The following is a 112,500-nucleotide window of genomic DNA, read 5'->3' as shown; positions in this document are numbered from 1 at the left end:
CATATCTATATATATCTATATAATATAGATATATATATATATATCTCTCTATATATAATCTTATCTATATCTATATAATATATCTATATAATAGCTATATATCTATCTCTATATATATTATAATATATCTCATATATCTATATCTATATATATATATTCGATATATATATCTATATAATCTAGATATATATCTATATATCTAATAATATTATCTATATAATCTATTATATATAGTCGTATATCTAATATATCTATATATATAAGCTTATATATCTATATATATCTATATCTATATATGTATCTATATATCTATATATATATCTATATATATATATATCTAATATTATATATCTATATATATCTATATATCTATAATATATATTATATATCTATATAGATCTATATATATATATATATCTATAGATACGATTATATATATATATCCTATAGCTATATCTATATATATATCTATGTATATATATATATCTATTATATTTATAATATAATATATATATATATCTATATATATATCTATATATATATGTAATTAATTATAATATATATATATATCTATCTTATATATATAGATTAAATATATATAAGAGATATATATACCTCGGTTATATTTATTATATATATATATATATATCTATATATATATATAGTATATATATATATCTATATATATATAAATAATATATATATATATATATATCTATATTAATATATCTATATATATATCTTATATATATATCTATATATATATATATATATATATATATATATCTATAATATAGTATCTATATATATGCTTATTATATATCTATAATATATACATATCTTATATATAGATATCTATATATATTTATATCTTATATTATATTATTTTATATATATATATATATCTATATATATATATCTATATATATATATATATATATATATCTATATATTAATAGATATATAATTATATATATAGATATATATATGTCCTTATATATATATATAGCTTATATAATATATATCTATAATATCTATATATTATATATATATATTCTGATATATATATATAATCTTATATATAATATATCTAATATATATAATATAATATAATAATAATAATATCTATATATATATATATATATATATATATATATCTATATATATATATATATCTATATATATAATATATATATATCTATATATACAAATATATATATCTATATAGCTATATATATCTATATCTATATATATATATATCTATATCTATATATATATATATCATATAATATATATATATATCTATATATCTATATCTATTATATATATATATATCTATAAATATATATATATATCTATAGATATATATCTATATATCTATATATATATTATATATATATATCTATATATATATATAGTCTATCTATATATATATATATATCTATCTATATATATATATCTTCTATATATATATATATATCTATATATATATATATCTATCTATATATATATAGATCTATCTATATATAATATATATATATCTATATATATATATCTTATATATATTATATATAGTATCTTATATATATAGATATATCTATAGATATTATATATATATATATAATATATATATATATATCTATATATATATATATCTATATATATATATCATAATATTATATATATATATATAGCTATATATCATATAATATATAATATATATATAATCTATTAATATATTAATATAATAATATATATCATATATAAGATATATATATATATATAATCTTATATATATATTATATATATATATATATCGTTCTATATATATATATATATATATATCTATATATATATATACATATATATATATCTAATATAATATATATATCTATATATATTATATATATATATTCTGTATATATATATCATATTATTATCGTATATATATTATTATATATATATATAAATATCTTATATATATATAATATTAGATTATATAATATATAATATATATATAATCTATTATATATAATAGTATATCTATCTATATCTATATATATTATATCTATATCTATTATATATATATCTAATATATATATATAGTAACATATATATCTATATATATATATCTTATAATATATATATATATATATCTAATATATAATATATGATATATCTAGTATATATCTATATATATATCTATATTATATATATATAATAGATATATATAGTCTAGATTTCTATATATATATATATATCTTATATATATTCTTATTATAATCTTATATATATATTTTCCTTATATATCTATAATATATATATATCTATTCTATATCTATATTATATATATCTAATATATATCATTCTATATATATATAGTATATATCTATAATAATATAGATTATATCTATAAATATAATATATATATATCGTATCTATATATTATACTATATCTATCTATATCTAGATATATATCTATAATATCTATATATTTCTATATCTATATATATCTAATATCTATCTATATAGATATATATATATAGCTATATATATATATATCGTATATATATATATAGATTATCTAATATATATATATATATCTATATATCTATATATATATATTCTATATCTTATATATTATATATACTATATATATTCTATAGATATATCTATATATATATATCTATATATATAATATATATATCTATATATATCTTTATATATCTATATATATATCTATATATATATAATATCTATATATAGCCTATATATATATCTATAATATTATCTATATTATATATCTATATATATCTATCTATCTATATCTATATATATGTATATATCTCTAATATAGTATCTATATTATATATATAGCTGTATCTATTATATATATTCTATATATCTATATATCTATATATCTATATATCTTATATATATCTATATATCTTAATATATATCTATTCTATATATCTCTATATAGCTATATATATCTATATATATGGATATATATAGCTATATATCTATATATATTCTATATATCTATATATCTATATAATATATCTATATATCTATATAGAATATCTTATATATATCTATATATCTATATATTTATATCTATATCTATATATCTATATATATCTATATATCTATATATATATCTATATAGCTATATATATTTCTATATATTATATAGATATCTATATGCTATATATATATTCTATATTATATCTAATAATATATCTATATAATCTTATATATTCTATATATATATATATTCTATATATATATCTAATAAATATATATATATATCTATATATATATAGTATATATATATCTATATATATATATATATATATATATCTATATATATATATATAGTATCGATAATAATATATATATATCTATATATATATCTATATATATCTAATATATTGCTATATATATATATAGATCTAATATATATATATATATATATATATAGATATATATCTAGATCTATATATATCTATTAATATATTAATATATCTATATCTATATATATCCTATATATATATATATCTATATCTATATATACTCTATATATATAATATATTCTATATATATATATATATATCTATATATATATCTAAATTTATATCTATATATATCTATGTCTATATATTATACTATTATATCTATATATATACCTCGTCTATATTATATATATCTTATAATATATTATATATATATATTATTATATATATATTATATATATAATTATTATATATATATCTATATATATCTATTATATTATATATTATATCTATATATATCTATCTATTATATATAATATATCTATATATATCTATAATATAATATATATATATATATCTAATAATCTATATATAATATTATATTATATTATATATCTATATATATATCTATATATATATCCTCTATATATTATATCTATATATATATCTATATATATATTATATATATTATATATCTATAAATATCTATATATCTATATATCTATATATATATATATATATATATCTCTCTATCTATCTATCTTATCTATCTACTATCTATCTATCTTCTATATATATATATCTATATATATATATATATATATATATATAGGAGATAACATATATAGATATATATATATATAATATATAAATATATATCTAATATATATCTTTTATCTCGATCTATCTATATATATACAGTGGTACCTCGACATACGAAAGGCTCAACTTACAAAAAACTCGAGATACGAAAGCAAATACGAAAAATTTTACGGCTCTACATACGAAAATTGCTCAAGTTACGAAAGGTTGTTGCTGTAAAGTTCCAAGATTCGCCCGGACCACCGAGAACAATTTTAAAACTTGCATGCCGCCAACTGAGTAAACTCGCCACCATCCTCCCACTCTCCCATTGGTTCCTGATGCTAGTCACCCCACAAGATCCTGCTCTCCTATTGGCCAGCATCTACCCCTTGTGCTTTATGTATTCTATAGGTAAAAGGATGCTGTAAATTGAAAACTTATTCATGCAATACATTTAATAAAATAAAAACATTAGGTAAAGATAGAATAAAGAATAGAAATGAATGGTTATTATACTATTTGGTGTAGTTTCAGTAGTTGAAGAGAGAGGAATGAAGTTTCATGCCTTTTGTCACTTTGTGAGCTGACTATTCCTTTTAGAAGGGAAACAGCAAAGCACAGCATCATAACAATTTTCTCAGCATATAAAGCCAAATTCTTCTTGCTGAATGGTTGTCCCATCTACAAGGTTTAACAAACTATCAAACTACTGCACAGCCCTTCCAGGTCCAGAGCCATGGGAATTGATCCCTTTAGGTTTCATGTGACTTAATTAATTTAGTTCCTAAGGAATAATGCTTCCAATTTTAGACAAACTATGTCAGCCCTTCGGTGGAGTGATGATGTTAGTGTAACCACTTTGACCCAAAGAAGAGTGTTTCCCAGAGTTGTTAACTTGGTGATAAAGACCACAGAAGTAGCCTCAATCAAGGCATGTCAACCCTTCAAAATTCTACAAAGTGGCAGGGTGAGGATCTGCTTGGACTGTAATTGGAGTCAGGCTATCTTGGAGAGAGGAGTGATGGTGAATGGCTTCCCAGGAATGGAATTTCTTGAAGCACAGTGTGCAGAGGGTGAGGGAGCAATGGAAGAGCTGGAGCAAAACGTTTTCAGTGGTTGTTTCATCAAATCCTGCAATTAAATAAAAACGTTTTTACCTTAAGACAGGAAAAGTAAGAATACAGCATGCTTCAACAGCATGACCATCAGCTGGGTTTGAAGTAGGAAGAGCAGGTGTCAGCTGGGTAGGTCATTCAGCAGGAAAATTAGATGTTGAATGGGCTGCTCATGGAACAGGCGAGACAGGTGATGAGTAGGCAGGTTGGGTAGCTAGCATTTCAGCAAGAGACATGTGCTATGCAATTGGCTGGGGAGTGGGTAGATTGGGAATAGACAACAGAAATTTGTTGGGTTGAGCTGGGTTGTTCCAGCTGAGGCTGAACTTGAATGGTTGGCTGCAGCATTGCCTCAAGATGGGCATTTATTGCTACTAAGGAGGAAGATTCTGCTGCTGATCTTAAGATTGAGGAATGTGATGCAGACACTGGACATATTTTTTATAACATCCCTTGCATTTTTTTTTATCTTGTACATCCTTTTCTTGAAGAAGCATTATTACTGATCAGTCAGCCAGTGGAGACCCAACCCAGAGTTTATGTTGAGAGAGCACATAGGCTCAGCATTTACTTCAAGTCCTTATCAAGGGTGGATATGAAAGGAATGTTCGGTCATTTATCTTCATTTTGAAAAAAAGTCTCTAGCACAATATTTAGATTTATGGAGAATGCGATGTACACATTTCGGAGATTTGCGGCGGAGAATCCGCGCGCGGAGTAAAAGGAAAGTATTTTTTTTTTAATTCTCCATAAATCTAAATATTGTGCTAGAGATTTTTTTTCAAAATGAAGATAAATGACCGAATATTACTAGACTGTAAGAGTTTTAGCTTACAATTGCGTTTTTCGACCATTTCGGTAGAGTCAAAGTTGACCGAACGTGGTTTTTTTTCTATTTATCGTGATTTATATGCAAATATTTCGAAAATGAGAAAAGCTACAACCTTCAATTATTTTATTTTGTACTCTACATGAAATTGCGCACATTTTCATATATAAAACTTTATGTAACTGCTAATTTAAAATGGTGCAAACATTACGACAATCGGACGAAAAAATTTCTAATTGTTTTTGGAAGAGTTACCGCGTGGACGTAAGGAAAATGTTTTTTTTTCATACATTCACCATAAATTGAAATATTGTGCTAGAGACTTCCAATTTGTTGCAAAATAAAAGTAAATGATCGAATATTACTAGAATGTAAGCGTTTTAGCTTAAAATTCGGTTTTTCGACCATTTCGGTCGAGTCAAATTTGACCGAAGGTTGAAATTTTGGCACTTATCGTTATTTATATGAAAATATTTCAAAACTGATAAAAGCTACAACCATGGATTTTTGTTGTTGTATTCTACATGAAATTGCACACATATCCATATATAAAACTTTATGTAACGGCTAATTTAAAATGGTGCAAACATTACGACAATCGGACAAAAAAATTTATGATTTATTCAGAAGAGTTCTGCGCGGACGTAAGGAAAGTTTTTTTCATAAATTCACCATAAATCGAAATATTGTGCTAGAGACTTCCAATTTGTTGCAAAATGAAGGTAAATGATTGAATATTACTAGAATATAAGAGTTTTAGCTTACATTTGCTTTTTCGACCATTTCGGTAGAGTCAAAGTTGACCGAAGATTGAAATTTTGGCACTTATCATTATTTATATAAAAATATTTCAAAACCGATGAAAGCTACAACCATGAGTTGTTTTTAGTTGTATTTTTCATGAAATTGCGCACATTTTCATATATAATACTCAATGTAACGGCTAATATAAAATGGTGCAAAAATTATGTCAAAGTGACTAAATAATTTCTGAGATGTGTCGCTGATGTTTTTTAGTGTGTGAAGAAAGAAATTCGCGCTTGCGCACTTGGGTAACGATTGTAAACAAAACAACGCCTTGATCCGTGAGCTCCCAGCATCCCCCAAGCCGTGTGATTCAAAAGTTTTTGCCTGGTAGGCCTATAAGTATTTTTCCGCGAATTTTAAAAAAAAACTTCTTATATCGACGTACCATACGTCCAATCGGTACCCAACAGACAATTTATGTTGACATATAATACGTCCAATCGGCGTTTAAGGGTTAACATACACTCACACTCAACACTAAACACTCTGAATACCCAACACTCATTAGGCACTCACTATACACTAAATGCTCACTAAACACTTAAAACACTAAATGCGCTAAATACTCATTATGCCCCAAACACTTGGTAAACATTCACTAAACACTCACTTAATCCTAAACATTGATTAAACACTAAACACTCACTAAACCCTAAGCACTCATTAAATACTAAATGCTTACCAAACCCTAAGTACTTATCAAATAATAAAGTGAATGAACATTCACTCATTAAAAACTCAATAAACACACACACTATACATTTGCTAAACACTAACATTCACAAGAAATTCACTGAATACTTACTAAACATTCACCACACACATACAATCACAAAACTTTAACTGAACCTAATCCACTCACTAAATATTCACTGTTTACTTACACACTAAACATTCACTAAATCCTAAACACTCACTGAATACTTACACACTAAATATTCACTAAGCACAAACATTTACAAGACATTCACTAAACCCTCACTTAACATTCACAAAACATTCACTAAAACCCTAAAGACAAAACACATTTACTGAATACTTACACAATAAACATTCACTAAACCCTAAAGACTCGGTAAACATTCATTGAATACTGACACGTTAAACAGTCATTAAACCCAAAACTAAACATTCACTAAACAATTACTCATAAACATTCATTAAACGCTTACTCACTAAACCCTAACAATTCGCTAAAAACTTACATTAAACTCATTAAACATTAACAATACAAAAATTTCACAATCGCACTAATTTTTCATTTCTCTTGTTTTCTATACATTAATGCTAGGTAATAATTTTTTAATCTAGTTTGCTTTTATATTTATTCATAATCTTCTTGAAAGAATGAAAATATTCGAATAACTTAGTGTGTGTAGAGATTGTTTGAAAAATAGAGATCCTCTGTGTCCTTCCTCAGCCAGGTGTACTATATCTGACGAGTTTTACACCAGCCGAAAAAAAAAATTGACTATAGTAACAACAATATTCATTCCTAAAACTGATAATACAAAAATGTATCCATGAATTTTCATTAGTATGAAAGTCAGTTGAAACCAAAAGAAGGTAGTCCTGCTTCAATAAAACAAACCGAGTAGGCTATGGCACAATTATTATGATCTGTACTCTGACTATAGCATATATATTACATATGTATTACTATCTATTTAATGGGTGCGTATTACTATATTTAACAAATGTTATGTACATAGACTACAGGAAGAACTAATAATGATAAGAACTTACATGCTGCTTTACAGTACCAGTCTTCCAGCCACCGCTACATTAATATTCATCTCATTAAATCGAGTACTATAATTGAAGTCTGTTGTTTGCTTGACAAAATAATTTGTGAGCCTACATATGACTGTTATTTATATGAAACAAATAAATATTTGTATTAAATAGATACAAAGGATATAGAAAGGATAAAAATATTTATTAAATATATCACGATAATGTATAATACGGGTCAGTTAGCAGCCTACTATGCAGTCTAGACATTAATTATCAGGGCTTGCCCTTCCCCCTGGCCACCAGTTAGGATGTGTCTTGTCGGGGGAAACCACCCACTAAAATGTCTGGCATTACCATCACAGCATTCTAGGATATGCAGTGCTCTTGTAGTACAAATTTTACTTGGTATCTTAAATGTTGGATGCAGATCCTGTCTCCCCCTCCCCACTCGTTGTGGGGTGTCTATCAGGGGTTAACCACCCACTAAAATGTCTTCTGTCATTATCACCACAGTACTCTAGGATACGCAGTGCTATTATAGTACAAATTTTACTTGGCGTCTCCAATGTTGGATGCAGATCCTGTCTCCCCCTCCCCACTCATTGTGGGGTGTCTATCAGGGGGTAACCACCCACTAAAAATCTGTCATTATCACCACAGTACTCTAGGATACGCATTGCTATTATAGTACAAATTTTACTTGGTATCTCCAATGTTGGAAGCAGATCCTGTCTCGCCCCCTTCCCCCTCCCCACTCATTGTGGGGTGTCTATCAAGGGGTAACTACCCATTGAAATATCTGTCATTACCACCGCAATACTTTAGTATGCACAGTGCTATTCTAGTACAAATTTTACTTGTTATCTCCAATGTTGGATGTAGATCCTGTCTCCCCCCCCCCCCATTCGTTGTGGGGTGTGTGTCATTAACACCACAGTACTCTAGGATGCTCAGTGCAATTATGGTGGATACAGATCCTGTCTCCCCTCCCCACTCGTTGTGGGCCATCTGTCGGGGGGAAACCACCCACTAAAATGTCTGTCCTTACCCCCACAGTACTCTAGGATGTGCATGTCCTTACCACCACAGTACTCTAGGATGCGCAGTGCTATTGTAGTGTAAATTTTACTTGGTATCTCCAAAGTTGGATCTAGATCCAATTAACCACCCCCTTTTCAATGTGTCTGTCAGGGGGAACCCACCCCCCAAAATGTCTGTCACTGGTCATTTTATACTCAGTAGAGTCTGCAGATATATTATATATTAGTTTCATCTGGTATCTCATATACTGGCTCTAGACCCAAAATCTAACAAGCAATTAGTGGTGCTTGTTAAGTAAGCCACCCATATATTTTTGGCAGACGGTCAGTTTCACAGTTTACAAGTCTACTCCTAAAAACCAGTAGGGGTTACAGTAGGTATCTCGTTTGTTGTATCTCAATGGTCTGGGCTGCAGCTCTAGAAATGTCCACTTGGCTAAAGCATGAGTACTGCTGATCTCCCCGTTTACAATGCAAAAGACTGTAGAGGCTGGTGACATTCAAAGACCACAAATGTTAGTGTATGTATATGAGTAATATAAAATATTTGGTAAATGTGACCTTGGAAATTTTATGTGATTGGTATATAATACATAAAGCATAGCTTACATCTGATGGTCAGGAACCTCACCCAGTTATGTCTGGATGTGTCTTTTTATACAGTTTACTTTCTGTTATGCTTCTGCATTCATTTATATTTTATTGCAGATATGATATCTCTCTGCCACATAAAGATTTCTACAGGATTGTGGAAGACATGAGAGATAGACTTGGAAACAGTGTTACACGTTGTTGTGGCTATGGTCATATTGGTGATGGAAACCTTCACCTGAACATTGTTAGTAAGGAATTTAAAAAGGTAAGCACACATTTAGCCCATTAGATTTATTTTAATAATTGCCAATTGCTACAGTATTCTGTGATGCATGTTAACCCTTAAATGCCGAGCCGGTATTTCTGAGTGTCTCCCATATGCCGGCGGCGTTCGGGAGTGAGCGCCGAAGCGGAAAAAAAGTTTTTTCCAAAAAATCACAGCACGCTTAGTTTACAAGATTAAGAGTTAATTTTTGGCTCCTTTTTTTTGTCATTGCCTGAAGTTTGGTATGCAACCATCAGAAATGAAAAAAATATCATTATCTTATATAAATATTGGAATATATGACAGTGCAAAAAAATTTTTCATATATAATTGTATACAAATCGCGCTGTGAACAAAACGGTTGATTTTTTTTTCTTTATATTGTACACTAAATTGCGATGATTTTGGTATATAACAAATGGTAAAACGATCAAAGCAACACAGAGAAAATATTATCACAATATAATGCATGAATTCGTAACACGCGGATGTAAAAAAAAAGTTGTTTTCAAAGATTCACCATAAATCAAAATATTGTGCTAGAAACTTTCCGTTTGTTGCAAAATGAAGGTAATTGATTGAATATTACTAGACTGTATGTAATTTTTGTAGCTTACAATTGCAGTTTTTCACCATTTCGGTCGAGTTAAATTTGGCAGAAGGTCGAATTTTTTCTATTTATCGTTATTTATATGAAAATATTTCAAAACTGATAAAAGCTACAGCCGAGTTATTTTTAGTTGTATTCTACATGAAACTGCGCACATTTCCATATGTAAAACTTTATGTAACGGCTAATATAAAACGGTGCAAACATTATGACCATCCGACGAGACGAAAGAATTTGATTTTTTCAGCCGAGTTACCCCGCGGACTTAAGGAAAAAGTTTTTTTTTCAAAAATTCACCATAAATGGAAATATTGTGCTAGAGACTTCCAATTTGTTGCAAAATGAAGGTAAATGATCGAATATTACTAGAATGTAAGAGTTTTAGCTTACAATTGCTTTTTTCTACCATTTTGGTCGAGTCAAAGTTGACCAAAGGTTGAAATTTTGGCACTTATCGTGATTTATATGAAAATATTTCAAAACTGATGAAAGCTACAACCATGGGTTATTTTTAGTTGTATTCTAAATGAAATTGCGCACATTTTCATATATAAAGTTTGCGCACATTTTCATATATAAAACTTTATGTAACGGCTAATATAAAATGGTGCAAACATTACGACAATCTGGACATAAGGAAGTTTTTTCAAAAATTCACCATAAATCAGTATATTGTGCTAGAGACTTCCTATTTGTTTCAAAATGAAGGTAAATGATTGAATATTGCTAGAATGTAAGAGTTTTAGCTTACAATTGCGTTTTTCGACCATTTCAGTCGAGTCAAAGTTGACCGAAGGTTGAAATTTTGGCACTTATTGTGATTTATATGAAAATATTTCAAAACTGATAAAAGCTACACCCATGGGTTGTTATTTGTTGAATTCTACATGAAATTGCGCACAATTTCATATATAAAACTTTATGTAACAGATAATATAAAACGGTGCAAACATTACGACAATCCGATAAAGGAATTTCTGATTTTTCGGCAGTTACCGTACAGACGTAAGGAAAAAGTTTTTTCAAAAATTCACCATAAATCGAAATATTGTGCTAGAGACTTCCAATTTGTCGCAAAATGAAGGTAAATGATTGAATATTACTAGAATGTAAGGAGTTTTAGCTTGCAATTGCGTATTTCGACCATTTCGGTCGAGTCAAAATTGCCCGAAGGTTGAAATTTTGGCACATCGTTATTTACTATATGAAAATATTTCAAAACTGGTAAAAGCTACAACCGTGGGTTGATTTTTGTTGTATTCTACATGAAATTGTGCACATGTTTATATATAAAACTTTATGTAACGGCTAATAAAAAATGGTGCAAACATTACGACAATCCAACGAAAAAATTTCTGATTTCTTCGACAGAGTTACCGCGCAGACGTAAGGAAAAAGTTTTCAGAAATTCACCATAAATTGAAATATTGTGCTAGAGACTTCCAATTTGTCGCAAAATGAGGGTAAATGATTGAATATTACTATAATGTAAGAGTTTTAGCTTACATTTGCATTTTTCGACCATTTCGGTTGAGTCAAAGTTGACTGAAGGTTGAAATTTTGGCACATCGTTATTTATATGAAAATATTTCAAAACTGACAAAAGTTACAACCATGGGTTGTTTTTTGTTGTATTCTACATGAAATTGCACACATTTTCATGTATAAAACTGTAACGACTAATATAAAACGGTGTAAAAATGACGACAAAGTGACGAAATAATTTCTGCGATGTGTCGCTGATGCTTCTTAGTGTGAGAAGAGAGAAATTCGGGCATGCGCACCTGGGAAACGCTTGTAAACAAAACAACACCTTGATCCATGAACTCCCAGTATCCCTTAAGGTGCGTGATTCAAAATTTTTTGCCAAGTAGGCCTGTAACTATTTTTCCACGAATATTTAAAAAAACTTTTTAGCTTCGATGTATTTTATGTCAATTAACCCTCTTACGCCGGAGCGGTAAATAAAAAATTGTCTCCCGTATGCCGGAGGGGTTTCGGAGTGAGCGCGGAAGTGGAAAAAATATTTTTTTCAAAAAATCACAGCACGCTTAGTTTTCAAGATTAAGAGTTCATTTTTGGCTCCTTTTTTTGTCATTGCCTGAAGTTTAGTATGCAACCATCAGAAATGAAAAAAATTATCATTATCATATATAAATAATGCGATATATGATAGCGCAAAAATGAAATTTCATATATAATTGTATTAAAATCGCGCTGTGCGCAAAACGGTTAAAGGTAACAAGTTACTTTTTTTCGTTGTAATGTACACTAAATTGCGATCATTTTGGTATATAACACATTTTTAAACAATAAAAGCAACACAGAGAAAATATTATCACAAAATAATGCATGAATTCGTAACGCGCAGACGTAAACAAATATTTTTTTCAAAAATTCACCATAAATCTAAATATTGTCCTAGAGACTTCCAATTTCTTTCAAAATGAAGACAAATGATTGAATATTACTATACTGTAAGAGTATTAGCTTACAATTGCAGTTTTCGACCATATCTGACGAGTTAAAGTTGACCGAAGGTCGAATTTTTTATATATATATTTTTTATATGCAATTATTTCGGAAATAAGAAAAGCTACAACCTTCAAATATTTTTCGTTTTATTCTACATGAAATTGCGCACATTTTCATATATAAAACTCTATGAAATGCCTAATATGAAATGGAGCAAATATTCCGAGAATGGGACGTACGCATTTCGGAGATTTGTGGCGGAGAATCCGCGCGCGGAGGGAAGGAAAGATTTTTTTTTTAATTCACCATAAATCTAAATATTTTGCTAGAGACTTCGAATTTGTTTCAAGATGAAGATAAATGACTGAATATTACTAGACTGTAAGAGTTTTAGCTTACAATTGCGTTTTTCGACCATTTTGGTAGTGTCAAAGTTGACCGAACGTGGTTTTTTTTTCTATTTATCGTGATTTATATGCAAATATTTCAAAAATGAGAAAAGCTACAACCTTCAATTATTTTTGGTTGTATTCTACATGAAATTGCGCACATTTTCATATAAAAAACTTTATGTAACGGGATTAATTTAAATTTGGTGCAAACATTACCAATCCGCACACATATGATTTTCTCGGAAGAGTTACCACGCGAACGTAAAGAAAATGTTATTTTTTTCAAAAATTCACCATAAATCGAAATATTGTGCTAGAGACTTCCAATTTGTTGCAAAATGAAGGTAAATGCTTGAATATTACTAGAATATAAGCGTTTTAGCTTACAATTGCGTTTTTCGACCATTTCGGTCGAGTCAAAGTTGACCGAAGGTTGAAATTTTGGCAATTATCGTTATTTTCATATATCTCAAAACTGATAAAAGCTACAACCATGGGTTGTTTTTAGTTGTATTGTGCATGAAATTGCGCACATTTCCATATATAAAACTTTATATAACGGCTAATTTTAAAATGGTGCAAACATTACCACAATCGCATGTATGATTTGTTTCGGAAGAGTTACCGCGCGGACGTAAGGAAAAAGTTTTTTCATAAATTCACCATAAATCGAAATATTGTGCTAGAGACTTCCAATTAGTTGCAAAATTAAGGTAAATGATTGAATATTACTAAAATATAAGAGTTTTAGCTTACAATTGCGTTTTTCTACCATTTCGGTAGAGTCAAAGTTGACCGAAGGTTGAAATTTTGGCAATTATCGTTATTTATATGAAAATATCTCAAAACTGATAAAAGCTACAATCATGAGTATTTTATTGTTGTATTCTACATAAAAATGCGCACATTTTCATATATAATACTTCATGTAACGGCTAATTTACAATGGTACAAAAATTATGTCAAAGTGACTAAATAATTTCCGAGATGTGTCACAGATACTTTTTAGTGCGGCAAGAAAGAAATTCGCGCTTGCGCGCCTGCGTAACGATTGTAAACAACACAGCCTTGATCCGTGAACTCCCAGCATCCCCCAAGGCGCGTGATTCAAAAGTTTTAGGCTGGTAGGCCTATAAGTATTTTTCCGCAAATTTTAAAAAAAAACTTTTGTAAGTCGACGTAAAATACGTCCAATCGGCACACGAGAGACAAAAAATGTCGACGTAAAATACGTCCAGTCGGCGTAAGAGGGTTAAGCACCCAACAGACATTTTCGTCAACATAAAATACGTCCAATAGGCGTTTAAGGGTTAACATACTTGTTTATGCAAGTAGAATTGGATAGCAAAATCAGTCTACATACATTTTTATTGTTATACTTGAATACTTATTTTTGACACAAAAGTAATGAGTTTACGGTATGAAAATGAAAACCATATGTAATTAACCCTTTAACGCCGATTGGACATATTAAACATCAATATAAATTGTCTGTTGGGTGCCGATTGGACGTATATACGTTGATATAAAATTTTTTTTAAAAATTAGCGGAAAAAGTTATAGGCCTACTAGGCGAAAACTTTTGAATCACGCGCCTTGGGGGATGCTGGGAGCTCACAGATCAAGGCGTTGTTTTGTTTACAATCGTTACCCGGGCGCGCAAGCGCAAATTTCTTTCTCCTCGCATTAAAAAGCATCAGCGACACATTTCAGAAATTATTTTGTCACTTTGACATAATTTTTGCACCATTTCATATTAGCCGTTGCATGGAGTATTATATATGAAAATGTGCGCAATTTCATGTAGAATACAAGAAAAAACAACTCATGGTTGTAGCTTTTATCAGTTTTGAAATATTTTCATGTAAATAACGATAAGGTGCCAAAATTTAACACCTTCGGGTCAACTTTGACTCTAACGATAAGTGCCAAAATTTCAACCTTCGGTCAACTTTGACTCTACCGAAATGGTTGAAAAACGCAATTGTAAGCTAAAACTCTTATATTCTAGTAATAGTCAATCATTTACCTTCAATTTGCAACAAATTGTTAGTCTCTAGCACAATATTTCGATTTATGGTGAATTTATGAAAAAAAAACTTTTTCCTTGCATCCGCACGGTAACTCTTCTGAAAAATCATAAATTTTTTTGTCCGATTGTCGTAATGTTTGCACCATTTTAAATTAGCCGTTACATAAAGTTTTAGAATACAACTAAAAACAACCCATGGTTGTAGCTTTTATCAGTCTTGAAATATTTTCATATAAATAACGATGTGCCACAATTTCAACCTTTGGTCAACTTTGACTCGACAGAAATGGTCAAAAAACGTAATTGTAAGCTAAAACTCTTACATTCTAGTAATATCCAATCATTTACCTTTATTTTGCAACAAATTGGAAGTCTCTAGCACAATACTATTTCGATTTCTGGTGAATTTATATATATAAAAAAAAAAAATTTCCTTACGTCCGCGCGGTAACTCTTCCGAAAAAAATCAGAATTTTTTTCGTCCAAATGTCGTAATGTTTGCACCATTTTAAATTAGCCGTTACATAAAGTTTTACATATGAAAATGTGAGCAATTTCATGTAGAATAGAACTAAAAACAATCCATGGTTGTAGCTTTTATCAGTTTTGACATTTTTTCATATAAATAACGATAAGTGGCAAAATTTCAACCTTCAGTCAACTTTGACTCGATTGAAATGGTAAAAAAAAAAACGCAATTGTAAGTTAAAACTATTACATTCTAGTAATATTCAAATATTTACCTTTATTTTGCAACAAATTGGAAGTCTCTAACACAATATTTCGATTTATGGTGAATTTATGAAATAAACTTTTTCCTTACGTCCGCGCGGTAACTCTTCCGAAAAATTCATAAATTTTTTCGTCCGATTGTCGTAATGTTTGCACCATTTTAAATTAGCCGTTACATAAAATTTTATATATGAAAATGTGCGCAATTTCATGTCGAATACAACAAAAAACAACCCATGGTTGTAGCTTTTATGTTTTGAAATATTTTCATATAAATAACGATAAATAGAAAAAATTCGTCCTTCGGTCAACTTTAATTCAACCGAATTGGTCGAAAACTGCAATTGTAAGCTACAACACTTACAGTAATAATATTCAATTAATTACCTTCATTTTGCAACAAACGGGAAGTCTCTAGCACAATATTTCGATTAATGGTGAATTTTTGAAGACCTCTTTTTTTTTTTTTTTTTATGTCCGCGTGTTACGAATTCATGCATCATTTTGTGATAATATTTTCTCTGTGTTCCCTTGATCGTTTTACAATGTGTTATATACCAAAATGATCGCAATTTAGTGTAAAATACAACGAAAAAATATTAACTCGTTAGCTTTAACTGTTTTGCTTACAGCGCGATTTGTATACAATTATATATGAAATTTTTTCGCGCTGTCATATATCCCAATATTTATATATGATATTTTTTTTTCATTTCTGATGGTTGCATACTATACTTAGGCAATGACAAAAAAAAGGAGCCAAAAATGAACTCTTAATCTTGAAAACTAAGCGTGCTGTGATTTTTTGAAAAAAAAAAAATTTCCGCTTCGGCGCTCACTCGCGAACGTCGCCGGCATATGGGAGACGATTTTTAAAATACCGCTTCGGCGTTTAAGGGTTAATGTAGGAATTTCAACTAATTAATGTAGTAGGTGGAACTAGGAATACAGTAAGATCCAAAACATATTGCCATGGTCTTGTCCCAGGGAAGGCAGTTCCTAGAAATTATATACATTAAAATTCAGGACTAATGACAAGTTTGTTCCTTGATGTTATAAAATCTCTAATTTCAACTAAAGTTTCTTGGAAAAAATTGCTAGAGAGAGAGAGAGAGAGAGAGAGAGAGTCCTTGATGTATAAAATCTCTATTTCAAACTAGTTTCTTGGATTGCTAGAGAGAGAAGAGAGAGAGAGAGAGAGAGAGAGAGAGAGAGAGAGAGAGAGAGAGAGATATTTAACCCATACATTTTGACCCTTTGGTAGGGGTGTAAGTATACTACCTCAGAAGGTCCTGCTTTTCATAAAAGGCGACTAAAAGGACAGCTGCTGCCTTCCAGTCTTACTGCTTAGTAAAAGGCTAGGCCCACTGCCGATAACTGTGGAAACTGCTGCCTTGCAAGTCTTACTTCTTAGTAAAAGGCTAGATCCACTACCAATAACTGTGGAAATTGGTGCCTTGCAGTCTTAATTTTTAGTAAAAGGCTAGGCCCACCACCAACAACTGTGGAAACTGCTGCCTTGCAGTCTTACTTTTTAGTAAAAGGCTAGGCCCACTGCCAATAACTGTGGAAACCGCTGCCTTGCATGTGGACTTTTCATTCCATGGTTTATTCTTATTGAGTAGGTGAATGTTCTCTTAAATGAGTTCAGTTTCGTGCACTTTTCAATTTTCAGTCCTTAAACAATATTTTGTTTGTCAGTTTTTAAAAGTATCTTTAAGCATCATTGCAATCATCCATATAACATATATACCTGTATATTCTAATATGTGGATGGCTATTTTGTTAATTCTAAAGAGCCAGGCTATAAAAAAGCATGCAGCACCCAAGGTTGGGAAAACTCTGAGGTCGGCCAATTTAAGAAAAAAACACATCAAAGGAAAGAAGAAGATATGCACCTGCACATGGTGTGGTAAAAAAAAAAAAAAAAAAAAAAAAAAACAAAAAAAAAAAAAAAAAAAAAAAAAAAAAAAAAAAAAAAAAAAAAAAAAAAAAAACCTACAACATTTTCCATACCTTCTCAGAGAAGCTGAAGAAGACTATATTGTGGGGCCTTTTTTACAAGACAATTTTAAATTTTACCAAATTAGTATACATTTTATCTAATGAATAATATTTTATTTTATTTTCTAAAATTATACTTACAGCTCACACAATATCAAAACAAATATGAACTAAAATCAGTAACAAATTCTGAGTATATTTGTAGTAATATACCTACATAAATTTGGCGAGATCAAAGATGCAGTAACTATTTTGGGTTAGGCATGTCTTTTCTATATTTATTTGCAAAATTACAATTATAACTGACATACCATCACAAAAGATAAGAACTAAAACCGACAGCAACCCCTGGCCATTCACAAAAGATAAGAACTAAAACCAACAGCAACCCCTGGCCATATTCTAGAGCAAATTTATAAAAAGACATCATGTGAGAAAGAGAGGAAGTACATGCTCCCTTGAAGTCAAGATCACAACTAACTCCTGAGCTGCGTAATTGTAATTTTGTTCTGAGCCAGTGTAAAAGCTGCAATTAGTGAATATATGGGCAATAGAAGTACTTGAATCTCTTTATGCCTAACTGCTCCAAATCTATGGTGCGTTATACTGATGTTCACCATGGGTGAATCCGTTCACCACCCAAATCAGTTACGTATTGCTATTCTTATGAGGGTATCTGTCCATTAAGGGTTAATGCTTAAATTTTTAGAATCCTTACACATTTTTAGCTGAATTTATCCCTTTATATTGTTTTGTTTGACATGGTAATATAATTTATATTGTAGAATTTGAATTTTATGTTAGAAATTTGACTTGAGCGGCCATGTTGATTCTGTGATACCTTATGTAAAACATTATTTTATTACAGTGTCTTACCAAAAAATTATTACAGCTGTAGGTTCCCTACACGACAGACTAAAATTCAAACTTTGCGGTGGTGCCGCCATCGCCGATGTAGGTGACGTCATCTCCCACCACTCGAGGGAGGAACAGTTGCCCTCGAGTGAACAGTTACAACAGACCAAGTGTAATTAATTTGTTCTCTGACGGCTCCTGGTTAACATCAGTGGTCAGTGCGGACTTTTCTTCGTCACTGGATGATTTTGGACTGTCATTTTTTGGTGAAGTACTTACTTCGTGTTTTTTCAGTCATTTGTCATTTTTTGGTGAAGTACTTACTTCGTGTTTTTTCAGTCATTTGCTATCTATTTCCTAGTTAGCTTTGACTGCATTATTTGTGGCATTTTGTAGCCATCATGTCAGATTCTGGCACTTCAGGAGTTAGGTTCTGTACCAGAGGGTGCAGAGCTAGGATGAAGGTTATTCCTATTTATGACCCACATTCAGTGTATAAAATTTAGGTGACAGATGTCCTCGTGGTCAATGACTATTAGTGGCAGGCGTCGGTTGGCCTAGCCTACATCAACCATCTCCTATCTTGGCTTATACTGTAACTCTTACCTGGAAGTTATATAATCCCGTTACATGATGTTAAATATTCAATCCTATGTTGTTGTATGTATGTCCCAATTATAGCCATCATAATTGATCTCATTTTCGTTGAATTTGGTTAACTGAAACTCATCGCTGACGAGCTTGGTTAGCGTGTATTTCTTCTCTGTTTTGAAACCGGAATACAATATGGTGGGCTCATTTACACATTGACAACAATAACAAAAATCTGGAAAATACATCCTTTGATGCTACTAACAACCAAAACACTTACTTATGTACCAATCATCAGAATATCACATGGTGAATTACAACTTACACAACACTCACCAAAACTGCATAAAGACAATCCCTGCACACTCACCAAAACTGCATAAAGACAATCCCTGCACACTCACCAAAACTCATAAAGACAATCCCTGTTTTGCTTACATATCTAACAGTTGGGTAATGGGTCTGGTGTACTCGGAAATCGATTTGTGATGAGTGTAAAGATTGGAGTGACAATCAATGGAAGGTTTTTCTTTCTCAGTCAGTTCTTAGTGAGAGGAAGTCTAGTGTAGCCTCTTCTGCATCTCCTGTAGATCCAGCTGTCCTTGTTTCTTCTCCTCCTCTAGCAACATCTCTGATCTTAAGTCCTACTTCTCCTGCTCTTTTAACTCCTTTACCAAGTTCCCATTAGTTTCTTCTAACACCATTGCCAGTCTTGAATCAAGGTTCGAGAAAAAGTTTGATGTGCAGGCTAGTATGGTCATGGAGTTAGGTTTATCAGTTAAAGTCTTTTCTAGAAAAGGCTAAAGTGAAGTGCCAAGTGTAAGTGGAGCTTTCTGAGGGGGTAGCTGTTTGTCTTGCTAGTTCTCTTAGACAAAGGTCCCTGTCCCACTCTCCCACCTTGGGGAAAAGACATACCAGAGGTCTAAGGGAGACTGGTGGGGTTTGCCAACAACCAGTCACTTCCTCTGTTGATCCTGAATGAAAAGGCATGCGACTGCAAGAGATTTATCCCCTCCACCTTTTAAGAAGTCCAAAGAAGTGGATCATGGCCATGGCCTTTTTGTAGTGTCACAACTTCCACTTCTCTTCAAGGTCATGTTTCAACTTCAGACATCTCGGACCCTCAAGTAGGTTGTCATATTTTGGTGTCTTCGAAGCGTTCGGTGCTTGTACATTCGTTGAACGCACCTTTGACTTCTTGTACAACATTTTCATCAACGACTATGAAACCTTCGGTGTTGAATGTTCCGACACTTGCAAATTCTGTCGTTTCAACTCCGACTAGTGCCGAGTCGACTTCGACTCAGGATGACTCCCATCTGTTCCATCTTCATTGACAGTCAGAAGAGTTAATGACTTTTTTTGAAGGGAATCAACCTACCCTCTAAGCCAGTAGAACCTTCTCTTTCCCGTTTCATTGGAAGAGGAAGAACAGGAAGCAGGCTCTATTCCTGCGGCATCATATTAAGTCGTCTTTGGAAGCAGGCTCTATTCCTGCGGCATCATATTAAGTCCTCTTTGGTATCTCTTGGATACGTATCCAGACTACTTTGTCGTGGCAGCTCAGAGGTCTCCTGCTTTGATTTTTATGATGAGGAGGAAGCATGAGGATCCTCTGCTTCCTACATTGGTGTTGTCCAAGGCTTCAATAAAGTTGCTTCACATTGTGGAAGAATGGTTAGCGACCAAGAGGGAGTTAGGGAAGGCTTCTTTCGCTTTTCCTCCGTCGAAGCTCATTAACAAAAGGTACTGGTTTTACGTCACTGGAGAGGCTCCTTTTATGGGAGTATCTGCCTCCTCCCAGGGGGACCTCTCTGGTCTTGTGGACGCCAATTGTAGAGCAGCGTTTTTGGTGGTAAAGGTCTTCCCTTTCCCCGAATTAGATCATTTGGTTAAGAACCTCTTTTAAAGTCCTAGAAATTGCAAGTTTTCTGGACTGGACGATTGGAGCACTTGCTTGGTTTGGGGTTCTGTAGTGCGCTGACAAGTCTGTTAGGGATGCTCCTGATGAGATCGCCTCTGTCTTCGCCTTGGGTACGCTTAAGAAGAGAGAACTTTTGTGCTTCATCACGAAAGGAGTTACTTCTACTCCTAAGATATCTGCGTTTCTTTTTCCGCAGTTGGATAAGCTCCGTCTATTTCCGGAAGAAAAGGTTAAGGATATTCTTTCAGCATTGGAGAAAAAGCCGCCAAATGATCTATTGGCCCAGTTGACTAAACAAGCAAAAACCACCTCTGTAACTCCTGTCAAGTCTACCTGTCCTTTGCAACAGCTGTTTCGTGGAGGTAGAACCAGACCCTTCGTCATGCCTCGCTTGAACTTGCGCCCTCCTTCCAAGTCTATGACAAAACATGCTTCTAAGCCTTTCTCCTGTTTCGTGGAGGTAGAACCAAACCCTTCGTCATGCCTCGCTTGAACTTGCACCCACCTTCCAAATCTATGACAAAACATGCTTCCAAGCCTTTCTCCAAGTGATTTGACTGTCCTTCATGCTTTGGTAGGTGCCAGATTGTACCTGTTTTGGGAGGAATGGAGTTGCAGAGGGGCAGACCCTTGGGTGGTCCAAGTTCTTGTCGGAATGGACTCTCAATGCTAAGGTTTGCCTAGACCTTTGGAAAATATGGGGGAAAACCAGCGATAAATCCATTTGCCACTTCCAAGAACAATCGCCTCCTCTTTTGGTCTTCAGTTCCAGACCCTCTAGCAGTCCAGACGCAGTTTCGATGGATTGGCCGGGACTGGACAGTGGACACATGCTTTTCCTCTATTCGATCTAATAAGGCAAGTTCTGAACAAGTCCTGTTTCATCAAAATGTCTCTCTCTCTCTCTCGCACCACCTTTTTGGCCAAGAAAGGAATGGTTTCCAGATCTTCTCCGTCTTCTTGGTGACTTCCCGAGACTCGTACCGTTCAAGAAGTCTCTACTCAGACAACCACATTTTGCAAGGTTCCATCAAGGATTGTTCGCTCTGGCCCTGACAGGCTTCAGTCTGTCAGGAGCCTTGGAGCAAAAGGCTTTTCAAGGAGAACTGCACAAGGTATCCCAAAGTGAAGAAGAGCGTCTTCTAACAGACTTACCAGTCTAAATGGGGAGTTTTTAGAGGATGGTATAAGCAAAATAGTGTTCTTTTGAGACCTCTATAAGTGATGTAACAGACATATTTTCTTTTATTAAGAGAATCTAGCACTTGGCACCTTGGATGATTAAGAGGTTAAAGAGCAATGTTAGCATCTGTATTTAAACACAGAGAAGTGGACATTTCTAATAATCGTAGTGACCTTTTTGGACTTTATTAAGTCTTCCAAAACTTCCAAGTGCTTGAAGGACTCAGTGGCATGGGACCTTAATGTACTCAAATGGCTTTCAAGTTCGTCTTTTGAGATTATAAGGTGTTCCTTGATGAGGAATCTTACCAAGAAGACATTTTTTTTTGGTAGCCTTAGCATCAGCTAGATGTGTTAGTGAGCTCCATGCTATGGAGAAAAGAGTTGGCTTCTCATAAGGAGATGCAGTTTGCTAATTGATGTTGAATTTACTTGCCAAGAATGAAAATCCTTCAAGACCTTGGCCCCACCACTCCTTTACTGTTAAGAATTTAGCTCATATTCTTTACTGTTAAGAATTTAGCTCATATTCTTGGTCCAGATGAAGAGGAAAGGCTCTTATGCCCAGTAAGAGCACTTAGGTATTATCTCCACAGAACAGAGAAAGTAAGACGGCTGTCTTCTCGATTGTGGTGTTCGGTGAAGAATTCCTCTTGGTCTCTTTTGAAGAAAGTGATCTTCTTCTTGAGAGAACTTATTATCTAGGTGCATTCTCATGTCAAGGAAGATTATCCCTAGCTGAAGTCAAGGCACATGAAATCCAAGCAGCAGCGACCTGTCTGGCGTTCTGACATAATTTGTCCCTGTCTGCCATTCTGCAGAGTACTTTTTGGAGGTCATTACCTTAAGGAGGTTGAGACGGTGTTCAAAGATTATATTTCTCTCGGCCCTTTCATCTGTAGATGGCATGGTGTTAGGAGAAATGACATAGGGGTTGGTCCCCCCCTCTCTGTAATTTTACCTGATGTCTAAGTTATTGTCCTAAGGTAAGCTAAGGGTACTATTATCTGGAGTGCTCACCAGTCAACTGTTTTTTAGCAGTGGGTATAGGTTTTTAACCCTTTAACGCCAATTGGACGTATTAAACGTCGACGAAAATTGTCTGTCGGGTGCCGAACGGATGTATGGTACGTCAACGAAAAAAAGTTTTTTTTTTAAATTTTGCGGAAAAATAGTTATAGGCCTACTAGGAGAAAACTTTTGAATCACGCGCCTTGGGGGATGCTGGGAGTTCACGGATCAAGCTGTTGTTTTGTTTACAAGCATGACCCAGGTGTGCATGTGCGAAATGCCTCCTTCTCGCATCAGCCAGCATCAGCAACGCGTCGTCCGAGAGCGATCTTTTGCCGCAATCGTGTTTTGCCGAATTTTTGCGAGAGTTTGAGTATTTGTGGTGGTACAAGACGTATGTAGAGATGTCTGAACGTCGTATGGAGCGCGAAGGGCGCGTTTTACCCCTCAGGAGGGATCGTGTGAGACGTATTTTGGACTTGGATGCTGGCGAGGGACCAATTACCCAAGATGACCTCGCTCCTCAATGCCATTCCGTCAGGCCTCGTGTGGACGAAAGTGTTCAAGGACCACAACGTGTCTCGTGTGCCTTTAGTAACCCCTAGGAAGCATCGGGGTGTCCTTAGGGGCATTCGTAGGCATTTGGGAGGTCTTGAACCAAAGGACATTGACAATTACTTATTAGAGCTCGATCAGCGGCAGCATGTCGCAAGTCCTCATTCTGATGGCGGTTGGTCATCTAGTGATGAGGACATCACTCCCGATGTTAGTGATGATGAATATTTGCCCCCAATGTCCGTTCGAGGGTCACATGCCGAAAGTGAGCTCGAATTTAGTGGTTTTAGTGCCTATGAGGGGGAATCTGAGGAGGAGGAGGAGGGGTTATCGTCGTCTAGTTTTGTCGCCGATGACGACACAGAAAGCGAGGGCCTAAGTGAGGGAGGTGAGCCATTGGGGGGGGGGGGGGGGGTGGGGGGGGGGGGGGGGGTTTCAAGTGCGAAACCGTGCCCGAGCACATAGAAGGTCAGAGCGTCGCGCCAGCCAAGGTGAAGGTCAGTCGTCCGAGAGTGACGAGGTGTGGTCGGAGGACCCCACCCCACCTAACATGCACCCATTCACGGCAGCACCTGGGCTCACCATACCTGCTCCTCTCACTGCTCTGGGGTTCATTCAGCTGTTCCTTACGCGGGAATTGCTGGAATCTGGTAGCAGAGACGGTGGACTACGCTCGGTACTGCCATGACGAACTACAGACAACATTGTTGTATCGGTGAATTTGGAAAAAAAAAACTTTTTCTTTCCCTCCGAAATGCTTTGGTCACACTCTTGTAATATTTGCTCCGTTTCATATTAGCCGTTTCTTAGTTGTATATATGAAAATAATTCATGGTCGTAGCTTTTTTCATTTTTGGAATATTTGCATATAAATCACAATAAATAGAAAATAATCGACGTTCGGTCAAATTTGACTTTACCGAAATGGTCGAAAAACGTAATTGTAAGCTAAAACTTTTCCAGTCTAGTAATATTCAATCATTTATCTTCATTTTGAAATAAATTGAGTCTCTAGCACAAAATTTCAATTTATGGTGAATTTTTGAAAAAAACTTTTTCCTTCCCTCCGCGCTCGGATTCTCCGCCGCAAATCTCTGAAATGCTTAAGTCGCATTCTCGTAATATTTGCTGTTTCATATAAGCCAAAATGGTCGAAAAACGCAATTGTAAGCTAAAACTCTTTACAGTCTAGTAATATTCAATCATTTATCTTCATTTTGAAAAAAATTGGAAGTCTCTAGCACAATATTTTGATTTATGGTGAATCTTTGAAAAAAAAAATTTTTCCTTCCCTCCGCCGCAAATCTCCGAAATGCTTACGCCGCATTCTCGTAATATTTGCTCAGTTTCATATTAGCCATTTCATAGAGTTGTATATATGAAAATGTGCGCAATTCCATGTAGAATACAACAAAAAATAATTCATGGTCGTAGCTTTTTTTTATTTTTGGAATATTTGCATATAAATCACGATAAATAGAAATAAATAGACGTTCGGTCAAATTTGACTCCACCGAAATGGTCGAAAAACGCAATTGTAAGCCCAAACTCTTACAGTCTAGTAATCTTCAATCATTTATCTTCATTTTGAAACAAATTGGAAGTCTCCAGCACAATATTTTGATTTATGGTGAATTTTGGAAAAAAAAAACTTTTTTTCCTTCCCTCCGCGCGGGGATTCTCCGCCGCAAATCTCCGAAATGCTTACGTCGCATTCTCGTAATATTTGCTCCGTTTCATAGTTTTATATATGAAAATGTGTACAATTTTATGTATATTACAAAAAAAATAATTGAAGGTCATAGCTTTTCTCATTTTTGAAATATTTGCATATAAATCACGATAAATAGAAAAAAATAAGACGTTCGGTCAACATTGACTCGACTGAAATGGTTGAAAAACGCAATTGTAAGCTAAAACTCTTACAGTCTAGTAATACTCAATCATTTATCTTCATGAATAAACGGAAGCTTCTGCAGATATATATTTATGGTGAATTTTTGAAAAAACTTTTCCTTCCTTCCGCGCACGGATTCTCCGCCGCAAATCTCCGAAATGCTTACGTCGCATTCTCGTAATATTTGCTCCGTTTCATATAAGCCGTTTCATAGAGTTTATATATGAAAATGTGCGCAATTTTATGTAGAATAAAACAAAAAATAATTGAAGGTCGTGGCTTTTCTCATTTTTGAAATATTTACATATAAATAACGATAAATAGAAAAAATGAGACATTCGGTCAAATTTGACTCTACCGAAATGGTCGAAAAACGCAATTGTAAGCTAAAACTCGATTTATGGAGAATTTAAAAAAAAAAAACAATTTCCTTCCCTCCGCCCGCGGATTCTACGCCGCAAATCTCCGAAATGCTTACGTCGCATTCTCGTAATATTTGCTCAGTTTCATATTAGCCGTTTCATAGAGTGCTATATATGAAAATGTGCGCAATTCCACATAGAATACAACAAAAAAATAATTTATGGTCGTAGCTTATTTCATTTTTGGAATATTTGCTCATAAATCACAATAAATAGAAATAAATCAATGTTCGGTCAACTTTGACTCTACCGAAATGGTTGAAAAACGCAATTGTAAATCAAAACTCTTAGTCTAGTAATCTTCAATCATTTATCTTCATTTTGAAATAAATTGGAAGTCTCCAGCACAATATTTTGATTTATGGTGAATTTTTGAAAAAAAACTTTTTCCTTCCTTCCGCGCGCGGATTCTCCGTCGCAAATCTCCGAAATGCTTACGTCGCATTCTCATAATATTTGCTCAGTTTCTTATTAGCCGTTTCATAGTTTTATATATGAAAATGTTCACAATTTTATTTAAATACAAAAAAAATAATTGAAAGTTGTAACATTTCTCATTTTTGAAATATTTGCACATAAATAACGATAAATAGAAAAAAATCGACGTTCGGTCAACTTTGACCCGACCAAAATGGTTGAAAAATGTAATTGTAAGCTAAAACTCTTACAGTCAAGTAATACTCAATCATTTATCTTCATTTTGAAATAAAATGGAAGTCCCTAGCACAATATTTTGATTTATGGTGAATTTTTGAAAAAAACTTTTTCCTTCCCTCCGCGCACGGATTCTCCGCCGCAAATCTCCGAAATGCTTACGCCACATTCTCGTAATATTTGCTCCATTTCATATTAGCCATTTCATAGAGTTTTATATATGAAAATGTGCGCAATTACATGTAGAATACAACAAAAAATAATTCAAGGTTGTAGCTTTTCTCATTTTTGTAATATTTGCATATAAATATCGATAAATATAAAAGATCGACATTTGGTCAACTTTAACTCGACCGAAATGGTCGAAAAACGCAATTATAAGCTAAAACTCTTACAGTCTAGTAATATTCAATCATTTATCTTCATTTTGAAACAAATTGGAAGTCTCTAGCACAATATTTTGATTTATGGTGAATTTTTGAAAAAACATTTTTTTACGTCCGCGAGTTACGAATTCATGCATAATTTTGTGATAATATTTTCTCTGTGTTGCTTTGATCGTTTTACACTGTGCTAAATACCAAAATGATTGCAATTAGTGTACAATACAACGAAAAAAATCAACTTGTTAGCTTTAACCGTTTTGGTCACAGCACGATTTGTATACAATTATATATGAAAAATTTTTTTTGCGCTGTCATATATCCCAATATTTGTATATGATAATCATATTTTTTCATTTCTGATGGTTGCATACTAAACTTCAGGCAAAAAAAAAAAAATGAACTCTTTTTGAAAAAAAAAAAATTTCCGCTTCGGCGCTCACTCCCGAACCCCGCCGGCATACAGGAGACAATTTTTAAAATACTGCTTCGGCGTTTAAGGGTTAATATGGTGTAGGTGACATTTGTTGTTGTTTGCTTGTATTTGGCATCTTTTCTTTGCCCAGGGCAAGGGCAATGTTGTTTCTTCACCTTTGTCAAGTCAGTGGTGAACTGCCATGACTGCAGGGGTATTCCAATCTTTGGAATACCCCTGCAGCTTTGGACAGACAATCCAAGGTCTCTATGTTAGATGAGCATTGACCAGAGCCAGTTTTTTTCCTGCAGTAGCTCTCTTACAAGGTAAGGTAAAACAAGCACTGACAGTGATGACTATTGTCTTTTTTCAGAAATCCTGTTATGTTTTTGAATTAAGCATAGATCCACAAACCTGTCCTTGCAATGGCAAATCAGCTGCAATTATTGTTTGGTAAGACACTAATTTTTATATTATAATGTAATTCTATTGCATACTTACCAAACAATTATTTAATTAAAGCAGTCCCTCCCCCCCACACGTGGATGTTTGGGCAGAATGAATTGATCACACTTGGTCTGTTGTACCTGTTCCTCCCGTGAGTGGCGGGGAGATGACGTCACCTACATTGGCGATGGTGGCCCCATTGCGAAGTTTGAATTTTAGTCTGCCATGTATGGAACCTACAGCTGCAATAATTGTTCAGGAAGCACGTAATAAAATTAGATTATATAAATTACATTTTGTTTTACACAAGGTATGAAAATATTGTATTGTTTACCTCTGCATTTTTCATGCATAAAGCCTTTGTAATAGGTGGGGCTCTTCAACAGCTTGACCTCCCATGTAAATTGTGATTGGGGCTAGATATAATTTATGGATTTTCTAAGAACATATTAAATATTGATGTAGAATGTCTTACATATAAACCCATTAATTATATATTGTAGGGCCTGCTTCCCTTCCCCTTGTTTAGGCTATAATGCATCCAATTTACATAATAGAATGAGCTACAGTGTCATTCAACTGATGATTCACAGGTGCACATATATATATGCAGTCACTTGGCTCTCTTACTTTTATCTGAAAGACTGGGAACATGAAAACGATAATTTGGGCTTAATATGGTCGATGGTTTTTTATGAAAAAAATGTTTTGTTACAAAAACTTTCTTTTTATATCTGTAGACGAGAGATTTGAGCTTTCAAGTTTTATTTTACAGGATATTCTGAACCTCATTGAACCTAAAGTGTATGAGTGGACAGCTGAAGTCAATGGAAGCATCAGTGCTGAGCATGGACTAGGTTTCAAGAAAAGAAATTTCATGCATTTCTCAAAGTCTTCAAATGCAATAAAGCTAATGAAACACATGAAAATGCTTTTGGATCCCCAAGGAATCCTCAACCCTTATAAGGTGTTGCCAGAAACCTAATAAAAAATATTGGTCAATGTAATTTCATTTGGAATTTTTTTGATTAACTGTTAGATACCTGTTAAAACTAACATATCAACATATTGCAAAATAATAATGTGAAGTTTTTGTACTGAAAGTATAACATTACAGCCATATAAGTTTAATTCTTTTTTTTTAGCCAATTTTGTTACACACACACACACATATATGTGTGACTTATACAAAAGGATAGTTTATAATACACGTCCTCAAATATGTACTAGTCTAATTTAACATATTTATAAAAGTTATGAATGTCTTGTTCAATGTTTATGCCTCAGGCTGTTCTCAGTTTGACTTCTGTTGTGTAATTGACTACATTGCATTCATGTTACTTTTTATTTTAATTTTGTAAATGAAAATGTAATAAAGTCTATTTTTCAGGTACTATTGTTTAGAAAGTAATGTCCTTCAGCTTATCTTTCTGTTTTATTAGTCAGTTTTTTTCATATGCAGACAGACATTCACAATCTGCCCACCTGTAATCTGGTTTCTTCTCTAATTCAACTTGGATTCCAATTTCCCAATCTACCAAAAATAAACTTTTAATAACAATGGGTATTCTTCCTAGGTTTACAAACTACAGCTTATTATATTAGTGTGTCTGGAAAACAGTTGAAACTTGGTATAACAAAGTGGTTAACCAGGTGGTTAACAGTTGGAGATGGGGTTTAGTGGGGGAGCATCCCTCTCTCACTGACCATTGCACTCACTCACCTTTCCTTGGGCCAAGGGAACTGTATGGGTTAGTTGAGATGGGTCTTAATATAAAAGGTCCTGGTTTGTGCATCTGGGAAAAATGCAAGTTGTTATTTAAAATTATTATTTGTTCCTATAGGAATACAAACCATTGCCTTCTTTTTTTTTTTGTTATAGGAGACTTAGTTCCAAGGTGGGAGGTCAGTCCCCTTCAAACTGACTGGAGTTAAGAAGCACCAGGGAATTGCCATGATCACAGTTGCCTTGCAAGCATGGAAGTTCATGGCTCATGAACCTATAATGGTCTGGCAAAATAACTGGCCAGAGTGCCTCTTCTAAGGCAGGAAGGGGTCACTCAAGTAATAACCATTTGGAGATACATGATGTCTCTTGCAGGATACTTCCTGTCATAAGGAAGTGACTGGGAGAAGATGCCTAAGTGTGATTATCTATACCCTGACAGAATCCAGCATGTATTTCAACCCAGATGTTGCTCTTGAAGGGAATAAGGATGGAATAGAATTCAATCACTCCACTTTTACCTACAGACTTACACCAGGCTTAGGTGCTTGTCCAAAATGAGGCTTGGGTGACCATATGTTGGACATCCATCACAGGTCCCGATGAAAAACTATTCAGGACATCCATCACAGGTCCCGATGAAAAACTATTCAGGACATGCGACCAACTTCCCTTGGGTAGAATGAGAAACAGGGAACTGCATATCAGTCACGCACCCTCATTACCCCAAAACCCAAAAATTTCAACTGAACAAGATCCCTCCCATGGGAAGGGAACCAACGTTCTCCTCACAAGAGGTGATAGCCTGAAAAACTCATATGAAGCCAAAGAAAGTTACTCTTTCCAGTGCTAGCTCCACAGTGGAGTGATCGGCATGGTCTTGGCTTGCCACCTCGATTCTTGGGCATTCCATTGAGGGGGCCGAGATGTGATAGAAGTTCACTCTCGACATGGTTCAGAAGTCAAGTAAAGCCGTTGGTCTTGTTGCTAAATAACCACTGGTTCCATGCAACATAAAAACACCATACAAACAAACATCCACTCAAGCACCTGCACTGCTAAAGGAGGTAAAGTATGAGACACTGATGATCTTTACGTGGAACAAAAGTCCTGATGGTTGTGTAACCACTCATCCACCACCAAGAGACATTCAACCATGCAGAATCCTGCAACATTCAATACATTACAAATTCAGTGAGAACAGTAGTGTATAAGAGGTGTGCCTTTTACAGAAATGGAAATCATCCCTGGTGTGTGGCCCTCCACCTTCACCAGATGCTTTTACATCCAAAGTGATACAAAGGTGGAGTAAGGTAACCATTACAAAGGTTTCTATCACCAAAGAAAGCAAAAGCGACCTTAAGTTACTGTCAGAAACACATCACAATGTAAAAACTGCTTAAGTTACTGTCAGAAACACATCACAATGTAAAAACTGCTGCCCTGAAACAGGAGGAGAGGAGCAAGCACTGCACAGCTTCTCCGGTTCCCCTACCCCCTGCATGGCTTATCAACACCCACAAAAGGTGTAGGAGTTTAAAGAATTCTCCCTGGAAGAGGATTGCTCACACTGTACATAATCCAGAGAGAGCATGTCTCCAGCACGGAAATAATGCAGGTTCACACCAAAACCTCCCAAAGAAGGTTGAATAAAAGAAACTTTTTCGATTGCTAGCACAAAACTGATACATAGACTGGGCACATGACTAACAAATGAGTAGTGCAAACCCTAAAACAAGTGCATAAACACTTTTCTGTGAAAACCTGAGGAAAGAGGGCACAGTGGTGTCCCTGTATTCGCTTTCTCCAGATTCGCAGATTTCTCTCTGGACCATATCTACCCATTATTCGCAGGAAATTCACCTATTCACAGTATTATTCTAAGAGAAATATCCAGAAGTTCCAGTTTTTTTTTTTTTATCAATTTCATCATAAAATTCACAATTATTCTATGAGAAATATCCAGAAGTTCCTTGTTTTTTTTTTTTTTATCAATTTCATCATAAAATGCACTTTTTGTGATAAAACTATTTAAAAACCAGATAAAAACATTGTTAGTGGGTTTTACTTGAGTTTTACCTACCATAATAGGCGGTTTTCAGCATTTTTATAGGGGTTCCAACTATTTGTTGGGGGTCTGGTACACATCCTGCAAATACAGGGGGGAAGGGGATAACCACTGTACATGAACCCCACACTGAACAAATCGCACAAACCCTTCTCTGTGTGAGACTGAGGAGCAGCAGAGAAGAGTTCCTCTGGTCCCCTGTCCACCATGATTGTTCAACCATGAATGGACTGGGAAAGTAATATACCCCATTGTCAGCAGTCAATCTAATCTACTGACGGTATATGACTAGCAAAGGGCCATGCAAACCCAACACTGAGCAGATCACACAAACCTCTCTGAGTCACTATAAGAAAGCAAATAAGCCTAACAGCTTCAACTGGAGGTGAACCTCAGAGCTCACTGTGAGATGAGAGTGGAACATCTCTCAAATCTAAATGGGCTAGCACAAATAATGCCTCACACTGTGGGTCCTTGCATGAGAAAGATGGGTGACATCCTTCCTCCCTTAAGTCATAAAATCTTTTGGTTTCTCAAAGTCTGAAAGAAAGTATATTCCTGGAAACTTCCTCCTTATGCTTGCCTGTACTAATAAAAAAGGTGGGATAAAGAGGATGGCAAACAAAGACCAAGTCAGCTATAATGATAGCAAACCTCAGGACAGAAACCCAAGGTTTACTCACAGGAGGACAAAGTCACAGGGACAATCCCTTGTTATTTTCCCAAGACCACTGTACAGTACTCATAGATGAGCCCATTGGCCTCTTGGAAGTCCCTTTAACTTGACCACAATGTAAAAGAGCAGAATCGGGCAATGAAACACAAAACCAATAAACAAGCCAGAGTCAGTAACAAAAGATCAAAAGGTAAAGAAACAGCTTAAACATCAGCAGCTGTAATCAAGTCCAGTAGAGTACAGACATCTGCACAGCAATGCAGCTGAAGAATGTGTGATCCTGACGGTCGAATTAGCTTGTGGGTTCTCCACCCTCTCTAAAGGTATATCCCCATATAACAGATTCAAGTAAATATCCTTATAGGATAAACAGAGAAAAGGTGACAGTGAGGTAAATACAGTACAGAGAAATAAAAAAAAATAAATAAAAGAACAAGCAAAGTGATTTAGAAACTCTTAAGTGCCAGCTAGTTATTAATTTGTAAGCTAATTATCATTACTGAATGATTAAAAAATGACAAATTTTACAAGACAATTTGTATTTTTCATAGCTACAACCCTTCGATCTTAACAATAGGATAATTTCTAGCGCCTAGCTGGATCCGGTTAAAACGCAGATGAAAGCAAGGAATCTTGTGAGATCTGGCAACGCGTGCGTATGTCGGGTAGAGTGGTCAAAGACCACGCACCTACACCACTGAGTCAGTCTTTTTCTTAACCGCCTAGGCGAGAGATGTGGTTGACCTCTCTCGGCCTTTACCTGGTTCATTGCCCGTTTCAATTGTGTTTAGTGTGAGTGTGTGCGTGTGTGTGTGTGTGTGTCTCTTATTATGGCTTCTTCTGCTGCTCCTCGGCCTCGTCAATGTGTGTGCCCCGGAACTCCAGGTTTTCCAGGTTCTCGTTTTTTGGCTTCGGCTGCAACTGACCCCCCCAACACGTGTAGTAGGTGCCGCTCTAATGTTTGTACAATAACGAATCCTTGCACGGAATGCCATGCATGGCCTAAAGAGCAGTGGTAGTCGTTTTATAGCAAGAAAGAGCATCCAGAGGGTTTCTACTCTTCCTTCATGGGAAGGTTTTTTCTTCTCCACTTCCAGATGCTTCGTCTCCTGCTGTGCACACACCACATAGTAGCGTTGTGCCTTTGTCCCCTTCCTTTTCTTCCGATTCGATGTTGGAAGTATTGGGAGGCCCTCAGGCTAATTTTTGCAATGTCGCCCCTTCTTATTCGGGAGTTAATTTGAAATCTGTACAAAATGCTGGAATAATATGCTAGAATGATGAAGGCAATCTACAAAGAACTACATTCTCAAAAGAAAGAAAAAAAAAAAATCCCCATCAAGTGTTACAGTACTAACAAAGATGATGTTAGTGGCTTTAGTATCTAAGGTGGGTAAGGAGTGAAATATGACAAATTTAATTCAATTAGTATTTTCCATAGCTAACAAACCTTCATTCTTAACAGAGGGATAATTTCTCTAGTGCCAGCTGGAGTCTGTTTAAAAATAACACAAGGAATTGGTGGCAATAGGAATTGGGGAAGTAGGAGGAAGCTGTGCAACCTGCTTTACCCTTGCTATGAATCATAATACCAGTTTCCTTCCAGCCCAGGCAAGAATGATGGGTGGCTTGAGGTGGGCTGTATACATAAACCAAAGATTTAGTTATGAAAAATGATATTGTTATGATACAATAAAGTTTCATACATACTTACCTGGCAGATATATACTTAGCTATAGACTCCGTCGTCCCCGACAGAAATTCAAATTTTGCGGCACTCGCTACAGATAGGTCAGGTGATCTACCGCCCTGCCCTGGGTGGCAGGACTAGGAACCATTCCCGTTTTCTATCAGATTTTCTCTCTTCCACCTGTCTCCTGCGGGGAGGCTGGGTGGGCCATAAATCGTATATATCTGCCAGGTAAGTATGTGTGAAACTTTATTGTATCATAACAATATCATTTTCATACATTCAACTTCCCTGTCAGATATATACTTAGCTGATTGGCACCCTTTGGTGGAGGGTAAGAGACAGCTAACTACTGAATAGACAGGTAAACAACATATGTTGTAGGTATTTATAGACCTTGGTTCCTACCTGATTAGGTGGAAGACTTCGTGGCTACTGCCTAAGAGTCTGCTTCACCTCAAAAGCCTTAGCGAGATAGTGATCTTTGGCCAAGAGTTCTTGTGGGTCTGTCAATGGGGTCTTATCCACTTACTCGGCAGAGCCTGACTGGCATTTGTCAATGGGTGCTAATCCTCTAACATGACAACACGCCTTATTTAAGGAGCACACAACCGATCCCTAACACCCGATCCTAACACCTGTGTTAGTTCTAAGATTGTCAAGAGTTATCCCCCAAACTCCTCACAAACAACCAATAACTCGAATTACACAGTCAATACGCACACATTAAAGTACAACAACAACAAAAATTTTGTACCCCTCTAATAGTCAGATACAACCCGAGTCCCTTTGAGCCAAAGTGACGGCCGCCTGTGCGACATCTGACACTTCTTCCAGCAGGAAGTCAAGAATGTATCTAACAAGAGGGTTACGCACATAAAATTAAGGATCGGTGCTTGCTCCAATACCCAGGACTGTATCCGCTGACGAAAACAGACCTAGAGAAAAACATTTCTCGTAAATTACCCGAACGTCTTTCAAGTAATGAGATGCAAACACCGAATTGCATCTCCAATATGTCGCTTCCAAGATATTCTTTAGCGACATATTTCTTTGGAAAGCAAGAGACGTCATGACTGCTCTAACTTCATTAGCTTTCACTCTCAAAAGTTTAAAGGAGTTGTCTGGGCAGTTATTATGTGCCTCCGTAACCACGCTTCTAACAAAGAAGGCCAAGGCATTCTTCGACATAGGTCTTTTGGGGTCCTTTACAGAGCACCATAGACCGTGTTGCGAACCCCCCATCTGTTTCTTTCTGTCTAGATAGAATTTTAGTGCTCTGACCGGGCAAAGAGACCTTTCTGCCTCCCTACCTACTAGGTTAGTCAGGCCCTTTACTTGAAGCTCCTGGGCCAGGGCTTTGAAGGATTCTCGTTCTTTGCAAGAAAAAGTCTGGAACGAACAGATGGCAGAGTCTCCTTTAAACCCTACTCGAGATTCAAGGGCGTGCAGCTCACTAATTCTTTTCGCCGTAGTGAGCGACAAAAGAAACAAGCACTTTCTCGTAATGTCCCGAAAGGAAGCCCGATGAGGAGGTTCGAATCTTTCGGAAGACAGGAATCTTAGGACTACGTCCAGATTCCAGCTTGGAGCTCTAGGTTCTTTTGATTTTGATGTCTCAAATGAACGAATCAGATCGTGCAGATCTTTATTGTCAGCCAAATCTAGGCCTCTGTTCCTGAAAACGGCTGAGAGCACACTTCTGTATCCTTTGATGGTTGACACAGAAAGATAAGATTTCTCTTTCAGGAAAAGAAGGAAATCGGCAATTTCGGTCACAGAGGTAATGGAGGAGGACAGCTTCTTCAACCTACACCAACTTCTGAACACCTCCCACTTCGATTGATATACTCGCATTGTAGATGATCTGCGGGCTCTAGCGATTGCGCTTGCAGCCTTGCGAGAAAAGCCCCTCACTCTGACGAGTCTTTCAATAGTCGAAAGGCAGTCAGAGCAAGAGTGGGGAGGTTTTGATGGTACCTCTCGAAGTGGGGTTGTTTAAGCAGATCTGTCCTGTTTGGAAGAGATCTGGGGAAGTCCACCGTCCACTCCATTACCTCTGTGAACCAATTTTGAGCTGGCCAAAATGGGGCTATCAAGAGTCATTCTTGTCTCCTTCGAGGCCACGAACTTTCTGAGCACTTCCCCCCCAGGATCTTGAATGGGGGAAAGGCGTACACATCCAGTCCGGACCAATCTAGGAGAAGGGCGTCTACTCCAAAAGCTCTGGGGTCGTCTACCAAAGAGCAAAAGGTGCTTATCCTCTTGGAGAGGAACGTGGCGAACAGGTCTATTTGAGGCCTCCCCCAAAGTGACCAAAGGTTCTGACACACTTCTGAGTGGAGGGTCCATTCTGTGGGAAGGACCTGGAACCTCCTGCTCAGCCTGTCCGCTCTCACGTTCCTCTCTCCTGGGACAAACCTTGTCAGTAGAGAGATGTTTCTTTGATGGGCCCATACTAGAAGATCTCTTGTCAACTCATAGAGAAAGAACAAGTGAGTCCCGCCTTGTTTCCTTATGTAGGCCAGAGCGGTGGTGTTGTCGGAGTTTATCTGAACTACCCCGTCTCTGACTATCTGTTCGAAGCCCTTTAGAGCAAGATGTATGGCTAAGAGCTCCTTGTAGTTTATGTGCCATGACACCTGCTCTTCTGACCAGGTGCCTGACACTTCTCTTGATCCCAAGGTTGCACCCCACCCCGTCTCCGACGCGTCGGAATACAATATTAGGTTTGGGTTCCGAACTTCCAAGGACACACCTCTTGTTTTCCTCTAGAGGGGGTAACCACCACTTTAAGTGATCTTTCACCTCTAGAGGAATCGGAAATGTATCGGTGAGCTGTCCTGTCTTCCAGTTCCAAACCCTTTTCAGGAAGAATTGCAGTGGACGGAGATGAAGTCTTCCTAGAGGAAGGAACTGTTCCAGCGAGGAAAGGGTCCCCAGAAGGCTCAACCATTCCCTCGCTGAACTGCGCTCCTTCCCTAAGAAGCTGGAGATTATTGCGCAACCTTTTGTTATTCTCTCTAGAGAAGGAAAAACTCGAAAACCCCGAGAATCCATCCGAATCCCCAGATAAACCATGTTCTGGCTGGGGATCATCTGAGATTTCTCGAGGTTTACGATTAATCCTAGAGACTTCACAAGGTCTAGTCGTTGAAAGGTCCTCCAAACACTGTTTCTGCGATCTGGCTCTGATGAGCCAGTCGTCTAGGTAGAGGGAGATGTTTATTCCCTTCAGGTGCAGATATCTTGCCACATTCTTCATCAGACTTGTGAAAACCTGAGGAGCTGTGGACAGGCCGAAACACAAGGCCCTGAACTGATAGATCCTTCCCTCCATCATGAAACGAAGGTACTTCTTTGACGAATGATGAATCGGGACGTGGAAATAGGCATCCTGAAGATCAAGAGACACCATCCAGTCTCCTTGACGTAGGGCTGCAAGGACTGAAGCAGATGTTTCCATACTGAACTTCTCTTTCTCTACATATCTGTTCAGTGCACTTACATCTAGGACTGGTCTCCATCCCCCCGAAGCCTTCACGACTAGAAAAAGGCGATTGTAAAACCCCAGGGAGTTGTGATCCAGTACTAGCTCGACTGCCCTCTTGTCCCACATTTGTTCCACCATTTGTCGAAGAGTATCCATCAGTACAGGGTCCTTGTATCTGGCGGACAGTTCCCTCGGTGTTGATGTCAGGGGAGGGCTGTCCTTGAAGGGGATGTAATATGCCTTCTTGATGACTGACATGGACCATGCGTCTGCTCCTATACGTGCCCAGGCTTCCGCAAATTCCTGTAGCCTGGCACCTACTGGTGTTTGGAGGATCTCTTTCTCATTTACCCTTTTTAAAGGGTCGGAAGGAAGCTCTTCCTAGTTTTTCTGTAGCCTTCCTTTTGGAGATTGCTCTAGAAGGAGGGCCTCCTCGAAAGGGCTGCTGCGATGGACGAGCCCCCTTTCTTGTCTTCATTGGCCACAGGTCTACTCTTCTTCGATGATTGCCTGAGGAGATCCTGAGTCGCCTTCTCAGTTAGAGAATGTGAAATATCCTTCACTAACTGAGAAGGGAACAAATGCTCTGATAAAGGAGCGAAAAGTAAAGCGGCTCTCTGCGAGGGAGAGACGGGTTTAGTCAGGAAAGAACTAAAAACCGCTCTCTTCTTTAAAATCCCCGCACCAAAGAGAGAGGTGACCTCTCCCGAACCATCCTGAACCGCTTTGTCTATGCATGCTAGGATGCTTAGTAAAGCTTCTGGGTTTAGGCCTGCTTCATGGGTCTTTTTGGCCAAAACCCCAAGGGAACAATCCAGGAAATTGAACACTTCCAAGACGTGGAAAAGCCCCTTGAGGAGGTGGTCCAATTCAGAAAGGCCCCATGTCGCTCGGGCCGAGTTTAAGGCCTGCCTTCTCGAAGAGTCTACTAGATTCGAGAAGTCCGATTCTGCCGAAGCAGGGAGAGACAGTCCCATGTTCTCTCCAGTCTCATACCATATGCCTCTTCTGCCCGTCAGTTTGGCCGGAGGCATTCAAAACACCGTCCTCCCCAGTTCCTTCTTTGATTGAATCCAGGAACCGAGAGACTGAAGGGCCCTCTTCATTGATATGGCCGGTCTTATTTTAAGGAAGGACGACGACTTCAGTGCTTTAGCACTCGAGAATAGAGAGCGCGGAGAAGGAGAAGCAGCTGGAGTCAAGGAATCTCCATATTCTTCCAGAAGGAGAGCCGTAAGAACTTTATAGTTCGAAAGTCCTTCTTTACTTGGAACCTCATCTTCTGACACTTCCTCTAGTTCGAGAGGGTCAGAAGGAGAACGATCCCTTCTTTCGCATGTCTCTTCCTTCGACTTCATTCTCTCCGAAGGCGAAGGACTTCTCATAGGTGAGGGACTAAGAGATATTGCCTCCCTATGTCTACCCATTGGCGATTCTTGTCTAATTGGCGCCTATCAGGTTCTTCGTGCATGGCAGGCGCCTCGCACCTGGCTGGCGCTTCGTTCCTAGTTGGCCCCTGGCGCCTGGAATGATCTTGGTTATAATCGGGCGCCTTGCGCCTGGCTGGCTCATCACGTCCTGTGAGAACTTCTCTGTTGTACCTTGAATCACTTTCAGGTGTTGCCTGGCGCCTGCTTGGTGCCTGGCGCCACACGCCTGGCTGGCGCTTCTTCCTCTTCTACCTCTCGCCTGTCCAGTGCTTCGTTCCCCCCAGAGATGGCCGCCTGTGCGACAACTTCCCTGGAAGCTTTGTTGCACCTGGCAGGAGATCGGTGTCTTGATCTTTTGACAGGCAGCTTATTGTCCTTTCTACGAGGAGGCTCCTTCAATAGGACTCCCACCAAAGAAGCTAGCTGCTCCTGTAGGTTTAACAGCATTTTCTTGGTTGAAGACTCCCTTTCCTCTTCAAAAGCAGGAGAGGGAGATCTGGAAGGCGCTTGAGGTTCCCTTGCAGCAAAGGGAGTTGACTCCTTTCTAGCTCTCTTGATAACCGATGGAGCTTCTTCTTCAGAAAAGCGCTCGGGGCTAGAGTCCAAAGCAGGCTCTTTCCAGTTCCTCTTCAAAGGGCGGGAAAGATTCGTGTCCTTCCACCCGCGTTTCGGTGAGGGAGATCCCAAGGAAGAGAAGCACAACCTCTGTACGGCTTTCAACTTTCCTTCTCTTCTGGGCCAGGGAGCTTGGAAGAGGTCTAGGCCTGGGAGCGTCGCAGAGCCGACCAGACGCCCCCTCCACTACACTGGGGACACTTACATCACTAGAAATATCACCTTCACTTTGCTTACCTTCCAAAGCCGCCATTTTTTCTTGCATCCTTTGAAGGGAAGCTTTGAGGTCTGCAATTTCCGAAGCCGAATATGTAGGATTTGCAAACTGTGATCGGCCTGATACAGAGGGAGAATAATTATGAGGAGAAGAAGCTACAGAACTAGATAAGGGTTCGTTAGATCTAGATCTACTTAGGCTTTTAGAAGCTGCTTTCCTCACTCTGTCTCTCTCTAACTTCTTCAAGTAAGAAGTTAGAGTCTTCCATTCTTCAGCACTCAACCTTTCACACTCATTACAGGTGTTAGCCAAAGAACTCTCAACAACTCTACAACGTCGGCATACAGTATGAGGATCTACCGAAGCCTTCGGCATCCTCACCTTGCAGCCTTCATTCACACACTCTCACACCAACACTTGAGTCAGACATTTTAAAGAAAAAGCCAAGTCCAAAAACAATTCCACGATAGCGAATGCCAAAACAACGATCCAAGTACGTCACCAAAAGTCAGTCGAAAGAAGATCAAAAGCGTTGAAAAAAGAATTCCAGTCAGGAGGTAGTAACAACAATGTTGACACCACCGGCAACAGAGAAAATCTGATAGAAAAGGGGAATGGTTCCTGGTCCTGCCACCCAGGCCAGGGCGGTAGATCACCTGACCTACCTGTAGCGAGTGCCGCGAAATTTGAATTTCTGTCGGGGACGACGGAGTCTATAGCTAAGTATATATCTGACAGGGAAGTTGAATGTATGAAAATAAAAACTTATTTAAAAATGTTATTGTTATAATACAATTAAGTTTGTTCATACTTACCTGGCAGATATATATATAGCTGTATTTTCTGAAGTCCGACAGAATTTAAAAATTCGCGGCACACGCAGTGGGCGGCCAGGTGGTAGTACCCATTCCCGCCGCTGGGAGGCGGATATCAGGAACTATTCCCATTTTCTATTCATATTTTATCAGTGCCACTGTCTCCTGAGGGGAGGTGGGTGGGCACTTTAATTATATATATCTGCCAGGTAAGTATGAACAAACTTAATTGTATTATAACAATAACATTTTGTTCATGAAACTTACCTGACAGATATATATATAGCTGAATCCCACCTTCGGATGGTGGGAAGAGACAGAATAGGATTTTAGGGAAACTAAATTAAGTAGATGATATACATCTTGGTTCCTGACCTGTTAGCATAGCCGACTTCATGATTACTGTCACCAAAGTCTGCTTCTGCGTTACTAGAGTTGCCAGCGAGGTAGAGATCTGTAATGCTGGTGCGCTCTAGATGATCTGTCAACGGGGGCGTGACCACAATGTGACTAGACCATATGACCATACTTCTGAGGGCACCGAAGCTAAAACCACCACCTGACCTAACCTATCAAAGTTAGTTCCATAACTTCTAGGCTAAAGAAAAGGAACGCGCCTCAAGCGACCAACCCTTCAAAGTTAAAAGCACACCTATCCCTTTTCTATAGGATAGGATTCGTGTTGCTTCCTGCACCCAATAATATATCTACGGATATGTATGGTCCTAGCGACTTACGGATCTGAAATGTCGTCTTCACATCCCGTCGGGAGTGTGAAGCGAACACAGAGTTTGCTTCGCTAAAGCGTGGCACTCAGGATGTTACTGAGTGTCATGCTCTGTTGAAATGCTTCCGAGGCCGCGCCCTCACCTCTTGAGCATTCATATTAAGAAAAAAATCTCAAATCTTTATGCAAACATAATGAATGAGACCTCTTAAAAGAACTCCTTGGCTATAATGCCAGGGTGTTCTTGGACATGAACCAGTCTGGTCTTTTTACGGAACACCGCAGATTGTCGGGAGTGTGAAGCGAACCCAGAGTTGCTTCGCTAAAGCGTGACACTCAGGATGTTACTGAGTGTCATGCTCTGTTGAAATGCTTCCGAGGCCGCGCCCTCACCTCTTGAGCATTGATATTAAGAAAAAATCTCAAATCTTTATGCAAACATAATGAATGAGACCTCTTAAAAGAACTCCTTGGCTATAATGCCAGGGTGTTCTTGGACATGAACCAGTTTGGTCTTTTTATGGAACACCGCAGATTGTCCGTTGACCTTGCACTTTCTATAGTTTTATCAAGATAAAACTTGAGAGACCCTACAGGGCACAGGACTCTCTAATGCCCTTGCCCAATAATTTGTGCCATACCCTTGGTCTCCAAGCCTTCGGGTCAAGGGTTAGACAGTTTTCGTTCTTATCAAGAACGGAAGGCTTAGAGGACAGACCGCATTATGTCCTTTAAAGCCAAAACCTCTGATGATGGCTAAAACCTCACTAACCCTCCTTGCCGTGGCTAGAGCGGTTAGAATATTAGCCTTTCTGGTCACGTGTATTAAGTTCGCAGAAAGGATAGGTTCGAAATGCTTTTGGCATCAGAAACTCAGACTACGTCTAAGTTCCATGCCGGAACCTTTGATCCAGAGAATTTCAAGATCTCCACAGACCTCAAGATCGTGAAGCTTTGTTGTTTGACAGAACCGGATCTCTGAGCCTAGAGGCCGTCAACAACATATTTGCATATTCTACAATAGTTAGGACTTCTATCTTATCTCATACTTCATACGGAAAGATAGAACCATAACGAAATTCACAGAGGTCGAGGTGGAGGAACAGTCATTTCCCTTCACTATCTCCAGAAACGGCCCCCTCCGATTGAAAACTGAAAATAGGCAGCACTGCTTTGCCTTGGCCAAGAGACTGCCATTAATCTTGAAGATCTTATCGCTTCTCGATAGTCTGAACGCCTTCAGACTCAGAGAGGAGAGATATTAGATACTTCACTAAGTGACGATGTTAGATTACACCGATTCTCTCGGGAAGGGTCTTTGGACAATTCTCTGAATTACCTGACCTCTGTGAATCCAACCTCTTAGAGGCCAACATGTGGCGACTAAAGCTAATCCTCTAGGATCATGAATAAGGGAACAACTTAAGAGGAAGCTCCTTCGTCTTCAATATTACGAAAAACTTAACGAAAGGACGCCCTCAGTCTCTCCTCACTTTCGACATACTTCTAAGTGAGGATTACTCAGACGTCAGTAGTTGTTGCCTTCGATCGAGAAGACCCCCACGGACGTGCACTAGTTTAACGAACCTCTTGAGGATCGTTACGTTCCGTGCCCAAGTCCATAACCAATTCTCTCTTCTCGAGCTATGAGAGAGCTGAGAAATTATCCGAGATGATTTGGGCCACTCGATCCAACCTCACCCTTCGAGGAACTGGAGAGTCCGACCAATTTGGCTTCCAATTCTTTCAGACAATGTGCCAGAACATCTGTTCTCTGTTCGGATGTCTGGCACCCTCTCGCTATCACCTGAGGTGATCCTCAAGCCGTTGAGAGAAAATTAGAATTACAAGATCTTTGATGTTATTCCAATTTCTTCGTGAGGAAAATTTGTAGAGGTCTGAATTGCTGTTTATTCAGGGAAAACAAGCTTCTCCAGCGAGGAAATGGTCCCCAGCAAACTCATCCATTCCCTCAGTCAGCCTGCTTCCTTCCCTAAATAAGGCTGCGCTTTGCATAAGCAGGAGAGCATTATTATAGTGCTATGCCGCGGTAGATTCGTACACAATGTTACCGTGCGGTAAACCCGCACCTAACAAGTATAAGAGATATCTTGTTGAAATTTTCTAAGTAAACGGCAGGTATGATCATTCAAGATTACTAGAAATTTCCTCAACCCGAGGCTAAAAATCCATGATTGTAGGGCAGAGAGACGGTTTATTAAGCCATTCCCGCAAGGGAGAGAGACGTAACCAACCGCGCATGACACCGAGCTAGCCGGTACTGCGTAGATCACAGACCACAGTAACAGCAGCCTTGATCATCGTCTCGCACTATGTGCCTGAGTTGCCAGCTACTCCTTTTACGAAGGGATAGGTATGAAATTATCGAGCAAAAGGGAACTCTCAAGCAGGCATATTTAAACGAAACAAAATTCGCTAAATACAGAAGCTGAGTTGGTGTTGCAGTTCAATTAGAATACTTCTCGTCTAAGTCGCAATCCGTAGAATAACTAGGATATGCGCCTACCCCTCGGACAATTCAACTGTTTAGTAGAATCATGTCGCGAGGTTAATATACGTAGTATATTTATAGTATTCTGAACAACGATCTCCATCCTAAATTCTTTCCTTCAAGAAAACAAAATAAGGATTGGAGATCGACCACCTTCGATCTCTATCAAAAAGAGTGAAGAAGTCTTCCTCGAAGAAAAGCTTCAATGGTGAACAGAATACTATCTGCCTGAGTTGCCAGCTACTCCCTTTACGAAGGAATAGGTATGATATTATCGAGCAAAAGGAAACTCTCAAGCAGGCCTATTTAAACGAAACAGAATTCGCTAAATACAGAAGCTGAGTTGGTGTTGTCGTAACAATACCTGAAGAGTTGTTCTTACTCCGAAAACTCTTGGAAGGTTGAAGGGAGTGTCAAATAAATACATTAGAACAACAGTTCTTTCGGCTTCTATCCGCAGAGGTAAATACGATATGCGTACACGTATATGACTTGACCCATGCGTTAGCAAAATGACGCAAAGATAAACTACGTAAGTATTGTAGTAATTTGAACATCGAATTCTCTACTACATCTTTCCTCGACGAGGAAGAGAGAAAGAAAGGAAAACGACTGTCCACGTTCTAATGAACGAGACTTTAAAAGAACTCCTTGACTCTTTGCCAAGACTCTTTTCCAAGAAAAGGGAGTAATATTCGAATAGAGATCATCAAGAGAGAACCGAGGATCGAAAAAGACCGTTCAATGTTCTTATGATATTGGACAAAAGACTTCCTGGATAGTCTACAAGTCTTTCTCTTAACCCCGGATGAGCCTCTGAAAATGAATGAGAGCTCTTCCGAAATTTGTTAATGAGTTTATCCGCTTAAACGATAAAAACGTTAAAAACTATGTCAATGAGAACTACCCCATTTATGAGGGGTCCCCCACTTAAATGATACATAGAGTCCCCCACTTAAATGACAATGGGGAAAACGTCTGACTGACACTTAGCACTTTGCTAATAGGGGAAAACCCTTTAACATGACCGAAAGTCACCCAGGAATCCAAGTATATAATCTTCCCGATTCTCAAAGAAATCGATGAAGAGGAAAGAGAGATCGAAGAAAAAATTCGGGTATGTCTCTCCGCTAACTCCGAATCCTTTTTAAAAATTTCTGTAAAGAAATGTCCTCAACAGCAAATAAGACGCCTTCAACAAGTCTTTTCTCTCGCAAAGCGTCCTGCCGAGCTTCCACCGAAGCGTCCTGGCGAATGTCCACAAAAGCGTCCTGCTGAGCGTCCTCAAAAGCGTGCTGGAAAGCGTCTGCTGAGCGTCCTCAAAAAAAGCGTCCTGCCGAGCGTCCTCAAAAAGCGTCCGGCGAGCGTCCTCAAAAAGTCTGCTTAGCGTCCTGCTGAGCGTCCTCAAAAAAACGTCCTGCTTAGCTACGAGCGTGTCTGAGCAGAGAACACCAAGTCTTCTGAACGACGTTTCAGAGAGAAACTCGTTGAGCGCCTTGATGCATGCAAGGCCCGCCAAGAGGCGTCCTGGCGAGCGACCTTGCCAACATCTCAATGTTATGACGAACCGCGTTTTGCGTATGACATTGAATATTTTTAAGGGACGTCCTCATGCGAGTCTATATGGAGAGCCGCACGATGTCCTGAAGAGTGTGAACACTAAAGGAAGACGTATGGCTTTCGTCTTCCGCAAGGTGCTTGCCGAGCGTCCTGGAGAATGTCTCTACTTATAGGACGTCGAGCACCTCCAAACGCTTCCTCACGTCTAAATTGCCCTTCTTATGCCGACCAGAGACATAAGTTGTTTGACTGTGCAAAGCAGCTTGCCGGCCGTCAAACTTATCAGCTTGCTTTTTCGAAGTAAAGCGAACGTTACATAACGTATACGGAGCGCCATGAGGAGAGGAGACGAAAATGTCCTTGATTACCAAATTCTTTTGGAATGCTAGCGAGGTTGAAACAGCTCTAACTTCATGAGCGTTCACTCGCAGGAGGCTCAAATCACTCTTCTGGCAAGATGAATGAACCTCCTTAATAATGTATAAGTGATATATACATGAGCGTTCATATACATGAGCGTTCACTCGCAGGAGGCTCAAATCACTCTTCTGCATGAATGAGCCTCTTTAATAATGTATAAATGATGTATACATGAGCGTTCACTCGCAGGAGGCTCAAATCACTCTTCTGGCAAGATGAATGAGCCTCCTTAATAATGTATAAATGATGTATACATGAGCGGTCACTCGCAGGAGGCTCAAATCACTCTTCTGGCAAGATGAATGAGCCTCCTTAATAATGTATAAATGATATATACATGAGCGTTCACCCGCATGAGGCTCAAATCACTCTTCTGGCAAGATGAATGAGCCTCCTTAAATGTCCCTTAGAAAAAGAGCCAGTGCATTCTTCTAAAAGGGAAAATGTGGTCTCTTTACTTTTTCATCCTCTCGTGACGAGAGAGAGGACGAAGCGTCCTCTTCTCTCAAGCTTCTTTAGGGGGCGCGAGTCCTTCCGAGAACTCCAACCCCTGTGTGGGGAGGACGCCTCGGAGGACGAGAAGCAATCCTTCAAGATTCGTGCACGTGCACGATCTTTAGCAGCCTGGGAAGCGTCAACAGGTTCTGCCGAAGGGACGCCAGATCGGTGGGGAGCCCCCGTAACCCTCTTGCGGCTTTCGACATGCCCTCTCCCTGAGTCATGGGAGTCCGACAGAGGTCCAGGCCTAGAGGCATTATGGGGCCGATCTGACGCCCCCTCCACAACACAAGGGGCACTACACTTCACAACACTGATTGGAGAGCGAGCACTTTAGTCTAAGATTACTTGATGTAATCCTCTAGCAGACACTTCTTCTAGGCCCGTAAGCCATACCACAGGGTTAGGCAAAATAAAATCTACAGGAGGTTAGAAGGTTCATTATTTCTAACTTCTGTTTACTATGGAGGAAAACTCCTGATTCTAACACGCTCTAAAAGCGTAAATGAATCCTCCTTCTTCCGTAATCAGTCACACATTACACTAATTACCTTATGCAAAGAAAACATGTAAACGTCATATATACTAAGCGAGTGTCTACCGAAAGTTCCGGTAGCCTCACCTTACCGTGCAGACAACAAAGTCTGAAACTAGGCTAACTAGCTTCAGACATCAAATGCAATGAAAAAATTTACGATAGCGTATGCCTAGCCACAAATCCAAGTTAATAATCGAAAGAATAATTAGGATACTTAAGTGGCTAATGAAGTTTTTCAAAATCCTAGGCAGAGGTCTGTAAACAGTTGTTTACCGACCAGGCGACAGAAAAAAATATGAATAGAAAATGGGAATAGTTCCTGGATATCGCCTCCCCAGCGGCGGGAATGGGTACTACCACCTGGCCGCCCACTGCGTGTGCCGCGAATTTTTAAATTCTGTCGGACTTCAGAAAATACAGCTATATATATATCTGTCAGGTAAGTTTCATGAACAAATTTGTCATTTGTTCACTGATAGAACAAACCTTGGTCTTAATGTAGGGAAGACTTACTGATGGGGGCCAGATAAGAAAGTCTATCGCCAACTGAAGGTTCGGACCACCTGGGCTCACTTCCTGGCCAAAGGTAGGACATAGGAAGTTGTAAGCCTTTGATCCGTTGAGCACAAGTCTACTGAACAGCCAGAAATCTGGACTAATAGACTAAGTAAATACATATCTACATGGCATCTTGAGGATGATAAAGAACTGTCATATGCAACAAAACTTACGTTATCCACCAATCTTGTTTGCTGCCAATTCCTCCTCTCTCCCCTTGTGAGAGAGGAATGGGACCTGCTTCTATAAAGAATTTGAACTGGTTAGGCACAAACATCTAAACCTTTGTAGAATGGAAATGGAAGCTCCCTCACCTGTATCTAACCTGTTCCAGCATATGTAAGAATTATTTTTCTAATATCTGCCAGTAGAGAAGAAAAAGAAAGAGAAAGCAAAACCATTTTCTTACCAAAATACCCTAAATTCTGCAATGACTTTTTCATGGTAACACAGTAACCTGTACCTCCTATATGGTACATCAGAATATAAAACACAAAGTAAAAGAGAAAAGTTTTATTCATAATAGAAAGAAAGTGAAACTATATAATCTAACAAAATATAAATAGATTTCATGCATTCATATAAACCAGTGACAAATGTACTCGAAATTACCCCATTAATATTAAATATGAAATCCACCATGTTTCTACATGATGACACTGTATTTACATAAAAATCATTAAACATTCCACTTACTGTGAAGGTAATTGTACCTTTAACTTTATTGATCACATTTAAAAATTTTCAGTACTGCTGTAAAGCACCTTCATAACAGTCGACATACTGTATTTACACAATTATCTCACATAACACTATTTACACTATGTGCAACACCATATGAACCATATGAAATTCTGTCATTACTTATGTCTGCCATCTTCTTATTTCCCTGGGAGAAGCACAGTAACAAACTGATCAAAAACACTTATGTATTATGATACTACTAGTAGTGTCAATCACTTCACTTACACAGCCTTCATGCACATCAATTAATTGAGAAATCTAATCCTTAGTTGGTTTTCCTTCTATTTTCTCTGACAATTCAGTTCTAACTTCATGCCACTGCCTCATCAGAGGTTCACTTTTGGGCCAAATGTATCGTGGACCAAAGTATGCATATAACACCCCGAACAGTGCCCCACCAAGATGAGCAGCATGATCGAACATACGCCAACCAAGAGCCATACCTACAGCATCTAAGCACATGACGCTTTTTATTGCAGTATCTGCTGAAAATGTAAAGCCTGGCAGAAATACTATACCAAGCTGTGCATTTGGATGAGTTGTACAGAAGTAACCAAGAAGTGCCATAATAGCACCTGAAGCACCTAGTGATGGCCCTGGACATCGGGAAGCAACTTTAAAGGCATGACTTGCTAGTGAAGATATAACTCCACCACAAAGATACATACCTAAAAATTGTTCTTTACCTAATGACGAAGTAACACCAGTACTAAAGCTATGGAGTACATACATGTTTATAGCAAAATGGAAAAATGCATAATGACTGAATGTTGATAAAAACATGGGCCAGCATACAGCACGAGCTGCTGGGTTAGAGCAAAAGTACCTAAACATTGTTGATCGTAAAGAGAGATTGTTCCAGCAACCATACACAACAGCATTGAGAAAGCATATAGGCCAAAACACTTTTTGCCCTTCATTAAGACTGTTCCATAATCTGTTGATTTCTTGTCGAAACCCTCCCTCTTTGTGTTGCCAGCCTTCCAGTGAATTCCACTGCTGATTGGCCCATCTTGACCAAGAGTTTCTCTCTGCTTCTTCCCTTAAAGATTCATACTGCCATATACTAACCCCAACAAATGTTGTACCACAAAATCCTGCTGCAAATAAAATACTCTTTAATAATCCTGGTCCCATATTGTGCTCATTTGGCATTTCTAGGCCTGACTCTGGAGCCAAATTCATACCACCTTTTCTGTTAGCTCTCCGAGGCTGACGTAACCCTCTAAATATGTGGCCAGGAGGTGGGCCTCCTCTTCCAAGTCCCCTAAATAAAACACCATTCGAGTGCCTGAATGTTGTAACAGCCAATCTTGATAACACAGTCATGACGAAGTCTGCAAAACAAAATTTTTTTTAATACAAAATTAATTTTTTCATACACATCAAACACATACTGTATCTCACAATCTGGGTCCTCCAATGTCCCCAGATACTGCAAACTTTTGTCCAAACATTACAGGCAGTATCAATACTACTTTGTAAGTAGTCTAGAACCTCCAGTCACCACCATTCACTAGCACAATAGAACCTCCAGTCATCACCACTCACTAGCATAATAGAACCTCCAGTCATCACCACTCACTAACATAATAGAACCTCCAGTCATCACCACTCACTAGCATAAATGACTTTTTTTGTGGGATCTGGATGAGAAACACAAAACTGAGATATTTCAAAATAAGTGGGAGAATTGAGCTGTTACTTGCCTTGTAGTGATAACTGAGAAAGGATAAGGATCTAGGAGTCCTCAAAGACAAAAAGGTCAGGAACCAAAAATCTGTATGAAGACTAATTCATTTTACAGATGGATTTCTCTAGTAAACAGAGTAATGATTCTTTAGTAATGTAAACAAAGTATACTAAGTGATAACTTGATGAGCAGAGCAAGATACCTATCATGTACTGAAGATGTAACTGTTAACTAGGAAGTCTACATCTTGAATATGCCCTGCATAAACAAATGAAAGGGTAAGTATAGGAAGATGGGAATGATTAATTTCTTATATCCTGCCCAGCAGGTAAAACTTGGCCCAATGCTATTACCAGTTCCAGTGGTAATAGGAGTGTATTTATCCAGTTACTTGTCATATCTCTAAGATAGCATCTTGAAAAAGGATACCGATGTCTAAGAACCTGCATTTAAAACAAAGGTGATAATAAAATCGATCTAAAAGAAACAGAAATGGAAAGTACTAATTTTAAAACCAGGTAGTTTTACTTGTGCCACCTCACCATATGATGTTGTCCTCAAAGACCCTGCAGATAACCTGCCTGAGCCAGTGGGCTACCATGGTCTTAGTTGATGGTTCTTGTCAACAGCTCTGATAGGGCACAAGAGACGATCCTCTCAACTTTTGATGGTAGAAGATAAGGAAAGAACAGCAAAAGCATGGTTGAGTAATCTTGACTACCCAATTTTTGTGTCTGCCATAAGATAGCTGTGAAAGACAAACCCAATATAGTCAAGCCTTTGATTCTGTGACAAGGTTGATCCATCCTGAAACAGCAAACACAACTAAGAAACCAGTTTCAGTACCTAAAAAACAACCTTCAGTATAACATCCAGCAACAAAGCGTCAAACACGGGCTTCTATAAAGGTTTGGGAAAATTCATTAAAACAAGAGATCACAGTTATGAGGTTCAAAAAGCTGGATAACTGTTATGGCCTCTGAGAGAGAGTTCCGCTTCAGGTTCAATATGAAATAAATACAAAAAAAAAAATTTTTCAACAACAGTTGAAACTGGGGATATGAATATAGAAAGAAACATTAACACAACAGAGGTTTATTTACAAGCTTACTAACAAAGGTAAATGCAGAATGGTATCTCCTATTTAAATAAAAAAAATAGAATCTTACACTGCATGGACTGGGGAACAGTGAGGGAATGGAAGTACTTGCCGGCCAGTTTGGTAACACCAAACGATGGCTTCACAAAAGGAGAACTGCGATTGCCGACGTCTTCTTGACTCCGTATTGCAGAATATAATGTCTACTCTTGATACATGAGGGGCAGGAACTTCCCAAAACCTCTAGCAGAACTTCTCTTCTCTGAAGTCTCCCCCAACGTCGAAATAACTTGGTCGTCCACTCCTGAAGATGGCTTGACCAAAATTCAACCAACTCTCAGGCAACTTTTCTTCTGATCCTTTGTCGGTCCCTTTTCCTCTTATCTCTCTCGGATGATCTCTGCTGCTGCTGATCTCTCACTGATAATCTGATCTGTGTCTCTTACTGATGATCTCTGCTTTCTCCTACTTCGTCCGTCGTATTTATACTGCATTCCGGGGGCGGGGCCTACGGCGAGCGTCACAGACTCCCGAGATTACCCGGAACTTCTCTGAAGAATCTAGACGAGGTATTGCATCAGAAATCGCAGCGTTTCTCATGTTACGTCAGCGCCTGCCGATTCTGGAACCATCATGAGAACAGGGACCTCCAACACAATGGGCTAATGCCTCCTTGCTGCAGAACTTCTCGAAAATGCGTTTTCCTTTCCTTTATCTTCCTTTGCTATGAAGCAATTACCATCACAAGAACACTTCTCAGAAACAGAAGTAAGTTAAGAGACTAGAGGAAAATTGGTACTGAGTGGACTGACACTTTACTGATTACACCAGTCACAGAACTGTCCCCACCTTGGTTAGCAGACTGGACACAGGTTTTGCAAGACCTGGAGACTGCTACACCTGCTATTTTGAAATTCTCTGCCATAGGTTTTCAGTCTACCAACTTACAGAGGGTACTACCTAAATTAAGGCAACAAATCCTGGAAAAGTTCTTGAAGACTTACAGTTTGCCCATCACCTGCTTGATGAGACTGAAGGATGGAAAAGCATACAGACTGCCCCAAAAAAGCATCTGAGCATTTATTCTCCAGGATAACTTTTGGGATGGGCTGAGCAGTAAACTAACAAATGCAGTTGTAACTTGTAAACTTGTCCACAAGAGGCAGACATTGCAGACTTGAGAGTCCTCAGATGTAGGGAACAGATATAACTTGCTATGCTAGACTGAAGGTGTCTACCACACCACTCACTCCAGGTACCAGGTAGAGGTCAGGTGAGGAGATGGAAGAGGTAGCCCATAACGGTGAAGAGGAGGAGGAAGAAGGGCATCTGAACTTCCCAATGTGACTCCTACTGTCGCTTGCCTGGCTCTTCCACTATGAGGGCCAGAAGAAGAGGCATCAGTTGTAATCCGATGCACCATGACAGCAGTGAAAGAGGCAACACTAAGACTAAGGAAGGCTAGAGAGCCTACAGCAATTCCCCAGACTCTGAAAAGAGGTTCTAGAGACCTGCCCACAATTGCAGGGGCAGTGGAGACAGGTGGCTAATTGAAAAGTGAGTGGGGATGTCCACCAAGAGCAAGCCTGGTCCATTACCAAGCGTGAGCAGTAGCCTATGCTCTGTAACAAACACCCTACAGACTGTAGAGCAACATGGGGACATTGGTGAGCATTCTCAACAAGGGAAGTTTAGTCTCTCATTACTACAGCACTAACAAGAGCTGTGGAGGTGAAGTGAGGCATGTTACCCCCTATCGACATCAATGAAGCAACCATTCTTCTGTGAAAAAGGAACTGTGGAGCCAAAATTGACCAATTTTTCTCCAAACAGCACAAAGGATTTTTCTTTCATTTGCTAGAGAAACATGCTGACCACATCCATGACTCATATAAAGCTGCTTTTATTGCAAGTCCAAATTGTGCTCTGCGTCTCTTACACATAATGATACTTTGTTCAACGTGGCCTGTATGGCATCAAGTTAATGCAGTCCTAATGGTTCAGTGCAATGCCCCTAAAAACCACTAACCACCCATGAACTGGTCATCAATGGAGCATACCGGTAGTTTTTGGAATGGAGTGAATTTCAACTGTATGAAAGCTCTGTTAACTCACTCAATGACATCATCAACAATGGAACTCTTCTGCATTATCTTCTACTACACTAAGTCCCTTGAATTTTGCCCTTTCTGCCTTTCCTGGCTCCAGTGAAGTCTGCCAATCATCCAATGTTGTGTGAAAATCGGTCATTTTTTACTTGCTACTACAAGGTCAATTCTTGACACGGCACACACAGTATGGGTTTTAGGCCAAAGGCCAGGCACTGGAACCCACAGGGTCATTCAATATCTATATGATAAGGTAGACTTTTAGGATGAAGAATAAGAGGAGGAAGGGCATCTGAACTTCCCAATATCTACCTCATCTACATGAAAAGGCAGACCTTAAGGATGAAGAGTGGGAGGAAGAAGGACATCTAAACTTCCCAGAATGACTCCCAGTCTCTTGCTTGGCTCTTCCACTATGGCAGCCAGCAGAGGATGCATCAGTTGAAGCCAGATGCATCACGAAGGCAGCAAAAGAAAGTTCCTTAGGGTCATTCAGCATCTACATGGTAAGATACCTGTTTCTAGTTTCTGTTTGGAAATGAACAGATCCACCTGTAGGAAACACTCCAAAAGTCTTCAATTTCATTTAGTGATGATGTATGTTTACAGTTCATATCTTTAAGAAAAAGAAATCAACTTGACACATTAAAGGAAGTACATATTATCACTTTGGGGTAAGTTAATGAAACAAATACTTTAAATTTTTCGTAAGGTCAACGGCACTTGGCCCTGCTACTCAAGTAATCACATTAACAGATTTGGGCAATGTCACAGCAATGTACAATAAACTTCTACCATGACTCCTTCTGTAGCCAAGTCATTCTCTTGGACACGGGATACTATCTACCATGATTTCCAGTACAAAGGAGTGTAATCTGTGACACTGCTACTAAAAACCTGATGGGTAAATAAGAGCAAAATTTGCACATGCAATCAAGGGGAGGCACAACTCCTAAAACCTCCTACTGGTATGGAGAAAGGGATGACCAGAGCAGTAGGGCCCTGAGCCAGAGGGTACTTAACTAAAGGAAAAACTCTGGAGAACCATGCAATCACATGTCTGGGAACTCAAAAGCAGAGGGGAGCTAGTTGCTAGTTGTGAACAGACCCATTTAGCTCTACCTATACTGCCATTCCCTTGTTAAAGGGATAAACAATGGGATACGTGCACCACAATTCTAAGACTGGGTGCTCCAAGTGAAGGTGCCTGTACCTGGCCCAACCGAGTTTATACTTCAACCTAGATATTGATCCAGAATGGGAAAAGGGAAGAAAGAGTCTTGCCATTGTATTTATCCCCAAGGTTTACACTATGCTAACAGGGCAAGATACTTTTCTTGTGCAGAGGGAGCTAGGTACCAATACCACCTGTCAGCAACCATCTCAAGTCACAAAAAATATCTTAGGACCTGTGGGTGACATCCCTCTAGTAGAATAAAGGAACCTAAACCTGAACACTTGCCTTCATTGCAAGAAATGCCATGAAGATCAACCTTAAGGGCTAAGGGTGGTCCTACACCATGACTTCTTGTATCCTCCTAGAGCAATCATATATTCAGTCACAAAGTTAGAGAAGGATGTTTCTGGACCCTTCCACCAATGTTAGCTTAAGATGAATTAAAGGAGGAAGAACTCTAACCTTATGGTTGGTTGGTTGGTTGGTTTTACAAAGTTTAGGTGTAACACCAAGCACTGGGGCAGCAAAGGCCATTCAGCGCACTCTAACCTTATGCATGCTGTAGCTAATATGGGGCTATAAATCTCTGGCTACCAGTCTGAGATTTTCTAATACTACTGGACTTATTAAGGAGAACGGAAGAAAGAAGTATATATCCAAATCATTCCTAGTGACCAAAAAAGGGAGATTTGTTGAAGACGACTAAAAGAAGATGACTAAAAGAAGTGCAAACATAATGACTTCCTAATGCAAAGTTTGCTTATCTGACTATATATTATAATAAGAGAGAATTTCTTGGGATTTCTCCAGAGAAGGAAGGTTGTCAGTTCAAAGACTGACAAAACATCTGGAAGATGAGTAGCTTTGCACCTCATGGCATGTAAAACTCTCGCATGTCAATGGTGGAAAAGTAGCTTTCTCAATCAGCAATACAGCAGGGAACCTCCTAATCTGCAGGTCAGACTATTAACCTGATTGAAGACACTGTAAACAGTCAAAATGATTACCTTGCCTTCTTAGTGCATCATGGAATACACTCTACTAACAACACGTGCTCCACAAAGGGGTAGTGGTTGCTTCCCCAAAATCATAAAGTTTACCATGAACCAAACAACCTTTCAGTCAAAAATCTGTCTGAAAAGAGGAAAACTTGCAGGTCCTAAAAGATTTCCCAAAAACACAAGTTGGATCCTCTTAAAAAGAAAAAAAAGCTGTTGTGGTGAGCATCTTTGGACCATATACACTGTGAAGACCTTCTTTACCCATTAATCATGATAATGTATCTCATCTAGCAAGCAGCAAGAACCACATGTATATTTTTGTATGTAGAATTTCCTGGCCTTTTTGCTGATATATATAATTCATCAATGTATGTCCATTATGTCTTTTGCTATTATTATTTGATTAATTTCCAAGAAACACAAATTTTCCTCTGTCTGTGAGCAGGTAGTGAGAGACGGGGTCGGGCACTCCGTTTCCGTCCGCACACTGCTATGTATATATAGTGTGCCCAGGTAATAAATCAGTTAGTACTCCATTCTGTCTCATTCCGACCTCACAACTGGTGACCCGAGGAGTGACGGTAAACAGCAGTTTTGGCTCCGCCATTAATGAACTCACTACAGCCCCGCTTACCTTCAGAAGCCTGTTAAGTCTCGGCTTCTGAAAGCTCCTTCCTCGGAAAACCACCCACGTCATTAACGGACTAATCACAGAGTACTACCTCCTCAGGTACATTCTGGCATGCTCGGATGGTTTGGCCCAGCCATTTATGATTCACTTCGACCGTATTCAGAAAGTCATTAAAGGAACCACACAGCGTATAAGTTTTGACTTCTGACGAACCCTGAACACCACTAATGGAATAAATATAGAGCTTAATTCATGTTTTGGTGTGAGAGTTGATATGCCAGACACTGCAGTAGAAAGTCAATCTGAGGACTCACAGATCCTCTGCAAACCTCTCTTGCCTTCAAAAACCACAATTACTTGGGCGATCAAACTGCTGCCATTTTCGTGGCAAAATACTGTGTCATGGTTCCAGCGGGCCAACATACACTTCTGCATAGCCATGGCCATGGATGAAGAAACCAAAAACATCACCATGATGACGCTGCCAGAGGAAGTATCCAATAAAATCACCCTGTGGCTTGATGCAGAGATGGAAAAAACAAAATATGAAGACCTCTGCAAAAAGCTCATCGAGACATACTCCATGCCTGTCCAAGAGAGAGCCCAAAACACCCTAGACCTGATGAACCAGCCCCTGGGAGACACGTCACCAAAGGATGCCTGGGACAAACTACGAGGTCTCCCTGATGCTGCTGGACTGTGATGAAAACGGAAAAAGTAGGGAGATCAGCCTATCACGAGAAATAGACCTTCTTTACCCATTAATCACGATCATGTATCTCATCTAGCAAAGCAGCAAGAACCACATGTATATATTTGTATGTAGAATTTCCTGGCCTTTTTGCCAATATATAATTCATCAATGTATGTCCATTATGTCTTTTGCTATCATTATTTGATTAACTGCCAAGAAACACAAATTCTCTGTCTCTGTGCAGGTAGCGAGGGACAGGGTCAGGCACTCCGTTTCCGTCTGCACACTGCTACGTATACTATGTGCCCAGGTAATAAATCAGTTAGTACTCAGTTCTGTCTCATTCCAACCTCACAACACCAACAATCAGATTAGTGACTCTGATCTGGCAAATTTTTTGAGGCTGACTGGTAACCACTTGAAGTCATGGTCCACATTTCAATATACAATATATATACTGGGTCAAGAATGACTTGTAATTGCTCAAAATCATGGTCCCCTCTCTTGTGGGAATTTGTATGACTAATCAAAAGTGCTAGTCAAGGCTATGAATGAGCACTCATGTGTGCCACTGTGCATGCAAACACTGACTGACTTGAACAAACCAGGGAGACGTCAAGCGTCTGTATGATCACATGCACATGGCATATACCATGCGACCTTCCATGCATGAACCCTCTGTTGCCTGAGCAAAATCTGGGGATCATGTAAGCATACACTGGTAGTTCTGGACAAATTGGGTACCACCCAAAGGTTCATACATAATATGTATGCAGATCAATATGATACTCAGCAGAATAGTACACTGGTGACCTGTTGCACATGAACCTTCTATCCACACATGTACTGTTCAATGATCATACAAGCACTGAGTGAAAAGATAGCACAAACATCTCTCCCCACACTTCAGGAAAAGTAAGAACAAGGAAACAATTCCAGATAGTCATGACGTTTGGGAAGGAAGTACGTGGGGAGAAAAAATTTTACAAGTATTCTCAGAGAACCTGGTGTCAACCCTTATCATAGATGTCACATCTGCAAGTGAGCAAATGGCATCACGAATCCCCAATAATGGAAAGCCCTCACTCAAAGTCCAATAGAATTTCTTATGAGGGCTTCAGAGATCTCTCCCTATTTTCTTCCCTCAGAAGGAAGAAGGGGCAGAAGAGGAAGAGGAGGAAGATCTCAACACAGAGAAGGAAAGTATGTACTTTCTTCCTCCACGAGTCTTACTCTTGTCTGCTATAACATAAAACATCATCAAGGCAGGAAGAATCATCGCAGAAGCAGTACAGCACGTACTAATACTACTGTAGGAGTATACCCCAAAGGGCAAGATAATCACAGCAGGAGGTTAAACAGTTCCTTACTGGAAACAGCTGCAGGAACAGCAGTGGAACAGAGACTGCTCAGAATACTGAGACACTGAAACGTATGGGAGTACTCCAGCAAAACTGTTGACAAACATTGGTAGGAGGTGGAAAGCCGTGAACACATGCCAGTCTCACCTAAGCAGAACTCAGTAAGTGGCCCTGAGCAGTATAGTTAGAGTGTGGGCTGGTCTCCTACCCCTACAAGCACAAGCCCCTTGTGAGCTGGAGGAGAACAAGAAAAGAGAGAAATAAAGAGAGGAAGGGGTCACACAGATTTAGCAGCATCAAAGTTAGCGTAATCCCTTTTGATGAAACTGACAAACATCTTTTGCCTTCCTCCACTGCTGGCAAAACTCTTCTATGTGAAGGGCACCAACCCACACACTGGAAGTATCAATGCAGAATAGCATAGCAGGTTATACTAACACCATGGACATAAAGCCATCAAACACCAGCTTACAATCTTTACACCTCTTGCTGTTTTCTTTTCTTAGTCAAATCTGCAAACACCACACATACAATAAGCAGATGAAAGAAGTTCAACTTGACAATCAGTCAGGGCATAAGAAGTCATCTTAACTCGACAATAGATGAAGAAAAAGTGCTTGATGATGGCAGGTGACTGGGGGGTCCTCCCATTCACCAGCTGACTACATACTTTGTTAACAAATTTCAATTAATGATTCCAGCTTGTACTGAGGAATACTACTACATAGCAAGTGAGATTTTGTACTCCTGTAGGAACAAACTAAGGAACAAAACTACTACATCTGTCCATTGGACAAAAGTCTGCATTGTCTGGGAACTTCCAGACCCTGAATGTAGGTTATGTTAGTGATAGGTCCACATTTAACATCACTGAATACTCTTAACAAACATGTATTGCATTATATATGTACAACAGTAACATCAGAGTTTACATACTGACAAATAAAGTAATATCAACAATTTAGGAAAATACATCATCAGTATTTATGTCTGAAAAGAAATCTCCGTATACTAAATAACAAATATGAAATATGATACCTGCCAGACCAATACGATGAATGCTTTGAACTGGCAACTCCAAAGTGCTTCTAAATTGGTATAAACACAATATTTCTGAAGAGAAAGTTTTCTAATTTACCTTCCAATATTATAACCCTCATGATATGTGTTATAGCTGTTATAGCTATTACATTATACATACTATAGTAATATACAAATCTTTAAATAATTAACAAAATTTCAAATTAATTAGTATTTTTCCTAGATATGCAAACCATAGCCTTTTATGTGGGAGATTCTCCAGTGTGCACTGTTATCAGTCACTGAAATATAGCAACTAGTGGCTGGGTGGAGGTATGCAAGTGAGTGGAGGAACTACCTATTCATCAAGTGGCTAGGTGGAGGTACACAGGTAAGTGGGGGAATTACCAACCCACAAAGCATTTTTTCTTTGGCATCAGGAACTACATAGGGTAGTTGGGGTAGGATTATGATAAAAGGCTCTGGTTTGTAATGTAGTACAGGTAAGATAATTTGAAAAATTTTGTGAGGTAATGAGAGATAAACTGTCCTTTAAGTTTTTGCATTCATCCCTGATTAATGCTCCACATGGAGATATTGTTTATTGGAATATTTTTATTGAACAAAAGGGATACGATACAGTAACTGACAAACTCTTCTACATAAAAATGAACAAAAGATGGTAAATATATCTCACATTGTTCTGGCCAATTTTTCAACTGATCCCACCTGCCCTGCATTATATACACAATTTTCTGTATTGTTCAGTGAAAAAAAAAATCATTAATAAACAATGCCTCCGTGAAGAACTCTCCTTTAGAATTACCTACAGTCTTCATAAAACCTTCAGCTTTATATTCTGACTCCTTCCAGCTTTCAGCACCTGATATATTCAGCACCTGATATATTCAGTTTAAACCTGACTATCTTATGTGTAAGAATTGCCAATGGCAAGAGCAGTAACCTTTTTAACTCAATAGTATACATACAAAATCAGCAGACAAATAAGCTTTTGCATCTTGTAGTGACATAATCCCTTCCACTGATAAATAATTGTCCTCCACTGATAAATACCCAACCTAAAGCAAGCCATACATGTAAAGGACTGACACACTGATTTTAACAAGACTGGCATGAACTTGCCAAACTTTATTGTGTATGGGGGGTAAAAATGACAAACCAGGAGAGACTACCTGGTCCTCTCATCTTTTCAACATGTTTAACCCAACAGGTCAGTCTAACCAAGACTGGCATTATCCCCGCCAGTCTTTGGTGTGCATGGGGATGGACTAGCAGGATGACTGTATCTTTCTTTGTTTTTTTGGGAGACATGAGTGCTAAAAGGACTCTGAAGGCATCGTCAGTCATTCACAAGGAATTTCTGAAATCATCTGGGTTATTTTCCAGCAGTTCCTTTAACAAAGACATGTGCAAAAATCACAATTTTTTAAAGTAAATTGTATTTTTCCTAACTATACAAACCTGAGGTCCTTTCCTTAAGGAATTACTATCAGCGCCTGGACCGGTCGTAAGATTTAATGACAAAGTAGTTCGGCAGTAACTGCTTGTCCGATGGTCAGGAATCCCACCCGACTGAATATGTAAACATTCCACTTTGCTTTAGGCCTAGGAACAGAGTGAGGGGTGACATGAGGTGGGCCTATATGTAAAGGACCTCAGGTTTGTATAGTTAGGGTGACATGAGGTGGGCCTATATGTAGAGGACCTCAGGTTTGTATAGTTAGGAAAAATACAATTTACTTTCAAAAAGTGTGATTTGTTCCGAAATGTTATACAAACCATCGGTCCTTTACATGAGGAAGACTCACTTATTGGTGGGAGGAATCTGAGTCTTGTGAACAGACTGGTGTTCGCCAAACTTGGGTTCCCTCCCTGGTTGTAAGAGCAAAGGGTGGGAGCCTAGCCTCTGTCCAACTGATCGGAGTGAGAACTGCAGGATCAGTGGCCAGACCTCTGGACCAATTCATTACAGGGAGGCATGCGTACCTCTTATGAATAGCAAACAAGAACTTATGTCATAAGTAAGAAGCCAAATATAAGGCATTGGGTTTGTCTCTTACTGTTGTCCGCCTCCCCCCTTGCTAGGGAAGGGACGGATAAGTGCTTCTATCCCTGATTAAAGAGATAAAATGGAGCTCAGTTACATAGTTTACCTGCACCGTCATCCTGTCCAGCATGTGACGACCGCTACCCTCTGCCCGCAGGAAGAAGGAAGAAAAGAAAAGAAAAGGAAGAGGAGCCATTCACACTCTCATTCATTCTCCATTCATGCAATATCACAAGGATGAGATGCAACCTTGTCCTGTTAAAAGAGCTGGGTAAGCTACACAACTTGTTGAGCAGGTGGTCTGGTTGGACCACACACCCCCGCCTTCAGCACCTGTGCAACTGACAAGTTCTTGGGAAATGCAAGGGTTGGACCAACACCTCTAACTTTGTGGGCTCTTGGACAAAAGGTACTGGTGTAGGCACTCCACTTGGAGTCGTACGCTTTCCTAATCTCATCACGAAGCCAGAAATAAAGAGTGTTCGTGGACACTTCTTTTTTGGTCACCCCTGTGCTAACAAAGAGGTGTCGACACTCAGGCTTGAGGTGTCAAGTTTTCTTCAGATAATGCCGTAGCACTTTAACAGGACAAAGTAGCATCTAATCCGTATCATTACCAGTAAAGTCCTCTAGGGAGGGGGCTGTGAAAGACTCGAACCTGGTGTCAGGGACCAAAGGGTTCTGAGTCTTCACTACGAAATCAGGGATGAAATCGAGGGTAACTAACTGATCCCCCATCCCCTCGAGTGTTTGACATCGAAGGAAAGACCATGAAGTTCTCATACTCTCTTTGCCGATGCCAAGGCCAGCAGAAAGATGGTCTTGAGGGTCAGATCCCTATCTGACAACTCCTGGAGAGGCTCGTAGGGTCTACGAGTAAAACTCCTAAGACAAGAGTCATGTCCCACCCCGGGGGGCCTGAGTTTGCTGGGTGGGCAAGACCTCTCGAAGCTCCTCATTAGGAGAGATATTTCCATGGAGGAGGAAATATCAACTCCTCGCAGCTTAAGGACTATGGCCAGGGCAGCTCTGTATCCTTTGACTGCTGAGGCAGAGTGTAGCTTCTCTCGGGTGCCACCAGAATTATGGGTGCCACCAGAATTATCCGAAGATTGCTGGTGACCAGCACCCTGCTGATCACCTTGTGAATCAGGCAGAACGGGGAAAGGCATAAGTACGAAGTTGTCCCGTGGGTGTTGGAACGCGTCCTCTGCAGCTGACCATGGGCCCGGCACAACTGAGAAGAAAACCTGTAGTTTTCTATTAGGCCAGGTGGCGAAAAGATCCACTACTGGATACCCCCCCCCCCCCCCCCCCCCACCCCCCCCCCCCCCACAACCCCCCCCCCCCCCCCCACCCCCCCCCCCCCCCCCCCACCCCCCCCCCCCCCCCCCCCCCCCCCCCCCCACAGGTCAAACAGCCTTTCCACCACGTCTGGGTGAAGAGACCACTCTGTCCTAATTACCCAATTCTGGCAGCTGAGTTTGTCTGCCACTACATTCCTCTTGCCTGGAATGTATCTGGCTGACAGCTCCACTGAGTGAGCCATGGCCCACTCGTGCACCTGCATCGTCAACTGGTTCAACAGGAGGGACACTGGGCCCCTCTGCTTGTTGACGTATGCCACTACTGTGGTGTTGTCACTCATCAACACAGTGTCCCCCGGAATTCTTGAAGGGCGAGAAATGCTGCCTTGAGTTCCAGGAAGTTGATGTGAAGGTGCTTGTTGTAATGGTTCCACACTCCTGCAACCAGCAACTCTTCCAGGTGTGCGTCCCAACCCTCGGTCGATGCTTCTGAGAACAGAAGCATCTCCGGAGGGGGAGTGCACAGGGGCACTCCTATTAAGAGGTTCCTGTCGTCTAGCCACCAGGCCAAATCCTCCCTTACTTCCTCCATGAGAGGAACTAGGAAGGATTGTGGATCCCACGCCTGTGACCAGCACTCCTTTAGTCTCCATTGAAGAGACCGCAGGTGAAGAAACCCACTTGCCACTGTTGAGCCGACTGTTCCTGTCATGACAGGAACTGTCAAGCTGCTTCCCTGAACCTGCTGATCAGAAGTCAAGGAGGCGATCTCTGTCCTGTAACAACTGCGAGCGAGAGCTCACCAGGACCAGCCAATCATCGATATACCTCATCAGATGTATCATTCAGCATGCCCAGGTACTTTATCCTCTGCTTGGGTTCGAGATCTGACTTCTCAAAATTTACCACAATCCCCAGATCACGGCAGAAGTCAAGGAGGCGATCTCTGTCCTGTAGCAACTGCGAGCGAGAGCTCACCAGGACCAGCCAATCATCGAGATACCTCATCAGATGTATCCCGACTGAATGGGCCCCAAGCCGACACCAGAGTGAACACTCGCGTGAACACCTGTGGGGTGGTTGAGAGACTGAAACTAAGTGCCCTGAATTTGTACACTGTCCCATCGAGGATAATGCGAAGGTACTGTAGTGAGTTGAAAGTTAGACTCAAAGGTTATCTGAATTTTTATTTTGTTAATTTTCTGTTTAAAAAATTTGGTTTTGTTGTATGTGAGGTGTGTTGGTATTTCATTCCACTGCTAACTGTCATGGTTCTTCCCTACAGGTGTAGAAGCTTGCCATTCAGGTGAGCCTCCTATTCAAGAGCTGGAACTTTGAAACTTGGAAACCAAGTATTTTGTCTAACTTGATATGTCATAAACCTGAGACATTTAATTTTAAATGTTCTAAAGGAAAGTTCTTGAGCAAGTAATGGTTGTTTAAATATTATGCACCAGTGTTCCGTTTCATTAATTATTGAACTTTATTGACTTTTGTTTCATTTGTTTAATAAAGTACAGGCAGTCCCTGGGTTACGACGGTCTCGGCTTACGACGTTCTGAGGTTATGACGCTCATATTCATCAGAAATTATTTCCAGGGTTACGACGCCTACAAACGCTGATCTGGCAGATGATATATGACACCAAAAATGCATAATAATCAATATTTAAAGGTTATTTTGATGAAAAATGCAATAAGAATGCAGTTTACATAGTTTTCAATGCACCCAAAGTATTAAAAGTAAGGTTTTCATAGGATTTTTTACGATGTTCCGGCTTACGACGATTTTCGGCTTACAACGCATCTCAAGAACGGAAACCCGTCGTAACCCAGGGACTGCCTGTATTTTATACAGAAGGATTTCACTTGTACAATAATACTCTCCTTGATTTAGAACAAGTCCTTTTTTTATTTTTTTTTGAGAGAAAATAAATTACTTTTCCACTCCATTTTTCATGGCTTAACACACAGTAACAGACCATATTTTACCAAACCAACCATTAAGGATCATACCGAAAATCTTAGGGGACGCTTGGGCCAGTTTAATCCTTAAATTTAACCCAATATATTGGGGCTCTTCAAGCTGGTGCCCAGAAAACTGAAGACTGTGACAAGTATGCTGTGACCAGAAGAACCTGCAGGAACTAGGCAACAGTACTATACGGCATCTTGTTACTTCAGTACTTCCTGGAGGACTGATGGATGGGTATTTGAAATACGCATCCTTCAGGTACACTGAAAGCAGGAAATCGTTCTCCCTGATGGAATCAAGCACTGCGCGTGCCGTTTCCATCGTGAACCGAGTCTGGCGAATGTAACGGTTCAAGGGAGAGAGATCCATCACCAGTCTCCAGGCCCCCGTAGACTTCTCCACCAGGAAAAGTCGGCTGTAGAACCATGGTAACTGCTCTCGCATGATCTCCACAGCTCCTTTGCTCAGCATGGTCTGCACTTCTTGTGTCAGTGTTACGTAAGTGGACCTGGTTTGAGGTGAGGGGTGGCCTCAACTCGAAGGGCAGTAGATATCCCTCCCACAGGACATCCACTACCCAAGTCTCAGCTCCGTAGCGCTGCCAAGTTGCCCAATGGCTCACCAGGCAAACCCCCAACTTCCAGCAGCAGGTGAGGGGGAATGCCGTCCCTAGCGTTTCCCTCTCTTCCCCTTTCGCTTAGCCCCTTTCCCACGAGAGAAGGAGGCTTAAGAGGAGGGCTGACGCTCACCTCTTGAAGCAAAAGAGGAAGGCTGGGTCTTTCCTCGCGTTACCCTCGACGGTGCTGATGTCTTGGGAGCGGAGGAAGTGCTAGCTAAGGTCCGAGGCTTAACCGCAGTTGAACGAGACTGCCCAGAAGTCTTCACAACCGCCTGGTTGTGATCGCTGTCCTCAGCTCTACACTTTTCCACAGCAGCATCCACCATCTCTCTGGAGAAGAGATGAGGAACCCAACAACGGTCCATTCCGCAGACCCAACGTAACCTCGTGACCGGCCGCCCTGGTTACACGTGTCAGGACTGCGTTTTCTCCTCAAAACCAGGTTGGCCCACAGGTTGGCCATCTAGTGGGCAAGGTAGGAGATGGCCCTACCTCCAGACAGGCAGTCTTCCCAAGGAACTATTGCTCCCGAGGAGGCTGCAACTCTGGATACTGTGAGGGACCACAGATCCAGCCAGGAGACAGCCTACAAAGCTGCCATGGCAGTGGATTCCAGGGCCAATGCCTCTTGCTGTGAGAACCTGAGTTTCTCTGACAGCAGATGTTGAAGAGGTACTCCTGGAGTTAGGTGAGCTAACTCTGGATCAACCTGCTTGGTCGGCAACAGGTCTGTCAAAAAAACGTAGAAATGCCGCTGACGAGGCAGAGGAAGGGGAAGCAGCTTGTCCGACCTACTGGCCGAGTGAGGCCTCTTGTCCGGAAACAAGGGCGTTCACTTGGTCCAGCACTCCATCGGCCAAGGAAGACCGTGGTAGCCACACCATCGCTCTGGGTTCCTTCTTAAGAAACCAGCAAGCAAGGTCGGGGTGAGATGAATTACGGATTTGTTTTTATGTTTACATCAATCTAGCTAAAATCAGTCTAGGATGGGGGGGGGGAGGGGGCAAAGAGGGGTTGTCCCCTCTTCCTACAGGGGACTAGGGGCCACAACCAGTGATTAAGTTCGGCCAGGAAGGTACCTGTATTTTACGGATAAGGACCCAGGGCTCTGGGCAGGTTAAATATAGGCTGCACAACTGTGCTTGGCCTTATGATACTCTTGTCCTTAATAATGGATTTTGTGTTTGATGGTGATTAATGACATAAATAATGAGGTAGGCATGCAGATCGGGGTACAGGGATATTCAATGTTAACGGGAGAAGGGGAGATTTCACAACCCCCTTCCCCACCAAGTCAGTTAGGTTAGGAAATTAAGACTGGTTAAGTCAGGATAAAGCATTCTAGGAGAGGTTAGTTTCTATCATGCTTACCTCTGTCACCCTACTCTATACCAGCTCTAAATGTACTGTATTTTTCCTGTTACATGGGGTATTACCTTGGAATTTGAGTTATTCCATAGTATTTTGGTTGCTTATCAAGGATTTACCATTATTTTTTGTCAGTAGAATGTAATTAAATTGCAATTAACCTCTGAACTAATATGTTATTGTATGCTGGCCATCCTGGAATGCTATTATGCATGCACATTACCTTTCCTATAAAGGTAATATCTGGTTAGGTCCGGACCTAACCAGATATTACCTACCTAACCTAACTTGGGTCGATGTGCCCTGACCTAGTAGGGGGGTTTTACCCCTCTGGACCACCCAAAAAGGTAGTAATCTTTCTCGGTCGGTGACTGACTGGAATCAGGCTATGCAACCACTGTAATTCATAAAGTTTTACTGCATAAACCACGAAATAGGTAGATCTAGGGTAAAGCACCACTGTGCTGATAGGCGGACACACTTGTACTGCTGCATGGTCACTTTTCCCAAAAATAAAGTTAGCACTTTCAGTATCCTAAATTAGACAGCAGTCATAACTAGCACTTTCAGAATCCTAAATTAGACAGCAGTCATAACCCAACCAGCGTGGAAGCAACACCTCGAGACCTCTACTTTCCTCTTGAAGTAAGTAAATCTCCAAGGTCACAAAATAGTGCCATAATTTCTGGTTAAACAGAAGTTAATGAAAGTCTAGCCATGCGCAGTGCAAACTCACCTCCATGATGCTTTCAAAATTTTTACTTAAAACACCTATGTTTAGAGGATTGACACCACAGGAAATTCCCATTTCCTGTACTAAATCCGAAAACCACTTGTACCCATAGACGCTGGGACACTTTCTTCATAGTTATCTTAAACGACGAGGGTGTCTCAGCCTCCAAATGGGTAAACTTAGTGATTGATCAGGATAAAGAAGTGTGCTAGATAACATTTAAATAATTAGTTAAAGACCAGAATAAGGTTATGAATTCCATATATTTATTATGTAGTCATGATAATTCATTTGAAAACATTCGATGTTGTAAAAGTAACCAGATTCCTGACACAAATTTCATCGGTTTTGCTGTGAACATTAGCTACGATGTTCTTTGAACTTTCCTATTTTCTTATCAATGTTGCCAATTGTTTTGTGTTTACCCTCCAAAATTGAGATAAGATTTACACAAAAACGTGGAAATAAGGGAATTTAGCGAATCTATTTGTTATATATATATGTACATAAATATTAGAGCAATTTTATCATTATTGCATTACTTTGACATCTAGAATCCAAGGGAACAGTTTTGAAAGGCATCGGCATATGTGTCAAGTTTCATTAAATTGACGACAAAAATGACTTGCCATTCCTAGAACGCATTAAAGATTACATTTGTTTCAACCGTACAATTATTAAGAATTAAAAACAAATTATTTCAGCCAAGTAATTCTTAAAAATTAAAAAGAGAAAAGTCAAAATAGTAATATAGACTTAAATAAATTACAAGTGCTAGCAAAAAAAGTACATTTTTTTTTTGTCATAAACAACTAACTAACCGGTCGGCTGCTCAACTCATGGATTCTGGCTGCCAGACATACAAAATTATTCCCGCCATGGCTTTGCCATAAACAAAGTCACATATTTAACTTGAATTTGGAGGGAATTAAGAACAAAATGTGTAAAATTACAATCAAATAAGCACTGTGGAGTTTCATTTGTGATGGCAGTAAGGATAAAACCACTGATTACAAGGTAAAAATTTCAGTTCAAAACATGATCTCGGGAATAAGATGTCTCATACTTTCACTAATATAGGTAACAAAATGTTATTTTATTTTGCTGATCACAGCTACAATCTTGAGTAATATCAATAAACGTTACATATATAGGTATGCAAATATTGTTCAAATGAGTGCTGGGAAGGATGGAAAGGACGTGTCTGAGTGTATGCTCAGATTGTGCATGCGACGATACCACCAAATATTGGATTTAAAAACTGCCTTGAACACATATTTTACGAAGACTTCACATGCTTATTTTACTTCATATGGCACTTTCACAAAGGCGCACTTTCACAAAGGCTATCACATTTTGTTGACGAAACTTCAACTTTTGAATGGTATGCTTAAATATTGAATTGTATTGTTATTTCACCAATTAAATATAGTGAAAAAAGTGACCATTTGACAGATCAATGTCTGCACAGCAGTGCTGTACCCTAAGTAATAAATCTGTGTCAGGTATTGCTTTGGAAATTACAGTTTCCTATAGTACATAGGTTGCTTATTAAGAATTTACCGTAGGATAGAGTTCAAAGGTAAACTACAGGTTAGGCTAATTACAATCAACAGCCAAAAACTAATGGAAAACTGTTAGGTAGCCCTATAATAACCAACCAACCTACTAGGGGGAAACAACCGAGTGGACTAGCTGATCCAGTTTTGGCTGCTTGTTGATCCACCCTCCCAAAAAAGGACTTTAACTTGTCCTGACACCGGAGATGGGCACCAGCAACACCTCGAGACCTCTAATCTCCTTTCGAAGTAAGTATTTTCTCCAAAGTTAGAAATTAAGGTCACATTATAAGATTAAACAGAGGTTAATGAAAGTCTAGCCATGTGCAGTGCAAACATACCTCCACGACACTTTCAAAATTATTACTTAAACACACCAAAAATGTAGAAGACTGATGCCATCTCCATGTTTGCGGAGACAATTGTGTCAATAAACTCTCCATTCCATGTGGTAAATCCGCACACCACTTGTACCTATACACACTGAGGCACTTACTTCACAACAGTCATAAACAATGAAGGCATCCGCCTCGGATCCAAGGAAACTCGCGATTTTTCGGTAAAAAAGAAGCATGCACAAGATAATTATTCAAATGAATAGTTAATCATCAGTATCAGGTCGTGAATTGCATAAGTTTTTTTACATATTCATGATAATTAATTAATTGAAAATATTCGTTGTTGGAAAAGTAACTAGATTCCTGACTCAAAATATCAACAGTTTTGCTGTGAAAAATACCTCCTATTGTTTATCATAGTTGCCAACTGGTATGTGTTTACCCTCCAAACTGGGTTTAAGACTTACACAAAACTGGGGAAATAAGTGAAATTAGCGTATCTGTTTGTAGTATACGGTATATACATATTAGAGCAATTATATCATTACTATGACAACTAAATTCATGGAAAAAGTTTGTAAATGCATCAGTGTATGTGTGAGCTCCACTAAATTGGAAACGTTGAAATTTTGCCATTCCTAGCATGCAAGCATTAAAGGTTACATTTATTTCAGGCATAAGTACAATTATTAAAAATAAAACAAGTCAAAATAGTAATGTAGACTTAAATTAATGAAAAATGCTATAAAAAAATATTAAATTTTTTCATAAACAATTCACTAATCTGTCGTCTGCTCGCCGGTGCTTTTGGCAGCCATATGTGAATGTGCATACAGGGTGTCCATAAAGACCCAATACCATTAAAAGTATTTATTGCTCAGAAACCATATAACAGAGAAATGCAGTTTTTTGTAGAATGTTCTACATTCAAATTACATTCAGAGCAATTCATACCACAAAAAAAATTGCATTACTCTGTTATTTGGTTTCTGAGCAATAAATACATGTAATGGTATACAGTGGACCCCCCGTATTCGCGTTCTCCAGATTCGCGGACTCACACATTCGCGGATTTCTCTTGGGAACGTTTCCCTGCATTATTCGCGGAAAATTCGCGCTTTCGCGGTATTTTTCTATGTTAAATATCCAAAAATTCCTGGTTTTTTTTGATGAATTTCATCATAAAATGCACTTTTTCTGGGCTCAGCTCGTGTCGCTGCGCGAAATATCCTTTAATCTATTATTTCTAGGGTAAATGTACTAACACATACCAGAGAATAAATAAATAAAGAAAAAGGTCAGTACAACTGACTCGCTCACCCTCCCAGAGAGTGTCGGTATGAACACTATGGCGAGTGAGACCACTACCACGAGCCAAATGCCAATAGAATTCTCCCACTACAAAATCCCCCAAGAGGGGAGCCGACCCACAGAGTGGGCAGCACCTACTACTACTACTCCATCCCATGCTGCCGACTGCTGCGCCTCTGGTGGCCATCCTTTTCAGTTAGCGCACACGATACACACGTGCCATTTTCTTCTCTGTGTTTTTGTGCCCTTTCTTTTGGATTTTATTACAATGGAGCGTGCAGCCATCGCAGCAGCTAAGTTAAGTACTCAGTGTTTATTGCTCTTTGGTTTTTTCCGGCCCTGAGCACGTATTTGCCGTTTTTTAGGTATAAATACGATCTCTAGGTCGGAAGCATGGCAGCATGGTTCTGCCTCGTGATGGGTCCGTTCTGGGTCGCCCATACCCAGAGCATCCCCTGTCTTTGTACGCTCTATTTTATTATCCGCTTTGTTTAGGGTAAGGTCTACACGGTTTTGTCATGCATGCATGTCTTTTACCTTATGTAGGCTCTTCTATCCAGACCCTAGCCACGGCTCTTAGTATCGGCCTCGACTAGCTTTGAGTGGTAGACTTGCCTTCGGGTTAGTCGTACACTCCTGGATTTTTTCTCCTACTATTTTGTTTTCCTTCTTTCATTTTATTATTCATTTTATTATCTATGTGATATTGTTAGGTTAGTCAGGCGTCTGGCTCGCTTAGCCTAGGTTACGGCCTATTGGGCCTTTTTGTTACCGCTTGTCAGCTCGGTTGCTTCCCGATAGCATCTCGCTGATCAGTTGGTTTTGTTTTAGGCTTAGTTGTTGTTCTTATCGCCCCGTGGTCACTATGATCACGGAGGCAGCCAGACGCCTGTCCAGTCACCTTTCCCCCCTCCCGCTCTTCCATAGAGTCGGGGGGGGTGGCTAGGCCTGACCATGCTCGCTCCGCATACCCGAGCCTGCCTTCCCTCTCTCCCCCCAGGGGCGGGGGTAGGGGGTTAGAGGACGGGACAGACCCAGACTGGACTCGACCTCTCCGGCTCTCGGTCCGGTCGGATGGTAAGGTGGGGGGGGACTGGCCTTTCCCCCTCTCCATTACTACTCGTCGCTCCGTTACTAGCCCGAGTCTGTATGCCCCGCTCTTTCCCACCTTACTAGGGCTCCTTTACCACCGGAGGCCTGGCATCTAGCGAAGGAAAGGTACTAAGTCTACCCCACGGGGTGGACCGGAGCATACAGTCGGTCCCTTCTAACCTCTCCGTTTCACTGAGTTATCACTCCGCCACGCACTGGACTTAGTCCGGTACGTTCGAGCTTTTAGGTTTAAGATGTTCAGTTTATTTTAAGTACCTTAAACCATTCCCCCTCCCTTCTTTTTTACCGGATACCTCCGGGGTTTATAGCCTATTCAGGCTAGTAAGGGAGGGGCTATGCCCGAATTTTTTCCGAGCTCCGGCATGCAACGGAGTTCTTCTGTCCTTTAGCCTGTAAGTGATATTCTTTAAGATACTCATGTGTCTTTCCACTTACAGACCACCAACTGTGAGCATCCGGGATGCGCCGCCACACTTCAGGACCCGTGTGGACACGAAGTTTGCCGGTCCCATGCTCCATGCGCGACTCCGCACGGGGACATCCAGGTCTGGTACCATGAGACGTGTACCATATGTTACGATCTGGTGAGCCAGCTGTTAGACGGGGTAAGTATTCCATCTCCGGTAGCTGGTCCGCATCTGTTTTAGTGCTTAAGTTTGCATTAATCACTCTAACTTAAGGAAAATTCAAGGGGCCTTATAGCCCCTATAAGTTAAGTTATGCTTTAAGTTACCTTTAGTTTTAAGTTATTCTTAAATCTAATCGATACCCTCTCTTCCAGCGGCCCGGCAGTGAGGGATACCGCACTGGCAACCCTGCGGGCCTGGGTCGGCGGTTTCGGGAAGAACGCCGCCAAGGGTATGCCCTACATCCTGGAGAAAAGGTTGGCGGTACTAATCTTCCCCGGAGGCAAGGCGACAGGATACGTCGACCCAGTAGAGGCGGCCCCGACTATCGCCTTCATCCAGCAACAGCTGGCTGCCTCATTGACTGACCAAGGCCAGGACATCTCCTCGGAAGTCGCGACGTTGGATATTAATGTAGAACCTATGGTAGGTGTAGACGACCTGTTGGTCGAGGTAGGTAAGGTGGACACCCAAGGGATACCCTTGGGCGTAAACTGTTTCTTCTACTCCTGCAACCTCTCCATCCTTCCAAGGCTTTACAGGTGATGAATTGTATACTCCTCCTGACGCTTCGGTTAGACCCAAGGTCAAGGGTCAAGCAGTGAAATCCTTGACAAAGACGTCGTCGTCGTCTAAGAAGACGGCTTCGGCGTCATCCTCCTCTCGTAAGTCTCCGGCTAGGAATCCCGGAGCAGACAGATCTAAAGCTTCTGGGTCCGGCTCTAAGTCCTCGAGGAGTAAATCCTCCAGAGAGAGATCTCACACTCCGGCAGAGTCGTCAGTTCCGCTACCCTTGGTTCCAATTCAGAGCCACCCCTCCACCTCCGCAGCAGCTCCGGCTTTGGACTCCAATGCTGGCCTGTTGCAACAGGTGGGCGACCTGGTTGGGTCTTTAAAGAGTAGCATGGAACAAATGATCTCTCGGTTGTCGGATAGGATTACTTCTCAAGACTCCATTATAGCCGGACTGAGCCAAGCTCCTCTAGCCTCTCCTCCACCGTTTCAATGCAGGTGGAGCCCAGCTTCCCCCGTATGACTCTCTACCTCCGTTCTCGATGAACAACCCGTGGAGAGTAGCGTCATACGCCCCCTTCCAAGACAGACTCATTTCTATACCGGAATTTGGAACTCGAAGGATAGAGGACTTCGAGTTCTACCCGGAAGACCTTCAGCCTCCGTTCATCGGCTACGCAAGGCTCACCGCCTCAGCCATGATTCGAGATGATAGGGTACCAAAGGAGACAGTCCTCTATTCACGTGACCCAGGCTCAGAGAGAATGGCTCAGGTGTGTTTAGAGGACATGGATTGTTCTATACGAAAATCCAACCTTTCAAGAGTCCCTTTACGATCTTCACGATGGATGAGAGTACCCCGCTCCCTTTCCTGACAAAGATCGCGACGTCTACCATTCCAGCGGCCCCCCCCAGAAGGGGGACCCCATGCCTCAACTGAAGGAAGCAGATCCTACATCTCCGTTACTTCCTTCAGCCGGAGAATTATGGGAAGACTTACCGAACACCTTCTCAGCTGGCAACTCAAACCGGACTGTGCTATGGAGCAGTTTGGTGAAAAGCTACCCAGGCTTCCAGATAGCCTTATTCAGGCTGAATTTGACGCTAAATCGCGATTAGCCAGATCGATTAATTCTATGGCTATGACCGAGGTGGCCACCATAGCCTATGGTTCAGAGCCGCTTTTCAAACTTATGACCAAATCCCTGACTCAAACGGTACAGTCAGATATGTTTGAGTTTGCCACTGCTAGGACGAATTGTAGGAAGCATGTCCTACAAGAAGCAACCATTCGGCACGAGCCGAATAGGTTACTCTCGTCGAGCATCTGGGGAGCAGATCTCTTCCCAGAAGCAATGGTGAAGGAAGTCCAGTCAGAGGCGACGAGGTTGAACCAGAGCCTTAAGGACCGTTGGGGCCTTACGGCTAAGAGGAGGCAAGATCTTGCAGCTAGAGGTAAAGGGCAAAGGAAACCCAGGCGTTTCCAGCCCTACCATAAAAGCAGCCACTCTTTTCTCAACAAGTTCCGGCGGTTCCCTTAGTGCAAACAGCCCAGCCTTCCACTTCAAAGGCTCAATCACAGCCAATTTACGTGATCTCCCCTCAGCCTCAGCCCTCCACCTCTTACGCCATCTCTCCAGCTTACAATCAAGCCTTCGAGAGTCAATCTTCACAGAAGTATGACCGCTCGGGTAAGGGAGGCAGAGGTAAGCGTTCCTTTCGTGGGAGAGGATCGGGAGGGCCCTTTAATAGGGGAAAACACTTCAGAGGAGGCCGAGGAGGTTACCAGAACCAATGAAGAACTTCAGGTAGGAGGGAAGCTGTTTCACTTTCGCCACTGGTGGAACTTCAGCAAGTGGGCTCAGAGCATTGTGTCAAAAGGCCTGGGTTGGAGCTGGTTAACAAAACCCACCTCCATCCAGGCCTTTCCGTCAACTTCCTTCCAAAGAACTGACGGAGTATGCGGAGGATCTCCTTCAGAAAGGAGCTATAGCGAGAGTCAAAAGATTAAAATTTCAAGGTCGCTTGTTCAGCGTGCCAAAGAAAGGCTCACAAAAAAGAAGAGTAATCTTAGACTTGTCCCGCTTAAACTTAGCCATTCGCTGCGACAAGTTCAAGATGCTCACGATCTCGCAGGTGCGGACCTTACTTCCCCGTGGGGCCGTCACCACCTCTATCGATCTTACAGACGCTTACTATCATATCCCTATTGCAAGACACTTCCGTCCATATCTGGGCTTCAAGATAGGAGACCAGACATTCTCCTTCAAGGTAGTTCCTTTCGGGCTCAACGTAGCACCCAGAGTGTTTACGAAGCTGGCGGAAGTAGTTGTTCAACAACTCAGATCGCAAGGGGTTATGGTAGTAGCGTATCTCGACGATTGGTTGATCTGGGCTTCAAACAGTCGAGGAATGCAACAAAGCAACACTGAAAGTGATTCAGTTCCTGGAATATCTAGGCTTCAAGATAAACAGGACCAAATCAAGACTCACTCCAGAGTCAAACTTTCAGTGGCTAGGCATTCAATGAAATCTATCCTCCCATACTCTGTCGATTCCATCGTCCAAGAGGAAGGAAATAGCGAAGTCAGTCAAGCAATTTCTGAGTCACAAACTGGCTTCAAGAAGATCTCAGGAAAGGATCCTGGGTTCTCTCCAGTTTGCATCAGTGACGAACATCCTAATGAAAGCCAAACTGAAAGACCTAACAAGAATCTGGCGCTCACGAGCAAATATCAGGTCCAGGGACAAATTGTCCTCAGTCCCTCTGATTCTAAAGAATCGACTTTGGCCGTGGGCGAAAGTCAAGAACCTATCGGTGTCAGTGCCCCTTCAGTTTCCTCCTCCAGGGATCACTATCCACACAGACGCTTCATTAAGCGGTTGGGGAGGATATTCCCAGTTCAAAAAGGTTCAGGGAACGTGGTCACCTCAGTTCCGTCAGTTCCATATAAACGTACTGGAGGCAATGGCACTGTTCTTGACTCTAAAAAGGTTACGACCGCCAAAGTACTCCCACATAAAACTAGTCCTGGACAGCGCAGTGGTAGTACATTGTATAAACAGAGGAGGCTCCAAGTCACGTCATCTAAATCATGTCATGGTAGCCATATTCTCCCTGGCGGACAAGTTCAGTTGGCATCTCTCCTCCACCCATATAGCTGGAGTGAGAAACGTCATAGCAGATGCTCTATCCCGATCAGTACCTCTAGAGTCGGAATGGTCACTGGACAACAGTTCGTTCCAATGGATTCTTCAGAGAGTTCCAGGTCTACAGGTAGATCTCTTTCGCATCTCAAGCGAACCACAAACTCCCGTGTTATGTGGCCCCCAACCTGGACCCTCTGGCCTATGCCACGGACGCCCTGGCTCTAGATTGGAACAACTGGGAGAAGATTTATGTCTTTCCTCCGGTGAATCTTCTCATGAAAGTGTTAAACAACTCAGGACATTCAAGGGTCAAGTGGCTCTAGTAGCCCCAGACTGGCCGAAGAGCAATTGGTAACCCTCTCATCCTGGAACTGGGTCTCCGCCCTCTTCGGATCCCCAATCCCAAGCTCTCCCAGTCAGTACAAACGAAGACTGTGTTCGCTTCCTCAGGGATTCTCAAAACCCTAACTTTATGGATTTCATGAAGTTTGCAGCGAAAAGGGATGCGAATATTGACCCTCAGAATATTCTCTTCTTGGAATCAGATAAGAGAGATTCAACTTTGAGACAGTACGATGCTGCTGTCAAAAAGTTAGCAACCTTCCTGAAAGAATCAGATATTAAGATCATGACAATCAATTCAGCTATATCCTTTTTCAGATCCTTATTTGAAAAAGGCTTAGCAGCTAGCACAATTACGACAAACGAGTCAGCCTTGAAAAAGATTTTTCAATTTGGGTTCAACATAGACTTAACAGATTCCTACTTCTCGTCTATTCCCAAGGCCTGTGCTAGACTTAGACCTTCTGTAAGGCCTACGTCAGTATCTGGTTCTTAAACGATGTTTCTAAACTGGCTTCAGAAACCAATAATGACACATGCTCATTTATAATGCTTTTAAGAAAAACCTTATTTTTATTAAGCTTGGCCTCAGGAGCTAGAATTTCAGAACTGTCGGCTTTATCCAGAGATCCGGATCATATTCAGTTCCTTCCCACAGGGGAAGTACTACTTTCACCGGAACGTAGCTTTTTAGCTAAGAATGAAGATCCTTTGATGAGGTGGGAACCATGGAAGGTACTACCCCTTCCACAAGATATATCTCTTTGCCCAGTTTCAACTTTACGAGCCTTTCTATCTAGGACCTCCTCATCTCATCGGGTCCTCTCTTTATGGAGAGAAAAAGGTGGTACTGTGTTTAATCTATTAAAGGCATCCAGACAACAAATCCCTTGTACTTCATTAAACAAGCCAATCCTGACTCTTTTCCAAAAGCACATGATGTCAGGGCAGTAGCCACCTCAATTAACTATTTCCAACATATGAACTTCGATGAGTTGAAAAAGTATACTGGATGGAAATCACCGACAGTGTTCAAACGTCATTACTTAAAGTCTTTGGAAGCCCTGAAATTTTCAGCAGTTGCAGCGGGTAACATAGTTTCCCCTGACTCTGACTAATCCTTAGTAGAAGATTCAGTCCTCCTTTCTACCTGCCTCACCCAACAGTTCGTCTATACCTGCCTTGTTCATTTACGATCACCTTGTGTCTTAGCTGCTTTGATGATGTTATAGTGGGTGTCCCTTATTTTTTTGCTAGGGACACTCACATTTGTGATGATTACTGATCTCGTGGATGTCATCTCCTTATTTTTATGCTAGGAGATACATCTTATTATAATGGTTACGGGTTTTGTATATTAAGTCATATACATTCTTTTATATTTTATTATTGTTGAGTTTGTTTTATTCAACTTTTATATGAATTGCTTTAGATTGTTTTGATACATAAGCTTACACAGATACCATTGTTGTACATATATGATATGTTTCTCCTGTATTATATGTATATTACCTTAAGTTAAGAAATATTATTAGCATTAAGTATAATTAAGTAATATTTCTATTTGTATCACTGTGTATATGTATCTTTATTAGCAATTATATTGATTTATTTTTATTTTATCTTTTATTTGAGACCCTTTATATTTTGTTAAATTTCTTTACAATCTTGTGCTATTTCTCTGGTACGATTTCGCGCAGCGACACGAGCTGAGCCCAGAAAAGGGATTTTGACGTAAGGAAAAATCTATTTCTGGGCGATTGGCTCGTGTCGCCAGCGAAATCCCGCCCTACCCATCCCATCGCCAAGATTGTCTGCTAACTTCAGGATGGCCACCAGAGGCGCAGCAGTCGGCAGCATGGGATGGAGTAGTAGTAGTAGGTGCTGCCCACTCTGTGGGTCGGCTCCCTCCCTTTGGGGGATTTTGTAGTGGGAGAATTCTATTGGCATTTGGCTCGTGGTAGTGGTCTCACTCGCCATAGTGTTCATACCGACACTCTCTGGGAGGGTGAGCGAGTCAGTTGTACTGACCTTTTTCTTTATTTATTTATTCTCTGGTATGTGTTAGTACATTTACCCTAGAAATAATAGATTAAAGGATATTTCGCTGGCGACACGAGTCAATCGCCAGAAATAGATTTTTCCTTACGTCAAATCCCTTTTTGTGATAAAACTATTAAAAAACCATGTATGAAAATTTTTAGTGGGTTTTTCTTGAGTTTTAACTAACAAAATAGGCTGTTTTTAGCATTTTTATAGGGGTTCCAAACATTCGCGGGTTCTAACTATTCACGGGGGGGTCTGGTACACATCCCCCACGAATACGGGGGGACCACTGTACTGAGCCTTTTTGGACAGCCTGTACATTAAGACAAAACTTATTCGCGTCATAGCTTCGCTGTCAACACTCTCTCAACATAGTTCAAGTGCAATTTGGAGTGAATGAAGACCAAAATGTGTATAATTACAATTGAATAAGCACTGTAGTTTCAGTTGTGATGGCAGTAAGGATAAAACCACCGATTACAAGGTAAAAATTAATTTCAGTTCAAACCATAACCCCGGGAATAATAAGTTTCCTACTTTCACTATTATAGGCAACAAAAAGGGATTTTGACAAAGGAAAAATCTATTTCTGGGGGAAGACCTGTGTCATCCAGTGAAATGTCCCTATAGCACTCATTTCTAGGTATGAATAAATGCTAAATATATCAGAGAAAAAGGCCATATGGAATGCTGGAGTTACTACCTCCAGCTCGCTCACCCTCATAGGGTGTCGGTATAGCACAGGGGCGAGTGGAAGCCACTAACACGGATGCTTTGCCAATTAGAAGTCTCCTCTCTCAAAATCCCCCTCTACAGAGGTGCCGTTACAATGTCTACCTTCCACTCACTACTACTACCTCTGCCAGAAACCCTCATTCCTGAAATACGCACCCAAGCTTGGGCCAGCTAAAAGGTGGGGAGAAGGAAAAAGAGAGGGATGGGTTCATCGGGCGACACAGGTCTTCCCCAAGAAATTCTTCCTTTGTCAAAATCCCTTTTCTGGGCTCGACCTGTGTCGGCTGGTGAAATAGTAGCAGAGAATCGGCCATACAAGCTTGGTAAACAAAAAATTTATATGAAAGGAAAATAAAAATTTTCTTAAAATTATTGTTTTAATAACCAAGGTAGAATAAAAAAAATACAAATGGTAAAAGCACCTACCTAATATGACCAAATCCATACTATCCTGGGAAAAAGCAACAGGTAATGAACATAAAAAAAAATATAATAATGAACTATGTACATGTACAGGAGTGGGTTGATGAGCAATCCAGTCCGAAACATAAGGCAGAAAGGCAGGGATTACAAGTGAGGCAGGTAGGTGAGAGTGAGTACCAAAGGATAATTAATAGCAAAATAATAAAATACAGATACTATGGAGTTACATAACTTGGCCGTATCAGGGGAGACAATGTTCCCTGCAGCCACTGCCGAATATTTAAGGGGCTCTACATTTTTCAGATAGTGGCGTTTAAATACTGTCGGGGATTTCCAACCCGTATATTTTTTTGATTTGTTATCAGTACCTGAAGCTAACCTGAGTACGTCATTTATAATCCAGGAGACCGTGTGAGGGCAGTCTACCGGTCTCAGACGAGCACATGCTCTAGGGATAGACGAGAAGTACAAACCTGTTAAATCAATATTAAAGCCAAACCGGAATATCTTCCTCGAGGCAGATTTCGTCCTAGTAATGTTACTAGCAGCTAGTCCTTTTTCGAACAGAGGTCTAAAAAATGAAATAGTCAGATTCGTAGTCATCGTCTGGACATCTGATTCTTTTAGAAAGATGGCTAGCTTCCTTACTGCCGAATCATACTGCCTGAGTGTTGATTTGTCTGACTCCACGAACAGGGTGTTTAGTGGGTCAATACTAGCATCCTTCTGTGCCACAAACTTCATGAAGTTCATGAAGTTCATAAAGTTAGGGCATTCAGAATTCTTGAGGAAGCTGACACAGTCCGAGTTTGTACTATTTGAGTCAGTTTTGGGTTGGGAATCCGTCTGGGACAGAGTTTCAACTCCAGTAGAAGAGGAAACCAATTGCTCTTCGGCCAGTTGGGTGCTACCAATGCTAACTGTCCTCTGAAAGATCTGAGTTTGTATAGAACTTTCAGCAAGAGGGTTATTGACGGAAATAGGTAAATCTTCTACCAATTGTTCCAGTCTATGGACATCGCATCTGTGGCGTGAGCCAGAGGATCCAGATTGGGAGCCACATAACACGGAAGTTTGTAACTGGACTCCGTGGCGAACACATCTACCTGAAGGCCCGGGATTTGTTGGCAAATCCAATGGAATGATTTTGTGTCCAAGGACCACTCCGACTCCAGCGGAGTAGTTCTGGATAGTGAGTCTGCAATGACCTTCTGTACTCCTGCCAGGTGAGTAGCTGACAGGTGCCAATGATGTTTCATTGCTAAGGAAAATATTGCAATCATCACATGATTTATTTGGCTCAACTTGGAGCCTCCTCTGTTTATGCAATGAACTATCACTGCAATGTCCGAGACTAGTCTGATTTGAATGTTCCTGGCCGGAGCTGGTCGTTTCAAGGTCAGAAAAATGGCCATTGCCTCTACCACATTGATGTGGAACTGGCGGAATGTTGTTAACCATGTTCCTTGAACCTTCTAGAGAGTAGGGGCCCCTTCCGCTCAGAGAGGCATCCGTGTGGACTATCAGAGACGGCAGGGGAAATTGTAGTGGCACTTATTTGGAAAGACTCTGGACTTCCGTCCATGGGCGGAGTCTTTTCCTTAACATTGGCGGAATCAAGGAGATTTTGTCCCTGAACTTGTTGTTGGCTCTTTTCCCCCAAACCCGATTGATATCCTTCAGTCTGGCTTTCAACAGAACATCTGTTATTGAAGCAAACTGAAGTGAATCTAAGATTCTCTCTTGGGTACGACGAGAAGCCCGTTTGTTCTTGAGGAATTGTCTCGTAGCTTTCGCTATCTCTCTGCACTTCTTTGGCGGAAGAGATAGTTTGTGTGTGGTTAGGTCCCATTGAATTCCCAACCATTGAAAGAGAGACGTCGGAATGAGATGGGACTTTTCCTTGTTTATCTGGAAACCCAGATAGTCTAGGAATTTTATTACTTTGGCTGTTGCCTTGCACCATTCCTCGTCGTTGGTTGCCCAAATGAGCCAGTCGTCTAGGTAAGCTACTAACATCACCCCCTGAGCTCTTAGTTCCTGTACCACTCTCTCTCCTAGTTTGGTGAATATTCTGGGCGCTATGTTGAGCCCAAATGGCATGACTCTGAACGAGTAAGCCTGTTTTCCTAGTTTGAAGCCTAGGTATTGAGAGAAGTTTCTTGCTATCGGTACATGATAGTAAGCATCTGTAAGATCGATAGAGGTGGTGACGACCCCATGGGAAAGTAAGGTCCGCACCTGCAAGACGGTTAGCATGCGCAACTTGTCGCATTGAATGTAGGAGTTGAGACGGGACAAGTCCAGAATCACTCTTCGTTTGTCCGAGTCCTTCTTCGGTACACTGAAAAAATGTCCTTCAAAATTTCAGGTGACTGACTTTCTTTATTGCCTTCTTTTGAAGAAGGTCTTTGGCATAGTCTAGAAGGTCTGTCGTTGGAGTCTGATGGAAACTGACTGGTGGAGGAGGCCCTTTCTTCCATCTCCACCCAGACCTTTCGATACAATACTGTGGGCACACGTACTGGAGGTCCAATGGTCCCGGGAGAGGTACAGTCTCCCGCCTACCTGCAGAGACTCATTGACTGGTTGAGGTCTTACTTCCTCTGAAGCCTCTGGCTCTAGAGCCAGCTCTCTGCCGGAAAGCACCTCTGGCTCTACTACCCCTTGCGTGCCTATTATAGCCTCAAAATGCCCCGTGTTCCAAAGGAGGCGTTGAAGGCTGAGGAAGTCACAAGGGCAGCTGAACTCGAAGGCTGTCAAGTCGGTTGACTCTGCAGCAGAACAAACTGCTGTTGTGGTTGTGCCTTAGATGTCGAAGGCTTGCTCATCTGGGAGACAGGAACTGCCTGTACCACTGTTTGAGACTGAGAGGTCTGGAAAGGCTGATACTTCCTAGGCCTCTTCCTACTTTCGGATTGTGTTCCGAGGGTCTCGCATTTCCTTTTGAAGGGAAGTCCCCAGCGGACACGAAGGTTCTGGTTAGCCCTAGCTGCCTCGCTGAGGAAGCTGTTAACCACGTCCTCAGGAAAGAGGTTGGCCCCCAAGACCGATGCCTTTATGAGCGTTGTTAGGCTCATGCCTGATGGAGGCATTAGCAAAGACATGCCAAAGACATGCTTCCTGCAGGCTCGTCTAGCCGCTATAAATCATACAGGTCCAACTGAAAAGCCTGCAGCAGCAACTTCGTCAGGACCCGGAATAGAGGCTCCTCTGCAAAGACAGAAGCTGTCAACTCTGCAGTGGTGACTGAGTTAATTGACCTGCTCAGCCTACATCTTGCTTCGAATTCCGCCTTAATCATGGTATCTGGAATTCTAGGCAAACGTTCACTGAACTGTTTGGTGGAGGCACACTCTGGGTCGAGTTTGCCCACCGTGAATGTTGCCAGAGCGCCAGCTCAACACTCCAGATCTCCGGGAAAGAGCAAGGAGGTAACCTCCGTCTAAAGCTTTTAGCTGAGGCAAGGGTTTGTCCTCCATTCCAGCTTGCAGTGTCAATTCTGCGGTCTTTGATGTGCAAGGAGTCAGGACGCTATCCGGCACTACGAACATGGTGTAGCAACCTTTGTGGGGCGTCAACTTGGTGTTGACGCACTCCCATTCTGTAAGGGTGCGGACCCATGCCGACTGAGCTTGATCTCTAGGGTAGATAACCGTCTCTTTCGGGACCTTGTCTATCCTGACCAACGCTTCCTCGGCTAGTTTAGCGTAGTCCCGGAAGGGGAATTGTAGGCCCAGCGGGAAGAACTCATAGTCTCGGGAAGAACTCATAGTCTTCCATGGGCCGGGTTCCGCAACCCTCAATTGTAAGCTTGCCCTCTGAAAACGGAGCATGTAGAGCCAACCGCCGTGAGTTGCTTTTCTCGAATGGTGGGAGATTGGATGCGTCTGGCACCACAAAGGACTGCGGTGTGCTTCCTGATTGGAGAAATTCGGACACCAATTCCTCCTGGGCTTGTAATCTTTGAGTCAGAGACATGATGAACTATCCGAATGTCTCTAGACCCAAGGCGAGTTGAGTGGACATCAATTGAAGTCTCGAGTCCACTACTTCGCTCATCTTCTGCATGAGAAGAGTGGCGAAAGCTTCTTGGTTGAAGCTGGAGTCTGTCGGTCTAGCTTTCGAAGACTTAGCTCTCGACCCCTTGGGTGGGGGAGTAGCTTTGGCCAAGGAAGACCTTACAGACCTTACACCTTACAGACCTTACATCTTGTTCGGGTTGCCCCAGGTCCCTCAGTGTGAGGCACCTCTAATGTCTACCAGAGAGTTGCTAGTACATCTTTCGGTATATTTTGCATCTTCCAATCTTGGATGGTCAGGGATGCAGTTTAGATATTTGTCGAGCTTATTCTTAAACACATCTACGCTCACTCCTGTTATATTCCTCAGATGAGCTGGCAACGCATTGAATAGACGCTGCATTATCGATGCTGGTGCGTAGTGGATTAATGTCCTGTGTGCTTTCCTTATTTTCCTGGTATAGTTTTGGGCACTATTAACCCTCTTACGCCGATTGGACGTATTAAACGTCTCGAGTCAAAATGTCTCCCGTATGCCGATTGGACGTATCATACGTCGGCTCAAAAAAGTTTTTTTAAAAATTGCGCGGAAAAAAAATACTTATAGGCCTACCAGCCGAAAACTTTTGTATCACGCGCCTTGGGGGATGCTGGGAGTTCACGGATCAAGGCGTTGTTTTGTTTACAATCGCTACGCAGGCGCGCAAGCGCGAATTTCTTTCTTATCGCACTAAAAAAGTATCAGTGACACATCTCGGAAATTATTTCGTCACTTTGACATAATTATTGCACCATTTTAAATTATCCTTTACATGAAGTATTATATATGAAAATGTGCGCAATTTCATGCACAATACAACTAAAAAATACTCATGATTGTAGCTTTTATCAATTTTGAAATATTTTCATATAAATAACGATAAGTGCAAAAATTTCAACCTTCGGTCAACTTTGACTCTACAGAAATGGTCGAGAAACGCAATTGTAAGCTAAAATTCTTATATTATAGTAATATTCAATCATTTGCCTTCATTTTGCAACAAATTGGACGTCTCTAGCACAATATTTCGATTTATGGTGAATTTATGAAAAAACTTTTTCCTTACATCGTGCGATAAACTCTTCCGATAAATTTTTTCGTGCGATTGTCCTAATGTTTGCACCCTTTTTAAATTTGCCGTTACATAAAGTTTATATATGGAAATGTGCGCAATTTCATGCACAATACAACAAAAGACAACCCATGGTTGTAGCTTTTATCAGTTTTGAAAATATTTTCATATAAAGAACGTTTAAGTGCAAAAATTTCAACTTTCGGTCAGCTTCTGACTCTACCGAAATGGTCGAAAAAAACGCAATTGTAAAGCTAAAACTCTTATATTCTAGTAATATTCAATCATGTTTACCATTCATTTTGCAACGGACTTGGAAGTCTCTAGCACAATATTTTGATTTATGGTGAATTTATGAAAAAAAAAAAATTACGTTCGCGCTGGTAACTCTTCCGAAAAAATCAGAATTTTTTTGTGCGATTGTCGAAATGTTTGCACCATTTAAAATTAGCTGTTTCATAAAGTTTTATATATGAAAATGTGCGCAATGTCATGTAGAATACAACTAAAAATGATTGAAGGTTGTAGCTTTTCTCTTTTTTCGAAATATTTGCATATAAATCACGATAAATAGAAAAAAAACCACGTTCGGTCAAATTTGACTCTACCGAAATAGTTGAAAAACGCAATTGTAAGCTAAAAACTCTTACGGCCTAGTAATATTCCGTCATGTTTCTTCATTTTGAAACAAATTTGAAGTCTCTAAAACAATATTGTGATTTATGGTGAATTTTTGAAAAATATATTTACCTTCACTCCGCGCGCCGATTCGCGGCCGCAAGTCTCCGAAATACGTACATGGCATTATCCTAATATTTGCTCCTTTTCATATTAGCCTTTTTATAGAGTTTCATATATCAAAATGTGCGCAAATTCATGACGAATACAATAAAAAATAATTGAAGGTTGTAGCTTTTTCCATCTTCGAAATATGTGCATATGAAAAAATATATATATTAAAATTTCGATTCGGTCAAATTTAACTCGTCCGAAATGGTCGAAATCTGCAATTAATAATCTAAAACTCTTACAGTATCGTAATATTCAATCATTTGTCTAATTTTGAAACAAATTGGAAGTCTCTAGAACATTATTTAGAATTACGGTGAATTTTTGAAAAAAATATTTTTTTGCGTCCGCGCGTTACGAATTCGTACATCATTTTGTTGATAATATTTTTCCGGTGTTACTTTTATTGTTTTACAATGTAGATATATCAAAATGATCGCAATTTAGTGTAAAATACAACGTAAAAAAAGTAACTGGTTAGCTTTGACCGTTTTCTGCACAGCGTGATTTGAATACAATTATGTATGAATTTTTTTTTTTCGCTACCATATATCGCATTATTTACATATGATAATGATATTATTTTCATTCTGATGGTTGCATTCTAAACTTCAGGCAATGACAAAAAAAGGAGCCAAAAATGAACTCTTAATCTTCAAAAGTACGCGCGCTGTAATTTTTTTGAAAAAATTATTTTTTCACTTCCGCGCTCACTCCAAACCAGGCCCGGCATACGGGAGACGTTTGATTTTTAGGGCTCCCGGCTTAAGAGGGGTTAATCTACCTCTGCTTGCTCTTTCTGATATTTTTAGCTCCATGATGTTTTCAGCTATTCCTTCTATCTGTTTCCATGCCTGAATTATCATGTAGCGTTCTCTTCTCCTTTCTAGACTATATAATTTTAAGGATTGTAGTCTTTCCCAGTAGTCAAGATCCTTACCTTCTTCTATTCTAGCTGTAAAGGACCTTTGTACACTCTCTATTTGTGCAATATCCTTTTGATAGTGTGAGTACCATATCATATTGCAATATTCAAGTGGACTACGAACATATGTTTTATAAAGCATAATCCATGTGTTCAACTTTTCTTGTTTTGAAGTGCCGTAACAACATTCCCATTTTTGCTTACATTTTTCCAATAGAATTGCTATTTGACCATTGCATAACATGTTCCTATTCATCATCACACCAAGGTCTTTAACTGCTTCCTTATTTGTGAGTGTCTCATTATTAGGTCCCCTATATGCATATAGCTTTCCTTCTCAGTCTCCATAGTTTATTGATTCAAATTTATCAGGGTTAAATACCATCCTATTTACCTCTGCCCAATCATATACTTTGTTAAGGTCTCTTTGTAGCACGTTCCTATCTTCATCACAAGTAATTTCTCTACTTATTCTTGTGTCATCGGCAAAACTACTCACTACCAAGTCCTTAACATTACTGTCTACGTCTGCAATCATTATAACAAATACTAATGCAGCTAACACCGTACTTGTGGCACACCGCATATTACCTTAGCTTCATTCGATTTCTCATCATTTGCAATAACTATCTGTTTTCTGTTGTGTAAAAGTTCTTTTAACCATCTTCCTACTTTATCCACTATATTGTTTACTAATTTCCTTTGCTAATATATCATGGTCTACCTTGTCAAAAGCTTTTGCAAAGTCTAGATAAACCACATCTGTTTCATTTCCGCTTTTCATATTTTTGTATATGTTCTCACGGTGGACTAACAGTTGGGTTTGTGTACTTTTTCCGGGTACAAAACCATGTTGTCCTATATTAAACAAATTATTTTTTATTAAATGTTTTATAATATTTTTCTTCATTACACTTTCATACACTTTCATAATATGTGATGTTAGACTCACAGGCCTATGATTACTTGCCTCTAGTCTTGATCCACTTTTGAATGTAGGGGTATCCACTTTTGAATGTAGGGGTAATATATGCTAATCTGTGTTCATCATAAATCATGCCTGTATCTACACTTTGTCTTAATAATATTGCAAGTGGCTTTGCGATAGAATTAACTACTTTCTTTAACAAAATAGCAGGAACACCATCAGGACCTACAGCAGGTCCATTTTTAATTTCATTAATAGCCTGCACAATATCAGCTTCATTAATATCTATGTCAGCTAAATACTCCCTATTTTCGTCCCTTACTTCATTATCTATTCTAGGGGTGAATTCTCTCTTATATCGTTCTGCCAATATGTTCCATATTTCCTTTTTTTCATTTGTTAATCTCCCTTCAATTCTTAGAGGGGCTATTTCTATTCTTCTTTTATTCATCTTTTTTGTGTATGAGTATAATTATAGTTTGTGGTTTTCCTTGATATTTACTGGGGTTTTTTCTTCCAAGTCCTGTTTTTCATTTTCTTTTGATTGTATAATCTTTAGTTCTGCATTTTCTATCTTACTTTTTAGTTCTATAACTTTCCAAGCATTTTTTTCTTTTGCAAGACCTTTTTACCATTTTCTGATTTTCTGGAACAAGATCCTTCTGTCTCTTGGCATGCGCATGCCTGATGTTTACTTTCCTTCTTCGGTATATATTTATCCACTATTTTCTCTAATATTTTATATAATATCTCCGTATTTACCCTTATGTCATCACTTACGAAAATGTTATCCCAATCTTTGTTTAATTCTTCATTTATTTCCGACCATTTTATATTTTTACTGTAGAAGTTGTATTTTCCATATCCTTCCAACCTTTTCATTTCTTGTTTATCTCTGTTTTCACTTGCTTTGGAATGGACTGTTAATTAATTCTATGACATTATGGTCTGAAATACTCGCATTATAAACTATTATTTCTTTAACATAATTCATCTTGTTCACAAATACTAGGTCTAAAGAATTTTCCTTTCTTGTTGGCAGGTGATTTATTTGTTGAATGTTGTATTCTAGTATCATATCTAATAGCTTTTCGAATTGCCTCTTATCTTCTGCACTACTATTACTCTCTTTTTTATATGTATAAGTACAACCACAACCTCCTCTTCGTACTTTCCAGTCTACGAAAGGAAAGATGAAGTCTATAGTCCAGTCTTTGTGATTTCTATATATTTCATCCAATTTTCTATTATTAAGTCAAACTCTTCAGTATTAGGGGGTCTATATATTACTAATGTTCATTAATTTTTTCAGATTCAAATTCTACTGCTATTATTTCACATTCTGAGTTACTATATTTCTCATATATTTTTCCTTGTTTTTTGTCTTTCCCATATATTGTGGTTCCCCCTTTGATTCCTATTTTTTCTATCTGATCTATAAGTTTGGAACCCTTTTATTTGATCATCATTCCCAGTCTCTTGGGAATACCAGGTTTCACTTATATTCATTATATCTATTTTCTTTTCAATTTGGGTTAGTTCTTCTAAGTACTATTTTTCTTTATGAGTTACTCGTAACTAAACCCTGCGCATTCATCACTATGATGGTTTGTGTGTTTTCTCCTTCATTTAATATGGGTAATAATAAGGATTTTCCCATGTCTCTTTCCTGTTCTGGTATGTTGTTCTTTTTTTTATTTCCAGAAATCCTGACATTAAAAAATCCAACTTTTCCATAATATTTGATCTTCCTTCATCATAATTATTCATTTTGTGTCTGAATCTGCAATTTTCTCCGTATCTGCAATATCCTCTTGCATCATAAATACAGTTCTTATCTCTTGAGTTGTATCTTGTAGCTGAGGCTTGGAAATTTTTTGCATCACTGCATATCGCGTTGATGGCTTGGTTTTTTCTTTTACCTTGATGGCTTGGTTTTTTCTTTTACCTGATATTCTTTATTCCTCTCTTTATTTGTTTCTTTCTTATTTTGGATTTTATTACTTGATTTACATTTTTTGTCGAATTTACATCCTTTTCCTTCTTTTAGGTTTTTGCATATTTTTGGATGTAGATCTCTGCAATCATCCTCACAGCCGTCTAGGTATGCACATTTACCATATATCTCATAGTTGTGACATACCTTAGGATGTTTGTAGTAACTAACATCTTTCTCCAAATCTGCAATTCCCTCTTTTCAAAAGGTTGCAGACTTTTGTCTTTTTTGTCTATTTTTTCCTCTTTCCTGTCATTGTGTAGACCTGGGTAGAGCCTCTTCAGGATTTTCTTTTGTGTTGTCATATTGTAATTTATTTCTTCTTAAGTATGCTGCTTTATTGCCTCATATGTAGTATCAATGAGTATCTCAGCATCCATACTTTTATCTTGTTCTTGTTTTCCTTATTTTTTTCTGTCATTTCAGTCTTGTTTACTTCTCTTCCGTTTTCCTCTTCTTCTTCTTCCTCTTCTTCTTCATCCTCAACTATTTGTACATTCAATCTTGATTTAATAACATTGTCTATCCATGATAGACATGTTGAGCAAAATATTCTGGTATCTTTTCTCATATCTTGCATTACCTCAGCACATTGTGGATGTGTCGGAATGTTGCATGCAGAACATTTTCTGATCAGGTTTTGTGGATTAACTATGCTATACCACACCTTACACAGTTTGCATGCTTTTGACATTCATTTTCCTAATGCATTAATTAGGATATTCACAATGTTCACCTTATTCATTTTCTTTGTCGGAATATGTTGGTTTATGTATATTTTCCTTTATGAATCTCTTGACCACTTGGATTTTATTTGGAATTTCTTCAATTATTTTCAAGATGTTTTCTGTTGATTTGTTCCAGTTTGAAGGATTATATCCTTCTAATATATCTATGAATGCTTTTGAATCTTTTTGGTTAGGACTGTTGCTGATCTCATAGATGAGAAATGCCAGTTCCCTTCCTGCTACCTCATCGTATTGCGAATCTGCCAAAAAAGCTAAATTTCGCCATTTTTTGCCACAGTTGGAACTTACTGCCATCTTGTTCTGATTTAAAGTATTTCACTTGATAAACTAACTTAGTAGACGCTTTTTCTTACTATTTTCACACTAATCTTATCACCGATAGTTCACGAACACTTCTAGATATTTCTTGAATTCTAGACGTAAGTTAATCTTGTGATATCTGTTGATTAATCAGACTGTGCGTGGGAACGTCTCACCAAGCAAGATGGCTACTACTTGGGGGCCAAAGACGACCTTGGCAGAGCCTGCCGGGGAAGGCTTGGCTGGTTTAACCGCCTTCGGCTTTAACTTGGCTTTGCTGGTTTAACCGCTTTCGGCAGAAACTTTGTCTTCACGGTTTTCACCTTGGGGATTGCTGAGCTAGACCTATCCCAAAAGGTCGTGGACTTCCCAGGGAAGCCCTGAAAGGAAGGAGGAGGAGTTGGGCTAAAGGAGAGAACGTTAGCCCCACGACTACCTGCCTCACTTACCTCCCTACCTTCCTCCTGGTCTTCGATGCCATGGGCTCCCGGCTCCCGGTGCAAGCTGATGGCCGCCACCTCCTCCGTCATGTCATCGCACAAGCCCTCTTGGTCCTCTGGGGGGGGGGGCGCCTTGGGTTTCTTGGTGGATTCGCTCTATGATGGGAGCCGCACTTCTGCCGGTACTGCTGCCGAAACCTTGGCGTTCTGGTAGAGGAGGGAGCACATCTCCAACAGCATGTAAGGTTGGCCAGCTCCCATGTTTCTTCCAAACCCCCCTACCCAGGCCTTAAGGGTCGACATCGAGGAGGCCTTGAGCGTCAGATCAACCAGTAAGAGATAATCAAATCAGGCCACGTTATCTAGTTTGACTATTCGCAACCGATATGTGTAACAGAATTTAGAGTAACAATGAGGCGGGAATGCTACCTACCGACTCATCTGTTACGTTCCTAACAAGGCCGTAACACACAATGCAGGCTTCCGGGGTACCAGACCATGCGTCCCTCCAGGTGGATGGCGCAGCAGGCATGAGACCGCAGACCTCATGCCCATACGGTTTATACAGGACGGCTGGGCACCCCACCTCTTGGCAGCGACCCATCTGTAAGTTGGAAAGATACACGAGTATCGTCAAATTATCTTCAACTTACTTGTTATTAATAAAGCTCTGAATGTCTCTGCCTGCTCCGGCATCCATACTTTGGGTATCGCCTAAGCTATAACTGGCGGAGTGGGCCTGATACAAGCAGAACAGGGAAACAAGGCAAAACCTAAGCCTGAGTCTGATCGCACCGGAGTACAGTAGCAATTCCCAACAATTGGAGGCGCATCGTCTGAGCCCAGTTCCGCCCCCACCGAAGTGGGCAGCAGCGATAATATAGAAGACAGAAAACAGAAGGGCGGGAACAACGGTACGTAGAACTCCGGTGTATGCATCCTGGCGCATGTGATGGTAGACCACACTCTGCCGGAATAAACACAGGCCGGAGACATACCAACAGAAGCTAAATAATAAATATTTCTTAATATTAATCTCTGAATATCTCCGCCTACTCCGGAATCCATAATTTCGTTACCACAATAGCTATAACTGGCGGGGTTGGCCTGATACGAGCAGAACAGGGAAAATAGGTAAAACCTAAGCCTGAATCTGATCGCACCGGAGAAGAGTAGCAGTTCCAAGTCAATTAGAAATGCATCTCTAAGCCTATTTCCGGCCCCCTGGAGTGGGGAAGCAACGGTAACACTAGAGAAGTACGGAAAACACCTCGCCAGAAAAAACAGGGCCGGAGACATACCAACAGAGATTACATAATCTACTAATCCGAATCTCCTCCGACTAATCCCAGGACCATGCTCTACGCTCTAGCTGTTGTTCATCGGTAGGATTACTTGGGCAGCGAGCTAACAAAGCAGCGATGGAACAAGTCCGGGACGGGGGGGGGGGGGTCTGGAAGAGAAGTGAACGAGTCATGATCACCTGGCCACAGCAAACCCCCCCCCCAGATCAGTGGAATACCACTTCTCGAGAAGCCGTTAACTAGCCTACTACTAACCCTACAAAGGAGGCAATGGCCCAAGCTACACTCAACAAAATAATTCATAAAATAATTGATGAGGAATTATTGGAAGTACTGACGAAAAAATAGGGGGGGGGGGGGGGGGGGGGGAGAAAACCGCATCCAGCTAAGATCCCAGCCCAACGCTCCGAAATCGGTACAGATCTGGTCAGGTAGGCTAGGATGGCTCCTATAAGGACGTCACGAAGAAGACGCCTAGGACCTAACTAAACCCTCCAAAATCGAATCTAGCGATCTGGTCTGGTAAGACAGGCCTAGCTCCTTCATACGTAACAAGATAGGAACTCTATAGTTCTGGGCCAACCCCCAAGCAAACGTATCTGCCTGGTCAGGTTGGCGGTACAAGGAGCCACTAAGGGTGGTGGGATGGCCTCAGCCTGCCTAGCCTACCCTCCAAAACCTAGCCTAGGCCTGGTTGAATAGGCTAGGGTAAACCTCGTGAAGAACTTCCAACCTCATCAAATAGCAATTCAAGACTATAATAGAAAATTAAACTAGAAATACACATGCATGAGTACCACGAATGAATGAGGAATCTTCACCTCTAAAAATAAACTGGCGTACCACTAGGCTAGCCTAGGATGCCAAAAACACAATACTCGTGCATAACATTATGAAGCATATCCCCGTACGCACGAAAGGGAACCAGCGCGCTCCTGAGGGACTGATGATAACGAAACAGGCCCTATTATAGGCTAATGACGTTAGGTCAAAAACCATAAAAAACAAAGCCTCTGTATACGTCAGGAGCGAGAAGGGCCCTATAAAAGGCTAATAACGAAAGGATCAAACCGTAAAAAAACAGGCTCTCAGTATTCATCAGGAGTGAGAGACTTTAGCCTATACAGTGAAGTGCAAAAGTTTGAATAAAATACAGAGAGAGATAAAATCTGATATAATCGCGCACACCGCCAACCATGCATCCAAAATGGCAGATCAAAAGAGCATCATACCCGGCTCCCAAGAACAAGAGCCTTAAAATAAGGGCCAAATATGGATGCATCGTTGCCCCCAGCATGTTCAAAAACAATAAATGGAATACTCAACTTAGATGACGAAGCTTCTTGATCAAGGAAAGACATGATTCTTTGCAAAAACCACTTCCTGGAGACAGCGAATACGGCGCGTGCAGACACGGTGAGTGCTATTTCAGGAATGAGGGTTTCTGGCAGAGGTAGTAGTAGCGTGCGGAAGATAGACGTAACGGCACCTCTCTAGAGGGGGAATTTGAGAGGAGACTTCTAATTGGCAAAGCATCTGTGTTAGTGGCTTCCACTCGCCCCTGTGCTACACCGACACCCTATGAGGGTGAGCGAGCTGGAGGTAGTAACTCCAGCATTCCATATGGCTTTTTTGTCTGGTATATTTAGCATTTATTTATACCTAGAAATGAGTGCTATAGGGACATTTCACCCGCCAACACAGGTCAAGCCCGGAAATGTTGTTTTATTGTGCTGATTACAACTCCAATCTTAAGTAAGTTCAATAAACGTTACATATACACGCTAATACCCATTGTTCTCATTCATATGAGTGCTGGGCAGGCTGGGAAGGATGTTGGATCAATGCCGGTTACAAAAGGGACCGGAGGCGGACGGTGCTACATTGGATTCAAAAACTGCCTTGAAAACAATTTTACAAAGACCTCACATGCTTGTTTTAGGGTAAACAACCGCAGACGATCCATCATCTTCACGCTGGCCAGGCCTTATTCACTCGATATTTAATTGGTGAAACAAGAATACAATTACAACTTTAAGCAAACCAATCAAAAGATTGAAGTTTCGTCAACATAATGTGATATATGAAAGCCCCATACGAACTAAACAAGCATGTGAGCTCTTCGTATAATATGTTTTTAATGCAGTTTTGAAATCCAATATGGCAGCAATCCCATAAAACAAAATTTTGTTGCCTATATTAGTGACAAAGAATGAAACTTTTTAATCCTGCGGTCATGGTTTAAACTGAATTCATTTTTACCTTGTAATCAGTGGTTTTATCCTTACTGCCATCACAACTGAAACTCCAAAGTGTTTATTTGATCGTAATTATACACATTTTGGTTTTATTTCAGTCCAAATTGCACTTGAACCACGTTGCTGTTCCTGGTTCCTAAGCACTCGCTCCGCAAACACAGTTACGAGCAGCAGACAACTACATGTTATGAGGTGTAAAGCTTTATTCCCTTAATTGTTTACTCTACTCATTATATAGTTCAACTTTACTTTGTTACTTCAAAATGTTTATTTAATTCTTGTCTATTATCCCTTTTTTGCAACCAAATTAACCCCACAAAATTAGATATTTCTGAAGTATGAGCAGACGACGGCAAAAAGACTCGTCGTTGCCAATCTAGTAGAGCTTCACACATATGCCGATGCATTTAATAATGCAGTAATGATAAAATTGCTGTAATATATATATATACTAAAAACAGATACGCTAATTTCACTATTTCCCCGGGTTTGTGTAAAGTCTTATACCCAGTTTGGAGGGTAAACACTTACCAATTGACAACACTGATAAACAATTGAAGAGCGCAAAATGCCGCAAAGAATGCTGTAGTCCCATTGAATAAGTACGAATAAGTACTGGTTAGAGGTCAGGTTTACGACAGTTGTGATGAAAGTGCCCTAGCGTCTATGGGTACAAGTGGTGTGCGGATTTGGCACAGGAAATGGAAAGTTTGTTGACACAAGCGACTCCGCAACCATCAAGATGGTGTCAATCTTCTGTTTTAATTGTAAGTAAAAATTTCGAAAGTGTTTTGGGGTTGTGTGCACTGTGTTGGCCACACTTTTCATTACCCTCTGTTTAAATCTTAAAATATGGCCTTAATTTCTAGCTTTGGAGAAAATACTTCGAAAGGAGAGTACTTCTACAGAAGCAATCCGCGGTGGCCTAGAATATGGCAATTGAAGTTTTCCTATGTTATTTTATTTGCTGTACAAGATTTGAAAGTAATATTTATTCAGACGACTGTAACTAAGCAGTAATTTACCTTTGAAGACTACATGATGGCACCAACGGGCCGAAGTACGTATCAAGTTCAGAGGTAAATTAGAGTTTAGTTCCAGTGGAACGAATAAAATATTCCCTTCAATTCTTGTAAAGCAAGTAAAATAACATAGGAAAATGCCAACTGCCATAGTCTAGATTGCCGTGGAATAGTTCTATAGATAGATCTACCAAGTGTTTGGTGAAATGTAAACAGCCGCTTTGTTTGAATTCCACAACCACCACGGAGCCATATGTTCACTAAAAGGAAGGTGGGGTACTGTGGGGGGTGGGGACAGGAGGTACGAGTTGGCTAAGTGACGATGGGTCGTTGGGTAGTGGATATGGCAAATAATAATAACTAACCAACAAAATCTAACACTTCTAACTGAAAATTACTAAACCAACATTGTTCTAACAATAGTGGAATATAGTTTGGATACAACAATGGGCCATTCAAATTATTGTTAATACTAATCATCAGATTTTTCTTTGACAAGCCATAATAATGGTATGTAATAAAGTTGATTTGAAAAGATCTCGCATTTTGTAGTCCGTATAATCCAGTCTTTGGGCTAAAGCTAGGTTTGTTATGAATTCTACATCATCCGCGATGCATGTCCGTTTTGGACATAGAAAAAAATTAAATAGAAGTAAACTGTATCGAATTTCAAAGTGATTCTAAGTGAGATAAAATGTGTGTGTGTGTGTGTGTGTGTGTGTATAATATATATATATATATATATATATATATATATATATATATATATATATATATAATATATATATATATATACATATATCATATATCTATATACCTACATATCTATAAAATATATATAAATATATATATATATATATATATAATATATATATATATATATATATATATGCTTATAAGTCGTCCAGCACGTGACAATATATTCAGCCAAGGCCACTGGTACGCTTTCTTTTATTTTTCCTATGGCCTTGGGCTGGGACGATATATTATATCTATATCTATCTATATTATATATAATTAATATAATATATATATATATCTATATCTACATTTATCTCTCTCTCTCTCTCTCTCTCTCTCTATATATATATATATATAATATTATAATATATATATAATATATATATATATATATATATATATATATATTATATATATATATATATATATAGATATATATATATATATATATAATATATATATATATATATATATATAGATATTAATATAATATATATATATATTATATATATATATGTATAAAGGATATCTAGATATATATATATACACAGATATATATCTATTATATAAATCTATCACATTACCGTGATTCATATACATACATCGAATTACAAATGTCCTTTTAATATCTAATTCGCTCTACCTCGGAATTAATATATTTTTTATATATGTTTAACCGAGGGGGAATTTATTAACCCTCTTACGCCGATTGGACGTATTAAACGTCGAGTCAAAATGTCTCCCGTATGCCGATTGGACGTATCATACGTCGGCTCAAAAAAAAGTTTTTTTTAAAAATTCGCGGAAAAATACTTTATAGGCCTACCAGCCGAAAACTTTTGTATCACGCGCCTTGGGGGATGCTGGGAGTTCACGGATCAAGGCGTTGTTTTGTTTACAATCGCTACGCAGGCGCGCAAGCGCGAATTTCTTCTTATCGCACTAAATAAATATCAGTGACACATCTCGGAAATTATTTCGTCACTTTGACATAATTATTGCACCATTTTAAATTATCCTTTACATGAAGTATTATATATGGAAATGTGCGCAATTTCATGCACAATACAACTAAAAAATACTCATGATTGTAGCTTTATCAATTTTGAAATATTTTCATATAAATAACGATAAGTGCAAAAATTTCAACCTGTCGGTCAACTTTGACTCTACATAAAAGGTCGAGAAACGCAATTGTAAGCTAAAATTCTTATATTATAGTAATATTCAATCATTGCCTTTCATTTGCAACAAATTGGACGTCTCTAGACAATATTTCGATTTATGGTGAATTTATGAAAAAACTTTTCCTTACGTTCGTGCGATAACTCTTCCGATAAATTTTTTCGTGCGATTGTCCTAATGTTTTGCACCCTTTTAAATGCCGTTACATAAAGTTTTATATATGGAAATGTGCGCAATTTCATGCACAATACAACAAAAAACAACCCATGGTTGTAGCTTTTATCAGTTTTGAAATATTTTCATATAAATAACGTTAAGTGCAAAAATTTCTCAAACTTCACAGGTCAACTTTGACTATACCGAAATGGTTCGGAAAAAAACGCCAAGTTGTCCCAAGCTAAAACTCTTATATTCTAGTAATATTCAATCATTTAACTTCATTTTGCAACGACTTGGAAGTCTCTAGCACAATATGTCGATTTATGGTGAATTTATGAAAAAAAAAATTACGTTCGCGCGGTAACTCTTCCGAAAAAATCAGAATTTTTTTGTGCGATTGTTGAAAATGTTTGCACCATTTAAAATTAGCTGTTACATAAAGTTTTATATATGAAAATGTGCGCAATTTCATGTAGAATACAACTAAAAATGATTGAAGGTTGTAGCTTTTCTCTTTTTTCGAAATATTTGCATATAAATCACGATATAGAAAAAAAACCACGTTCGGTCAAATTTGACTCTACCGAAATAGTTGAAAAACGCAATTGTAAGCTAAAACTCTTACGGCCTAGTAATATTCCGTCATTTTTATTCATTTTGAAACAAATTTGAAGTCTCTAAAACCATATTGTGATTTATGGTGAATTTTTGAAAAATATATTTACCTTCACTCCGCGCGCGATTCGCGGCACGCAAGTCTCCGAAATACGTACATGGCATTATCCTAATATTTGCTCCTTTTCATATTAGCCGTTTTATAGAGTTTCATATATCAAAATGTGCGCAAATTCATGAAAAAATACAATAAAAAATAATTGAAGGTTGTAGCTTTTTCCATCTTCGAAATATGTGCATATGAAAAAATATATATATTAAAATTTCGACATTCGGTCAAATTTAACTCGTCCGAAATGGTCGAAATCTGCAATTCTAATCTAAAAACTCTTACAGTATCGTAATATTCAATCATTTGTATTAATTTGAAATTTTGAAACAAATTGGAAGTCTCTAGAACAATATTGTGATTTACGGTGAATTTTTGAAAAAAAAAAAATATTTTTTTGCGTCCGCGCGTTACGAATTCGTACATCATTTTGTGATAATATTTTTCCGGTGTTGCTTTTATTGTTTACAATGTATTATATATCAAATGATCGCAATTTAGTGTACAATACAACGCAAAAAAAAGTAACTGGTTAGCTTTGACCGTTTTCTGCACAGCGTGATTTGAATACAATTATGTATGAATTTTTTTTTTCGCTACCATATATCGCATTATTTACATATGATAATGATATTATTTTTCATTTCTGATGGTTGCATTCTAAACTTCAGGCAATGACAAAAAAAAGGAGCCAAAAATGAACTCTTAATCTTCAAAAGTACGCGCGCTGTAATTTTTTGAAAAAATTATTTTTTCCACTTCCGCGCTCACTCCAAACCAGGCCCGGCATACGGGAGACGTTTGATTTTAGGGCTCCGGCGTAAGATTGGGTTAAGAGATAAATGGAAATTGGCGCATCGGACCCAAAGGCGCAACCATCGACCTTCTCAATTCCCAAGGACTGGGCAGAGAAGCCACAGACCACCCTGCCACCGCAAGAGATATAAGTATATGCGCCCTCCCACCTCATATACCAGCCGTGCACAGGTATTTTTTTGTTTTGGAGACTGCATACAGCCCATCTCGTTCTCGGTTGTGTGGTAGTGCTTTTGCCCGCACGTAGTCACCAATTCTATTATCACTTAATAAATTCCCCTTCGGTTAAACATATATGAAAAATATATTAATTCTAAGGTAGAGCGAATTATATATTAAAGGACATTATAGTTCGATATATATATATATATAATATACATACATACACATATATATATATATATATATATATATGTGTGTGTGTGTATACACATACATACATACATACATACATACATACATACATATATATATATATATATATATATATATATATATATATTATTTATTTATACACACACACACATTATATAATATATATATATATATATATGGATGAGAGAAAGCGAGAGAGCGAGAAGCATATCCAAGGTAATGATCAGTTGTTTTGTCGTCATCTCTTCGTTCCTTCCACCTGCATCGAGTTTGGTGGGTGGAACCACTCGATCATTAGTAAGAGAATGGTGCCTCGGATTATCACTAGTCCTTTTGACCGATTCCAATTCCTTGCTTCATGGGCAATGGTGGATTTAGTGATCTTCCTTTAGTACAGGCAAACGAATTTTACTTTCCCCGTGACATTTGACGTCGACAAGGGAATTCCGAACTGGCCATCATCAATGAAAGAAGGAACTGGAATCTTGAAAGAAGGAACTGGAATCTTTGAAAAGGACTCGTTATAATTCCAAACCCAGCGCATCACATTCGTCACGGGCGGGAGGTAGCGGGAGCAGTAAACAAAAACAACCGATCATTTCATTCAATATCAACTACAGTGCTATTGTACAAATTTCTGTATTCGCCAGTTATCCGTATCATAGTCAAACCAAAATGACCATGGACAAGTAGTGCGTTTTAGACGTTGCCACTTTGCCCAGATTTGATTCATAAAACCTTGACCTAAGCTTGGTTGTCGTGTAGATGCGGCAGCACCCCGACACACCTTTCCATGCTAGGTTCTGGTATCTAACCATGAAGACGTAAAATTAACTGAAATCTGAAGAATCGAAATCATTTAGTAAACTGCTTTGATAAAAAAAAGTAGGGTGAAGATAATCTAGTTTCTAAGCACCTACATAAATCATACTAATCACCTAAATACATTATACTATCTCCCAATGTCTAGTCAAGACTCACTGATGAAAATGAATGAAAGTGTAATTAAAAAAAAAAAAAAAAATTATTGGTTCCTCAGTGATGGCAGATTAACTCGGTTTTGTCCCGGAACGGCCTCTTTCTTCTGAACAGCCCGGGGGAGGGATAAGTAGGATTTTATGACCGGATTAAAGAACCCTGAATTGTGGAATGCAGATTATCTGTAGTCAGAATGTAAGTAGGGATAAAGTTTGGAAACGTAGCTAATGACACCCATATTGTGCGCAGTTTGTGTACACTATAAGTCAAATTATATACATGACATACATACACACACACACACATATATATAGTATAGTATGTATGTATAGTATGTGTATAATATATATTATATATATATAAAGATGAAATTTATCTTTCACCATTTTCTTAATCAAATTACCCTTTAGTCTAAGTCGTGTAAAGAGAAAGAGAGAGAACTGTTTTCTCTGTATTCTACTTTAACCTTCTTTTGAACACTGATCCCATATACAATTTTGACATTGATAAAATATAACTTTAGAAAACTCTAACAACACTACAGGAAGAAAACTACTAATATCATACATATATATATATATATATATATATATATATATAAATATATATATATATATATATTAGTATTTTTCTTCTTGTAGTGTTGTTTGAGTTCTCTAAAGTTATATTTTATCAATGTCAAAATTGTTAGGTTCGAATTTCTGTATATGGGATCAGTGTTCAAAATAAGGTTAAAGTAGTATACAGAGAAAACAGTTCTCTCTCTCTTTCTCTTTACACGACTTAGACTAAAGGGTAATTTGATTAAGAAAATGGTGAAAGATAAATTTCATCATTTGTTTTTATGGATTTTCCTTTATCGATGTAATGAAACGGCCACCGGTCAAATACGAAATCTTAGGACCGGAAATTACTGGCAACCCATTTAGAATCATTACACATTCATACTTTATTGTCTTTACCTTGTTTACCCTGTTTTCGCTTTCATCATTATCACTGTCGGATGAATTTTCAGCAATGTTTGTTGTGTAAGAATTTTGTACATAACATTTATTTAGAATATGGTACTTACGCATTGCTTCATAAATGAAAGTTTGTGCTTTCTACATCTAAAGGCGGCCATACACGTACGCGACTGGCACAAACCGGTCAGTCTTTATCGTGTGTGTGTGTGTGTGTGTGTGTGTGTGTGTGTGTTTGAGGCCAGTCCTGTCCCGACGTCCTTTCAGCATGTTGAACTGACTGGCGCGTCAAGACTGCCGCTGCGGGTGTTGGGGAAGGACTGAGGGAAAGTTTCAACATGTACAATACTACATTTCCTCGTGGGAGGTGGGGGCAGTACTGCTGTTGTGAAAGGATGTCGCAGTCAGTCAAGTATTTCTCTCACGATTTCAGTCGTGATTTTTTTGGACCTGTACAAAGCACTACCGTACTTGTGGAAAATACAAGTCCGGATTATTCCAATTAAGTATGAAGACAAGCAGCTTATGAGCAATTACTGGAATTATGTGTATTAAAAAAAATAGATAAAGATGCAAACAGCTTTTGTGAAGGCCAAAATTGCCAGCCTTTCATGGTATCTTTTTACTTACATAAATTAGTTTTACAATTAATTTGTAAAACATTTTAAAGGATAAACGTGGCGATAAAAACATCAACATTCTTAAACGACTGTGAATTTCACTAGTAAAACATTTGAGAGGAAATCTGTCCATAGTGATCCATATCACACCTTTCATCGATATTCAAATTCATTCATCTCCAGAGTCAACTTAGATTCCTGTTCTACGAAGTAAAGTACATTTGTGATACATTCCATGTCAGAGAGAGAGAGGAGAGAGAGAGATGAGAGAGAGAGGAGAGAGAGAGACGAGAGAGAGAGAGAGACGAGAGGAGAGAGAGACGAGGAGAGAGAGAGAGAATTCTGAAATGCAGGTAAACCTTTGGCTAGGTTAAATAAAATGAAAAAGCTGAAAAACATAATATTGTCCTACTCAGAGGACCTCCTGACCTATATGAATGGATTCCGTTACCCGTTTACTGTACCTGAAGCAATCAAAATTAGGAACACCCCTGTCATCATCAGTCATTTTTAAATAACTTCTATAATCTTCCGGGTTATTTTCCTTTCATTCTCTTTCATTTAAGTCATATGGTAAAATCTCTCTTCATTGGCCATGGTTTCACCCCTGCTTTACGATTTTCTTGCATATTTCATGCTCGTATTCGTCTTGCAGGAGTGCTATTATCATTATTGCACTTATCTTCCTTTTACTTGGTGCCATGATTTAAAAATACTCACTATATCAGGACACTACAGGAATGAAAGGAACACGGCCACTGCATATTAACTCTGCCCTCTCAAAATATGCGTAGAGCAAATCCTCTGCGTGCATAGGCAAAAACCTAACCCACGGCCTAACCGGACTGGAGTGAGCGATAATCGTGGCAGCCGGCAGGACAAACTCCATACCAGTCGCGTACGTGTATGGCCGCCTTAACATCTTGTTCTGTAACGTTCCAGGGCATATTATATTTCAGTGGGAAAAATGTCAATAAATTACAATTACGTACTTATCGTTTTTCATTTGCGTTAGAGCTGGAAAAGAAAATCAGAAGAAAACTCACGAATGATGGTAAGTTGGCTTAGAAAGGATAATAGCCCCTCTACCCCCATAGCGTTGAAAGACCAAATTCCGTGTGAATGAACGACCAGGCAGCAGCGTGTTGCCTCGCTACATAAAGAGACTGCCAAGTGATTGGCGAATTCCCGCATTAGATATAGAAAATCAGGAAAATTATGATTAAAAGGGGTTCGGAAGGAAGTTTGTTTGTATGATAAGGTCGACAACACTTCCTCGGACCTAGAGAGAATACATTAGAGGATTTACCTTGAGAGAAAGGCAAGGAAAATCAATCGTATATATACGTACAATACGTCACGTTCAAACATCTGCTCCCGTAAATATACGTACTGAACGGCTCAGGTAGCGTTGGCGTGCTACGTATATATACGTACTAAACGGTTAAAAGGGCAGATGGTACAATTCAGATACGTACTTCGGTATGCCGAATCTCGTCCTCGTCTTCGATTCTTGATCTTCGATTCGATTCTTGATCTTCGATTCTTGAATCTGCCCATCTTGAATCTTGAACAGATTTTCAGCCAAGTACCAAACGAATCGCGAAGACAGATAAGTTTCCCAAAATTATATTACGATGTCCATATATCGTAACAGAATTTTCAACACTATTATTGGTGAAACACGGTCACTTTAAGAGTATGGAGTGTGGGGGTGTCAGCAATGCGAATACTTCTTGCTATTTGATTTTAAAACGCAATTTGTTGTCATTGTTGAACTTAGTATCTCGGCAACGCATTGGTAACAAGGCTTCTGATTGGTCGGAAGAATTGTGGGCGGGTACATCGAGGGGGATGATTTCACACGTATGTGTGAACTAACATCGTATTTTCATAATAGGAAAAAATGTGCAATACTCCGTAACATATACGTGAACAGGATCTTGTAATGAATGGTCAGACCAGGTCAATACAAGAAATCAGAGAGGCCAGTTGAAGAGACAATGTGAACTCTGTAAAATCGTAAAACTTAGTTTCTTTTATTTCAATGAAACCTAAGGCATTGTGAATTATTATTAAAGGAAATAATATTGCAATGAAATGTGTAGGAACACCTACATATAGGTTAACATACTAATCTAAACAACCCAACCTACTATGAGATTCAGGGCCTCTGTAACACGGTTTTTTGGACTTTGCTCCTTATCAAAGCATAGGATGTAGCTAAAAGTTGACATATGCATATTTTACAACGACACAAATTTTGGCCGCATTATCAATGACCTAAACCTGGTAGTTTTAATTTTTATAGAGTAAAAATTATCCAGCCGATGCCATGGCCAATGATTACGAGCCAAGAGTCGAAAAACATTCATTAGTAAACAACATTTGACAAAATGTTGCCCCGTCCATCCATCAGAAAGAAACTCATTCACCTTATTCCATCAGCTCTGGAACCCATAGCAGTCAATAATGGCTAACAGGATTTGGAATTTTCCCCTTGGTTGCAAAACTGCATTTGTCTTACGACTTGCAACTTTTTACAGTCAAGAGAAAGCCCGTGGCCATGACAAAGACTTTATGAATGGCGGAACGATACATATATGTGGGTGGGGTATCTGTGCTAGCGTAGTAATAGCAGTAATCTACATAAATTAAACGTTTAGGCCAACTGCTGGGATCCTTGAGGATCATTTAACACTTCTTGCAACTAATCGAGAAATGAGTTTTTAGAGCCATAAGTTAAATTTTCTAATCCAACAATGTCCATGATAGCCTTCAGTGTTATCCTGAATTATAATGAGGCCAAAGTGGGTGGAGCCTGATGAAGTCATCATTCTGACGATAATTATTGGTGAAGGTTCAAAGCCAAAATGCGGTAACAGATATTTTTTTTTTTTTTTTTTAGTAAATAGGTAGATAGCCAATAAATTAAAATTGCTTGACATTGGATATAGCAGTTATCAAATCAAGCTTGTCTACTATGTTTTTGAAAATTACCAACTATTCCCTACATCTTGTCAATCTGATTGTGACCTATAAAGTAGACTGTAATTTCTTAGGAAACTTATTTTGGAGTTAGACTAATAATCGAAGTGTTTTTGTATTTATTAACATATTTTGTTGGTTTGTTCATTATGACAATTATCAGTGGAGAGGTTTCAGAGTTCATAAAGGTGTACTGCTTTGCTTGTTTTTACATTTTTATGTCATTGTTGCCAGAGGTCTAGCCTTCGTTACGTATAGCCAATCATCCATCGAGAAAGAGGGAAGAAATGCTGTCATGAGTTACGTAACGAGTGCGTTCGAAACCTTTTCTCTGAGTAAGTTGGCCCGTCTTCAAAAAAAGTCACTTTTACATTATAAGTACCAAATTTATTCAACCTACGTAATGCAGAATACAGTCAAAATTTATGTGTAGATATAATGTGTATTCTGAATAAGCGTTATATTTATGAAATGCATAGATAAAAAGTTATTGCCAAAAAACCGTGTTACAGAGGCCCTGAATCTCATGGTAGTAGAACATATTATCTGACTGGGGGGGAGAAGATACCCCATAACCAGCCCCCCCCCCCCCACCGAAAAGGAAGATAAACTTGAAGGTAGCCTAAGATATAACCAATGAAAATTTTCTAATAAGTAGTAAAATTTTATCCAAAAATTTTTTAGGGGTGAGAAAGGATTGTAAAATTATGCGCGTAAATAGGCAGAGGTGGATAATGGAAAGAGAAGGGAGAAAAGGGTGTAAATTGAAATGTGTGTAAAAGGATATAATGGAATATATATAAGTAGATGTTCCAATAAGGTCAAATTATAACAAAGAAATTATTATGGGTATGAAATGTATTCTTAATGATGAAATGCAGTCAGACGTGAATACTGGAAAGGGAAGGGAGTGAGTTGTGTATAAATCATGTACGAAATATCCCAAGAAACGCATTTTCATGTAACCGACAGGAAGGTAGGTACCGAATCGTCCTAACACCCACTTCTAGTCCAATCACGTAGGCATTTTCAGGTGTCAGTCCTCAATTATAACTTGATATTGCAAGGTATATATGGCAAAATTTTTAGGTGAGTACATGGCAAAACAAATATTATACAAATACTATGATAAAGGAAACAGGAATAAACACTAGAATTCATAAACATGATTAAAAAACAAATTAGGAAAATTATTTTATGTAACTCAATGTATGAAAACCCCCCAATTTTTCTCTCTGTCCTACACAGTAATGTAGGGGGTCATACTGCAACGTGATTGGCTAAATACATGTAACCCTCCCGTACACCCCCATTTTTATCCTCACTAAGAAGTCTGCGTTTAGAACAAAAGCTCCCTTACAAGTAGCGCATGCGCAATAGAATTGGCGCATGAGTAGAAGGATTCGGTGTTGTAATAGTAGTAGATGGGATTTGGATCAGTTCCCAAAATGCGGAATTCTTGAGGTTATGACGGAAAAATAAATCCGCGGTACGAGCACCAGCATTTCATTTTCCGATTTCTGTCCTATTCTGTCCGGAACGGAAAAAATTTCCGCATAGTTATCAAGGCTAAACAAATATATTTTTGTTTTTATATATTTTTATTTTTATGATATAAAATGTATGCTTCCATATCTGTTGAACTGAATTGTATTTATAACTAAAAATAACAAAATAAAGTATGAAAATGGTAACTAATTTAGAAGTTTTGGCTGATACTTGTGTTGGTTGTCAGAACCAGACTCTGGTCGGAACAATAATCCGAGGAAGACATCTCTTTTACACATGAGTCTATACCGTATTTGCCTTGACTTATCCCACACTATGTGTGGTTGGTACCTAATAACGTACCATTACCATTTGTTACAATTGTATTTTCTGCAGCTATTGATATTTAATATTTGAGTACTAATGAATCTTAATGTTATCCAATAACTTTGATGCTGAAAGCGCATAGCCCTTGCGGTCTTTAAAACTTGCATTTCTGTATCAAAGAACTAAACAACTTCTCGTCTCGCACATCTGTTGCAACGAGCATAAGGTTAAATCCAATATGAATTAGGAGGGTCTTCCATAACCTGCCTCTGTTAAAAATATGGATTAATTTGAATGTCATAGGGATCATGTATTTCTGTAATGAATTGCACGAAATAATTTCCTTAAAATTTCAACAATAAATATAGATGTTATATGTATAGAATTAGCTAACCTTTGTATAAGCTCTAATGCCCCATTCATACAGTCTAGCCATAAAGATGAAGGATCGACAAGACGACATCTCTTTTATTTTATTATGAACTTGCTATCAGGACATGAAATCCCAATAGAAAATTTGATTGGATTTGCGGCACATGGCGCCAGTAACATTATGGGCCAGCATAATTCATTGATTAGTAGATTGAAGAAAGCAGCGCCAGCTATCACATTTTTAAATGCGCCTGTCACTCAATTCACCTTTGTGCCTCAAACGCAGCGAAGACACTTCCAAGAAATTGTGTACTGGAGCAATGAATTGAATTGAATTTATAAATTTTGTGGCCATTTGCCACGCGCCGGAGCCAAAGGCCATTCAGCGCATATATATCAACAAGATATATTTACTAAAAAAGGTATACATAATTAATCCAAATTATTAAAATAAACTTCATATTAAAATACTCAATTAAATATCATAAAACAAATGGATTTCCTTAAGAAATTTAAAAATCTCTTCTACGGGAGCACCCTCTCCTAAAATATCTGACAAAGGTTTGTTGGTGAAACCAAGCCGACGTCTATGATTAAAATAAAGAGGACAGTCAACAAATATATGCCTCACTGTAATGCCAACATTACAATTGGAGCATTGAGGAACCTGCCTCTCTGCTCCACTAGTTAAAAGATACCGGTGAGTTAAAAAAGTATGCCCTAAACGCAGGCGCGTTAAAACTATACTAGATCTTCTATCCATCCCAACAGAAGGGGACCAGGGATGAACAGAAGGTCTGATCGATTTCAGCTTTAAATTACTATTCAAGTTGGACCAGTGATTCTGCCACTTAGTCCTACAAAATGATTTAATAAAAAGTTTAAAATCTTCACAGGGAACCCTCAAAGAGTGGGAAGCCCGGGAGGAAGCTGCCTGCTTAGCGGCTGTATCAGCCAGCTCGTTACCACGAATTCCCACATGCGAGGGAACCCAACAAAACTTCACACCGATGCGTTTTCGAGAATGCAGGAGGACGAGCCAATCCTGCACCTCTTGGACGAGTTGATTAGATGGCGTCAACTTCTGGAGTGCAGCTAGGGAACTCTGGGAATCACAATAAATAATATAAGAGTCCCCAGTGCTACCTGTACTAAAAATAAATTTCATAACGCTAAAAATAGCAAAAATCTCTGCATTAAAAATTGAGAATTTAATAGGGAGGCTTTTTGTAATTGTTCTCTCACCGACGATGACAGAACATCTAACTCCATTTGCTGATTTTGAGCCATCTGTATATACAGCAATCGAGTTACTATGCTCAGAAACATGGGCCAAGAAGCTACTTTTAAGCTGAACACTTGAGCTGATCTTTTTGTTGTCTCTAACTTGGCAAATATCTAAAGGAGGCCTACACCAAGGAGGGAATTTATGTTTAATATAACTTCAAGGGGCTTAGGCAATGTAGGTTTAGTTGGTGCTCTGTCAACAGGATGTTTTATATACTTAAAATTTGGATTAGATTGAGAGGTTAGTGCTCTTGACAAATAACGGAGACCTTGTTCCTCCCTCCGAATGAAAAGATGAAGAAAACCAGAGTCTACATAAAGGCTCTCAACAGGAGACGTTTTAAAAGCACCTGTACAAATACGCAATGCCATATTGTGTACTACATCCAGCTTACCTAACAAGGTCTTACATGCAGAGCCATAAACCTGAGATCCATAATCAATCTTACTCAAGCATAGTGCCTGATAAATTCTTAATAAAGTAGTACGGTCGGCTCCAAAATTCAGGTTACTAACAACTTTAAGAATATTGCACCGCTGTTTAACATTTACTACAGTCTCATTTATATGTTCAGCAAAAGTCAATTTTTTGTCAAAAATAATTCCTAAATATTTGACTTTATCTTCATAAAGCAAGATAGAACCTTCTAAAAATAAGGTTGGAATCTCTTCCCTTCTTTGTGTTCTGCAAAAACGTATAGCTTTAGTTTTTTCTGCAGAAAATTTGAAACCTTTACTATTAGCCCAGGAAGTAGCAGCATTAATTGCAAACTGAATTTTAGTACAAGCTTCAACTGCAGTAGCTCTACTACAGACGATAACAATATCATCCGCGAATGCTTGACCAGTTACTCCAACAGGGAGATGTTCAAGTAAACCATTAATGGCAATATTAAAAAAGGTTGGACTAAGCACACTCCCTTGTGGAATGCCTTCTTCCTGAAGATACTCTGATGAGAAGGTAGAGCCAATTCTAACTTTAAGGTACCGGTCAGACAGGAAGTCTTTGGCAAAATTAGACATATTGCCACCAATACGCCATTCAACCAGCTGCATTAAAATACCAACCCTCCAAGTAGTATCAAATGCTTTTTCCAGATCAAAGAACACGGCAATTGTTTGATTTTGGACTGCAAAAAGCATTCTGAATCTCACGTGTGAGACAATAATAAAGGGATCCAATGTACTTCTATTCTTGCGAAAGCCAAATTGCCTCTTCGACAACAGGTTCTTTGTTTCTAATAACCATATCAGACGAAAATTCACCATTCGTTCATAAATCTTGAAGACACAACTGGTAAGAGCAATAGGCCTATAACTTTTGGGATGACTAGGGTCCTTTCCGGGTTTTAAAAAAGGAACTATAACAGAGTTTTCCCACAACTTATATGAAGTCCCTGAGCACCAGAATTCGTTTAAAACATTGACAAAGAATTTTTTTGACTCCAGAGGTAAGTGAGAAATCATTGCATAAATAATATCATCTTCTCCAGGTGATGTTGGAGAGGACAAAGATAAGGCATATTCGAATTCGACAATACTAAATGGAAGGTTATATGCCTCAGAATTTGAACAAACAGGCGGATTAACTATAGTCATGTTTCTAATATTGCGAAATTCAGGGGAGTAGTGACTGGGCTTGAAATGCTTGAAAAGTGCCGAGCAAAGGCCTCTGCCACCTCTCTTGCATCCGATATAACTACCAAGTTGATTTTCAAAATAGGTAAAGGAGAAGGGGAAAATTTCCCTAGTAATTTACGGATTCTATCCCAAACCAGAGAAAAAGGAGAGTTATACTTTAATTCTGATATGTACCTAACGAAGGACTCCCTCCTTGCTTCTTTAAAAACTTGCTTTTGTTTGGCGAGGTTTTTCTTGTATATTATTCTATTAACCAAGACAGGTCGCCTTCGATATCGCTTGTAACTGGCTCTTGCAATTTTCCTACTCAAGGCACATTTATTATTCCACCAAGGTACCAGTGGACGACGGGGTTTCCCTGATGTTTTAGGAATTGACATCATTGCCCCTCCAATCATTATACTAGCGAGATATTCGTAGGCAGCCGAGGGGCAAGGAAATTCATTGGCCTTACAATTGACTTGGGTAGATTTTTCATACAGCTGCCAATCTGCCTCCTTTATCTTCCACTTGGGTAAAGATGGGGAGGATGTATTTTGTACATACTTAAGATGGATGGGATAGTGGTCGCTCCCATAGAGATTTTCATCCACTGACCACTTATAATCTAATCGTAATGACGACGAGCATATTGTAAGATCAATTGCTGAACAAGAGTTATGGGCTACATCAAACCTTGTAGGAGAACCGTTGTTCATTAAAACTACATCATTGCAATCTATTAATCTTTCAATTATAAAACCACGGTGATCACACCTACCTTCCCCCCACAAAGTATGTTTTGCATTGAAATCCCCCATCAGAATGAAAGGCTGAGGTAGTTGATCTAAAAGTGATTGCAAATCTTCAACCTCTAATTGTCTTGGATTGCCAGCTCTGTCCACCAATCGAGTTTCTAGGCCAGGTTCTAGATAAAGAGAGCACAGAGTGACCCATTTGTTGATGAAAATCTGTGTTGCACAAGCTTGTAATATGGAGTCTAATTGATAACTTTTTGTGGTATGACTTGGCCGCAATAATACATGTACCACCATGAGCACGTTCACCTACAGGTGGTGGAGATCTGTGAAAAATAAAGTTTTGTCCACAATTAGGAGAAACATTACCAACTTTAGTCTCTTGCAAACAAAGGGCAGCTAAATTATGCTCCTTGAAAAGGACCCGGACCTGTTCTCTGTTTGAATGGAAACCTCGTATGTTCCACTGACATAGTGCCATTATTTACTATTAGATTTTTTTTTTTTTTTTTTTACTTTTTGGACTTGGATTGGGCTGGTCTGGAAAGACTTGGTCTTGGTCTTTGTTTCAAAGAGGAACTAGGCAGATCCTCAAGAGACCTGCTATTTCCTCTCTTGGGAACCCTACTATGGTGTGGGGATATAGGTGGAGATGATGATGGAGTACGGGGTCTCTTATTTCTAAGAGGCACCATCTCTGCAGCGTGCACCTGAGCCTTATGAGGTGCACTGATCAAGGTGTCATTCTGGGACATACCCAGATCAGGCAGCGAGGCTGCCTGTGAGGCTTCTACATTAGAAGCCCGAGAGACCTCCCAGAAGCCCAGAGGAGGCCCATCAGGAGGGGACAAAGGGGCCTTCTTGGATGAAGGCGGAGATGCTGAATGTACT

At 39.2% G+C, this 112,500-nt stretch overlaps 2 protein-coding genes across 9 annotated transcripts in view; one reads left to right on the top strand and one right to left on the bottom strand.

The window, feature by feature from the left end:
• The window catches only part of LOC135211092 (D-2-hydroxyglutarate dehydrogenase, mitochondrial-like), a 166,977-nt gene extending 136,518 nt beyond the window's left edge, over positions 1-30,459 (top strand). For all 7 annotated transcript variants that reach the window (XM_064244170.1, XM_064244168.1, XM_064244166.1 and 4 more), the window contains 2 exons: positions 10,337-10,487; positions 29,844-30,459. In XM_064244170.1, coding sequence (XP_064100240.1) covers positions 10,337-10,487; positions 29,844-30,053 — 361 coding nt within the window. In that variant the 3' untranslated portion in view covers positions 30,054-30,459. The remainder of the gene's footprint in view (positions 1-10,336; positions 10,488-29,843) is intronic.
• An 18,650-nt stretch (positions 30,460-49,109) lies between these two features.
• On the bottom strand, positions 49,110-104,517 carry LOC135211089 (presenilin-associated rhomboid-like protein, mitochondrial). Of its 2 annotated transcripts, none has more exons than XM_064244163.1 (2): positions 104,248-104,517; positions 49,110-50,692 (listed from the first exon to the last, which is right to left on the bottom strand). In XM_064244163.1, exons 1-2 carry the CDS (start codon positions 104,327-104,329, stop codon positions 49,614-49,616), a joined length of 1,161 nt encoding a protein of 386 aa, XP_064100233.1. In that variant the 5' UTR covers positions 104,330-104,517; the 3' UTR covers positions 49,110-49,613. The 2 variants fall into 2 exon arrangements, with proteins under 2 accessions (XP_064100233.1, XP_064100234.1); XM_064244164.1 differs by lacking the exon at positions 104,248-104,517 and adding an exon at positions 103,490-103,584.
• Positions 104,518-112,500: the final 7,983 nt, after the last annotated feature.

Source organism: Macrobrachium nipponense, chromosome 4 (genome assembly GCF_015104395.2).
Source record: "Macrobrachium nipponense isolate FS-2020 chromosome 4, ASM1510439v2, whole genome shotgun sequence".
Classification (NCBI taxonomy): Eukaryota; Metazoa; Arthropoda; class Malacostraca; order Decapoda; family Palaemonidae; genus Macrobrachium; species Macrobrachium nipponense.
Note: the sequence above shows the minus strand (reverse complement) of the source record. Positions and strands in the feature narration are given on the sequence as shown.

Bases quoted from the DNA above. Each gene is read 5' to 3' on its own strand.
- LOC135211089 (XM_064244163.1), bottom strand. From the start codon at position 104,329: ATGGGCAGATTCAAGAATCGAAGATCAAGAATCGAATCGAAGATCAAG. The intron at 50,693-104,247 runs GTACGTATCTGA...TTTGTTTTGCAG, and splicing joins ACGAGATTCGGCATACCGAA to ACTTCGTCATGACTGTGTTA.